We start from the raw sequence: 144,179 nt of genomic DNA on the forward strand, positions 1-144,179 counted from the left end.
GAGGTAACTTCTTGGTATCCGCAGACCTTGACTCTCTTTCCTTTCAGTTATTTGTATTGTTCTATATTTCAGACATTGTTTTATTAGTCAGACTATGTTATCATTTAAACGCTCATGTACTCAGTGACACGTGGTCTTGGGAGTGGTTTACTAAGGTTTTCGGCTTGCCTAGTATTGAGATAGGCACCATCACGACATGCAGATTTTGGTCTGTGACATTAAGGTCAATTGGAGTTCGTCAAAATCATGACCTCTAAATCTATGACCAAATTCGGAGAATAACCATTTTAGGCATTTTCATGGATTAAAATAAATATGATCATACTATCTTTCTCCTTATTATTGTCCCATGAGCACAGAACATACATTTGTCACGACCCAAAATTCCCACCTTTAGGACCGTGATGGAGCCTAATATTTCACTTGCTAGGCAAGCCAATGTTAGAATAATTTTAGCCATTTTTAACAGTTCAATTTTACATAATAATAAAGAAACCAACTAACTGGAATAAATCTGAAATAGAGTGAATAAACCAAAATAATATCGATGGTTACATACCATCCCAGAACTGGTATCACAAGTGCACAAACTACTAGAATAATACAGATAAAGGTCTGAATGAAAATAAAGTTGTCTGAAAGAAAATACATAGCGAAGATAATGTAGAAGAGGACTTCAGAACTACGGACTTCGTGCAGCTATACCTCAAGTATCCTCTGGGGACGTGAATCCGAGCAAGTCTACGGTACGCCACTGGGACAAACTCCAGTATCTGCACAAGAAGTGCAGAGTGTAGTATGAGTACAACCGACCTCATGTACTCTGTAAGTGTCGAGTCTAACCTCGACGAAGTAGTGACGAGGCTAAGGGAGGTCGTTTACATTAACCTGTATACAATAATAATAATAATAATTATTATTATTATTATTATAATAATAATAATAATAATAATAATAATAATAATAATAATAATAATAATAATAATAATAATAATAATAATAATAATAATAATAATAATAATAATAATAATAATAATAATAATAATAATAATAATAATAATAATAATAATAATAATAATAATAATAATAATAATAATAATAATAATAATAATAATAATGGAAGAGAGGAATAGAAGTATGGCGGGTAACTCATATCAACAATCGAGGTCAATTCAGCTGTCATAATCAATTATTACTTTTATCAATATGTTGCGGCATGCAACCCGTTCCCACAATATAATCTTTCAATCAATTTTGTTACGGCGTGAAACCCGATCCCACAATACAAACTTTTATTCAATTTTGTTGCGACAGGCAACCTGATCCCATAATATAATCATTAATAAATCTGTTACGGTACGCAACCCGACCCCTCTATATAATCATTGATCAATATCATAATCCATCCTTATTCTGCCTTTTCAATTTAATTTCATTTCTGTTGCGGCGTGCAACCCGCTCCTAGAATATATCATCATTTTTATTTCTGTTGCAGCGTGCATCCCGCTCCCCAAATAATATTAATTAACAATAGTTATACGTGAAACTACTTCAATAATGTCACGACCTTATTTTGCCTCCGTACGATGCCGTGACGGCACCTAATCTCTAAGACTAGTTAGGCCTAACACTTACTAAACTAATAGAATAATCTAACCAGCGACTGACAAACATGAAATAGAAATCTCTATATAACAGTTACAATCCCAAAACTGGTAGTACAAGTCATAAGCTTTACTGAGTTTGCTAGAAAACCTACAAATATAATTGTTTCGAAATAAACATAAAACAGTGCAAGTACAATATCAGAAGATTTACCTTACGTCTCCACAGCAAGATCTGTACACCTAGCTAGCGATTGACCAACTCTGAAATACCTGGATCTGCACAAAATATGCAGAAGTATATTATGAGTACACCACAATGGTACCCAGTAAGTATCAAGACTAACCTCGATGGAGTAGTGACGAGGGATAGTCAAGACACCTACTGGACCAAATAATCTGGACAAGTATAGGTGTAGAAATAGCAGGGTACGATATCTCTATAAAGCTAGGCATTATAACAACGATAATGTGATGCATGCAAGAGGAACTAGAAGCAACAATTAGCAACTAGACACAACAAGTAATAACACTATAGAGTAAGCTGGACACAGTTTAAATTCGGTGGAACCAAATAAAGGAAAAAACAATTAGCAACTCAATAGGAATAACCGCTCTCACACCAATTTTATCCAATAATCTCCACGAGGTACCAAACCTCAAAAACTCACAATTCAAGGGTCCCAATTCGTGAACCCTAATCATTTGGCATCTTGTGCCCTCTTTACAACTGATAACTGCACGGACGACTCATGTGCCAATAGAACAATTCTCACATAGAAGACAAGTAGACGAAGTACGTATAAATGGTTAGTAACGTCAGTGTTCATCTTCTTAAACCGATAGGCTGATAAATTACTTGTATGCTTGTGCAAGTGTTCTATCACAGTTCGGGCCAACGAATAAGAGTAGAGAAAAGAATAGCACATAAAAAACGATCTCCCACAATTTGCACAAGTAAAACTCACACAAGTTAGGAACGCTACTACACAAATATCAACAACAACAATGCCCCCAAGCCATCACAAGTCATCACAAATCATTTCCATACATAGCCCACCTTGTCTCGCCAGATGCACAATAATAAAGTAAATATCCACCTTGTCTTGCCGCACGCGCATAGTAATGTTCCCACCTTGTCTCGCCCCGTGCGAAAACACATTGATATAGACCACCTTGTCATACCGCATGTGCAATATCAATAGTAATAATAGTATGGCAGAAACCTTGTGCAAACACCCGAACAAATCCTCCCAACAATATCACGTGCCAAAACATAACAACACAATAAAATGACATTCACAACATATGCCCACATCCCACAACATTTCCTCGAAACAGTTTCAGTACCACAACAACGTATAGCCCTCAGCTCAACAACACTAAGTAGAACAAGAACAACAACAACAATAACACAAGAATACAACAAGTAGATCAACTCACGAACCTTAGAACACAAAGAAACGGTAAAATGAGCTCACAAAGAAAGACACAATAGAGAATATTTATTTCAATAAGAATAGCTCAACAAGGAAGAAATAATATGTAACAATGATTCCACAAAAGTATAATTCGACAACAAGGGAGGTAACATGAGTCAATAATTCCAAATAAGTATGAGTCAACTATGATAACGGATAACTAAAATTCATTTAGGGTTGAGCAATTACGAAAGAGATACAACATATTCAATTAAGGATAGGCAACTCACGAAAAGGATAATAATAACCTCAATTAAGGATAGCAAATTACAGAGAGATAATAATAACTGCAATTAAGGATAAGCAATTAGGGAATGATAGCATGGTAATAGAAGAGGCAACAACTTCAGTTAAGGCACATAAGAGTCAAATAGGCAATAGGAGTGGAACATGAAGCAATTAATTCCAATTTAAGACATGTAGAGGTGAAACTTGTAAATGGGGATTCAACCTGACAAGACAACTTCATATCTAATGACCACAAGAACCTAAGAGCCCTAAATGGTCAAATTTCCACAAATAAGCCCGAGCACGTACTCGTCACCTCGCGTACACAGACTTCACATGACACAATTATCACCAAAGACTCAAATCCTAAGGGGTAGTTCCCCCACACAAAGTTAAGCAAGATACTTACCTCAAAGAAGCTAGACCGTTACTCTAAAATGAACTTCTCGAGTGAAATGACCTCCGTACGGCTCAAATCTAGCCAAAATAACTTCAATCCGTAAATAAAACTCATAGAAAATAATTCCGGATAATAAAGTTTTGATCTTTCATTAAAACTAAAAAGTCAAACCCAGGACCCGCACCTCGAAACCCGGTAAAATCTACAAAACCCGAACACCCATTCCAATAAGAATTCAACCATACCAAAATTATCAATTTCCAACATTAATTCATCCTTCAAATCATCATTTTGCATTGTGAAAGATTTCTACAAAGTTTCACCAAATTTCCAACTTAAATCATTAATTAAATGATGAAAATAGCAATGGATTCATGAAATATAACAAGATTCGAGTAGAGACCACATATACCAATGAGTTTCTTGAAAAACCCACGAAACATCCCTCAAAATCGAGGTTTACAACTCAAAATATGTTGAAAATGGCCAAACCCTCGACTTATGTGATTATACCCAGAACTTCCGCATTTACGGACAAGGAAGCGCATCTGCACTCTCGTATTTGTGAGAAAATGTTCGCATCTGCGAACCCAACTAGCTAGCCCAGTGGATCACATGTGCAACAATGAGTAGCACCTATGACTCCGCAGAAGCGCACAAACATCCGCAGAAGCGAACATCTTCGCATTTGCGATTAGAGGGCCGCAGAAGTGGTCATTGCATCTGCGACAATTACTCCGCAAAAGCGAAGCTCCCCCAAGGACTCAACACAGCAGAAGTGACAGAAACTGCAAAGAAGCGTCTCCGCATTTGCGATCAAACCTCCGCAGATGCGGATTCACCATAACACTGCTCAACACCAGCCTTGACCAAAATTGCCAAAATGATCTAAACCTCATCTGAAACTCATCCGAGCTACTCGGGACCCTTCCGAATAGACCATCAAGTTCCATACTACAACGCGGACCTACTCGAGGCCTCTAATCACATAAAACAACACTAAAACTATGAATCGCACTACGAATCAAACTATGAATCGCACTATGAACTTTCAAATCTTCCAACTTTCAAAACGCGTGCCGAAACATCACAAATTAAACCGGAATGACGTCAAATTTTGCAGGCTAGTGCCAAATGACATAACAGAGCTAATCTAACTCTCGGAACTGCATTCCGACCCCGATAACACCAAAGTCAACTCTCGTTTAAACCTCAAAACTTTCCAAAAATTCAACTTTTCAATTTTCGTTGAAATACTGCTAATTACCCTACGGACCTCCAAAACCAAATTCGGATGCACGCCTAAGTCCAAAATCACCGTACGAAACCATTGAAACCATGAAAATTCCATTTCAGAGTCGTCTACACAAAAATCAAATTCTGGTCAACTCTTATCGCTTAAGCTTCTAAAACAAGAATCCTTTTATCCAATCAATCCCAAATCATCTGAATTTCTAATTCTGAATTCGACTACGCACGCTCGTCATATCACATAATACGGAGCTGCTCGAGACCTTATGCCACCGAAAAGGATGTTAATTCTCAAAACGATCGATCAAGTCGTTATATTCTCCCCCTCTTAAACAAATGTTCGTCCTCGAACGTGCCAGGACCCATTCTGAAGTCATCAAATCACTAAGTGAACTTACCATACATACACTCGCGGGTGATCCCACATCACCCCAATCCACATAGGCTCGACAACACCATCTCCGCTGAAGATTATTCCTTCCACCCACACTAGAACCAAATTTCGCACCATCAAGTCCTTCCCAAAAGACCCGATTCCCACATCAACACATGGTACCAACCTCAACCAGCTGCAACAACTTGTACCTACACTCATACGGTACAACCACACATCGTAACATATCATACATATGCCATTAACAACAACTCTAGCATTAGTGGCTGCCCATAATCAAATCTCATATAGATAATTAGCCTCATATCCGTTAGAATCCTATTTCAAACTTTCACAACACTGACAATGATGCAAGAAATATGAAAACGTCATAACTATACACCCAAATCAACAAGTCACATCTAACGCCACCTGGGCACACACCTCGAAAGCTAAAACCCAATAAGAACAACACGAATATGACTGAATGTGTAAGAAGCAACACGTAAGAGAATTATCAAACAAGATCGACATGCGCCCCTCCCTATCAGTACCATACTACGAACCAATTTCACATGGGAGAATCAAAGCATATGAATAAATCATAAGGATCTCATCCTAATATAACTCCACCGCGGCTCGCAGCCCGGTTCAAACGTATCAAATCACATGAAGACGCGAGGATCCCATCCTCAGCTCTGAATCGCAGGTAGAATACACATCATACCAACGGAAACCTTCCACTAATTCAAGTCTGCCCACAAAAATCACAACACATACTGAACTCCCATACTAGTCGAATATCTAAACCACAAATCGTAACCAACAATCCGAAAATCACATAGTCTCAGGGAAAACATCTTATACATGGGATAAGTGAGCACAAGATTTTGTAATGAATGCTTTTATTAGTACTTGAAATAAGCTTTATTCCTCCTGGCCAATTCACCACTTCTCACTTACTTACTACTTACTCAAACAATACCGGCTTGAATAAGGAAATCGGTCCCGTACCAAGCTTTCTGGAGGGCTTCATCCCATTTTCCTGCTAAATTTTGATTTAGAAATGTGTGACATTACCCGCCAAAAGAAAGGGGGCCTTTCGTATGGATTGGAATACGAAGATAATTATTCAGCACTAGATCGTCAAACTATTTCCCGCTATACCCAGCCAATTCTCAAGGACAAAAGGTACAAGTATGGCTGATCATCCTCTCAAACTAGCTACTGATCATAGCCTTGGTAAGCTATTGCCTCACCAACTAGCTAATCAGACGCGAGCCCAACGAAATGAGGAACTGAAAGTCACTTGTAGTCTCATAATTCTCAATAATGAATTAACTCTAAATAATGAATAAAAACAAAACGGTAAGAATGAGCTACCATTATAGAATCTCTCAGTAGGGGTAAACACATAAGCAGAGTACTAAATCACGAAACTCACCCTCATGTGAAGCAAAATAGGAGGACTCACCCCGATAAGAAGAACCGAAACAAAATATGAATGATGCTCCTCTATAACAAATCGAAACCATACTTGTACGATATCATCTGGTGCAGTGGCCTCAGCCCTACCACAGAAAGCACGTCAAGGGGCGGGGCCTCCCCTTCTTGGGCGCCCTCTACTCGCATGACCTTTACCCCAAGATGGCGGTGCAGGGGCATCAGCAGCTGGAACCGAACTCATAGCCTGAATACCCTGACACATATGTCTGGAGTCTAGGACAATCTCTCACCATGTGGCTAGTATCTCCACATTCAAAGCAACCTCTCTACTGATGTGGTTGTGGAAACTGTGCGGTACGAGTACTCTAAGACCCATGGGTACCTGAAACACCGTGCGAAGCCTGAAGTGCAAACTGAACTGGGTGACCCACAAAACCTCTACCATTCCGTACCCTGCCTCCAAAATAAGGACAAGTAGATCTCTCCGGTCTGTGAGGCCTCTTAGCCTCCCTATCCTCTCTCTCCTGACCCTGCATGTCCTCTCTCTTCTAGTCCTACATGGTCTCTAATCAGTGAGCGATCACTATCACCAGCTAAAATGGAACATCTGACTCCAACTCCCAATCTATGATGAATCGGATATCATGTCTAAGCCCCTCAATGAACCTACTAACTCGCTCTCTAACTATAGCGACCAAAGCATGTGCATGTTTGGAGAAATCACTGAATCTAACGACATACTCTGAAACTAACATAGTGCCATAGTGTAGCTGCTCAAACTTCGCACGCCATGCATCCTAAAGGGTTTGAGGAACAAATTCACTAAGGAATATGTCTGAAAACTTAGCCCATCGGCCGGGCTACCCAACTCATACGCTCTCCACTACTAATATGTCACTCCCTTAAGCTGGAATGTAGTAAAAGCAACCCCACTCGTCTCCACAATACCCATAGTACAGAGAATGTGGTGGCACTCTTCTAGAAAACCATGTGCACCCTCTGAAGCCAAACCACTGAAAGTAGGAGAGTGATACTTCTTGAACCTCGCAAGTGTCACGACCCAAAATCCGACCACCGACATCATGATGGAACTTAGTCTCTAAGACTAGGTAAGCCGATTACAATTACATTTGGAGCCATTTTTTAACATATAATTTAACCCCAACTGTCAAAACCAACAACGAAAATAATTATAACAACCTCCCAAGACTGGTAATATTGAGTCACGAACTATAACTGATTACATGCAATGATCTCAAGGATCGAATATACAACACTGTTCGAGTAAGAGTTGGCAATACAATAAAATGGAAAGACTCCAAGGGGCTGCGACGACCAAGCAGCTCTAGCCTTAAATCCTTGCGATCACACTGTAACCTCTGTGCAAATCTGATATCTCCAATACTTGGCTCTGCACAAAAATGTATAGAAGTGTAGTATGTGTACATCACAGTCGGTACCCAGTAAGTATCAAGACTAATCTCGGTGCAGTAGTGATGAGGTACAATCAAGACACTCACTAGTCAAATAACTTGTGCAATATAGCAAACTAAATAAATAGAAAGACAAATAGCAGTGATAGCAACAATAATCAACTAGTGATATAAACATCAAGGCAACAGGAACACCATAAATATTGCTCAAACGAATAATAAACACAAGTACATTCAATTAATCAAGTCCTTCAAAATATACATTATTTATCTATAATTTTTCAAATAAAAATCTTTAGAATGTAATCCGTACAATTAAATATATCCCGAATATACTTCCTTCAAATAAATATCTTACGAATATAATTCTTTCAAGTAAAAGTCACCATGTGACACCTCATTTAACTTTTCTGGTGTGAGAAATATATTCGACATATCACATCGAATAGCACGGTAATACCTTTGCGCACTTGTCTCATTCTCACCTGATATATATATATATATATATATATATATATATATATATATATATATATATATATATATATATATATAAAAGAAATAAAGTGAGAGGCACACATGAAGCAACAACGACTACAAGTCACATAGAAAACATAGGTGCACAATAACATCTCAAGATAAAGGCATGAATGTATACACAACGAAAATATAACACAATATAATGTATGTCTCTTGTCCTCGCCTGCACAGAAACACCCTTCGTGCCATGAACATATGATAATATAAAAATAATGGCACGACATCACCCTTCGTGCTTTTACTCTCATCCTCACATGAGAATACAAATGAAATGGCATGGCATTATCCTTCGTTCATATTAAGAATGGCATGACATCACCCTTCGTGCTTTATACTTTTCCTCACAAGATAATATAACTGAAATGGCATGACATCATCCTTTGTCCTTTACACTCTCAAATGGCACGACATTACCCTTCGTGCTTTACACTCTCAAATGGCATGGCATCACCCTTCGTGCTTTACACTCTCAAATGGCACGACATCACCCATCGTGATTTTCACTCTTCCTTACCAAGCACATGTATATCATCAACAAGCAAGGTAGGAAGCATAAATAACATCAAGGAGAGTGTTTAAATGACAACACAATACAACGATTCAGATCCCAATTTGCCCACCTGCCACAACCAACTCCAAAGATACCACAAAATTAATTAATTTCAAAACAAATAGCCCAAGGCTCCACACAACGTATATAAAACCTTATAAATAACAACAGAGATGAAAAAGTGACTCAATATAGGACAACGCCTTCTTTAGTCCAAATGTTTGATAAATATATGTTCATGCCTCATTTTAAAGTTATTTAATAATTATTTAAAGATAAAGAATCCAAAATGAGATTATTTCCAATAAATGTCAACCCAACTAAACACGGTATTTCACATAAAAATCAAAGTGGCAATCATACCAAATTATCATATAAAAATAATCTCGGCAAACAAGGAATGAGGGATGACAAATGAAAGATTTAATAAGTGCCAACAATTTCCTATTTAATACATAAAGGCGTCTACGAATTTTAACCGATATAATTTGCACATATAAACCAAGTACGTACTCGTCACCTCACGTACATGGTTTTCAATTACACAATTTCCACATAAGAATCAATGTCTAAGGATTATTTCCCCCACTCAAGGTTAGGCAAGGTACTTAACTCAAACCGTGAAATTCTTTACTCCGTTGTGCCTTTGCCTCGCGAATTGGCCTCCGAAAGCCTCGTATCTAGTCACAATTAAATCGATTCAGTCAATACAAATTATTGAAATTAATTCCATATGAAAGTACTAATGTTTCAACAAAAATCTAAAATTTAACTCAAAAATCACATGTGAGGCCTACCTCTCGGAACTCGACAAAAGTTACAAAATATGAACGCCCATTCAACCACGAGTCCAACCATATAAATTTTACCAAATTCTGACCTCAACTCGACCCTCAAATCTTCAAATTAATCCAAGAGGGTTTTCACAATTTTCCAACTTAAATCACCAATTAAATGTTAAAAACAACTATGGATTCGAGTAATTTGACAAATATTGAGTTAAGAATACTTACACTGATGTTTCCCTTGAAACTCTCCCAAAAATCACCTCAAAAAGCGCTTCAATTGGGAAATGCTTCGCGATTGCGAAGCACAAAATTTTCCAGCTCAAAATTTGCTCAAAATTTGCTCTTCCAGACATCCTCTAGTATAATGGTCATAACGTTTTGTACATAACTCCAAATGACAAATGGTTTGACTTTTTGAAAACAAAACATCAAGGTCTAAACTTTCATGTTTTGCACATCTCCCAGTTCCTTATAGATTTCGAGATATAAGCTTCCACAATCAGCCCTGTGCAGCAGCAATTTCCTCTTCGCGATTTCCAAACTCTTCCCAGACAACATGTAGCGTATCCATCATAACCTTTTATACACAACTCCAAATGCCAAATGATTTGATTTTTTGAATACGATACACAAAGGGCTACAACTTTTAGTTTTGGGACATCTCCAAATTCTTTATAGATTGCGAGATATAACCTTCCAAAGTCAGGTCAGTGTAGCAGAATTTTTCTCTACGCGATCACGAAAAAGCTTCCGCGATCGCGATTCACAATGTCCAAACAACAAAATTACTCTTCGCAATTGCGACCGATTGTCCGCGATCGCGATGCATACCTCTGTGTCCAAAAACCAACAACTAAAAATGGCATAAAAATGGTCTGAAACCACCCCGAAACTCACCCGAGCCCCTCGGGACCCTGTCTGAACATACCAACAAGTCCCAAAATATATTGCGGACCAACTCGAGGCCTCAAATCACATATAACAACATCGAAACGACGAATCGCACCTTAATTTAAACTTAATGAAACTTAGAAATTTCAACTTCTAAATTCGATGCTGAAACCTATCAAATCAAGTTTGATTGATCTCAAAGTTTGCACACAAGTCATAAATGACATAACAAACCTTCTCCAATTTCCAGAATCGGATTCCGTCCCCGATATAACTTCAAAACCTTCAATTTCTTATTTTCTCCATTTCAAGCCAAATTCAACTACGAACTTCAAAATAATTACCCAGACACACTCCTAAGTCCAAAATCACCATACGGAGCTATTGAGACCATTAAAATTCCATTTCGGAGTCTTTTTGCTAAAAAGTCAACTTTCCGGTCAACTCTTTTCTTTTAAGCTTCTTAAATAAGAATTGTTCTTCCAATTTGATCTTGAATCGTCCAATAACCAAACTCGACCACACACAAGTCATAATATGCATTATGAAGCTGCTCGAGATCTTAAGTCGCTGAACAAGGTCTAAATTCTTAAAACGACAAGTCGGGTCATTACAGCAAGTCTAAGTTGTTCTTCCTCAGATGTTGCTGTCATAACCACGGGCTGAACTAGGATCACAAGTTGTGTCTCCATGACATTTGGAATCTCACCAACGTGGACTCGCTGCGCTGGAGTACAGGCGGCGGGAGTCTGATTTCCTCCCCCCTGTATGTGAAGTAGCTGGCGCAACCAAAATCAACCCCGCCTGAGCCAATGTACCAAACATGCTCAAGAACTATGCTAAAGTCTCCTGAAGTCCAGGGGTAATAGTAGGCGCCTTTGGTACTTGTTCCACAACTGGAGCTATTGGCGGCTCCTCAACTGCTGCTCTGGTAGGTACCCTAGCTACGGCATGTGTTCTTCTGCGGCCTCTGCCTTTGCCCCTAGCGACACTTGCTCCGGGGGCAACATCATCAGTAACTGCAGCTCGTGTCGTCACCAATTGTGATATAATAGAATGATAAAAGCTCAAACTCCGAGATCAATGAACTTGCACGATAGGAAATGAAGAAGTAAAACTGTCCTAATAGTTTTGTAGCCTCTCAAAGATAAGTACAGATATCTCCGTACCAATTTGCAAGACTCTACTAAACTCACTTATGACTCGTAGCACCTATGAACCTAGAGCTCTGATACCAATTTATCATGATCCTATTTTCCCTCCGTAGGATGCCGGGATGGCACCTGATCTCTAAGACTAGGTAGGCCTAACACTTGCTAAATTTAATAACAAAATTTAACCAATGAATGACAAATTAGAAATAGAAATCTCTATACAACACTTACAATCCCAAAACCGGTAGTACAAGTCATAAGCTCTAGTGAGTTTGCTAGAAAACCTACAAATACAATTGTTTCAAAATAGAGATAAAACAGAGCAAGTACAATATCAAAAGGTGACTCCGAGGCCTGCGAACGCGGCAGCAGGTTTACCTTGAATCTCCACAGCAAGATCCGTACAACTAGTTTGCGATCGACCAAGTCAAAAATTACTGGATCTGCACAAAATATGCAGAAGTGTAGTATGAGTAAACCACAGCGGTACCTAGTATGTATCAAGACTAACCTCGGTGGAGTAGTAACGAGGGACAGTCAAGACACCTACTGGACTAAATAACCTGGACAAGTATAGGTGTAGAAATAGTAGGGTAAAATATCTCTATAAAGCTAGACATGATAACAACAATAATACAATGCTTGCAAGAGGAACTAGAAGCAACAATTAGCAACTACACATAACAAGTAATAACACTATAGAGTAAGCTGGACACACTTTAAATCCGGTGGAACCAAATAAGGGAAAAACACAAGTAGCAACTCAATAGGAATAACCGCTCTCACACCAAGTTTATCCAATAATCTCAACGAGGTACCAAACCTCGAAAAATAACAATTCACGGGTCCCAATTCGTGAACCCTAATCACTTGGCATCTTGTGCCCTCTTTACAACTGATAACTGCATGGACGACTTATGTGCCAATAGAATAATTCTCACATAGAAGACAAGTAGACGAAGTACGTATAAATGGTCAGTAACATCAGTGTTCATCTTCTTAAACCGATAGGGTGATAAATTACTTGTATGCTTGTGCAAGTGTTCTATCACAGTTCGGGCCAACGAATAAGAGTAGAGAAAAGAACAGCACATAAGAAACGATCTCCCACGATTTGCACAATGTAAAACTTACACAAGTTATTAACGCCACTACACAAATATCAACAATAATGCTCCCAGGCCATCATAACTTATAACATATCATTTCTAGACATAGCTCGCCTCGTCTCGCCACATACACAATAATAAAGTAAATACCCACTTTGTCTAGTCGTATGCGCATAATAATGTTCCCACCTTGTCCCGCCACGTGCGCAAATACATAGATATAGCCCGCCTTGTCACGCCGCATGTGCAACATCAATAGTAATAATAGCATGGCAGAAACCTCGTGCAAACACTCAAACAAATCCTCCCAACAATATCATGCGCCAAAACATAACAACGCAATAAAATGACATTCACAACATGTGCCCATATCCCACAACATTTCCTCGAAACAGTTTTAGTACCACAACAGCTCATAGCCCTCAGCTCAACAATACTAAGTAGAACAACAACAATAACACAAGAATACGACAAGTAGATCAACTCAAGAACCTTAAAACACAAATAAACAGTAAAACAAGCTTACAAAGAAAGACACAACAGAGAATACTAGTCTCAACAAGAATAGCTCAACAAGGGAGAAATAATATGTAATAGTGATTCCATAAAAGTACAATTCGACAACAAGGGAGGTAACATGAGTCAATAATTCCAAATAAGGATGAGTAAACTATGATAACGGATAACTAAAATTCATTTAGGGTTGATCAATTACGAAAGAGATACAACATAGTCAATTAAGGATAAGCTACTTACAAAAAGGATAATAATAACCTCAATTACGTATAGCCAATTGCAAAGAGATAGTAATAACTTTAATTAAGGATACGGAATTAGGGAAGGATAGAATAGCAATAGAAGAGGCAACAACTTCAGTTAAGGCAGATAAGAGTCAAATAGGCAATAGGAGTGGAACATGAAGTAATTAATTCTAATTTAAGACACGTAGAGGTGAAACTAATAAATGAGGGATTCAACCTAACAAGACAACTTCATATCTAATGAACATAAGAACCTAAGATCCCTAAACAATCAAATTTGCACAAATAAGCCCGAGCACGTACTCGTCACCTCGAGTACACGGACTTCACATGGCACAATTAGAACCGAAGACTCAAATCCTAAGGGGTAGTTTCCCACATAAAGTTAGGCAAGATACGTAACTCTAAAGTGAACTTCTCGAGTGAAACGAACTCCAGACGGCTCAAATCTAGCCAAAATAACTTTAATCCATATATAAAACTCATAGAAAATAATTCCGGATAATAAAGTTTCGATCTTTAATTAATACTAAAAAGTCAACCCAAAAGTCAAACCCCTAGCCCGCACTTCGGAACTCTATAAAATCTACAAAACCCGAACACCCATTCCGATACGAGTTCAACCATACCAAAATTATCAATTTTCGACATCAATTCGTCCTTTAAATCATCATTATACATTTTGAAAGATTTCTACAAATGTTCCCCAAATTTCCAACTTAATTCACTAATTAAATGATGAAAATAGCAATAGATTCATGAAATATAATAATATTCGGGTAGAGAACACTTACCCCAATGAGTTACTTGAAAAACCCACAAAACATCTCTCAAAACCGAGGTCTACAACTAAAAATATGTTGAAAATGGCCAAACCCTCGACTTATATGATTCTGCCCAGAACTTTCACTTTGGCGGACAAGGAAGCGCATTTGCGCTCTCGCATTTAAAAGAAAACGTTCGCATCTGCGAACCCAACTAGACAGCCCAGTGACCGTACCTGCGCAACAATGAGTCGCACCTGCAACTCCGCAGAAGCTCACAAACAGCCGCAGAAGCGGACATCTTCGCATTTGCGATCAAAGGGTCGCGAAAGAGGCCATCGCATCTGCGACAATTACTCTGCAAAAGCGAAGCTCCCCCCAAGGCCTCAACACCACAGAAGCGATAAAAACATAGCAGAAGCGGCTCCGCATCTAGGATCAAACCTCCGGAGATGCGGATACACCAAAACACTGCCTAGCACCAGCGTTGACCAAAATTGCCAAAGCAATCTGAACCTCATCTGAAACTCATCCGAGCTACTCGGGACCCCGTCCGAATATACCATCAAGTTCCATAATACAATACAGACCTACTTGAGGCATCAAATCACATCAATACGCTGAAACTACAAATCGCACCATGAATCGAACTTATGAACTTTCAAATCTTCCAACTTCAAAAACTCATGCTGAAACATACCCAGTCAAACCGGAATGATGTCAAATTTTGCAGGCAAGTCCCAAATGACATAACGCAGCTAATCCAATTCTCGGAATTGCATTCCGACCCCAATAACACTAAAGTCAACTCTCGGTCAAACCTCTCAACCTTACAAAACTTCAACTTTTCAATTTTCGCCGAAGTACTCCAAATTACCCTATGGACCTCCAAAACCAAATCCGGACGCATGCCTAAGTTCAAAATCACCGTACGAAGCTATTGGAACCATCTAAATGTCATTTCGAAGTCGTCTACACAAAAGTTAAAATCCGATCAACTCTTACCGCTTAAGCTTCTAAAATATGAATCATTCTTCCAAATCAATCCCAAATCATCCGAATCTGAATTCCACTAAGCATGCACATCATAACACATAATACGGAGCTGCTCAAGACCTTATGCTATCGAACGGGACGTTAATTCTCAAAACGACCGGCGGGGTCATTACAAATACAACAACAATAACAACGACCCAGTAAAATCTCACTAATGGGGTCTGGGGAGGGTAGTATGTACGCAGACCTTACCCCTACCCTGAAGGAGTAGAGAGACTGTTTCCGAAAGACTCTCGACTCAAAAAAAATAAAAAGACAAAAGAACAAAAAGGAGACAATATTAGTATTACAACAACAATCATAGGATAAATAGAAACACCATGAAATCCAGAAGAAGGATTCAAAGCAAAGGGAGAGAATATTAGTAAATATTAGTATCACCACAACAATCATAAGAACAATAGGAATACCATAAAATCTAGAAGAAAGATGCAAAGAAAAAGCGATAGCTAGTAAATAGGACATGCACTGAAAAGCAAAATAGTAAGCCTCAACATTGCCACTAGCTATCTTAGACAAAAATCCTACATGGCTAGTCCCACAATAGTACGAAGTAAGGTATGACTCAACTACCTCCTAACCTATAACCCTAATACTCGACCTCCACATCTTCCTATCTAGTGTCATGTCCTCAAAAATCTGGAGTCTTACCATATCCTGCCTGATCAGCTCTCCCCAATACTTCTTAGGCCGCCCTCTACCTCTTCTCGTGCCCTCCACAATCAGCTGCTCACACCTTCGTACCGGAGCATCTAGGCTTCTCCTCTGAACATGTCCGAACCATCTAAGCCTCGCTACCCGCATCTTGTCATCAATGGGAGCCACATGCACCTTCTCCCGAATATCATCATTACTAATCTTATCTATCCTAGTGTACCCGCATACAATAATTATGATTTATGTCGGAAACAAATAGGGACAAGTAATAAATAAGTGTGGAATTAGGGGGGAGATGGGTAATTTAATATATAAAATGCTAAATGTCAAGTAGCAATTATGACACAAAAATAAAATAAGCATGTATCAATTAAGGCATGGAATCAAGGCATAATATTAAGCAATGAAGATAAGGGAATCAAGTAGTATAATAATTAAGTCATGATATAAATCAATTAATGAAATACAAAAAAACATGGAAACAAGAAATTTGATGACGTATAGACACTCGTCACTTCACTTATACGCCGCTACATATGAAATTCACGTAACACATAGTTTAAGGGTCCTATTTCCTCAAGTCAAGGTTAACCATGACACTTACTTTGCTTTGCAACTCAAGCGATCATTCGACCATGACCTTTTTTTTTGAACTAGACTACAAACCAATCAAACCCAACTCAAACTCGTGAAGAATCCCTCTGAAATCGCCCAAAACTGAGGTGTAAAACTCTAAATAAATGAGCAAAAATGTCGAACTCCGAACTTAAGCATTCTGCCCATGCAGGTCGCATCTTTAAAATGCGACCTGTTTCATTATTTCCAGGAAGGTTTCATTTTAAAGAGGCGGCCTGCTCCAACAATTTTCCAGGCCAAAACCTTCAGTACCAGTCTTCAGTAAATATATTATAATTTTCTGTACAAATGTCCAAATGATGAATGGTTTACCTTTCTAGAAACTAGACTCAAAGGGCAATACAATTTTTATTTTTAGATCATCTCCAAATTCATTATAGATTAAAAGATATAAACTCATGAAGTCAGACTAACAAACCTGCAGATGCGAGGTTTCGCGGCCCAAAGTACTGAATTGCTCAAACTTATTCAAAACTCGCCCCAACCTCTCCGAACCTCAACCAAACATATACACAGGTCCTAAAATATGATGCGAACTTGCTCGCGCGATCAAAAAACTAAAATAACACCTAGAATTTAGAATTGAATGCCAAAACATATGGATTTTCAAAGAAGTTTCAGGAACTTCAAAATTTTCAACCATGCGTCAGAATCCTATCAAATCAATTCTGAATCGCACCAAATTTTGCAGAAAAGTTTCAAATAGCGAAATGGACTTGTACAAACTTTCAAAACCAAATTCCGGGTCCGCTAACTACAAAGTTAAACTAGGGTCAAACTTTAGAAATTCATGCATTATAAAATCAAACCTTTTATTATTTTTCAAAAACTAACGAAAAACATGCCTACGCACCTAGGAATGACTTCAAATTTTGCACACAAGTCATAAATATTGTTACAAAGCTAATCTAACTCTCGGAATCCAAATCGGGACCCGGTATCAATAAAAATCCAATTATGGCCAAATTTAGAAATTCTTTAAACCTTTAAATTTTTAGTTTTCGTCAAATGGCGTTAATTCAAGTTAGGGACTTCTAAATATGATTATACTAATTTGGGTCCGTTTGCTCAAAACGTTGACCGAAGTTAACTCAAATGAGTTTTAAATCACTATTTCTCATTTTTATCAATTTTTCACATGAAGATTTTCTGAAAAAAGATACGGACTGCGCATACAAGTCGAGGAAGGCTGAATGGAGCTATTCGAGGTCTCGGAACACAGAAAGGAAGGTTAAAATTAAAAATAATCTATCGGGTCATCACGACATTATATCCTTTATTTCGGGTAAGATACACAAAATTTCCTCGTGCAACAAATTGCCCTCTTGATTTATATACATGAGAATCCAAGATATTACTTTTCATCCCTTAGGGTGAAATACTTAATATCTCTTCTCATGAATATAGTATTACTAGTATCTAATGGTAAATCATTTTCCAATAGGTAAACTCCACCACTAGCATATACTTTCAAAGACAATTTTCACATGGTACATTGAGCACCTTTTAAATGACTCAAATAAATAGACTACTTCAATAGATCCTATTTATTAATCATAACTCTCAATCCATGTACTATATCATCGCACATGTATAAACTACTAAGAATTTTAATGATTTTAAATAAATAAATCACCTTAGTGATAAGCATTTATTCATCATAAATTGTAACCATGTATAATATCATCTCACATATATAAATTAAGTATTAAGAATTTTCATTGATTTCAAATAAACAAACCACTTTTGCAGCATCTTTTTATTGATCATGAATTCTAAATCTATACAAATTAATATACACGTGTAATAAGCTCATATAATTATTGGACAAAAGAAGAAAAAAACTAAAACTTTCTAAAACCGTCCAGCACTAGCCGCAAAGGAGAAAAACTTCCATATGTAACAAATAAAAGTTTTCATTATGGCAACTTCACGTGAAGTAAAGGCCAAAATAAAACTTTATTTCCTTCCTATACTAATGCCAAAAGAAGAAGGAATCTAGCTTCCCGGTTTATTAAATCTATTGAGTTTGAAAATTTAAATATTATCAATTCACAGTGATAAAGAACCATCAGGTATACGTACTACCAAGGCTTCTTTACGAGAACATTCAATATCTCATAAAACCCACTTTGCTAGATATAGTCTCACATTATAATTATCATAAACAATTTGAATCTAACTAATCAGGCAAAGTACTTTGAAAGGTTAACAAAGTCTTGAACAAGAAAATTTATTACAAGACTAAATAATGAATCTTTGACTTACCTTTTAAAAATGAGTCTTTAACTATTGTCAAAAGAACCTGCACTACTAGAAATTCGAAAAAAACCGTCCAAAAAACCCGACCAAAGTAGGTCGGTAATGGCCAATAACCTTCCAAAATGCGACCATTCACATGTGGGCGGTATTTTGAAGGCCGGAAGGACATACCGACCAAAATTGTTCAGAAATTACGGACCAACATTGGTCGGTATGCTCTACACGACCATCTGACAATTTAATTGACTTGCCGACCAAAATTGGTCGGAAGATTATTTTATTAATTTAATTTTACCGACCAAACTTGGTCGGTGTATTAAATTTATTAATTTTTCCTACCGACTAATTTTGGTCGGTATTGGAAAATATATATTTTTTTATGAATAATTAAAATTTAAAAATAACGACCAACTTTGGTCGGTAATGGAAAATATATATTTTTATAAATAATTAAAATTTAAAAATATCGGCCAAAATTGCTCGGTAAACTGGACAGGGCAGGCAACAAATCGACCAAATTTGGTCGGTAATGTTGGAATTTTTGGGAATTCATTGTACATTAACCGACTAATATTGGTCGGTAATGTGCAATTTATAGTTTTTTTATTAGTTACCGACCAAGGTTGGTCAATTTTCTGGGTTTAATTTTGGCAAAAAATGCTTGTTTTGGTAGCTACACTATCTGCCAAATAAAAACAGCGTATCAATAATCCCAATTCACATCTAATAACCACCAATTCACCACACACAACCCCTAAGTCACCATAAATCCAACCAAATATCCAACAACAACAACAATAACTGAACATCCAATTAATACTTTAAAACTAACAAATTAAAGTTCAATTGAACATCATAATCCAAAACCAAGAAAAAATTAATTACAACAAGTTCAAAATTGTTCAATCTAATTCAAAACTAGTTCTATTAGTCTAGTTCAAAGTATATCAAAGTATTATTCAAGGGGTGTTTTCTACAACATCATCACCATCTGATGAACTTTCATCTATAAGATGGTACAGAGAACGGTCTTGTGGAGGACAGAAAGAACAATCACGGGGAGGATGAGAGGAACAATCACGAGTAAGACGGGAGGAATGATCACGTGGACGTCAAGCCTCTGGCGATGACTCACGAGACCGGGGCAACGAAAAAGCTCCAGTATAAAGGAGAGTTCTGATTTGAGCTTGCATACCAAGGAATTGAGCATCTCTAAGCCTTTCTCTTTCCTTGGCCGCTTCTAGCTTGGATGTAAACTTTGTCACTGTCTACGGCATAGGCGAGAGGCTCTCCCTATTAAGTTCCTCGCCCTGTGAGGAAGTTCCTATTCCTTGCATTCCACACCTATAGCGATGGAATTGTTTCGTAGGAAGCTCGTATACCTTCCCCCATTTTGGACCGCCAACAACATCCAAAAAGTTAATTTATATCCTAAAAGTTCAATTCATATCCAAAAGGTTCAACCATTACTTCTAAAAGTTCAATTCATATCCTAGAAGTTCAACCCTTACCCTAAACAATTCAATTAACCTCACAAAACATAAGCGATGTCCAAAAAGTTCAACACTTACCCCTAAAAATTTAGTTCATACCCTAAAAGTTCAATTCACAAGAACAAATCCTAAAAACTCAAATTCAATTCAAAGTTAATATTTCTATTCCTAACTAAACTTTTCAAGTCAATACAAATTCAAACATTCAATTTACACCGTATGTAATCAACTCAATTCAATTCAATTTAATTAAAACAAGACCTAAACCTTATATTTTAATAAAATGGAAAGTTAAACAATCAATTTAAACACTAATTAACTAATTCATAACTAATTAACAAAAACATTAAATTTATACAAAAATTATATAAGTTTTAATTCAAACATAGAATTTTTAGGAGGTGGAGAAGGAGGGGGCAGCAGTGGAGTGAGTAGCAGCGGCAGCAGCGACGGCGACGACGGGGGGAGTGGCGACGTGGGGTGGGGAATGGGATTATGTGAGGGAAATAGAGAAGGAGAGGGAGAAGGGTGTTGTGTGTGTGAGGGAGAAGAAAGTGAGGAGTTAGAAAATTTTGATAAGAGAGTAAGAAAAATGGGGAGAAATCTCGTAATTGGGATCTGAAATTAGAATTACCGACCAACGTTGGTCAATAATTTTGGTCGGTACACTAAGTGACAGGCGTTGATTGTATTTTGACTATTAACTGACAAACTTTGGTCGGTTAGTTTTAAAAAAAAACTTAATTGTTTTTTGTGTTTTTATTTCTTACAATATTATAAACTATAAAAAATTATTATAAACTATAAGCATTTACTTTATTCACATATATATATACTATAAATAATTATAAACTTTAAGCATAATATTTATAAATAATTATATTGACTAATTACTTTTAATAAATTATAAGCATCTATCTAAGTTAATTTTTTAAGTTATAATTAAGTATATGAGTAATTTCACTCACATACAGTATATTATAATTGATGATCAATCACATACATTACCACGTATGAAAACTTTATCAATTGATAAACCAATATATTATTCTATTTTAAATATGTTTAGTCGTTTGAAGTCGACCCTAGCGCTTCGTGTTCTTCTTCACAAGTCTATCCCCAAAAGAACTCGGCCCTATGACCCTAGCGCTTTGTATTTTTCTTCACAAGACTATCCCCAAAAGAACTCGGTCCTATGGCCCTAGCGCTTCGCATTCTTCTTCATAAGACTATCCTCAAAAGAACTCGGCCCTATGTCCCTAGCGCTTCATGTTCTTATATATGTGGATATACCTATACACACACATACACACATACACACACACACACTTCGTTGTACTACTTTAACTATATATAGCTTGTTATATTATATGTTAGCGTATTCATTATTTGTATTACAAAATAAAGTGTTAACGGATTACATTTATATTATTTAGATAGTAAATATTAATGTGATTCAATTTGTGATCCATATATACATGTCAAAGATGTTTAGTATTAATTCTTCTATTTTTCATTCATTCATCACTAATAATGCATGACATAGATTAATCGATATAGGTCGAGACGTTTTGTTTTTAATATTCATCGATATAGGTCGAAACGTTTTATTTTTAATATTCATCGATGCATCTAAGTAATTTATAAGTCGATAAAAAAATTTACAAACAAATATATTTGATGATGATCAATTATATATACTAATTAGATTATTGCTTCGTCACAAGTCTATCCCCAAATAATGCGGCCCTGTGGCCCTAGCACTTCATGTTCTTATATGTATGTGGCTATATATATATATATATATATATATATATATATATATATATATATATATATATATATATATATATATATATATATATATATACACACACACACACACTTCGTTGTACTACTTTAACTATATATAGCTTGTTATAATATATGTGTAACGACCCGACCGATCGTTTTGAGCATTTACACTTCGCTCGGTAGTTTATGGGCGTGATTAGCTCTGTATAATGTATTTTGACTTGTGTGAATCATTGGTTTTGGTTTTCAGGTTATTCGGGACTGATTTCGAAGAATGATTCTCAACTAGGGAGCTTTAAATTTGAAAGAGTTGACCAAGTTTGACTTTTAGCATTTGACCTCGGATTGGAATTTTGATGGTTCCGTTAGCTCCGTTGGGTGATTTTGAACTTAGGAGCGTGTCCGGATTGTGCATTGGAGGTCCGTGTTTGAATTTGGCTCGAAATGGCGAAAGTTCAAATTTTGGAAAGTTTGACTAGGAATTGACTTTTTGATATTGGGATAGGATTTCGATTTCGGAAGTTGGAGCAGGTCCGTAATGTCTAATGTGACTTGTGTGCAAAATTTGAGGTCAATCGGACGTGATTTGATAGGTTTCGGCATCGGTTGTGGAAGTTTGAAGTTTTAAAGCTCATTGATTTCAATTTGAGGTGCAATTCGTCGTTTTGATATTGTTATGTGTGTTTTGAGGCTTCGAGTAGGTCCGTGTTATGTTATGGGACTTGTCGGTATATTTGAACGGGGTCCCGAATGGCTCGGGTGAGTTTCGGACAAGGTTCAAATTAATTTCGTTGCATATTACATTGTTAAAGATTGCTGGTTCTGGTATTTTCGCACCAGCAGAAATGGGCTCGCAGGTGCGATGGTCGTAGGTGCAACAAAGGTGTCGTATAAGTGAGAAGAGGCTGGGTGAGGAAGACCGCAAAAGTAGATTTTTGTAGCGAACCTGCGTGCGCGCAAATGCGAGATTGGAAGCGCAGGTGCGAAAATCTTCGCAGAAGCGGAACTTGATATCCGTAGGTGCGGGGGTTGTTGGGCAAGGCTATTTTCGTGGAAGCAAAGTTTTTACCGCATATGCGACGATCTGTCCGCAAATGCGGAATCGCTGGGCATAATGTTATAAGTTCGAGGGTTAGTATTTTTATCACATATTGAGCTATAGACTTCAGAATGGAGAGATGTTTGGAGCAAATTTCTTCATAAAGATTGGGGTAAGTGTTCTCTACTCGGTTTTGATTACATTTCATGAATCCATCTTCGTTTTTGGTAATTGGATTGTGAATTTTAAAGAGGAAATTGGAGTCGCATTTGAGTGAAACTAGTATGGTTGGACTCGTAATTGAATGGGTATTTGGATTTTGTAAATTTTGTCGGGTTCCGAGGTGCAGTCCCGGGTTGGGCTTTTGTCCGATTTTGGATTTTTGATTTAAGATTTGATCTTTTTCGATCGGGATTGTTTCCTTTAGCATTGTTTGATGTACTTGAGTTTTTTTTGGTTAGTTTCGAGCCGTTCGAAGGTAGGAATGCGCAGGATGGCATTTTGGAGCATCGCTTGGCTTACTCGGTGTTGGAATTGGCTTGTTCGAGGTAAGTAACTCTTCTAATCTTGGAGCTGAGGGTATGAAACCCCGAAATATGTGTTATGTGATTTGTGTTGAGGTGGCGCACATGCTAGGTGATGGGCGTGTGGGCGTGCACCATGTGAATTGGGACTTTGTTGTTTCCATGGCACTGAATAGTGGCCCTATTTTATTGATATCCGTATTTTCACCATGTGATAAAGTAATTGAGCTATCAATCATGCTAGATATCATGTTTAGGCTTTATGCTGATACTGTTAGGACCCATAGTGGTCGTTTCTTGCTGTCATCTCACTGATTTCATTGATATTTTGTACTCAGTAATATTCATGCATTCATATCATATCTTAGTCTCAGTTGTTATTTATTGATACATCATATCATTGTTGTTGGGCTAGTTTCATGACATTGTGAGCCCGTGAGTGAGACTGGAGAGATTGATGACTGAGTGAGGCCGAGAGCCTGATTATGAGTGACAGTTATGGGATCGGAATGTACGCCGCAGCATGCTATATTGATTTATGCCTGGATCTGGCTTATGATAGTGCTTGGGCTATAGGAGCCCCTCCGGAGTCTGCACACCCCCAGTGAGCGCGGTTGATTATATTGAGGGATGGATCTTCCCTGGACATAAATCTTGTCCGAAGCATTTATATACCTGGAGATGGATCTTCTCCGTGGGGTCGGATTGTCCTTCATCGGTACTGAGTGACTGATAGTCAGTGATTCATATATTCCGGGATGGATCTTTCCTGGGCTGTATGGGCCATATACAGTAGCGAGTGGATGAGCATGATGATTGAAAAGTGTAAGACAGTGAGATTGAGTACTCTGAGAGTGTGAGTACATGATTTATCTCTGAGATACATGGCATTGACATGCACACATGATATATAGGCATAGAGATACATTTTTCATCATGTTGTACAGTATCACGCCATCCATGACTTTTTACACACATTGATATGTGGGCATAGAGAGGTATTCCACACTTGTTAGCTGGAAAGAAAATGAAATATCTTATTTATTGTGGAAAGGATATTTGGAAAAATTACAGTTTTCAAACTTACTCGTGTTTTTGGTATTTTCGGTAAAAGATTTGGGTTTTCACTAAGATACTTGAAAAGCATGACTATTTTCTGGAACTGTGAACGAGCTGAGCATTTTACTTGTGAGATACATCTTTTATTGCTTGTATTATATTGTTATGAACTGTTATGGGATATTGGTATTGGACCCGACCTTGTGTTAGCTCGTCACTACTTTCAACCTAAGGTTAGGTTTGTTACTTATTGAGTACATGGGGTCGGTTGTACTCATACTACAATTCTGCACCTTGCGTACTAATATTGGTTGTTGATGTTGCTGTGATCGATGGGAGCTGGATTGAAGATGTACTTGCGTCCCGGTTGTAGCTGCCCCTCTTGTTCATGGTAGCTTTAGATCTGTAAAACTCAGTTTATGTACTTTTCAAACAGACAATGTAATTATTTCATTTCAACTTTGTAAATTCTATTCTTAGAAGCTCATGATTTGTACTACCAGTTCTTTGGAGAAATGTATTAGTTTCATATATTGTCTTTTAATTAATTGCCTTATTAATTTCATTGGAATTGAATAGTTGATGTTTGGCTTACCTAGCGGGTTGGATTAGGTGTCATCACGACCAGGTGGATTTCGGGTCGTGATAATATGTTAGTGTATTCATTATTTGTATTACACAATAAAGTGTTAACAGATTATATTTATATTATTTAGATAGTGAATATTAATGTGATTCAAAATTTTGACCATGTTTGACCTATTAACCGATCAACTTTGGTCGGTTAATTTTCAGAAATTACATATACCGACCAAAGTTGGTCGGTAAAATCTTACCCTACAATAACCGACCAATTTTGGTCAGTAAACTCAACTATAAATTCTATAAATTTTATAAAATATTTTAAATAATAATATAATTATTAAAATTTAAAAATGTGGGTCCACATTACCGACTATTGTTTGTCGGTAATTAAAAAGGTGCTTTGACTAAGCAAGTCTGACCACTACGGTCAAATATTTGACCAATATACCGATCAACTTTGGTCGGTATATAATTTTTAAAAAATATAAAATATTTTATTTGTAGTTTCCGTCCGTTATGAACGGTTTTTTGATCGCTTTTGTTGACCGACCAACGTTGGTCGGTATGGCTTGGTCTATTTTTCTCGGATTTCTAGTAGTGCTGGCCGCCACTGTTGCAAATTGCAACCTTTGTAAAATAGCAAAACAGTGGATTAAATCCACTTCTATGCCATCGCCGACAGAAACAACAACCAGCGACCCTCCTTTTGTTTTCTTTTAGTTCCAATTAATCACATGAAGAGAAAAGACTTGCCAACGACACGTTCCTTTTAAAACGAAAACCTTAGCGGCAACGTTTTATCCTTTTCATCTTCAATCTAATAAAGAAAGGCAACTAAAATTCACGTGGAAGACATTACCGCCGTTACTCTTGAAAACGAGAACAAACAACAACTTCATTCACGTCTTATAAAATTACAAAACTAATTTTGCAAAAACAGTAGGTCAACAACTCAACACCCCCACATACATAATCCCTCATATGTGTATATCATATGCGTTATCTATTTAGATGCAAGAAGACTCTGATACAAATTGATGGGAAACAGGTATAAATAGCGAAAATAAATAGCCAAGATCACTTATATGTAATATAGACAACACATAATCACAGATTTTAATCAAACATAAAATCGATACTTATCTCTTGAAGCATGACCGCGAACGAGAAAAGAGCCTTCGAGTGAGAGCAAACACCGTTCACGAGACCATCCTCCAGTTCCACAGTCTTCTGCAGTGTGACCCAAATAATAACCGGAATTGGCAAAACTCGTGTGGACGAGTTTCTCCTAGGAAAATCATATAGTAAAAACCATAGCTTCATTATGGAATAAGACCTCGTTATATAGCCACAGATTTAAAGGTTTAAAATATTTTTCTAAACCTGTTGGTTCTTCCTTTTCTACCAAGAAATATGATTCCATTTAATTCCTAATTATTCGGGCACAACATGGATCGCGGTATTTAATTAACGAGACTTCCTATTATGGACTTAATTCGAAATATCCAAATTAATACTACCATAATAAATTACGAATTATTCCACTAAAAATTTGTAACTGCACTCCTCAGTTCAATTTTGAAATTCTTCCATTAAAACTTATTTTACTCCTCATGTTAAGATTCAGATGCTAATCAAATAAATTAAATTACTGACAATTTAATTCATTGATTATTTCCTTTAGATTTTTGCTTAACTTATTTCATGTGACAGATATAAAATTCACCTGTAGGATTTACACATGAAAACTTATAAGCTTTCATAAAGATGTATTATCTCTAGACTGAGATATAGATTTCTTCAACTAACTATTATTTTGCTAATGTATATCATCATTGTCCAATTTACCAGGCATATTGACCCACAAAAGAATCGCGCCTTTTAATAAATTAAAATAATAAATAATATGCACAACTAATACTAATTATACCAAGATTAAGAGTATAGGTATGATTAGTGGCTAGAGAAGTTATTTTATTAAGTCAATATAAAATACGTATCTCTATTTGGTTCGTTCAATACATACAAAATGTACTAGCACAAGAAATTGGAATTAAACCATTCACATAATCAAGATAAATTATATTTAATCTTGTACTACAATCATTCCTGATGGTTTGTCCAATTCCATCATTAGAGTGTGAACATGATCTTTATACTTATAAGAACCGATGATTTAATCTTCCGTGTATATGCTAAACTCTATACACTAAATCATCTATTATATAAGTAAAGGATAATAACGAATATATGATCTATTTAAAACTTTATTAAAATTTAATAAATAATTGTTCTATAATAAATACTATATCCAAATCAAAATATATGATTAATAGTATATATCCCAACGGCATGATACTAGGAACGAATTAGGGAGCGTTGTACTTTTAATGCGAGACTTTTTCGCGAATTCAGATTTTGTCGTTCCAATGTGGATATTAAATACTCCTACCTAATAAAAAAAGCAAAACAAAGAAAACGAGGAAAATAACCATTGACTTGAGTCAACCATTATCTTCTCTCATTATTGGCCAACAATATTTTGTGTTGAAAGGGCAAAACAATGTGTTGGAAAAAAAAAAAAAAAGGGGGGGGGGGGGGGGGGGACAAGGTCTCGCATATCCGATATTTTCGATTATCTGTATTATATAATATGAATATTTGATTTGATTCCTCTTATAAATTTGCAGGCCAGCTCTCATCATTCAGGAGATGCAAGAGAACCAACGAAAGACAGCCAAACCAAAAAAATGTCTTCTTTTTTTTGCAATTTTCTAGTTCTATGCTAAACATATAAATAAAATATATTCTTTGCAATTTTAAAAAGCACTAACTTTAGAGAATAAAAGTGTTTGGCCAAGCAACGAATAAATAAGTATTATATAGTGTAATTTCCGACGAAGGGATTGAATTGTCTTTACTGATAAGCGAGTTGTTCTTGTTGGATGTTGATGTTAATTTATCTGGTAAAACTTACCCTTACACAGTGTTATGACACATGTCTTCACATACGTTGTTATTATTAAACTGTAGTTGATTAATGCACATTATTAACAACAAAAACAAATTCAATGTAACTTCACAAGTTGAGTCTGGGAGAATTGTCACGAACCAATTTCCCCTATAGGTCGTGATATCGCCCAACGTCACTACTAGGCAAGCGAACGGTGAACTAGTCATGTATTTATTCCTTTGTAATAATTTCAAAGTGGTTGATTCTTATTTATTAAATAGGAGAGAAGTGGAAAATTGTAGTAAAGTAAAGCGTAAGCTAATGAAAGAGTAAATACGGTAAAATAAATACTCAAAACCATAAAATGTCTACTAGCATATTTTCAAATTAAAACTTGGTGTCACAAGTGTACGAGCAACTAGTAGAATATACAAACACCTATGCTACTATCTAAAATAAGATAGACATAAAGTAAATACAAAAGAGAGACTGCGGGTGCTGTAGAACGGCCTCAGAGATCAGCTCACCACTATGCCTCAGGGTAACGGGGGTGCGCACCTGAATGAACGTCAAATGAACCTGCCTCAGATCCTGCACAATTAGTGTAAAAGTGTAATGTGAGTATATAAACAACATGTATCCAGTAAGTATCTAGGGGTCGAGTGAGTCCGTCTTATGATTTCGAACTTGTTGGTATGTTTGGACGAGGCTCTGGGGGCCTCGGTTGCTATTCGGACGATGTGCAGAACATGGTGGAACTTGGAAGGAGGCCTGAAGTAGTAGGGGTTCTGGTGCAATCACACCTGCGAAGAATTTGCCGCAGGTGCGAGCTCGCAGAAGCGAGCCAATGACCGTAGAAGCGGCCTGGCGTGGACTGGCCAGTGGTCGCAGAAGTGGAGCAGGAGTTGCACCTACGAACGCGCAGGTGCGAGGAAGTCGATCGCAGAAGCCGAAGGGTGCCAGCGAGCCTGGATTCGCAGGTGCGACACATTTGCCGCAAAAGTGGGCTCGTAGAACCGATGCTCTGCCCGCAGAAGCGAGAATGGAAGACCCGGGCATGGTCCGCATGCACATGCGATGATTTTTTCTGCAGAAGCGGAGCCGCAGGTGTGTAAACCACTGAAGGCGGTGAGGTTCATTTAATGTCGGGACTTAGGCTATTTTCGTTCATTTCTTTCACTTCTTGGACGATTTTAGAGCTCTTTGGAGAGGGGTTTTCACCTAGCTATTGAAGGTAAGTAATTTCTACCCAATGTAAATTTAATACATAGATTGTGGATAGATTTTAACATGTAAAATTGTGGAAATTATGGGTTTAGTTGAAAAAAATGAGATTTTGATAAAAATAGGATATAACCACGAAGATGATTATGGAATTGGGTAAAAATTATATATTTGAGTTCGTGAGTGTCACGGCCCAAAATTCCATCACAGGCATCGTGATGGCACCTAGTCTCTAAGACTAGGTAAGCCGATTTTAATTCCATTTTGAAGCTATTTTTTTTAGAAACTAACAGCGGAAATAATTACAATATACAACCTCCCAAGACTGGTAGTACTGAATCACGAACTCTAACTGAATACATGAAATGATCATGAGAAACGAATATACAATATTGTTTGATTACAATATAACAGTACAATGAAATAAAAAGACTCTAAGGGACTGCGACGACTAAGCAACTCTATCTTGAATCCTTACGATCCCGCTTTAACTCTGCTCAAGTCCGATGTCTCCAATACCTAGCTCTGCACAAAAATGTGCAGAAGTGTAGTATGAGTACACCACGGTCGGTACCCAGTAAGTATCAAGACTAACCTCAGTGGAGTAGAGACGAGGTACAATCAAGACACTCACCAGTCTAATTACCTGTGCAATATAATATACAAAATAATAGGAAACAAATTACAACAAGGAAAACATAAAATAATCAGTGATGTGCACAGTAAGACAATAAAATCACCATTAATATCGCTCAATAATTGATAAATACATTTACACCCACTTAAATCAAGTACTTCAATTAAATATTTTTCACACATAATTCTTCCGAATAAAACTCTTTTTCAAATATAATTTCCTCAAATAAACATCTTTCGAATATAAAATCCTTTCAATAAATATCTTAAAATATAATTTCCTTAAATAAATATCTTTCAAATACAATTCTTTCATATAATTCTTTTTGAATAAAAATCCTTCCAAATAAATATTTTGAATATAATTCTTTCAATTAAAAGTCACAATGTGACATCTCATTTCAAAATCATAAAAATACGGGTCTCAGCCCATTTTCATATTTTTCGTAAATACAGATCTCAACCCATTTTTCATGTTTTCACAGCACCTCGTGCCCTCATTTCATATCACAACTGCACAGACAATTCACGTGCCAAATATCCTCATTATTTATTCATGGCACCTCGTGCCTACATTTCATTTTATAATCGCCTGGCCATAGCCACAAGCTCTCAATTTCAACATAAATCAGATTGTTATCAATTTACCAACAACAAGATAAATTGCACAAGGTATAAAAATAAACACAAGAAAATCACAACATCACATGAAAATCATCAACACCACAACCCCACATCATCACATATCGTCCCTCACAATAGCCACCCTTATCGCTCCTATAGCCACCCTTATCGCTCCGTTCAGACAATATCAATAGCCACCCTTATCGCTCATATTGCCATCTTTATTGCTCCGCCTAGACAATATTCTAACAACACAACAACAGTGAAATGCCACCCTTATACCTACATAATATCAACGGTGAAATGCCACCCTTATCTCCTCAAAATAATAATTCACACAACACAACAATTTACATGGCAAGTTATCACGGCAACATAACAAAATCAATTCACATTACAGTTTTCTCAATGGCCACAACAAATTCCAAGGATATAACAAAATCAATTAATTTTACAATAAATATCCAAAAGCTCCACACAATGTGCACAATACCCAAAAACAACCAATAGAGATAAAAACTACTCAACATAAAGCAAAGTATTCATTAAATTCAAATTTTTAATAATTATATAAACACCTCTTCTGAAGCTCATTTAATTAATTATTTGCAGAGAAAAAATCCATAATAAAATTCAATTCCAATAATTATCAAACCAACACATTCACAAAATTACATAAATAATCAAGTAACAATCACATCAAATTTTCATATAACAACAGATTCAACAACAACAAGGATTTAGGCACGACAAATAGATGATTAAATATATACCAACAATTACTCAATTTATCACACAATATGCTCAAGACTTTAACTCAATAAATATTTACACATATAAGCCGAGTACGTACTCGTCACCTCGCGTACACTACTTTTCACATTTCTCAAATGGCACATAAGACTCGATGCCTAAGGGGTAATTACGTACGCACTAGGTGACGAGAGTATATGCGTAGCTACATTCCATGAGATGTCCAGGTAGACTTAGATCCATATCATACCTTTAATTGTACTATTGTGTGTATTATGCATATTAATTGTCTTGAAATAGAGTTGAGACTAGGGATTTTAAAGTTGTAATTTTCGATTTAGATTTCTTATTTTTGGAAGAATTGGGGAATACATAATAACTTTGAGAAATCCACGTCTTCTCGCGTCGCAAGTACTTCCGCGAGCGAGGTAAACTTCTCTACTCTCATGGGAGCGGGCCATTCGCCTCAGCAGTATAATAGATGCATCTATGGTTCGTGCTGTTTGACCCTAGACAGTACACACATTATTTTGGATCGGGTCGTACGGCCTCGCCATAAATCGCGCGTGATGATACTCGGAGCCTGATTACACTTGATATTATTTTATGGCTTGAGAGGTTATAATTTATTTAATGGCCGAAATTGTGAAAGTTATTAGGTGTCAATTGGAGACTTTTAAGTTGATTATCAGTTAAAGAATCATTTATTTACTACTTGTTATTGTGTTATTATTATTATTCACATATTCCATGCCTATTCAGAGTTTCTGTATTTTAAATTTATTGGCCAATAGTAAGTATCGATGTCGACCCCTCGTCACTACTTCTTTGAGGTTAGAGTGGATACTTACATGGTACATGTTGTTTATGTACTCACGCTACACTTCTGCACTAATTGCGCGGGATCTGAGGCAGGTGCATCTGGCGTTCATTCAGGCGCGCACCCTCGTTACCCCGATACTTAGTGGTGAGCTGCTCTTTGAGGCCGTTCTACAGCACCCACAGTTTTTCTTTCGTATTTACTTTCTGTCTATCTTATTTCAGACAGTAGCATTGGTGTTTGTATATTCTACTAGTTGCTCAGACACTTATGACACCGAGTTTTAATTTGGAAACATGCTAGTAGACACTTTATGGTTTTGAGTATTTATTTCACCGTATTTACTCTTTCATTAGCGTACGCTTTACTTTACTATAATTTTTCACTTCTCTCCTATTTAATAAATAAGAATCAATCACTTTGAAATTATTAAAAAGGAATAAAAACACGATTAGTTCATCATTGGCTTGCCTAGAGGCGTCGTTGGACGTTATCACGATCTATAAGAAAAATTAAATTGTGACAATAATAGTGAATATGCAGTTCTTCACAACCTGTTTCGGATAATATCTCAAAGATTTCAATCCGTGCGTAGGGCCAACAGATCTGGCGCTTGTCTGTATTATATGAACTTCTCCTTTAAGGCAACATCTACCTTATCTCGAGGTGTAAAGGCATATCTGTGGGCCATTTTATGCTGACGTTGAACACACCACGTACGCATGACAAATGATTTGAAATATTTGAGTAATGTTTCGTAATTGGACAAACTTTTTCCTTTGGACGACAATACTTTGAAGAATCTAAAGAAACAAAAAGTATTTAAAGATGAACAATATGCACAAAAAAATAATTATATTTTCTGATGCATTTTCATACGCTTCTTACGGCATATATAATTAATTACTTAGTTAATTTAAAAGTATTTTTATTGTTTTGTCATGTGTTTGGATCTGTTTTTCCGAATTATGTGTTATCCAACAAGCTAGTTGGTCAAACTTCTGTCGAAAAATGAGTTCCTCAAAACTTAAAATTAATATGAAATAAACCAATATTATGTTCAAAACTAGGATAGAGATACATAAGCGTCCCATTAAAATAGTTATTAATTCATTATTTAATAGATCTTATAATGATTTATTTTCTACTATGGGGGCTTGGTGGGAATATGAGTCCCCTGTTCTCTTATGTCACTACGGATATATACATGCGAACATGCATAATCAATATGGATTGTGATAAGGTAGTAAATAATCATTTATCCTTAAATCGAAGGTCGAATTTTGCGTGTGGAGTCGCTTTTGTTAGGGAGAACTTTATCCCCAAATGTAATACCGTTTGATGCAAATTTAACTTTTAATCGAGTGTCAATACAATATCGAACATAGTAAGGAAATAATATATAGAGAGAGAGTTATGCTCCGATACGAATATTGATTGAGTTGAGGTTGCAGTCTAATTATTACAATTTTATTGTGTTTGTTAACATTTTACTTAGGATATTACAACAAACTTGTTTTCTTTGGGAGAGACAACCCAGTCATTTTCAAATTGTCTCCTTTTCATCATTTGAGAATCTTAGATGATAGATGATAGATGATAGATGATAGATGCATCATTTTTTATTCAATAATGTGTTATCGTCTTTAGTTTCCTCTTTCTTTTCTTTGTTCCTTTCTCGTCTCAATGGATTACAAAACACAATCAAGAAACGAACAATATAAAAAGCGAAAGTTACACAATTGATAGGATATGTACAGTCAAACCTATATGAAAACATTCCTATATAATAGTCATTCATTATATGTCACGATCCAAATTCATTCTCCGTAAGGTGTTGTGATGGCACCTAGTCTTTACGACTAGGTAAGCCTAATATTGCGAAAAATATAAGGAAAACACAATATTTTTTTAAAAAAATAAACAGCATATCATGAATAGCCAAGAGTAGCACCACTTGGCATATACAAAATAATTTTCCAAGATTCGGAATATCACTAAGTCATAAGCTGCTATAATCTATGTAGCTCTATACAAAAGTCTGAAGATAATAAAGAAGTCTCTAGGCAAGGGAGTAGAAGGGGACTCTGAAGATCTGCGGACGCAAGCAGAAGTACCTTGAAGTCTCCTAGAATCAACAACACGCGCTAACCCCAAGGCTGATAGCTCGTACCTGGATCTGCACACGAAAACATGCGCAGGGAAGGGCATGAGTACACCACAATGGTAACCAGTAAGTGCCAAGCCTAATCTCGGTCCAGTAGTGACGAGGTCAGGTTAGGGCCCTATCGGAGTAAATATAATTAATTAAACAGTAAAATATATAAGTAAACTTTACGGTAACAGAGTTAAAGAAATTCTCGAAAATTTAACAATTAAGGGAGCCCTCGGCTCAGAACAAGGTAAACACAGTGGAAAATCTCTCGAGATACCGTCCCGTAGTTTTAAATAAATATGCAGTACAGGGGAATCTCCTGGAATACGTCCGTAGTCCCAAAGTAAATACGCAGTACAGGAAGATCTCCCGGAATACGTCCGTAGTCCCAAAGTAAATATGCAGTATAGGGAGGATCTCCCAGAATACGTCTGCAGTCCCAATTTAAAAATGTAACGCAAGATGAAATGGCAGGTATGGCATCGAGTTATACAGTTTATACTGGACACAGATAAGGCAAATAAGGACTTAACTAAACATGACGCACAGAATGTCAATTAGGCAGTTAAAACACGTAAGCATGCTTCTCTAGTCTAAGTTTAACAATTAAACGTATTAGTGTAATTTAATATATAAAAAAATAATTTATGATTTAGAAAGGAAAAACAGGATTTTTGCAATAATAGCCTGTGTACGTACTCGTCACCTCACGTACACGGTGCCCACACACCAAATAATATCAAGATATCCAAAAGGGGAAGTCCCCAACACAGGGTTAGGCAAGCTACTTACCTCGAACCGCTCAAATCAATCTGATATCACATTTTTGCCACAAGTATCCGACTCCAAATGGCCCAAATCTATTCAAAACAGTACAATACTATCAATACGCGCTAATGGAATGAATTCCACAAGAAAAACTATAAAAATTAGGCCAAAACCCGAAATTGGCTCAAAGCTCAAACCCGGCCCCCGGGCCCACGTCTTGAAACCCGACAAAATCTACAAAACTAGAAAGCTCATTCACTCACGAGCCTAACCATATCAAATTCGTCAAAATCCGACATCGTTTGGTCCTTCAAATTCTTAAATTACTCTCCAAATATTCCAAGCCCTAACCCCTCATTTTCACTAATTACAATGATTAAACAACTAAAAAATTACCATATATACGAGTATTAGGATCAAGCAACTTACCTCACTGATAGCCCTTGAATCACCCTTCAGAAATACCTCCAAAAGCTCCAAAAACCGACTTGAAAATGGTGGAAATGAACCAAATTCGCGAATGGTTCTATTTATGGTTTCTGCCCAGGTGTTTTGCACATGCGGGCTCTTTTTCCGCGCCTGCGAGACCGCATATGCGGTCAAGGCACTGCATCCGCGAACTCCACTTACTTCCGCAGCTTTCGCACCTGCGCTCCAGGCCTCGCACATGCGGGCTCGCAGGTGCGGCCAAATCCTTCACACCTGCGCTCCATCCTTGGCCTCACATTTTCTGCATCTGCGCAGCAAATGCTCGCGCATGCGAAAGCGCACCTGCTCGCTCATACTCCGCTTCTGCGGAAACTGACCAGCCCCTCATTCCTTCACATCTGCGCACCTTCCCTCCGCACCTGCAACCTCGCACATGCGACTCCCTCTTCCGCAGGTGCGGAATTAACAGAAGCAGCAGCTCCAGCTGCAAATTCCAACTTCGACACATCCGTTAACAACTCGGAATCACCCCGAGACACTCGGTACCTCAAACAAAAATACCAACAAGTCATATATCAACATACCAATTTAGTCGAACCTTCTAATCACTCAAAACAACATTAAATCATCAAATTACCCTCGGATTCAAGCCTAAGAAGTTCTAAATTTTCCAAATTCGGCAACCGATGCCGAAACCAACCAAACTACGTCCGAATGACCTCAAAATTTACACACAGGTCACAAATGACATTAAGAACACACATCCACTTTCAGAATTCCATTCCGAGCTAGATATCAAAATTTTTACTATCGACCGAAATCGCCGAAAAACTAACTTTCGCCAATTCAAGCCTAAATCTAATACAGACCCCCAAAATACATTCCGAACGCGATCCTATCCCCAAAATTACTCAACGGAGCTAATGGAGTCGACGAAATTCCATTTCAAAGTCATATTCACACAGTTCTGACTACGGTCCAAATCCTAAGGCTTAAGCTCTCATTTAGGGACTAAGTGTCCCAAAACACTCCGAAACTCAAGACTAATCATCCCGGCAAGTCACAATAGCAAATATAGATGTGGGAAAACAGTTAATAGGGGATCAGGGCTATTACTCTTAAAACGACCGGCCGGGTCGTTATATCCTCCCCCTCTTAAAACAATCGTTCGTCCTCGAACGATTATAAAGACATACCTGAAACTGTGAAAAGATGAGGGTACTGGTTGCGCATATCCTGCTCGGTCTCCCAAGTCGCCTTCTCAACCGGCTGGCCTCTCCACTGGACCTTTACTGAAGTAATATTCTTTGACCTGAGCTTTCTGACATGCCTGTCCAAAATGACTACTGGCTCCTCAACATAAGATAGATCCTTGTCCAACTGGACTGAGCTGAAATCCAATACATGAGTCGGATCACCGTGATACTTCCGGAGCATAGACATGTGGAATGCCGGGTGAACTCCTGCTAGGCTGAGAGGTAAGGCAAGCTGATAAGCAACCTCCCCAACTCGCCGCAATATCTCAAAAGGACCAATGAACCTCGGGCTCAACTTGCCCTTCTTCCCAAACCTCATGACGCCCTTCAAAGACGATACCCGAAGCAAGACCCGCTCACCAACCATAATTGCCAAGTCACGAACCTTCTGGTCCGCATAACTCTTCTCTCTGGACTGGGCTGTGTGAAGTCTCTCCTGAATCACCTTCACCTTATCCAGGGCATCCTGGACCAAATCTGTACCCAAAATCGGGCCTCGCCCGGCTCAAACGATACCACTGAGGACCGGCACCGCCTACCATACAAGGCCTCATACGGTTCCATCTGAATGTTGGATTGGTAACTATTCTTATAAGCAAACTTTGCAAGTGGCAAGTATTGGTCCCATGACCCTCCGAACTCCATCACATAGGCGCGGAGCATATCCTCAACAATCTGAATCATGCGCTCGGACTGCCTGTCCATCTGAGGGTGAAAGGCTATGCTCAACTCTACCCTAGTACCCAACTCCTGCTGTACGGCTCGCCAACACCGGGATGTGAACTGTGTACCTCCGTCTGAAATGATAGATATTGGAATACTGTGAAGGCGGACAATCTCCCTGATATAAATCTCAGCCAATCTCTCTGAAGAGTATGTAGTCAAGACTGGAATGAAATGGGCTGACTTGGTCAGCCGATCCACGATCACCCAAATAGCATCGAACTTTCTCAAAGTCCGAGGAAGTCCAACCACAAAGTCCATGGTGATCCGCTCCCACTTCCACTCTGGGATCTCTAACCTCTGAAGTAATCCACTCGGTCTCTGATACTCATATTTAACCTGCTGACAGTTGAGACACTTGCCCACAAACCCAACTATATCCTTTTTCATTCTTCTCCACCAATAGTGTTGTCTCAAATCCTGATACATTTTCACGGCACCGGGATGAATGGACTACCGCGAGTTGTGGGCCTCTTCGAGAATCAACTCCTGAAGTCCATCTACATTGGGAACACAAATCCGGCCCTGCATCCTCATCACACCGTCATCACCAATAGTCACATCTCTGGCATCACCTTGCCGAACCCTATCCTGAAGAACTAGAAGATGAGGATCATCATACTGGTGCTCCCTGATATGGTCATAAAGAAAAGACCGAGCAACCACACAAGCTAATACCCGGCTAGGCTCTAAAATATCCAATCTCACCAATTGGCTGGCTATGGCTTGAACATCCAAGGCTAAGGGCCTCTCAGCTACCGGAAGATATGCCAAACTCCCCAAACTCTCTGCCTGGTGACTCAAGGCGTCGGCCACTACATTGGCCTTCCCCGGGTGGTACAATATAGTGATATCATAGTCTTTAAGTAGCTCCAACCACCTCCGCTGACGCAAATTAAGGTCCCTCTACCTGGACAAGTACTGCAAACTCCGGTGATCACTGTAAATCTCACAGGGAACACCGTACAAATAATGACGCCACATCTTCAGGGAGTGAACAATAACTGCTAACTCGAGATCATGAACCGGATAATTCTTATCATGCACCTTCAACTGTCTAGACGCATAGGCAATCACCCTACCATCCTGCATCAATACCGCTCCAAGGCCAATCCTTGAGGCATCATAATAGACAGTGTAGGACCCCAAACCTGTAGCCAATACTAATACAGGGGCTGAAGCCAAAACTATCTTAAGCTTCTGAAAGCTCTCCTCACACTCCCCGGTCCACCTGAACGGAGCACCCTTTTGGGTCAGCCTGGTCATAGGTGCTGCAATGGATGAAAATCCCTCTACAAAGCGACGGTAATACCCCACCAAACTAAGAAAACACCGGATCTCCGTAGCAGAGGACGGCCTGGGCCAACTCTGCACTGCATTAATCTTCTTCGAATCCACCTGGATCCCCTCACTCGATGCTATATGACCCAAGAATACCACTGAGTCTAACCAAAACTCACACTTTGAAAATTTTGCATACAATTTCTTTTCTCTCAAAGTCTGAAGTGTAGTCCTCAGGTGCTGCTCATGATCTTACCGAGACCGGGAATATACCAGGATGTCGTCAATAAATAAAATGATGAACGAATCAAGATAAGGCTGAAACACACTGTGCATCAAATGCATAAAGGTTGTTGCGGCATTGGTCAACCCAAATGACATGACAAGAAACTCATAATGACCATATCTGCTCCTGAAAGCAGTCTTCGGGATGTCCGGCTCCCGAATCTTCAACTGATGATAGCTAGAACGCAAGTCAATCTTGGAAAACACCCTTGCACCCTGTAACTGATCAAATAAATCATCGATGTGAGGCAAAGGATACTTGTTCTTTACTGTAACTTTGTTCAACTGCCGATAATCAATACACATACGCATAGAACCATCCTTCTTCTTCACAAATAAGACTGAAGCACCCCAAGGTGATACATGAGCCTGATGAAACCCTTATCAAGCAACTCCTGCAGCTGCTCCTTTAACTCATTCAACTTAGGAGGAGCCATACAGTAGGGAAGAATAGAAATGGGCTGAGTGCCCGGCAACAAATCAATGCCGAAATCAATATCTCTGTCGGGCGGCATGCCCGGAAGATCAGCTGGAAACATATCAGGGAAGTCCCTCACTACTGAAACTGACTCGACTGTAGGGGTATCAATACTGACATCTCTCACATTGGCCAAATACGCATCACACCCCTTTTCAACCATTCGCTGAGCCTTAAGAAATGAAATGACTCTGCGGGGAGTATACTCTAAGGTACCTCTCCACTCTAATCTCGGCAAGCCTGGCATAGCCAACGTCACGGTCTTACCATGACAATCAAGAATAGCATAATGAGGCGACAACCAGTCCATGCCCAAGATAACATCAAAATCTATCATACTGAGTAATAACAAATCGACTCTGGTCTCAAAACCACTAAGAGCAATCAAACACGACCGATATACACGGTCCACAATGAGAGAATCTCCCACGGGAGTAGATACATAAATAGGGGAACTCATAGAATCGCGTGATATCCCCAAATATGGAGCAAAATAAGAAGACACATATGAATATGTAGAGCCTGGGTCAAATAATACTGATGCATCCCTATGACAGACATGGACGCTACCTGTGATAACTGAATCTGAAGCAATGACCTCTGAACAGGCTGGAAGGGCATAGTACCTGGCCTGGCCTCCCTCTCTAGGGCGACCTCGACCTCCCCGACCTCCACCTCGGGCTGGCTGAGGAGGTGGGGTAGAAGCTGGTGCTGGAAGAATGGCCGGAGGACCCGGTGGAGCACGTAGAGGCTGATAAGTTTATAGAGGTGCACCCCTCCTGGCTCTGGGGCAATCTCTAACCAGGTGACGAGTGTTACCACACTCAAAACAACCTCTCGGAGGACGCGACGACTGGGACTGACTCGGGCCTAGCCTGCTATACTGGCCGGTAATAGCACCTCGAGTAGGAGGCATACTGGATACTAGTGGTGCATAATAGGGTTCTTGAGGTCTAGGGGGAGCTGGAACACCGCTGGTTGCTGAAAGAGCTGAATGAATAGGGCGACTCACAAAACCCCTACCATAGTGTGTTGCTGGTGCACGAGCTTCTGAATAATGACCAGTCTCTCGAGACCTCTTAGCCTCTCTATCCTCTCTGTCCCGGGCAAACATGCCCTCCACTCTCCTGGCAATGCTCACTGCCTGCTAATAAGTGATGTCCATCTCCAACTCCCTGGCCATACTGGTCCGAATACTAGGGTGGAGTCCCCCAATGAAGCGACGAACCCTCTCTCTGATTGTAGCAACCAGAGCCAGTGCATGGCGAGCTAACCCACTGAAACGGACTGCATACTCCGACACTGTCATAGAACCCTGACGCAACTACTCAAACTCTGCGCGCCAAGCATCCCTGAGGCTCTGAGGAACATACTCACGCAAGAACATCTCTGAAAACTAAGTCCAAGTGAGTGAGGCTACCTCGTCCAGACTACTCGGCTCATAGGCACGCCACCACTGATATGCTGCTCCCCTCAGCTGGAAAGCGGTGAAAGAAACCCCACTCGTCTCCACAATACCCATAGTGCAGAGAATACGATGACACTCCTCCAGAAAACCCAGAGCATCATCTGAAGCTAGTCCGCTGAAAGTAGGTGGGTGGTACTTCTTGTATCTCTCAAGTCTTAGCTGCTCTGCCTCAGAAGCAACTACCCTGATCTCAAGTTGAACCGGAGCCACTAGGGGCATAGGATTATACTCTAGGGCCTGATCAACCTGGACCCTCTGCTCAGGAGTGCGGGCTGCGGGAGTCTGTGCCCCTCCCCCGGCCTGAGATGTAGCGGGAGCTATCGGAAATAGTCCAGCCTGAGCCAGAGTGCTGAACATGCTCAAGAACTGAGCTAAAGTCTCCTGGAGGGCTGGAGTAGCAATAGGGATCTCCGGCGCTGGCCCTCCAGCTGGAGCTGCTGGGGGATCCTCTGACGCAGCACTCGCAGGTGCTCGGGATGCACCGCATGGTCGTCCTCTACCCCGACCCCGACCTCTGGCGGCTCTGGCAGGGGGTTCGGGTGCCTGATTATCGGTCCTCCCATTGCGAGTCCTCACCATCTGTGAGAAAGAATATAATAGAATCTTAGAATGTTCGGTGTCAATAACTCGCACGACAAGGAAATCAAAGAAATATGATTGTTCTTAACAGTTACATAGCCTCCCGAAGATAAGTACGGACGTCTCCGCACCGATCTCCGAGACTAATAAATCGGCTTGTGACTCGCGACTGTTACGAACCTAGTACTTTGATACCAACTTGTCACGACCCAAATTAACCCTCCGTAAGGTGTCGTAATGGCACCTAGTCTTTATGACTAGGTAAGCCTAATATTGCGAAAAATATAAGAAAAACACAACATTTTTTAAAAAATAAACAGCATATCATGAATAGCCAAGAGTAGCACCACTTGGTATATACAAAATAATTTTCCAAGACCCGGAATATCACTAAGTCCCAAGCTGCTATAATCTATGTAGCTCTATACAAAAGTCTGAAGATAATAAAGAAGTCTCTAGGCGAGGGAGTAGAAGGGGACTCTGAAGTTCTGCGGACGCAAGCAGAAGTACCTTGAAGTCTCTTAGAATCAGCAACACGCGCTAACCCCAAGGCTGCTTCTCTAGTCTAAGGCAAATAAGGACTTAACTAAACATGACGCACAGAATGTCAATTAGGCAGTTAAAATACGTAACCATGCTTCTCTAGTCTAAGTTTCACAATTAAACGTATTAGTGTAATTTAATATATATATATATATATATATATATATATATATATATATATATATATATATATATATATATATATATATATATATATAAATAAAAAAAATTATGATTTAGAAAGGAAAAACGGGATTTTTGAAATAAATGCCCATGTAGGTACTCGTCACCTCACGTACACGATGCCCACACACCAAATAATATCAAGATATCCTAAGGGGGAAGTCCCGAACACATGATTAGGCAAGCCACTTACCTCGAACCGCTCAAATCAATCTGATATCACGTTCTTGCCACGAGTATCCGACTTCAAATGGCCCAAATCTATTCAAAACAGTACAATACCATCAATACGCGCTAATGGAAAAATTTCACAAGAAAAACTACAAATATTAGGCCAAAACCCGAAATTGGCTCAAAGCTCAAACCCGGCCCCCGGGACCACGTCTCGAAACCCGAAACAAATCATGAAACTAGAAAGATCATTCACTCACGAGTCTAACCATATCAAATTCGTCAAAATCCGACATCGTTTGGTCCTTCAAATCCTTAAATTACTCTCCAAAATTTTCAAGTCCTAACCACTCATTTTCACTAATTACAATAATTAAACAACGGAAAAATTACCATATATACGAGTATTAGGCTCAAGAAACTTACCTAACTGACAGACCTTGAAACACTTTTTAGAAATACTTCCAAAAGCTCCAAAAACCGACTTGAAAATGGTGGAAATGAACCAAATTCGCGAAGGGTTCTATTTATGGTTTCTACCCAGGTTTTTCGCACATGCGGGCTCTTTTTCCGCGCATGCGGGACCGCATATGCGGTCAAGGCGCCGCATCCACGAACTCCACTTAATTCCTCAGCTTCCACACCTGCGCTCCAGGCCTCTCACATGCAGGCTCGCAGGTGCGGCCAAATCCTTCGCACCTGCGCTCCATCCTTGGCCTCACATTTTCTGCATCTGCGCAGCAAATTCTCGCGCCTGCGAAAGCGCCCCTGCGCGCTCATACTATGCTTCTGTGGAAACTGACCAGCCCCTCATTCCTTCGCATATGCGCACCTTCCCTCCGCACTTGCAACCTCACACATGCGACTCCCCCTTCCGCAGGTGCGGAATTAATAGAAGCAGCAACTCCAGCTGCAAATTCCAACTTCGACACATCCGTTAACCACTCGGAATCAACCCTAGACCCTTGGGACCTCAACCAAAAATACCAAAAAGTCATATATCAACATATCAACTTAGTCGAACCTTCGAATCACTCAAAACAACATCAAATCATCAAATTACCCTCGGATTCAAGCCTAAGAACTTCTAAATTTTCCAAATTCGGCAACCGATGCCGAAACCAACCAAACCACGTTCGAATGACCTCAAATTTTACATACAGGTCACAAATGACATTACGAACCTACATCCACTTTCGTAATTCCATTCCGAGCTCGATATCAAAATTTTCACCATCGGCCGAAATCGCCGAAAAACTAACTTTCGCCAATTCAAGCCTAAATCTACTGCAGACCCCCAAAATATATTCCGGACGCGCTCCTATTCCCAAAATTACTCAACGGAGCTAACAGAGTTGAAATAATTCTATTCGGAGTCGTCTTCACATAGTTCCGACTACGGTCCAAATCTTAAGGCTTAAGCTCTCATTTAGGGACTATGTGTCCCAAAACATTCCGAAACTCAAAACCAATCATCCCGGCAAGTCACAATAGCAGAAATAGATATGGGAAAAGCAGTTAATAGGGGATAGGGGCTATTAATCTCAAAATGACCGGTTGGGTCATTATACTATAAAAGCTGAGTTTTTCTCGTAACCTATTATTGTATTATGTTATAATATATGTCCTCTATAACAACGCTTCACTATAGGAGCCAAAAAATTTCGGAACAAATAAAACCGTTGTAGAAAGGTTTTGACTGTAATCCTATTCAAGGATGTCGAGAGGCAAAACTCAAACTTATCTTCTACAACTAATTGCAAGTACTCTTGTGATGGTTTCTTCACATTCTCACTTACTTGTTTTGTCACTACAGAAGGCAATTTTCTCAGAAGAAACAAAGAATGAAGGCCTGCAATGAGAGGCAGAGTTAGAATTTAAAATTTTTGGGTTTGAGAATCTAGTATGTTTAAGTTACTGGGTTGTATATTAATAATTTGCACATATTCAATAGATTTCTTAAGATAAATATAGGGTTTATATTAAAATTACTAGGTTTGGCCAAACACGTACTTGTATTCTAGCTCTTCCCCTGCCTGCAATTGGACATGTTGTTATTGATAAGTAGCATTGAGAAGCCTAACAATATGCCACTCGGATATATTATAGTGTTACGAGAACATAATGCACTTTAGAGGGAGGAGCAATATAATACTACTATAATATTATAACTTTGTAGTGTCAAGAGACTATTACAATTTTGAAAGAATAATACTCTTTATTTTAAACACCTCAATACAATATTAATCACACTCACTATTTATCTCACATACTACAATTTATAAATTACTCTCTCTCTAACTTCTGTTGCTTTTCTCTGTTTTTGGCGAGAGACTCCCTCTTAAAGGGAAAGTTGCCGCCCCAAACAGCCAATAAAATTTGGCCTTTGCAATTGCTCACAACTTGTTTCAAGGAAGTCAAGCACCCACAATTGCTTTTACTGATTCGACACATAAATATATTTTTGTTTACAATCAGTAAAACCATTGGCATAACTGATTCATCACAAAAACAACAAAAGATAATCAGTTTATATGTCTATTGATATTACATAACATCATCGTACGTAACCAGCAAAATAATTTAACTTGTAATTGTCCTGAAGCATGGCCCTTTTAGCTTAAAGTTTGGCCTTGTAACTAACAACTGCTTCACATCACTAAACCCTCTTCCTTATATTCTTGACAGATACTCCCTCCGTTTTCAATTAGATGAGATACTTTTTTTTCCAGTCTATTCCAAAATAAATGACACTTTTAAATTTGAAAATAATTCAACTTTAAACTCTTCATTCTACCCTTAATAAGAAGTTTTTATAACCACAAAAATATCATGGCCCGACAAAACTTTTACCCTTTAACCTTTTAAGACCACAAGTTTCAAAAGTCTTTTTTTTTCTTAAACTTCGTGTCGAGTTAAACTGCCTCATCTAAATTGAAACAGAGTATCAATATATGATAGTAGGTCGGCATCACACCTTTTCCACATGTGTATCAGTTTTTTAATATAGACCAATTGAGGTTCTCGGACTCAAATATTCCCATAATTAAAAATCACGTCCACGTTTTCTTGCATTCTTCATAGCCAGCACATGCAAGCCAAAAAAGAAAGTAAATATGTACCACATCAGAAAAAGATATTAAATACTCTTACCTAATAAAAAGGCAAAACAAAGAAAAACGACAAAGCCTAGAAAATAATATTTGATCTGATTCCTCTTATAAATTTGAAGGCCAGCTCTCATCATTCAGGAGAAGCAGAGAACCAACGAAAGAAGAAACGGCCAAACCAAAAAAGGTCATTTTTTTGCAATTTTCTCGTTATATGCTAAACATATAAATAAAGTATATTCTTTGCTACTTCAAGTTGAATGACATGACACATAGATATATTGTTTGGTCAATTGTTTTAAAGGCCAAAAGTATTTTTTTATTGATTTAAAAAGTATTTACTTTAGAGAATGAAAGTGTTTGGCCAAGTTTATGGCAAATAAATAAGTGTTTTTAAGTAGTAACAAATTCTTCTCTCATTATTGGCCAACAATATTTTGTGTTGAAAGGCAAAAACAAGGTCTCACATATCAGATATTTTCAATTATCTGTATTATATAATAAGAATATTTGATTTAATTCCTCTTATAAATTTGCAGGCCAGCTCTCATCACTCAGGAGAAGCAAGAGAACCAACGAAAGAAGAAACAGCCAAACAAAAAAAGGTCATTTTTTGCAATTTTCTCGTTATATGCTAAGCATATAAATAAAGTATATTCTTTGTTGCTCCAAGTTGAATGACATGACACATAGATATATTGTTTCGTCAAGTTTTCTAAAGGATAAAAGTAATTTTTTATTAATTAAAAAAGCACTTACTTTAAAGAATGAAAGTGTTTGGCCAAGTTTATGGCGAATAAATAAGTGTTTTTAAGTAGTAACAAATTGTTTTTAGTTTTTAAGCAGAAGCGAAAATAACTTGTCCAAAATAAGTATTTATTTATTTATTTTTAGAAAAAGATTACCCATATGAAAAATACGTCATTACTAAATTAATTAGTAGTAGTACCTTCCTTTTTCATAATTTCGGGATGCACTTTTCCTTTTCATAATTTGACGATTAAAATTACTTTTGAAAATATTGGCCAAACACATACTATTAATGAAAGTATTTCTAAAATAATTTATCTAAATACAAGCTACTACATTCAAATCACTTTTTTTTGACATGCATTTTTTATTAAAAGTACTTTTCAAAATAAGTCGATTGGTAGCTTAGCCAAACAAGCCACTGATAGATATATTTCGTCTAATAATTTTATTTTGGATTTGAGACTCTTATTCATCGTTATTCATCATTCGATTTGAGATTTCCTGATGTTTTTTATTTAAAAGAACAATTAAGGGTCCATTTGGCCATAAGAAAATTTTTACTTTTTTCGACTTTTGTTTTTACTTTTTTCAGAATTAGTTAGTGTTTGGCCATAAAAATTTCACATTTCAGTTGAAGTTGAATTTTGGCATTTTTCAAAAATTTGAAAAACTCCGAAAGGTTGTTTTTCAAAATTTTCACTTCAAATCACTCACAAAATTTCAAAAACAGCTCCAATTTATATTCATGTCCAAACACAACTATAATTTTCAAATACTATTTTGAAAAATAATTTTACTTTTTTCCGAAATTTTGCAATTCTTATGTCCAAACGCCCACGTAGTTCTTTCAATAAAATTTCTAACATATTATGGCAAGACATGTAGGACGAGAGTTGATGTTTTTTTTTTTTTTCCTTTGGGCTTTTCAAATCGAATTCTGCAATGAATTGGATTTAACAATAATAGCCATCTATGACTAGTTATTAAAAGAATTTGATACCAGACCATTTTAACCAGATTTGTCATTTGTGGGAATTTGAGTTTTTGCATTTATACCTGATTTTAGGGTCACAATTGAAGTTATAACTACTTCGCAAAATAATTTGCGAACCTACCCACTTTACAATTAACTTCAGGCTTATCGGGTCTGAAGTTAAAAATAATAGTCTGAAGTGCAACGCACTTAAGGCCAATTAAGTTTAAAGTATAAAAATTACGCTTAAGATACACTTAAGGCCAAATATGTCTGAAGTGCAATAAATATTTTCATGCACTTAAGGTCAGAGAATTCTGAAGTAAAAAATTATACTTCATATGCATTTAAGGCCAAATAGGTCTGAAGTGTAACCAATGATTTTATGCACTTAAAATCAAATAGGTCTGAAGTACAACCAATGGTTTTATACATTTAAGACCAAATAGATCTGAAGTGTAACCAATGGTTTCACGCACTTAAGGCCAAAAAGTCTAAAGTGAAAAATTTGCACTTCAGACTTAAGGACAAATAGGTCAGAAGTGAATCCAATAGTTTCATATACTTAAGGCCAATAAGTCTGAAGTGAAAAAATTGCACTTTAGATTAACTTAAGGCCAAATAGATCTGAAGTGCAATGCAAATTGCCCAAAAATAAAAATTTGTTCTTCGAATTTTTACAATTCAATACACGATTTAACACCTAAATTTACTCTAAATGAGAAAAATAAAGCGCCGAAATAGCTCACCATTGTAAAATATCATAAACTACCTTAAAATATTAAAAGAAGAAGAAGAAGAAGAAGAAGAAAGAGAAAATGGTCTAAAGTTGTTTAAACTTTGGGTACTACTTTAAATAAAATTAAAAAGTGGATACATGTTAAATGAGGAGGACCAAATAGGGCGCTCCGTAAAACTTTTACGTAGGAATTGCAGGTCAAGAAAGTTAAGTAAGAGGGATGCCACACTCTATTGAGATTACCCCAATAAATCACCGAACTCCACTGCTTCATCAAACTACAGAACATGGGGTCTTTCTCTCTCTCTCTCCCTCCCTCACTCTCTCTCTCTCCCCCTCCCTCACTCTCTCTCTCCAACTCTATCTCCCCCTCTCTCCCTCAGTACGCACAAGCAATACCTTTTCATTTTACTTTATAATTGTGGAGGGAACCTTGAAACAATTGTAAAGTTGTCTCTATGTGACATGTCACGGATTTGAGTTGTAAAAGCAGCCACTGAGACTAGCGTTAGGGTAGGCTGTCTACATCACATTCCTTAGGGTGCGGCCATTTACCGCACTTGCATGAGCTCGGAATACCTTATGCGCCGAGCTTCCCTTTTTATTTTTGTCTGTATTTTCGAACAAAAAGAAACAAAGGCAGGAACTGTTTAGGAATTTTATTTTTTATGGATACTGCATAAAATCCTCCCCGGCCTATTACCATATTGCCAACTACGCGCTTTTTCTTTTCGGGCATCCTATTATCCCCATGAACTATTTTAAAGTATAATAAACACCACCCTAAGTGCTGATGTGCCATAGAGAGTGTGCACACTCTCTTGAGGGCAAGTGGAAGTTACAAAAATAATTTTAAAATTGATTAACATGTACAAGTGTTATCTTTTGATTGGACATTACACAATTAATTATATCTAATTAATTAGTCTCCTTCGTCTTCTAAATCTCTTCTTGCATGAACAAGGGAGACATCGTTTCAGCGGCGAAATGCCTGAGCGAAAATCCAATACAACGCAAATCAATCCATAAATCAAAAGCAGATATGTTTAATAACAGAAACAGAGCTACAACCTAGAGGGAGGAACTCTCATGATTCAGTGAAGAACCTACGAATAGTCAAAATGGCCAACAACAATGGAGTTTCACCGGAGCAAGGGTCTTCGTCGGAGTTTCGTTCTCCGGCAAGATCTGACAATATCAAACAAGTATTATATAAAACCCATAAAAAACTCAGTTCACTTGAGAATAAAGATCTCGTCGTATACGGCAAACCGTGATAAAAAGGGATGGACATCTAGCGTTTAACAAGTTCAGGCCATTGAACTGAAAAATGATTGAGAAATTAGAAAAGAGAAAAAAAGAATGCTTTAAGAAATACTTTATGTTAGACATATCCAAATCCATATCTAGCGAGATGTGCTGATACCATGACCGGAAGGACTACAAATATTTTGGTTTAATTTTTAGTTGTCCCATTAGCAAAGTTACTAAATTTACAATTCATACTTAGCAAAAACCAAAAATGCAAAGAAAAACTGATGACGTCTAGATTGTCAATCTTTTGGAGTTGGATCTGAGATGATGCTTTTGCCTTTTGGCAGGATATGTTAATAAAGGTTTGCAAATAGGAAAATAAGGATGAAGGAGAAAAAGGTGAAAAAGAGTTTTTAAGTAAGAAATACACATTTTAGGCGCGTGTATTTCACCACTTTGCACATATCGGGTTGTAGCTTTTTAAGGGATAAATAACTTTACTATAAGATAGTTTAGGAGGGTAATAGGACCCCCGAAAAGAAAAGGTGTGTAGTTGGTAATATGGTCATAGACTGAGAAGGATTTTATGCATTATCCCATTTTTTATTTTGATTTAGTTTATAGATATAGCCAACAGACATAATACGTTGGTTTGATAAATGAAAAAACTTAACCAAACCGATTTATATACACCCTCCTCTGTCCTATTGTTATCATGAAGTTTGCTTATACTTCCTTTTCAAACAGTTTCATAGCTTGTTTGGCCAAGCTGCAAAAATCAACTTATTTTGAGAAGTATTTTTTCTTAAAAGTACTTTTTGTGAGAAACAGTTGGTGTTTGGCTAATTAATTTGAAAAACACTTCTGAGCAGCAATTAGTGTTTGGTCAAGCTTTTAAAATTGCTTCAAGTATATTTTTCTCAAAAGTGTTTTTCAAAAAAGTGATTTTGGAGAGAAGCTACTTTTTTCTGCTTCTCCAAAACCGCTTCTGCTTAGCTTCTCCTCAAAAGTATATTTTTTTCTTCCTAAAGCTTGGTCAAACACTTCAACTTTGAAAAAGAAAGTACTTCTAGGATTAAAGAAGATTGGTCAAACAAGCTATCAGCCTCAAACTTTTGTAATTTAGCTTGAAACTCCTATTGCGAAAAATTATGACTCTTGTTCATTAATTACAGATAGAAGAAGGGAGGAATGTGGATCGACTAATCGAGACAAATCAAATTCTTGATTAAATATATTTAGATTTGTACCATTCATCTACCAAATCCTGTACCATATTTAGAGTAAGTGTGGGGCTAAGTGAATCAAATCCATATGCTTATAAGCCAATGTTGGTCTCTATTGGTCCTTACCATAAGAAGAATTCACAATTACGCTCGTTGGAGAACTATAATTGCGTTACCTACAACGGTTTCTCAGGAGTTAAAACTTGCATTTGTGAATTGGAGAAATTGAAAAATGAGGCACTAAAGTATTATGATGATATGGAGGATATTTATAGTGATAACAATATTGTTCAAGTCCACACCAACTTCATGAATTCGTGGGCTCATCAGAAACGATATAATGAACAATAGTGATTGTTCCTCATTTTTCATGTTTTAGAGCCATAAAACAAGAATTTGAAATGATTTTCAATTTTTTGTGTGCTAAATCCACGTCATCATCATGATTTCGAGCGACGAGCTTCGAATCGCCTAAAATTTTGTGGCCAATAGAAGAAGACATTATTATCCCCTACAGTTGCATAGATGGTCAAGTACGTCAAGATTTGTTATTACAAGAAAACTAACTTCCTTTCTTTGTCCTTACTAAGCTTCACGACATGACTATGGATCCAATAGTACCATACATAAAATTGGTGAAGGAGACCTTTAATTCTTCATTCCTGAAGATAAACCCTGCATCCTTTCTTGAGACTGAAACTGATGCCAAAAACATCAAAAATTTACTTCAACTAATACACGTGTCATGTCACCCTTTGGAGAAGAAAACTAGCCTTACTCTTGAAAACCCTAGTTTGGAAATGGAACATTGCAGGAAAAATTGCAGGAAAAGCTTATGTTGGAATCCTTTACAGATGGTTAGGTTGAAAAATATGCCAAATGATAAGGACCGCCAAACATGGGATGCTAACATGCTCAATGCAACAGAGCTTCGCGAAGCTGATGTTACATTTTCAAAAATTGGAAATATTTATAGAAGATTGGAGGAAGATTGCGACCTTGGAGATAACACAAGTTTATTTGACATTAAATATGAGAATGGAGTGATGACAATTCCTTGTTTTGAAGTTTTTGACTGTACGGAGACCATCCTGAGAAATTAAATCTTATAATATACGATCAACAATCATCTAATGTACATCCTAGATAATTCAGTGATTTTTTCATTTTCATGAATTATCTTATCGACTCGGACAAAATTAGGAAAGGGGTTGCGATTTCATATGACTTCTATTACAAAGAAGAATACATGACGTTAGTTCAACTGCATTTATGTGTGCTACAATCCCAAGATAACTAGAATCAGCTATATAAATCGTCACTATCTATTATTGACATGTCAATCCTTTATGTTTCCATTTCTTAAAATGTATTGTATTTTCTTTTTTTCTTTTTTGGCAAAAGAATAGAAGTTAATACAGCTGCAAATTGCAATTACTTTGGGTTGATACAATAAAGTCTTAACCCATCTCCCTGTCTCTCTCTGTTGTAGGAATTGCAGTTTCAAGAATAGCACATCATATTGAGATTACCCAAATGGATCATCAAATTCCACTTCTTTATCAAACTTCTGTAAATGAGGTCTCTCTCTCACACACCACGCTATACTTCTTTAAGTCAAAAATAAATGAAGCCATATATATGGTGTCCTTCACTTTATGCTATCCTTTAAAGGATACTACCTTCGATTCATAATAAATGACTTTTTGACCTATTTATTTTTATCCAAAATAAGTGTCATTTTTACATAATTAAGAATGAATTAACAAAAGTTTTTAAAATTTTCCTTTATTTACATATCACAATGCTTCACATTAACAATATGCAAAATTTAATTAAGGGTAATTTAGTCAAAATACTTATTTGTTTTCTAGGGTCGAGACGGCTCTGTTTGTCCCCCGTGTTACTCTTCTTGAGGCACTATAGACTTTCTATTTTCTCTACTCACAACTTATTTTTAGTAAATTGATTTTTTTTTCTATTTTGGAATTGCCTTTTTGGGATTGCGTTTTTTTTGTTTGTTTTTATTTTTTGTTACTTATTATTTCAACTGTTTTTCTTTTCTTTTAGTTTTTGACTTTGATATAACTTAATCTAAGTGAAAAGTTAAGAAAATAAAAAAACTAGAATTTTATAGACGTGTAGACTTCTGGAACTCACCCACACATGTTTTTTCTTTATTTAAGCATTAATAATTAATAGAATAAGTAAAAAAGAAAAAGAGTAGTAAAAGATGTTTATAAAATTAATTAAACAAAATGGAATATTAGTAAGGGCAAGTTAGTCAAGCTATAATTATTAAATTAATGATAAATAGGTTAAAAATATAGAAAAATCAAAGTGAGAGGTAATCGAAATATCGTAAAATACAGGGGAAGTTAGTGTAATAAAGCAAAATGTGAGGAGAAATCTTTCAATTTTTATTTTGGACAATTTTCAGTCTTGATCGAAAAAAGATGAGTCTTGGTGTAACTGGTAAAGTTGTTGTCATGCGACTAGGGAAGGTCACGGGTTCAAGCCGTGGAAACAGCCTCTTGCAGAAATGTAGGATAGGCTACGTACGATAGACCTTTGTAGTACAACCCTTACTCGGACCCCACGCATAGCGGGAGCTTAATGTACCAAGATCGAAAAACGAGGAGAAAATCTTTCTTCAAATTTTTATTTTATCTTATCATTATTTATTGACAATTTATGTGGAGAAAAGAAACACAATACACGGAAATCATTTCCATTAATTACAGATAGAAGAAGGGAGGAGACTGGATTATTTGATTGAGATAAGGGAAACAAATGGTGAAGATCGATCAGGAATGACAACAAACAAACCTGCGAATCAAATCCTTGATGAAATATTTGCGGATATCAACGATTCATCTAGCGAATGTTGTACCATATTCAAAGTAAGTGTGGGGTTGAGTGAATCAAATCCAAATGCTTATAAACCAAAGGTGATCTCCATTGGTCCTTACCATAAACACAATCCTGAACTTCGCTCCACGAAAAAGTATAAAATGCGTTACTTACAGTGATTCCTCCGCAGGAAAGAGGGGATTGATGTGGAAACTTGCATTAGGGCATTAAAGGATGAAGCATTAAAGTGTTATGATGATATAGAAAACCTTGGCAGTGATATTGTTGCCAAATTTTCAAATATTTTGTTACTTGATGGTTGTTTTCTAGTTAAATACATTCGAGAGGATTGTGGAATGTGTCCAGAAGGTGGTATTATCCCTGAAGGTTGCCTAAATAATCAAATACGTCGTGACTTGTTGTTACTAGAAAACCAACTTCCTTTCTTTGTCCTCACAAATCAAACATTTACTTCAAGTTGTACACATGTCATGCCACCCTTCAGATATTAAAACTACTAGCCTAGTGAATCCTAGCATGGAAACAGAACATTCCTGGAAAAGCTTATGTTGTAATCCTTTGCAAATAATTAGGTCAAAAGATAAGCAAATGGATAAGGACCACCTAACGGGGCATAATGTCATGCCAAATGCAACGGAGCTTTCCGAAGCTGGAGTTGGCTTCGTAAAAGTTGGATATATTTATGATTACTTGGAGGGAGAAGACTATGGAGATAACACAAGTTTATTTGATATCAAATTTGAGAATGAGTTAATGAAAATTCCTAGTTTTAGAGTCACCGATGAAACGGAGACTCTCCTGCGAAATCTGATAGCGTATGAGCAACAGTCGTCTCATGTACATGGTCCTAGATATTTCAGTGATTTTGCAATTTTCATGGATTATCTTATCGACTCAGAGAAAGATCTGAATTTTCTACGCCAAAAAGGAATTATCAAGAATAGGATAGGGGAGGACAAAGAAATAGCTACCCTTTTTAACAAGATCGGGAAAGGGGTCGCCGTTTCACATGAGGACTTCTATTACGAAGAAGAATGCAGAAAATTGGTTCAACATTGTGAACAACCATGGAACCTAATGAAGGCAAGTTTGAAGCGCAATTATTTTAATAGTCTGTGGATAGGAACTTCAACTGTGGCAGCTGTCATACTCCTCATACTCACAGCTATGCAGACTGTTCTAGCTTTCACAGGTGGTGTTTAAATAGTCATTGTTCTAATTATGCACAATGGTTGTTTGATTTTGTTAATCCTTCCAGTTTGGTTTTCCGTACTATTATTTGTGTATCCAATACAAGTTTAAAATGTCTTCTACATATATATACGTCTATGAGGAATCTTCTAAATCATCAGGCGTATAAATTAAATAGAGGTGGAATGAAAAATGAAAATTAACCTAACAAGTTGTTCAAGTTGGAAGTAATTGACCTGGTTCTAAGAGCTTAGATAGATGATAAGCCAATTTCTACATCAGAGCCAACTTTCCTGCAAGGCACTCGGATTTGAACGTACAGTCTTATGTCTTTTCTTCTTTCTAACTTTTGTTTTAAGTCAAAGCTTATACGAATTTATGATAATATTCAGACATTTTATTTGTTTAACACAATTCACTTGTGCTTCCTAGTTCTTTAATTTTCGCAAGACGAACATAGTTAGGAGGGTAGTCTATCTTGGCCTTCGGACTAAAATCAAGTGATATTAGGTATGTTATGTACACATTATGCAAAATTTGATATGCATATATACAAGGCCTATGGCAGAATATTATGAAACTTTTTTATGACTGTGATGAGGAAATTTGGCTTATCTGAAGACGGGATTGATATCATTTGGAGTATGGAGAAAGAAAGGACTTTTTTTATATCTAGTTAAAGGGCTAAGCAATGGAATCCACTCTTCCCATCTCTTTTTATTTTAGGGGCAAAGGTGTTTTTCAAACTCCTTAAAAACTTATTCAATAATAAAAGTGTATCCAAAAATGGCAAAAATAGGACATCATAATTTGGCTTTGGGGCAGGTCATTTAATCAAATTGGGCAAACTTCAAGATCAAAAGTTATAAGTTTTCGTGATGGTCAAGTGACCTGCCCCAAAGGTCAAAAGTTTAAGACCAGATAAATTCCACTTATGGTCATTCAAATTAAGTTTTGTAACATAAAAATCACTTTTTTTTAAACACAAAATCATCTTTCTAAAGCCTATTTAATAAAAATACAAAAGTGGCTGGAAGATGCTATTATTGGCCTGAAACTGATGTGGCTATCTTCATTTGGTTAATAAAAAGGTTAGTTTAAGAGACCTCCCTTTGTGTTTTGACTTGTAACACTAATTCCGTTGTGGTTAACGATATTTACGTTTATTTTTTATTTTTTTTAATCTCACTTATGTTAATTTTTTTAATAATTATCTTAGCCTATTATAAAAATTAAAATTTAACTTGTTTACTCTCATAATATACTCTTTTGTTAAATAGATTTTATTAATATTTTTAAATTCTGTAAAATAAAGACACCGAAATAGTGAAAATCAAAGAAATCAAGAATTGACATGGAGACGAAGCGGACAGAAAATTAACAAGATAAAAATCTAGAAGAAAAAAACGAATCAGAATAGCAAAAAACAAGAAAACATCTAATATCTGAAGTATATGAGTTAAAGTTGATCATGCCTAAAATTTTTCATATGTGAAGAATTAAAGATTGCAAAGAGCCCTTTAATTAGGAGAATTTATGATTCATCAAATGCTAATTGTGATGATGATCAGGCTCAATATCCTTCTAGTGATACTTAATCACATTATTGATTCAATTCCAAACAAAAAATCCATGGAGAAGAATTCCTGAATGAGATGGTAAGTTTAGAAGATAATTCTGATATCATTTAATTAGGAACTGGATAGAGACACTTTCGATGTCCCGCATGTTGATCGAGAAAATATTATTGTGAAATGTGATTATGAAGGAATTCTTCTAAATAAAAATATATTTATAAAAATTAATTTAACAGAAGTATATATCAGTAAGGTAAATTAATTAGTCTAGTTAGTAGTAATTTATAAATAGGTTAAGACAATTGCTACAAAAAAGAATATGTGAGATAAGCGTAATATCATAAATTACAAGAGAATTTATTGTTACGAGGCGAAATCTGGAGCAGACTTTTGTGAAATTAACCCTTTTTAAAAAAATTAAGAAGCCATGTTGCTTTTCCGGGCAAAAAAAAGCATATTTCGACTATTGTTATATTTGTGTTAATTATGCTTTGGAAAGATGATTTTTATGTTACAATCAAAGAAAAAATGACTTTTATATTACAAAGCTTAACTTGAATGATTATATAAAATTTACCTTTTAAAACCAGCTCCTTTCAAGGCCATATGTAAACTTATGGGAAGAAAGTCAACAATGAGAAAAGTTTTTCATGAGTTAGGTGACTTTATTATATCTATATTTTGGTGCAAGAATTACTCGACACATATGCTGATAGGATACAACATATCTGATGAATTAATCAATATGTGCACCAACGTACTGATCTAAACAATTTAATTCCTTATGTCTTTGTAAGATTTTTTTGGTTAATTAGATTGGTTCTAGACATCAACTTAAAGTGACTTTAGGTTTTCACATTTCTGCCAAGTTTTATTCTTTGGGGTTTTGACTTAATCCCCTATGATTTTGTATTTGTTTTTCTGTTCAATAAATTCAACCACCTTGAAGTGGACTTTTTTCTCTCAGCCTGAGACTTTCTCTGCATATCTTAAAAAAAAACAAGTACTTTAAACAAATTCTCACTTTTGTCAGTTCATATTATCCCCACAAGTAGGGCGGCAAACGGTCGGATCGGGTCGAATAAGGGTGGGTTGAAAATGAATAATGCAAAAACGGATAAATTATCTAATCCGACTCATATTTAACACGGATAGAAAATGGGTTAACCGACAATAATTGCTTCTTGAATAGGATCACTTTTAGGAGAATTCCTAGTTTTCCAAACTTAAGGACCCCTAATTTGAGTCTTTACAAATGTTTAAGTTAAACTCATTAGTTATCCATTTGTTATCTATTTTCTAATTGGATAATATAATTTTTATCCATATTTGACTCGTTTTTAAAAAGTTTATTAGCCAACCTTTTTTTAGTAAATAATATAGATAAATAGATGTACTTTTATCCATGTTGCCACCACTACCCACAAGATAGCCATAAATCTGCGAATTCGCTGTTATGTGACTGATAGAATCATATCACATGCACTGCAGTTGCTTCACGGCCAAGGCACCCACATTGTTGGAAAAAGAAAAATATTCTCAATCACCAGAAACTATAAAATATATTGTTTGGATCGGGAACCCGGGTAGTGCGGAATATAGCCAAACAACAGTATAATGGAAATAATAAAGACAATAGAAGTTGATAACAATGACAATTAAAGTAGATAAAGAAGACACAAATTTAACGTGGTTCGGTCAAAGTGACCTACGTCCACAAGCAGAGAGGAGCAATTTACTATAATAATAAGAGCACAAAAGAGAGTACAAAATTAGAGTAAATACTCTAATTAATCTCAAATACCCTAAGGGAATAACCTCACTAGATCACTCCAAAGAAAGGTTCACACAAGTGCTTCCCAACACTTAACTCTCATACAAAACACTCTTAATAAAGGAAGAAAGGAAGAAACAAGAAATGAAGACTCAAGTCTTGTTGGTGTGTCTAAAATGAACTAATAGCCTTCTCATTTATAGGCAAAAAAATCTTGGCCTCTTAAGTGTAAAAGAAGAGATACAACTTGTGCAAATGATGTCCACCACACAATGCAATATTTTTGGGTCCCAAAGAATATTGCCAACAAAGTGCAAAGATGCTTATGCTTATATGATATGGACTCCATTAGCCAAAATAATGGCCATATTATAAATCTCCACCTTGGCTTAATTTTGGATGATATAGTAAATTCGCTCCACCTTCTCCGCAAAAGCCCCAATGGGCATATGTCAAAATTTAATGCCACCAAAATCAGATAAGTTGTCTGATACCGAAACTGTAGTAGGGCCTATAATTGTGGAGCCCAATAAAGTATACAACGAACCAGCTCTGTGTGCTTTCATGATCACACGAGCACCTTGAAAAATTTTCAGAACTCCACATTCACCAGTGAATTTGCACCCAAGGGATTCTAAAGTGCCCAAAGATATGAGATTTTTCTTCAACTCAGGAACATATCTAATATCGGTGAGAGTTCTCACCACATCATCGTGCATTCTGACCCGAATTGTACCTTTGCCAATAACATTACAAGTAACATTGTTACCCAATTAGACAACTCCACCTGCAACTGAATCAAATGTAGAAAACAAGTCCCTGTTAGGACATATATGATATGAATAACCGGAATCTAAAATTCACTCATTGTCTAATCTGAAACTAGTTTCAGTTTCTAAAAATATAATTCCCTCAATCTCGTCAGTTGTTACACTAGCTTCGGCGGTGTCACTATTTTTGTGCTCATTTTTCCTTTCCTTATGCTTTTCTTTATTTTTCAGCTTATAGCATTTGGAGATATTGTGACCTTTCTTATAACAATTGCGACACTCTAAATTATTGTATCTGGATATGGAATCGGATTTGCCCCTAACAAATAAGCCAACTTCTGCTTGAGTTCCACTAGCTTCCCCAATAATATCACTATCTATCTATTCTTTTGATTTTAAGATAGATTTAATATCCTTATAAGAGATATTATCCTTTGCATAAAGCATAGTATCTCTTATATGCTTAAAAGATGGGAGTAGAGAACAAAGCAGTAACACGGCTTGATCCTCATCTTTAATTTCAGCATCAATATTACTCAAATCCATAAGAATGGAATCAAAGGTGTCAAGATGAGAGAGAATAGAGGTACTTTCACCCATACGAATTGTATAAAGCTTCTACTTCAGGTAAAGTCTATTTTCCACCGTCCTCTTCATATATAAGGTTTTTAATTTTTTCCACATGCCTTTAGTTGTAGTTTCTATAGAAACTTCACGTAAAACCTCATTTGAGAGATTTAAAATGATACACGTTTTTGCCTTTTTTTCTATGATGGCAAACTCCTCGTCCGTCATTTTATCTGTCTTCTTTACCTTTCCTTGCAACGCCAAGTCTAAGCTATCTTGAATTAGGATAGCTTTTATTTTTAATTTCCACATTCCTAAGTTTGCACTTCGGTCAAATTTCTCAGCATAGGTCTTTGTTAGAGTCATTTTGGCTATTGAAACTAACCCGGTTAGATCAGGCTCTGATACCAATTTGTTAAGTGCAGAGTATAGCCAAATAACGGTATAATGGAAATAACAAAGACAATGGAAGTTGATAACAACGACAATTAAAGTAGATAAAGAAGACACAAATTTAACGTGGTTCGATCAAAGTGACCTACGTCCACAAGTGGAGAGAAGCAATTTACTATAACAATAAGAGTACGAAAGAGAGTACAAAATTAGTGTAAATACTCTAATTAATCCCAAATACCCTAAAGGAATAACCTCACAAGATCACCCCAAAGAAAGCGTTCACACAAGTGCTTCTCAACACTTAACTCTCATACAAAATACTCTTAATAAAGAAAGAGAGGAAGAAACAAGAAATGAAGACTCAAGTCTTGTTGGTGTGTCTAAAATGAACTAATAGCCTTCCCTTTAATAGGTAAAAAAGTCTTGGCCTCTTAGGTGTAAAAGAAGAGATACAACTTATGCAAATGATGTCCACCACACAATGCAATATTTTTGGGTCCCAAAGAATATTGCCAACAAAGTGCAAAGATACTTATGCTTATGTGATATGGACTCCATTAGCCAAAATAATGGCCATATTACATATATAGTGCCACTACCTGTTAAATAATATCAATACTACAAAAATGGGAATCATGTTAAAGCTAGCTGCCAACTACTGCAAGGGCTAATTGCTACTGGCCTACTATAACAACAATAACATACCTTGTGGGATCCCGCAAGTGCAGTTTGAGAAGAGTAAAGTGCACATTGATCTTATTCTTACCTTGTGTGAGAATAGTATAAAAGAGATTAGTAACAACCCGGTCAGTCGTTTTGAGAGTTGTAGCTCCGTTTCTCTATTTACTGTTCATTCCCTGCTAAATAGTTGTTATGTGACTTGCCGGGGTAGTTGGTTCGGGTTCAGAGCAGTTTCGGAATGAATTGAGACATTTAGTCTCAAGGTTGGAAGTTTAAGTTGAAAATGTTGACCGGATGTTGACTTATATGTAAACGACTCTGAAATGAAGTTTTAATGGTTCTGTTAGCTCCGTTGGGTGATGTTGGACTTAGGAGTGTGTCTGGATTGTGATTTGGAGGTCCGTAGTTGAATTAAACTTAAAAGTATCTAAAGATGAAGATAGAAACAAAACATATCACTACTATGTAAACGAAGAGTTTGAGAGTAAGCATTACACAATCTCCAAGATGATTTTTTTGAAAAAAAAAGAAGAGAATAGATCATCTATTTTTCTACCGCATATCCTAGTTTGACACCAAGCAATGAAGCTCTTTCTCTAAAAGAATTTTCATAAATTCTTTTCTACTAAGAGTTTGTCATTAACCAAAATTTCTTTATATACATAATTAGGTAATGGTGAAAGTTAAAAATTTGGAAGTTTGATTGAGAATGGACTTTGTGGTTACCGGGAGTTAGAGTAGGTTCGTGGTGTCATTTGTGATGTGTATGCAAAATTTGAGGTCAATCGGATGTGATTTGATAGGATTCGGTATCGTATGTAGAAGTTAAAAGTTCAAAAGTATATTAGGCTTGAATCGATACGCTATTCATGGTTTTAGAGTTGTTTGATGTGATTTGAAGGCTCGACTAAGTTTGTATGATGTTTTAGGACTTGTTGATAGATTTGGTTGAGATCCCGGGGGACTCGGGTGGATTTCGGATGGTTAACGGATGATGATTTGGACTTGGAAGATGGCTGAGGCTGCAGATTTCTGGTGTCTGGTTTCCTTCTTCGCGTTCGCGATGGGCGTCCCACGTTCACGAAGAGAATCTGGAGGCAGGTGAATATTTGTTCATCGCGTTCGCGAGTGGAGAACCGCATTCGCGAAAGTCGGGGTCAGTTCGTCATCGCGTTCCCGAGAGAGACCTCGCGTTCGCGTAGAAGGTTTTGGGCGGAAGAATGGTTTGTGCTATGCGAACGCGAGAAGAGGATCGAGTTCACGAAGAAGGGTCACCTGGGTAGAAACTTAAATATTTCAAAACGAGGATTTGAGTTCATTTTCACAATTTGATTTTGGGAGCTCGGTGGGAGGTGATTCTTGGAGATATTTTCAAGTGGGTGATTGGGGTAAGTGATTCTTACTTAGTTTTGGTTAAATTCCATGTTTATGTCTTTGATTTCATCATTTAATTAATGATTTGGGGTGGAAAATTGGGGGGAAATGGAAGAAAGTTCTTAGGCCGAATTTTGGAGATTTGATTGAGATTTGGTATCGAATTTAAGTAATTTTGATATGGATGGACTCGTGGTTGAATGGGTGTTCGGATTTTGTGACTTTTATAGGATTTCGAGATGTGGGCCTAAGGAACAACTTTTGAGTTGACTTTTGATTAATAACTTAGTATTTTCTTGTAGAATTGATTTCTTTAGCCCGTGTTGATTGTATCGAACTGTTTATGGCTCGATTCGAGGCATTTAGAGGCCGATTCGCGAGGCATGGACGTGTCGGAGTAGAGATTTGCATGGTTTGATGTAAGTAATAGTTCTAAACTTTGTTATGAGGGTATGAAATCCCAAATTTTGTGTCATATGATTGGTGTTGAGGTGACGCACATGCTATGTGACGGACGCGTGGGTGTGCACCATAGTAATTGTGACTTGGTCAATTCCATAGAATTGTATAGTTGTATAATCTGTTGGTATCCGTATATTCTCCATGTGTTATAGAAATTGAGCTTCAAATCAAGTTATAGATCATGCGTAGGCTATGTGTTGATACTGTAGGGACCCACAGAGGGCGCGTTACATGTTGAATTATCTGCTAAATTGCTATTTTTGTATTCAATCACAGCTTTTACTTGCATATTATATCTCAGTCTCTGTTGTCCTTTATTGATACATTATATCATCGTTGTTTGGGCTAATTATCATGATTATTGAGAGCCCGAAAGACTGGAGAGTTTGATGATTGAGTGGGGTCGAGGGCCTGATTGTGTGGATATTTATTGGGATCGGGTTGCACATCGCATCAAGTTTTATTGATTAATGCCACGATTGGCTTATTATAGCACTTGGGATGAAGGAGCCCCTCTGGAGTCTGCACACCCACAGTGAGCGCAGGTACCTACTGAGTACGAGTGCGAGTGTAAAGCGCGAATGCCCGAGCAACTGGGAGAATTGAGAGACTGTGAAGAATGAGTGATTGTGCAGTTTAAGTGAATGGGAGGACTGAGTGACTGTTATTCTGAGAAAATGCACTTGATTTCATTACTGTGTACTTCAGCTGGAACATATCATACTATCATGTAGTTTCTGAGAGATACTATATCCTGTTTCAATTGGACGTGACATGAATTAACTGTTTTGGCCTTCAATGTCGAACTTGAAAGCATGCCTATTTTTCTGTATTTATATTTTCTGTAATTGAACTGTCTCCGTGAAGCTCGTCACTACTTTCAGTCCAATAGTTAGTCTTGTTACTTACTGAGTTGGTTATACTCATGCTACACCATGCACCTCGTGTGCAGATCCGGGTGTTATCGGACACGGTGGGTGTTGATTATCTGAGCAGCTTGATCATTCGGAGATTTCGAGGTAGCTGCTCGGCGTTCGCAAACCTTGACTCTCCCTTCCTATCTTTCAACTTTATGTATTTAGTTTCAGCTTTTCATAGACAGTATTTTCAGATTTGTGTTGTGTAGACGCTCATGCACTCAGTGACACCCTGGTTTTGGGAACTTTCGTATTGACTTTTAACTTTCTATCCACTTTATGAGAGTTTAATTTATCTAAACCTGTGTTATTTTATTTTTCATTTAAAAGTGTTGAAAATGTTTTGAGGTGTCGGCTTGCCTAGTATCATGTTGGACGCCATCACGAGAGGCTAAGTTTTGGGTCGTGACAGATTATTCATACGATAAGGTAATAACTTAAATCCTACTAGTACAGTCAAACCTCTCTATAACAGTTTCATTTGTTCCGGATTTTTTTGGATGTTATAGCGAAGTGTTGTTATAAAAAATATATATTATAACATAGTATAAAATTGGTTCCATAAAGAACTTGGCTTTTATATTGAATGGTTGTTATATAGCGATAATGTTATAGAGACGTCTAAGTGTATATAATTTTGGTAGACAAGTGGGAGGAGCTTGAAATTTTGCCTAAAGTTAAGACCAAAGTCAGGCTGTGATTATTTGTTCACCCAAAAAAAAAGACTTGTATGCTATAAATAATAATATATATGTGGATGTTCTAAGCTCCAAAAGGAAACACTTTTTTTTTTTCAGAATTCCTAAATGACTAATTCTATATTTTATAAATAAAAGCCTTGTAAGTCATGGTTGGTAACATGGATATAATGAAAAAGATGATATTTTTTCTCGTCTCAACTTTGTCTACTATTCTCTTGTTCTTGTTATGATTTCCTTTAATTTTATAATATTTTAATCATTTAATTTGTCATTATTATAAACATTCTTTCAAAATACTTGATCTTTTATTTTAGGTTGACTTGATGCTTGTCTCGTGGTTTTAATATATGATTAAAGGATATTATCATTGACGGAGAATTACTCTATACAAATAGAGTAAAAATATTTATTTTTGGTTATATATGAGCCGTTGATTTTTCTTGCATTGAAGAAAAATTCAAGTACAGTAGTAAAAAAAGGTTTAAAATTGCTTTAGATCATAGGTTTAAATTCCAACTATGACATCCTAGAATTTTTTGAATCCCTTGTATACATTTCTAGATGGATAGTATGATCTATTATTTTTCATGTTTACAACTTATCTTAGTTCACCATTTTTTTTCTTTACTTTTATTTTTAAAATTTTTTGTGTTTCCATAACAAAATAAGAGAATCTAATATCATTTTGACTTACTTTCTAATGAATTTATTTTATTTATAAATTATAAATTTAATTTTAAATATGGTATTGTATTTCTACTTTTATTTCCTAGCACTTTAGTCGACTTTAGAAGAAAATGCAAATCTAATGCTACAAATGAACTTAACAAAAAAATTGTGCTATCTAAATATGATGATTACTTTTGGATTAAAAATCCTTGCATTACGACAAATATCAGAGTACGTATGTTGTGTACATGTATCGCACAACCTCGCAACGCATGTTTCCCTTGCCATGTATTTTAAACTATAAGCCTTGTAGAGAGAAGTGGACTCAAGATTTGAAAATTACGGGTGTACGTTTGGATTCAACCAAAGTCTGCTTTGTAAATATGGTGTCACTACTAATATATCACTATTTTCTAAAGACATATATATATATATACATGAAATTTCATCACACTTTACGTGTACCGGTGACCCCTCTCGATATAGCATAGGCCGACCTCTGCTTTTACCTATGCTTTACTCAAGGATAATATATTCAAAGTTTAAATTCTTCCTTAATTTATGAACTATTACTCAAAAGTGACTGTCACTGACTCATACACATGAACATTGTAGCTGGCTAGCTGCGCAGTGGAGAGTCAGAAGCTTAAATTTGTACAGTCTACAATTTGTACATATGCATGGTTTTTTAGGTTAGCTTCCAGAGCAAGCCTAAGATTAATAAACACATAATTAAGGTTAATTACTACTAAATCATTCCTTATACTCCCTTGTATTTCCATATTTCTTAAGGAGTACTTTCTTTTTCGTAATAAGAATATAAGCAGATTAATTAAAATGTAAGCACAAATTCTAAGATATGGATATATCATGGCTTATATGTTCTCAATTGATATTAAAAGTGTAGTTTCCTGATCCTTTCTCTTTTCCAATCATCGAACAAACTTAATTCTTTCAATCTATGAATTAACTTAATTCTTTCAATCTATGAATTAAATTATTAACCAACTCTATCTCTCTTTTTATTAGCTAGTTGAATTACAGTCTCAAGAAAGTTATCCAAAATCAGGGATTCCCCTGATCAAAATCCTCTAATAGAAGCTACAAAAGATGAGGTATATCTCTTTCTATACATATATTTGTCACTCACAAAACAAATACTACTTAAATTGATGACAAAAGATTAGTTTCATGTGCATATAATAATAACTGTGATTATTTTGTTCTTTAATTTATTATGTCGGGATAAATGATAAAAAAAACTTTAAAAAGCAAGAAAAGATATGACATGTTTTTGTTCCGGCATCTTTTCTTTCAGTGTGTTTTTATCAATTAGGAGTAATGTTTTATTTAATTAAAGTTACTTTTTTTAAATAAATAAAAAAGTACTCCCTCTCTTCCAAAAAGGAAGATACTTTTTGGATTTTAAGGGTCAAAAAACTTCTTAACTTTGACCATGAATTCGGACATGAAATCTTTAAGTTTTTTTAAATAAAATTTATATATTCCGAAACTACATAACAATTACTATAAGTTATAATAATTATCAATTAAAAATATTTAAAAGGTATATAAAAGAAGTCGTGGTTATAGAACCACTCGTTTCTGATTCTTTTGATAAATTGGCTAACTATTTTTTCTACTCACTGCTTAATATTTAGCGAGTACTTAAGTTGATTAAACTTGTTTTGGGGAAAAATTTCACTCTTTAACGGGGAAAAAAGGAGCAACTTCAGTCCTTTGATTTTTGTTTTGTATGGTCGTTATTTAGTAGTAACAATTTATGTGAAAAGGGAGAAAAATTAAGACTTTTTCCCACTAATTACAGATAGAAGAGGGGAGGAAAGTGGACCATTTAATCGAGATTAAGGAAACAAGTGGTCAAAATCAATTGGTGTTGCAAACAAAAAAGTCTGCAAATCAAATCTTTGATGAAAGATTTATGGATTTGGACAATACATCTATCAAATCCACTACCATACTCAAAGTAAATATGGGGCTACGAAAATCAAATCCAGAAGCTTATACACCAATGTTGATCTGTATTGGTCCTTACCATAAAAGAATCCTGAACTTAACTCCATGGAAAAGTAGAAACTATTGTACCTACGACGGTTTCTCCAACGGAAAGTGAGGATTAATGTGGAAATGTTACGACCCGAAATTCCCATCTTCGGATCGTGATGGCGCCTAACATTTCACTTGCTAGGCAAACCAACGTAAGAATAATATTAACCAATATTTTTTTAAATAATTTTTAAATTATTAATAATCAAAGAAACAAATGTGGAAGCAAATTGTGAAATATAGTGAATAATCCATAAAAATAACAGTGTCTAAATACCATCTCAGAATTAGTATCACAAGTGCACGAGCTTCTAGAATAATACAAATAAAGGTCTGAATAAAATGAAGCTGTCTGAAAATAAACACACAGCTAAAGTAAAATAGACGGGGACTTCAGAACTGCGGACGCCATGCAGTTATACCTCAAGTCTCCTCCGAGTAGCTGAAATCCGAACAAGTCTATGGCACGCCGCTGAGACCAACTCTGAAATCTGCACAAGAAGTGCAGAGCGTAGTATCAGTACAACCGACCCCATGTACTGGTAAGTGCTGAGCCTAACCTCGATTAAGTAGTGACGAGGCTAAGGCGGGTCACATACATTTCCTGTACGCAATATTAGTATCAACAACAATAATAGAAATAAATCGGGTAACTCGTTTATAATAATTGAAGCCAACTCAGCAATCATAACCAATTATCATTTCCATCAATTCTGTTGCAGCGTGCAACACGCTCTCACAATATATTCACATTCAGTTCTGTTACAGCGTGCAACCCGCTCTCACAATATATTCACATTTTAATCAAGTCTGTTGTGGCGTGCAACCCGATCCCCCAATATATATATATATGTATGTCGACTTTCAAATAAGTTTGTTGCGGCGTGCAACCCGATCCTCCAATATGGACTTTTAACAAGTCTGTTGCGGCGTGCAACCCGATCCTCCAATATAGACTTTTAATAAGTCTGTTGCGGCGTGCAACCCGATCCTCCAATATATTCATTATAATTAATTTTGTTGCGATGTGCAACCCGATCCTTCAATATATTCATTATAATCAATTCTGTTGCGGTGTGCAACCCGATCCTCCAATATATTCATTTACCAATTCTTATAGAAGAATTTTCCCAATAAATGCAATAATTAATAAAAATTATAAGACAACAAGCATACAATAATTATGATTTAATTACGAAACAAACAAAGGCAAATAGCAAATTATTATAGAAATCAGAGAGAAAATATGCAGTCTAATATTTAATAAGCTAAATGTCAAATAACAATTAAGGCACATAATTCAAATAGCATGTAACAATTAATGCAGTAATTCAAGAATTAATATTTGGCAAAGAATAGGAGAGAAATAATTATTATAACAATTAATTCATAATTTACAACAATTTATGATTTTTCAAGTAAATACGCAAACAATTAATTTGACGACGTATAGACACTCGTCACCTCGCCTATACGTCGTTCACATGCATTTCACATAACAAATAATTTAAGGGTTCTATTCCCTCAAGTCAAGGTTAACCACGACACTTACCTCGCTTTGTAAATTCTAATCAATTATTCAACCACAACTTTTCCTTTTAAATTTATCTCCAAAAGCTTAGAATCTATTCACAAACAATTCGATATACTCAATATGAATCATAGGAATTAATTCCATATGAATTTATAAATTTTCCGGATAAAAATCTGAAATTCATTAAAATATTCGGCAGTGGGACCCACGTCTCAAATCCCGAAAAACTTACGAAACCCGAACACCCATTCCGAGATGAGTCCAACCATACAGAAATTATCCAATTCCGATGTCAAATGGCCCTTCAAATCTTAAATTTTTATTTTTGGAAGATTTTAGAAAAATCTAATTTTTTCCGCCATAAATTCACTGATTCATGATATAAACGAGTATGGAATCATGAAATATAATCAATATAGGATAAGGAACACTTACCTCAATGTTATTCCGTGAAAATCGCCAAAAAAATCATCTTACCCGAGCTCAAAAATGGGAAGGAGTTGAAAATAGGTCGAAACCCCATTTACAGAACTTAAGTTCTGTTTCTGGGATTTTTACCCTTCGCGTTCGCGAAGATACTCTCGCGAACGCGAAGCACAACTTGGTGTTGTGCAATTTTTACTCTTCGTGAACGCGAGGGCTGCCTCGCGAACGCGATGCTTGCCTGGCTTGGCCTTCGCGAACGCGAGATGCCCTTCACGAACACGAAGGCTAATTTTCCTGGCCAATCTCTTTCCCTTCGCGAACGCGAGGTTTCTATCGCGAAGGTGAAGCTTTGAACCTCAAGCCTTCGAGAACGCGGTCGCTATGTCGCGAACGCGAAGCACAAAACGTGCTAGCCCTAATTTGCTCTTCGTGTTCGTGAGAGTACCTTCGCGAACGCGAAGAAGAACACACCAGAAGCCTGAAGTCTGCAGAAAACCAGATTTCCTAAGTCCGAAATCATCCCGTAGCTCATCCGAAACTCACCCGAGCCCTCGGGACTCCAAACCAAACATGCACCCAAGTCCTAAAATATCATACGAACTTGCTCGCGTGATCGAATCGCCAAACTAACACCTAGAATTACGAATCGGACAGCAAATCAAAGAAAATTTTCAAGAAAACTTTAAAACCTTTATTTTTACAACCTGACATCTGAATCACGTCAAATCAACTCTGTTTCTCACCAAATTCGATAGACAAGTCATAAATATTATAGTGGACCTATACCAGGCTTCAGAACCAAAATACAGACCCGAGGTCAATAAATGCAATATCAGTAATTTCTTAAAAATCATTAAGCTTTCAAGCTTTTAATTTTTCATCAAAATTCCATATCTCGGGCTAGGGACCTCGGAATTCGATTTCGGGCATACGCACAGGTCCCAAATCATGATACAGACCTACCGAAATTGTCAAAATACTTATCCAAGTCTGTTTACTCAAAATGGTGATCAAAATCAACTTAGTTGAGTTTTAAATCTCTATTTCCCATTTTAATCCATTTTCACATAAAAACTTTCCGAAAAATTGTACGAATTGCGCATGCAAGTCGAGGAATAATAAATGGTACTTTTCGAGGTCTTAGAACACAGAATTACTTATTAAATTTAAAGATGACATTTTTGGTCATCACATTCTCCACCTCTAAAACAAACGTTCGTACTCGAATGGAGTTAGAAAAAAAGTACCTGAGCTGGAGAAAAGGTGTGGATATTTACTCTGCATGTCCGATTCGGACTCCCAGGTAGATGTCTTTACCGGCTGACCTCTCCATTGCACCCGAACTGAAGGATAACTCTTAGACCTCAACTGGCGAACTTGCCGGGTTAGAATTGCCACCGGCTCTTCCTCGTAAGTCAAATCCTTGTCCAACTGGACAGAGCTGAAATCTAACACATGGGATGGATCACCATGATATTTTCGGAGCATAGACACATGGAACACCGGATGAACTGCTGATAAACTAGGTGGTAATGCAAGCATGTAGTCTACTTCACCCACTCTTTCAAGAATTTCAAAGGGTCCGATATACCTAGGGCTCAACTTGCCCTTCTTTCCGAACCTCATTACACCTTTCCTAGGTGAAACCCGGAGCAATTTTCTTTCTCCAACCATGAATGCAATATCACAAACCTTACGGTTGGCATAACTATTTTGCCTAGACTGAGCTGTGCGAAGTCGATCCTGAATAATCTTGACCTTATCCAAGGCATCCTGTACCAAATCAGTACCCAACAACCGAGCCTCTCCCGGTTCAAACTAACCAACTGGCGATCGGCATCGCCTTCCGTATAATGCCTCATATGGAGCCATCTGAATGCTCGACTGGTAGCTATTATTATAAGCAAACTCTGCAAGTGGAAAGAAGTGATCCCAAGAACCTCTAAAGTTTATAACACAAGAGCGGAGCATATCTTTCAATATCTGAATAGTGCGCTCTGACTATCTGTCTGTCTGTAGATGAAATGATGTACTCAACTCCACCCGCGTGCCTAACTCACATTGTACAGCCCTCCAGAAATGTGAGGTAAACTGCGTACCTCTATCTGAAATAATAGACACGGGCAACCCGTGAAGGCGGACAATCTCACGAATGTAAATTTCAACTGACCTCTATGAAGAATAGGTAACTGCCACTGGAGTGAAATGTGCTGACTTGGTCAATCTGTCCACAATGACCCAAACTGCGTCAAATTTTCTATGAGTCCGTGGGAGCCCAACAACAAAATCCATAGTGATACGCTCCCACTTCCACTCAGGAATTTCTAACTTATGAAGCAAACCACCAGGTCTCTGATGCTCGTACTTAACTTGATGACAATTCAGACACCGAGCTACATATGTAACTATATCCTTTTTCATTCTCTTCCACCAATAATGTTGCTGCAAATCTTGATACATTTTGGCGATACCTGGATGAATTGAATACCTGGAACTGTGTGCTTTTTCCAGAATTAATTCACGAATCCCATCCACATTAGGCACACAGATACGACCCTGCATTCGCAAAACCCCATCTTCCCCCACAGCAACCTGTTTGGTATCACCGTGTCGCACCGTGTCCTTAAGGACAAGTAATTGAAGATCATCATACTGCCTCTCTCTGATGCGCTCATATAAGGAAGACCGAGCAACTGTGCAAGCTATAACCCGACTGGGTTTTGAAACATCTAACCTCACGAACTGATTAGCCAAAGTCTGAACATCTGCAGCTAATGGCCTTTCACCAACCAGAATATACGCAAGACTGCCCATACTCATAACCTTTTTACTCAAAGCATCGACTACCACATTGGCCTTTCCGGGGTGATACAAAATGGTGATATCATAGTCTTTCAACAACTCCAACCATATTCTTTGCCTCAAATTAAGATCTTTTTGTTTGAACAGGTACTGATGGCTACGATGATCAGTAAATACCTCCACGAGACACCGTAGAGGTAATGCCTCCAAATCTTCAGCGCATGAACAATGGCTGCCAGTTCTAAGTCATGAACATGGTAATTCTCCTCGTGATCTTTCAACTGTCGCGACGCATATGCAATCACCCTGCCATCTTGCATTAATACTGCACTAAGCCCAATGTGAGAGGCGTCACAATATACCGTATACGATCCTGAACTTTTGGGTAATACCAACACTAGCGTTGTAGTCAAAGCAGTCTTGAGCTTCTGAAAGCTCAACTCACACTCGTCTGACCATCTAAATGGGGCACCATTCTGGGTCAATCTGGTCTTAATAGTTGTTCATAATCAATTACAAAATCGTCAATTAACTTCATGTTAACAAAAATATCGTTTCAAACCTTCACAATACTAATAACGAGATGCGAGGCATGAAGACCTCATAATTGTTTATCCGAATTAACGAGTCACTTTTAATGCCACCTGGGCGGGCACCTACCTCTTAGGTTACAACTCAATATTACAACACTAATTTGGCAAGTATGCACAGAGAATTTCATACAAATATTTTAAAATAAGCCTAGCAGGCATGACTTCCTATTAGTACTATAGTACAAATTTAATTTCACAAAGGAGGATTTAAACACAAGGATTTTTATCACAAGGATCTCGTCCTTATATAACTTTCACCACAGCTCGTAGCCCAGTTTAAACATATCATTTTATATTAAAATACGAGGATCTCGTCCTCAGTTTTGAATCACAAGTAATATGCACATCGTGCCAATCGAAAATTTCCATTTTCTCCTTTAATAATTTCGGTTACATAAAATCACAACACATAATGAACCCCACACCGGTAGGGCATATAATTCATAATTTGTAATTAATTATCCGAAAATTACATCAAAACTTATTGATATGAGTAATAGAAAGCCACTTTTAGAGCTCTTCATAGTGACCAACATGGAATGATAGGTGTAGTTATCTCCATAGAATCTCCCAACATGAGTAAACACATAAGTAGATTATAGAATTACGAAGCTCACTCATAAATGGAGCACAATAGGAGGACTCGTCTCGATACTCAGAACCAAATCAAGTTAAGGAAATTATTCCTTTATATTAAATCGAGGTCGCGCCTGTAACGATACCATCTGATGTATCGACCTCCGCCATACCATAAAATAATTGTATAACGGCTGGGCCTCCACCACTAGGACGCCTTCTACCCGCATGTCCTCCACCCCTAACTGGTCGTGTGGGTGGTGTAGTAACTGCCATGGGGCACGTAGTTTGAGTGCTTTGATGAAATATGTCTCTCCCAAGTCTGGGACAATTTTCTCATAATGTGCCTAGTATCACCGCATTCATAACAACCCATTTGCGAGGTTGGCTGCTCATACTGAGTCTGTGCCAGATAACTGGAATAACCATTATAGGACATTTTTATGTCAGTGGTGCATTAAAAGAACTTACTGGAGCACCTCGATTAATCCGATGTGCGAACTGGGCTAGCCGACTGCCCGAGCCCCCGCGATAATGATTTATACTCACAGAGTAGAATCGACTGAATCCCCCAGAACCTCGAAACGTCTTGGTCTCCTTAGTTTCCTTTTTCCTCACCCCGAACACGTTCTAATATCTTGGCAATTTCTACCACTAGTAGAAATGAAGTATCAGCCTGTAGCTCCCGATTCATACAAAATTTTACGATCATAATTGAGTCCTTTAATGATTATGTGGACTCGCTCTCTGGCTATAGGAAGAAAAGTAGGAATATGACGGGCTAACCTATTGAACCTGATGGCATATTATGACACCGTCATGGTGACCTGATGCAATCGTTCAAACCCTATGCGCCATGCATTACGGAGAGTCCGGAAAACAAACTCTTTCAAAAGTATTTCTGAGAACCGAGCCAAGTGGGCGGTGTTGTATTGGTTGGTCTGCCCTCTTCATAGGCTTACCACAGACACCTGTGGAGAATTATCTCTCCCAGGGCCAATTTCTTCTTTTGTTATGCTGACTCCTATTTCTTAACATACTCTTTGATTCTTCTTTGGGGTAAACTTTACCCTTATTTATATACAATGATCACAAAAGTAGAGCTCCATACAGACAATTCTTAGTCCAGAATCTCGTCAACCACTGTATTTCCTTCGAAGCACCCCAAAATCCGCAACCGTGACGTCCACGCTGAGTAGGCCTTCTGTAAATTTAATGTTGTTTCTCTAACTCCTTTGGTACTAAAGTATAAGATTATTTCGGAGGCGGACATACCGCAAGTCCCAACCTTATTCTCTACAAGATCTCAGGCCTTAAACACATGTAAATTTTGGGAGAACCTTTCAGTACCACATATATACATTTCAGACCAAAACTGATATAACACATGACTCGCAATCCATTCATTGATAGTGGACTCCCCCACTCGGCGCGAAGTCATAGTTCACCTCGTCAGATGGTCCACAATATTAACCTTCACAACTCGTATAAAATAACCAGATGCCAAGGTACGTTGCACCCCCACATTATTCACTGGGTGATCTCTTTATACGTCCGCATCTTCAGTTGGAATCACATGTTGAGGCAATATTTGAGCATATCTGGCTCCCTCGTAGTTCATCTGCGGCATCACGAACCGTCGACGCACAACTGATACCGAGAGCGCAATGTCATACACGAGTAGATGCAAAGGAATGTGACATATAGGTTTCAAGCAAAATCAATGCCGCACGATAAGGAATGAAAGAGGTGATATTTTTCCTAAACTTCATAGCCTCTGAGAGATAAGTACAGATGTCTCTGTACCAATCCTTCAGACTCTACCAAGCTTGCTCATGACTCGTGAGACCTATGTAACCTAGTGCCCTGATACAAACTGTCACGACCCAAAATTTTCACCTTCGGACCGTGATGGCGCCTTACATTTCATTTGCTAGGCAAGCCAACTTTAAAATAATATTAAACAATTTTTTTTAAAATAATTTTTAAATTATTAATAATCAAAGAAACAAATGCGGAAATAAATTTTGAATAAGTGCACGAGCACTGGTGTCACAAATCTATAAAAATAACGGTGTCTAAATACCATTCCAGAACTGGTGTCACAAGTGCACGAACTTCTAGAATAATACAAATAAAGGTCTAAATAAAATGAAGCTGTCTGGAAATAAAACACAGCTAAAGTAAAATAGACGGGGACTTCAGAACTGCGGACGCCATGCAGTTATACCTCAAGTCTCCTCCGAGTAGCTGAAATCCGAGCAAGTCTATGGCACGCCGCTGGGACCTTCTCTGAAATCTGCACTATAAGTGCAGAGCGTAGTATCAGTACAACCGACTCCATGTACTGGTAAGTGCTGAACCTAACCTCGATGAAGTAGTGATGAGGCTAAGGCGGGTCACTTACATTTCCTGTACACAATATTAGTATCAACAACAATAATAGAATTAAATCGGGTAACTCGTTTATAATAATTGAAGCCAACTCAGCAGTCATAACCAATTATCATTTCCATCAACTCTGTTGCAGCGTGCAACCCGCTCTCACAATATATTCACATTTTAATCAAGTTTGTTGCGGCGTGCAACCCGATATATATATATATATATATATATATATATATATATATATATATATATATATATATATATATATATATGTATGTATGTATGTCGACTTTTAAATAAGTCTGTTGCGGCATGCAACCCGATCCTCCAATATGAACTTTTAACAAGTTTGTTGCGGCGTGCAACCCGATCCTCCAATATGGACTTTTAATAAGTCTGTTGCGGCGTGCAACCCGATCCTCCAATATGGACTTTTAATAAGTCTGTTGCGGCGTGCAACCCGATCCTCCAATATATTTATTATAATTAATTCTGTTGCGGCGTGCAGCCCGATCCTCCAATATATTCATTATAATCAATCATGTTGCGGCGTGCAACCCGCTCCTCCAACATATTCATTTACCAATTCTTATAGAAGAATTTCCCCAATAAATGCAATAATTAATAAAAATTATAAAACAACAAGCATACAATAATTATGATTTAATTATGAAACAAACAAAGGCAAATAGCAAATTATTATAGAAATTAGAGAGAAAATATGCAGTTTAATATTTAATATGCTAAATCTCTAATAACAATTAAGGCACATAATTCAAATAGCATGTAACAATTAATGGAGGAATTCAAGAATTAATATTTGGCAAAGAATAGGAGAGAAACAAGTATTATAACAATTAATTCATAATTTAAAATAATTTATCGCTCCGCCCAGACAATATTCCAACAAACACAACACTGAAATGTCACCCTTATAACCACATAATATCAACGGTAAAATGCCACCCTTATCTCCCCAAAATAACAACTCACACTACACAATAATTTACACGAAAAATTATCATAGCAACATAATAGAATCAATTCATATCACAATTTACCCAATGGCCACAACCAAATTCCAAAGATATAACAAAATTAATTAATTTCACAACAAATAGCCCAAGGCTCCAAACAATGTATATATCACCAAAAAACAATCAATAGAGATAGAAATTACTCAACATAAAGAAAAGACTTCATTAAATTTAAATTTTCAATAATTATATAACCACCTCTTCTTAAGCTCATATAATTAATTATTTGCAGAGGAAAATTCATATTGGAATTAATTTCCAAGAAATATTAAACCAACAATACTCACAAAATTTCATAAATATTTCAAGTAAAAATCACATCAAATCATCATATAAAAACAAATTCAACAATAAGGATTTAGGCATGGAAAACAGATGATTTAATAATTTTTCACAATTTTCCAATTTACTACACAATAATGTTTAAGATTTTAATTCAATGAATTTTTGCACGTATAATCCCGAGTACGTACTCGTCACCTCGCATACACGGTTTTTTACATTTCACAAATGGCACAAAAAACTCAATGCCTAAGGGGTAATTCCCCAACTCGAGGTTAAGCAAGACACTTACCTTTTTGAGGTTATGCCGATATTCTAAAATCGTATTTTTGCTTGAATTGACCTACGGACCGCTCAAATCTAACCAAATTAATTGTATAACTTCATTAAAATTAATCGGAAATAATTTCGGATAATAATACGTCGATTTAAAATTTTATTCCAAAAATTCAACAAAAGTTAACGCGGGACTCGCCCCTCGGAACCCGACATAATTTTCATGAAATCCGAACACCTATTCCGATACGAGTTCAACCATATCAATTTTTATCGAATTCCAATAATAACTCGACCTCCAAATCTTAAATTTTTATTTTTGGAAAATTTTATAAAAATCTTGATTTCTTCCATTTAAATCCGAATTAAATGATGAATATAATCATGGATTCATGAAATATAAACACTTTAGGATATAGAACACTTACCCAAATCAAGCTTGTGAAAACTCCCTCCAGAATCGCCCAAATCCGAGCTCCAAAAATCCAAAAACGAAAATAGAAAAATGACCAACTTTTGGTCCTTAACATTCTGCCCAGATTCGCACCTGCGGTTACTGTTCATGCACCTGCGGGAACTGTTCACGCACCTGCGGGAACTGTTCACGCACCTGGGAAAAAACAGCAACTGCCCAGAAATTCCAGCAGCTTTTCTTCAAGTCTGAATTGATCCGTTAACCTTCCTAAATCCACCCGAGGCCCTTGGAACCTCAACCAAATATACCAACATGTCCCAAAATACAATACGAACTTAGTCGAGGTTTCAAACCGCGTCAAACAACGCTGAAATTACGAATCGCGTATCGAATAGAATTATAAGTTTTCAAATCTTTCAACTACTATATTTTGCGCTGAAACGTATCAAATCAATTCGGAATGACTTCAAATTTTGCACACAAGTCATAATTGACTTAATGGAGCTATTCCCATTTCCGGAATCAAAATCCGACCACGTTATCAAAATTTTACCCTTCGGTCGAACTTTTTCAAAATCTTATATTTTCCAACTTTCGCCAAAATGTGTCGAATTGTCCTACGGACTTCCAAATCCAAATCCGAACATACGCCTAAGTCCGAAATCATCATAAGAAACTATTGCCATCCTCGAAATTCTATTCCGGGGTCGTTTACTCATAAGCCAACTCTCCGGTCAAACTTTCCAAAAATTCAACTTTCGGCATTTTAAGCTTAATTCCACTACGGACTTTCAAATAATTTTTCGGATACTCTCCTAAGTCCAAAATTACCATACTGAGCTATTGACATCATCAAAATTCAATTCCGGAGTCGTTTTCTCAAAAGTCAACTCTCCGGTCAACTCTGCCCATTTAAGCTTTAAATTAAGGATTGTTCTTTTAATTTAATTCTGAATCCTCAGTAAATCAAACTCGACCACACCTCGCGGGTCATAATACATATTGTGAAGCTGCTCGAGACCTTAAGTCACTGAACGTGGTGTAAACTTTTAAAACGGCAAGTCGGGTCGTTACACTTTGAGAACAAAGTTTTTATAGAGAAGATATACTTCAAAGATTATTGAGAGTGTATTGGTATTAAACCCCTCAATGCATATATATATATATATATATATATATATATATATATATATATATATATATATATAGCTTTGATCTATAGAGAGGTGATGTGAGACCTCTCCTAGGCCAATTAATGTATTTATCGTTTCTCTTTTTATCCTTATTTTCTTAACCGGGGGTTAATCTTATTTCTATCTTATTTATTGTATTTAATTAAATATTAATAAAAAATTATTTAATTTCACCAGCTATATAAAGTCCTTTGGTTTATTCGTTATTCACAAACATGTTTCAATAATCACAAGTGATTATTCAAAATTTTGTAAAAAATAACTTGGAATACACGTACGTTACGTGTCGAGAGACTAGTAATAATATGTATGTGGATGTTCTAAGCTTCAAATGGAAACACTTTGTTTTTTCAGAATTCCTAAATGACTAATTCTATTTTTTATAAATAAAAGCCTTGTAAGTCATGGTTGATGACACGAATATAATGAAAAAGATGATATTCTTTCTCGTCTCAACTTTGTCTACTATTCTCTTGTTCTTGTTATGATTTCCTTTAATTTTATAATATTTTAATCATTTAATTTGTCATTATTATAAACATTCTTTCAAAATACTTGATCTTTTATTTTAGGTAGACTTGATGCTTGTCTCGTGGTTTTAATATATGATTAAAGGATATTATCATTGATGGAGAATTACTCTATACAAATAGAGTTAAAATATTCATTTTTGGTTATATATGAGCCGTTGAATTTTCTTGCATTGAAGAAAAATTCAAGTATAGTAGTAAAAAAAGGTTTAAAATTGCTTTAGATCATAGGTTTAAATTCCAACTATGACATCCTAGAGTTTTTTTGAACGGCGAAGGTCCAAATATACCCATGTAATTTCGAAAATGGTCTAAGAATACTCCTCGTTATATTATTGGTTGTCTATACCCCTGCAGTCATACTTTGGGTTCAAATATACACCTCATTTAAATGGAGGGACACGTGTCATCGTCCTGTTGGTCAATTCTAAATATCTCCTAATTAATTAAAAAGACTCATTACCCATACCTGAAAAGCAATTTTCTAAAGCTATTTTTTTTTTGTAAAAACTGAAAAAAACTGGATTTTTTCTTACTAAAAACTGAAAAAAATGAAAATATTTTTTTTCCAGTTTTTATAAAAAAACTGCTTTAAAAAACATTGAAAAGCAATCTTTTAAAGCAATATTCTTTTAAAAACTGGAAAGAAAATAGAAAAGCAATTTTCTAAAGCGTGTAAAAACTGGAAAAAAACTAAAATATTTTTAACTAAAAACTGGAAAAAAAATATTTGTTTTTTCAGTTTTTAAAAAAATATTGCTTTAGAAAATTGCTTTTCATTTTTTTTTTAGTTTTTACAAAAACTATTGCTTTAGAAATTATTTTTCAGTTTTTTTTAAGCAATATTTTTCTAAAAACTGGAAAAAAATATTTTCAATTTTTTTCAGTTTTAGTAAAAAAATAACATTTAGTTTTTTCCAATTTTTACAAAAATATTGCTTTAGAAAATTGCTTTTCAGTTTTTACAAAAACATTATTTTAAAAAACATTTTTCAGTTTATTTTGTAAAAACTAGAAAAAAAAATATTTTTGTTTTTTCAGTTTTTATTAAAAACAAAATTCAGTTTTTTCCACTTTTTACAAAGAAAATTGCTTTTCGGGTATGGGTAATGAGTCTTTTTAATTAATTAGGAGATATTTAGAATTGGCCAACAGGACGATGACACGTGTCCCTCTGTTTAAATGAGGAGTATATTTGAACCCAAAGTATGACTGCAGGGGTATAGATAACCCAATAGTATAACGAGGGGTATTCTTAGACCATTTTCGAAAGTACGGGGGTATATTTGGACCTTTGCCGTTTTTTGAATCCCCTTGTATAAATTTCTAGATCCATCACTAGATAGTATGATCTATTATTTTTCATGTTTGCAACTTATGTTAGTTCACCATTTTTTTTCTTTACTTTTATTTTTAAAACATTTTTTGTTGCCAGAACAAAATAAGAGAATCTAATATCATTTTGACTTACTTTCCAATGAATTTTTTTTATTTATAAATTATAAATTTAATTTTAAATATGCTATTGTATTTCTATTTTTATTTCCTAGTACTTTAGTCGACTTTAGAAGAAAATGCAAATCTAATGCTACAAATGAACTTAAGAAAAATTGGGCTATCTAAATATGATTTCTTTTGGATTAAAAATCCTTTCATTACGACAAATATCAGAGTACGTATGTTGTTGTTGAGGTTTTATTTTTAAGATGAAATAGTCTTAAAATGAGGGTGAATGGGAAATGGAGGAAAAATAAAATTTTTGAGTAAAATTTTAAGTTTCCCTCTCTTGACAATGAGACATTATCCCATATTGGAAGAGGAAGACATTTTTGGTGGGTATATATATAATTGCTCTTCTTGTAGCTCTTAAAGAGTTAAGAAGAAAGCAAGCCTCGCGCCGTCGTCGTCGCTCGGCTCGGCTTCGGCTTCGGCTTCGGCTTCGGATTTGGTCAAATGATCGATTGATTGACCCGCACAATCCGTGTATTGACCACTAGGTAGCCGCCTAATGCTCTTCCCACCATGAATGTGCTTGCTCCACAAACTGGCTGCTATATATATGTGCAGCAGCTGTTGAAGAAAGACACACACAATACACAAGACCAACAAACTGAAAATCGCTCAACAGATTTGGCTATACATTGCACTCCTTCCTCTCAGCATTTCCATACGATTTTCTAAGTTTCTACTCCTTCGTTCTGCATTGTTTTAACTTCAAACAAAGCAACTGTAAGTGTGATTTGCTACAGAACTTTGTGTTCGCTGAAACACTGGGGTTTGAAGTACCGCTATACCAGTGTGTGATTCGTTCTATCCTGGGAGAAAATAATCCATTACCTTGGGTACTAGGAGGGGATTAAATTCCTTAAGGAAATACTGTGAATTCAATGGGCTCGAATTAATTACTATTTCATTACGATAACTTATATTTTACAGAATTATTATTTACAAATACAGCAATATTGACGGGACTAACAATCTTAAGAAATTTAATCCCTATTTCTGTATTTGTGTTATTCTTATTATTCTGCAAACTAAAACCTTTGTAGTTTTGTGTACTCCCGTTTTGGAGAGTAAAGCCTTCGTGGCGTTTTGTTGGACATTAAAATCTACATAATTTTTACTCCAGTTTGAAAACGTTTATTAAATATTTGTTTGTGTCATTCTTTTACAGAAAAAATGACGATTGAAAGCGAAAACCAAGCTGTTCCGATGGTGAATGCCAACGCATCGACAAGCCGAACACCGGCGTTGGCACTGGCAGAAAAACCCGAAAAATTTTCCGGGATTGATTTCAAGCGCTGGCAGCAGAAGATGTTCTTCTACTTAACTACGTTATGTCTACAGAAGTTCATCAAGGAAGATGTTCCTGATCTGCCAGATAAAACTCCAGAGAATGAACGCTTTCTCGTGATTGAAGCGTGGAAGCATTCTGATTTTTTATGCAAGAATTATATTCTTAGCGGACTGGATTATAATCTGTATAATGTATACAGTAGCGTGGAGACGTCAAAAGAATTATGGAATGCGCTTGAAAAGAAATATAAAACTGAAGATGTCGGGATGAAGAAATTCGTTGCCGCAAAATTTTTGGACTACAAAATGGTAGATAGCAAGTCTGTTATTACCCAAGTCTAGGAATTGCAAGTGATTATTCATGATCTACTTGCTGAAGGTCTTGTCATCAACGAAGCATTCCAAGTAGCAGCAATGATTGAGAAGTTTCCTCCGTTGTGGAAGGACTTCAAAAATTATTTGAAACACAAACGAAAGAAAATGTCCCTTGAAGATCTCATTGTTCGGTTGAGAATCGAAGAGGACAATAAAGCTGCTGAAAGGAGAGGCCGTGGAAATTCAACAATAATGGGAGCAAATATTATTGAAGATAACAAAAATAGGAAGAAGGCTTATGGTCCGAAATACAACCCAAGCAAGAAGCGGTTCAGTGAAAACTGCTACAACTGTGGGAAAACCGGACACAATCTACGGAGTGTCGTGCTCTGAAGAAAGACAAGAAAAGGGGTCAAGCAAACATGGTAGTAAACCATGATGATGTTGATAACTTGTGTGCCATACTTTCTGAATGTAACTTGGTGGGAAATCCTAAACTGTGGTGGTTTGATTCAGGAGCCACTCGCCATGTTTGTGCAGTTAGAGAAGCTTTTGCTACTTATGCTCCTGCTGGACCCGGAGAGACAGTTTATATGGGAAATGCTTCAACAGCAAAAGTTGAAGGATATGGGAAGATATTTCTGAAAATGACTTCTGGCAAGGTCATGACTTTGAACAATGTCCTTCATGTTCCCGAAATAAGAAAGAATTTAGTCTCTACTGGACTTCTTGTTAAGCACGGTTTTAAGTGTATTTTTGTGTCCAACAAGTTTGTCATTAGTAAGAATGAAATATTTGTAGGAAAAGGTTACCTCACCGAGGGCCTTTTCAATCTGAATGTAATGGTTGTGGAAAACAATAATAATATTTCAGCTTCTTCTTACTTACTTGAGTCAAATGATTTATGGCATGTACGTTTGGGTCATGTCAATTATAAAACCTTGCGGAAAATGATTAACTTGGAAGTACTGCCCAAGTTTGAATGCGAAAAATCAAAATGTCAAACATGTGTGGAATCTAAGTATGTTAAACATCCTTATAAGTCAGTTGAAAGGAATTCAAATCCTTTAGACTTAATTCACACAGATATTTGTGACATGAAGTCAATACCATCTCGCGGTGGAAAGAAGTATTTCATAACTTTTATTGACGATGGTACTCGATATTGCTATGTTTACTTACTGAATAGTAAAGATGAAGCAATAGACGCATTCAGGAAATACAAAAATGAAGTTGAAACGCTACTTAACAAGAAAGTAAAAATGATAAGAAGTGATAAGGGTGGTGAATATGAATCTCCTTTTGAAGAAATATGTTTAGAATATGGAATTATTCATCAAACAACAGCCCCTTACACGCCCCAATCTAATGGGATTGCGGAAAGAAAGAATCGCACATTAAAGGAGATGATGCATGAGTTGTTGATAAGTTCTGGTTTGCCACAAAACTTGTGGGGGGAAGCCATTCTTACGGCTAATCGAATATTAAATCGAGTGCCCCATAGCAAAACACAATCCATTCCATATGAAAAATGGAAAGGAAGGAAGCCCAACTTGAATTACTTTAAAGTGTGGGGGTGTTTGGCAAAAGTGCAAGTTCCTAAACCCAAAAGGGTAAAGATAGGACCGAAAACCGTTGATTGTGTTTTCATAGGATATGCGACAAATAGTAAAGCATATCGATTTCTGGTTCATAAATCAAAAAATCCCGACATTCATAATAATACGGTTATAGAATCAGATAATGCTGAGTTCTTTGAAAATATATATCCGTATAAAAAGGAATGTGAGTCGTTTGGTGAAGGATCTAAACGACCTCGGGAAGAAACAAAAGAAAGTACATGTAATCAGGAGGATCCAAGACGTAGTAAACGTCAAAGAACGTCTACTTTATTTGGACCAGATTTTGTGACTTTCTTATTGGAGAATGAGCCTCAAACATGTAAAGAAGCTATGATTTCTTCGGAATCATTGTTTTGGAAAGAGGCAGTCAATAGTGAAATAGAATCCATATTGAACAACCATACATGGGAATTGGTTGATCTTCCTCCTGGAAATAAACCTTTGGGTTCTAAATGGATTTTTAAGAGAAAAATCAAAGATGATGGCACTATTGATAAATTCAAGGCAAGACTCGTAGTCAAAGGGTATAGACAACGAGAAGGTCTAGACTACTTTGATACATACTCTCCAGTTACAAGAATTACGTTCATACGGATGTTAGTAGCATTAGCTGCAGTGTATGGTCTTGAAATTCATCAAATGGATGTTAAGACGGCCTTCTTAAATGGAGAGTTGGAGGAAGAAATTTACATGGAACAACCTGAAGGGTTTGTGGTTCCAGGTAAAGAAAAGAAGGTATGTAGACTTGTTAAGTCTCTTTACGGACTAAAACAAGCACCCAAACAATGGCATGCGAAATTTGACCAAACAATGTTGTCAAATGGTTTTAAGATAAATGAATGTGATAAATGTGTGTACATTAAAAATGTTCCAAATCACATAGTCATTGTTTGCCTATATGTGGATGATATGCTGATAATGAGTAATGACATTGCCAATATAAATGCTACTAAGCATATGCTCAATAGCAAGTTTGATATGAAAGACTTGGGAGTTGCTGATTTAATTCTGGTAATTAAGATCCATAAGACTCCTCAAGGTCTGGCATTATCACAATCTCATTATATTAAGACAGTACTTGAAAAATTCAAGCACTTGGGCTTTAAAGTTGCAAAGACTCCAATTGACGTGAATCTTGCATTAGCAAAGAATAAAGGCCAAAGCATATCACAATTGGATTATGCTCGTGTGTTGGGATGCTTAATGTATATCATGAATTGTACACGACCAGATATAGCTTGTGCTATAAGTAAACTGAGTCGATATACGAGCAATCCAGGCCAATCTCATTGGATGGCAATGAAACGAGTTTTGGGATATTTAGAACATACCCAGAACTTTGAATTGCACTACAGTAATTTCCCTGCGGTGATTGAGGGATACTGTGATGCAAATTGGATCACCGGTTCAACTGATTCTAAGTCCACGAGTGGATATGTATTCACTATTGGTGGAGGAGCGGTATCTTGGAAGTCGTCCAAACAAACATGTATTGCCCGCTCTACAATGGAGGCTGAATTCATAGCCTTAGATAAAGCCGGTGAAGAAGCTGAATGGCTCCGAAATATCTTGGAAGACATTCCATTTTGGCCCAAACCGTTGGCACCAATATGCATACATTGTGATAGTCAACCGGCAATTGGAAGGGCTGGGAGCGTTACGTATAACGGTAAATCTCGTCATATACGACGAAAACATAAAACCGTTAGGCAATTACTCTCTAGAGGAATTATCACGATTGACTATGTAAAGTCAAGTGATAATGTATCGGATCCACTTACAAAAAGCCTAACTAGAGAGGTAGTTGAGAAATCATCAAGGAGAATGGGGCTATGGCCGAGAACAAGTCATTGTGGCGGTAACTCTACCTAGAAGACTGGAGATCCCAAGATCTAGGTTCAAGGAGATCAAACAAAGTCATTAATGACGGTTCAACATTGTCAAATAAAATTTTAGTCCGTTCTCGTGATGAGACAATGTTCAGTACCAAGGATAAAGCATTAAGGCTTTTTAATGATTTCTAAATTTGATACGGGGTATATCAAATAGTGTATCTACAGGATGACACGTTTAGGAATCACCTATGTAAGTGTGAAGTGTTAGCCGCTTCAAGGAGAACTTTGTAAGGCCAGTTCTCTACGCACTTATGAAACCAGGCAGTGTTCATGGCTGAAACGAATACAACAATGAGAACCAAAGACGGTTAAGGGTTGATTGTGTGACTTATGGTTGTCTAGGTATACACCAAAGATCGACGGTTCAAAGATATCAAATCTACCGATTGACCGAGTATATCCGACATAAGTTTACTACGGAAAGTTCAAAGAAAAACCTACTTATCCAGATGCGATTAATCCTTGCTTGTAAATCACACAGTTTTTTCATGCATACTTTCGTGATATAGCCATTCCCCATTCATGTGGGGGATTGTTGAGGTTTTATTTTTAAGATGAAATAGTCTTAAAATGAGGGTGAATGGGAAATGGAGGAAAAATTAATTTTTTGAGTAAAATTTTAAGTTCCCCCCTCTTGACAATGAGACATTGTCCCATATTGGAAGAGGAAGATATTTTTGGTGGGTGTATATATAATTGCTCTTCTTGTAGCTCTTAAAGAATTAAGAAGAAAGCAAGCCTCGCGCCGTCGTCGTCGTCGCTCGCTCGGCTCGGCTTCGGCTTCGGCTTCGGATTTAGATTTGGATTTGGATTTGGATTTGGTCAAATGATCGATTGATTGATTAATTTTTGAGACCAAATTTATTTGTTAATAGTAAATATTAACGTAAGATTATCCGCATTTGTAACGGATATTTTCCAATCCGTGTATTGACCACAAGGCAGCCGCCTAATGCTCTTTCCACCATGAATGTGCTTGCTCCACAAACAAGCTAATGCTTGCTCCACCATGCAGGGTGGACGATTGGTCTTCTTCAACACTGGCTGCTATATATATGTGCAGCAGCTGTTGAAGAAAGACACACACAATACACAAGACCAACAAACTGAAAATCGCTCAACAGATTTGGCTATACATTGCACTCCTTCCTCTCAACATTTCCATACGATTTTCTGAGTTTCTACTCCTTCGTTCTGCATTGTTTTAACTTCAAACAAAGCAACTGTAAGTGTGATTTGCTACCGAACTTTGTGTTCGCTGAAACACTGGGGTTTGAAGTACCGCTACACCAGTGTGTGATTCGTTCTATCCTGGGAGGAAATAATCTATTACCTTGGGTACTAGGAGGGGATTAAGTTCCTTAAGGAAATACTGTGAATTCAGTGGGCTCGAATTAATTACTATTTTATTACGATAACTTATATTTTGCAGAATTATTATTTACAAATACAGTAATATTGACGGGACTAACAATTGTGTACATGTATCGCACAACCTCGCAACACATGTTTCCCTTGCCATGTATTTTAAACTATAAGCCTTGTACAGAGAAGCGGACCCAGAATTTGAAGAACGTGGGTGTACTTTTGGATTCAACTAAAGTCTGCTTTGTAAATATGGTGTCACTACTAATATATCACTATTTTCTAAAGACATATACATATATATATATATATATATATATATATATATATATATATATATATGAATTTTATCATATTTTATGTGTGCCGGTGACCCCTCTCGATATAGCATAGGCACGCCTCTCCTTGTACCTATGCTTTACTCAAAAGTGACTGTCACTTACTCATACACATGGACATTGTAGCTGGCTAGCTGCGCAGTGGAGAGTCAGAAGCTTTAAAAAAAAAAAAACAGTTATGCTCTTCACCATCTCTTCCTCCATTACTTTTGATTATACTCTTATGAGTAATATATTACTAAGACTTTTGATTGTCTTTTCAAAAAAACAAAAGAAAAGAAAACATGACTTTTGATGTAGTGGCATATATATATATATATATATATATATATATATATATATATATATATGTATGTATGTATGCTAACTGCCACCCTCTCAATCTCTCATCCTTCAGACAATCAAGAAAGAGGAACAAGGGAGAATCAGCCAAATTAAAGTGGTAACTCTATGCATTTCCCGTTCTATATGATTAACACAAGAAACTAATTATATTCTTTAAGTAATTAATTTGTTACCTCAAGTTACATTATGTATGTATGTATGTATTGTATGTATGTATGTATTGTATGTATGTATTGTATGTATGTATGTATTGTATGTATGTACGCATGTATGCATGCACCGCAGACATATGTTCATATATGTATGTGTGTGTATGCAAAATATCATCCTTATTTTTACATAAAAGGAAGTCTTTCAATATGTATTTTGTTGTGTTTTATTGAAATGCTGTGCCATTACGATTTTAAATACTCCATTTTATACAGTCTACAATTTGTACATATGCATGGTTTTTTAGGTTAGCTTCCAGAGCAAGCCTAAGATTAATAAACACATAATTAAGGTTAATTACTACTAAATCATTCCTTATACTCCCTTGTATTTCCATATTTCTTAAGGAGTACTTTCTTTTTCGTAATAAGAATATAAGCAGATTAATTAAAATGTAAGCACAAATTCTAAGATATGGATATATCATGGCTTATATGTTCTCAATTGATATTAAAAGTGTAGTTTCCTGATCCTTTCTCTTTTCCAATCATCGAACAAACTTAATTCTTTCAATCTATGAATTAACTTAATTCTTTCAATCTATGAATTAAATTATTAACCAACTCTATCTCTCTTTTTATTAGCTAGTTGAATTACAGTCTCAAGAAAGTTATCCAAAATCAGGGATGGTAAAAAATACTGAGATTGTTCCCCTGATCAAAATCCTCTAATAGAAGCTACAAAAGATGAGGTATATCTCTTTCTATACATATATTTGTCACTCACAAAACAAATACTACTTAAATTGATGACAAAAGATTAGTTTCATGTGCATAAAATAATAACTGTGATTATTTTGTTCTTTAATTTATTATGTCGGGATAAATGATAAAAAAAACTTTAAAAAGCAAGAAAAGATATGACATGTTTTTGTTCCGGCATCTTTTCTTTCAGTGTGTTTTTATCAATTAGGAGTAATGTTTTATTTAATTAAAGTTACTTTTTTTAAATAAATAAAAAAGTACTCCCTCTCTTCCAATTTAGTAGTAACAATTTATGTGAAAAAGAAGAAAAATTATGACTTTTTCCCACTAATTACAGATAGAAGAAGGGAGGAAAGTAGACCATTTAATCGAGATTAAGGAAACAAGTGGTCAAAATCAATTGGTGTTGCAAACAAAAAAGTCTGCAAATCAAATCTTTGATGAAAGATTTAAGGATTTGGACAATACATCTATCAAATCCACTACCATACTCAAAGTAAATATGGGGCTACGAAAATCAAATCCAGAAGCTTATACACCAATGTTGATTTGTATTGGTCCTTACCATAAAAGAATCCTGAACTTAACTCCATGGAAAAGTACAAACTATTGTACCTACGACAGTTTCTCCAACGGAAAGTGGGGATCAATGTGGAAATGTCACGATCCGAAATTCCCACCTTCGGACCGTGATGGCGCCTAACATTTCACTTGCTAAGCAAATCAGTGTTAGAATAATATTAACTAATTTTTTTTAAATAATTTTTAAATTATTAATAATCAAAAAAACAAATACGGAAGCAAATTTTGAAATATAGTGAATAATTCATAAAAATAACAGTGTCTAAATACCATCCCAGAATTGGTGTCACAAGTGCACGAGCTTCTAGAATAATACAAATAAAGGTCTGAATAAAATAAAGTTGTCTGGAAATAAACACACAGCTAAAGTAAAATAGACGGGGACTTCAGAACTGCGGACGCCATGCAGTTATACCTCAAGTCTCCTCCGAGTAGCTGAAATATGAACAAGTCTATGGCACGCCGCTGAGACCAACTCTGAAATATGCACAAGAAGTGCAGAGCGTAGTATCAGTACAACCGACCCCATGTACTGGTAAGTGCTGAGCCTAACCTCGACGAAGTAGTGACGAGGCTAAGGCGGGTCACTTATATCAACAACAATAATAGAAATAAATCGGGTAACTCGTTTATAATAATTGAAGCCAACTCAGCAGTCATAACCAATTATCATTTCCATCAATTCTGTTGCAGCGTGCAAGCCGCTCTCACAATATATTCACATTCAATTCTGTTGCAGCGTGCAATTCGCTCTCACTTAACTTGCTGATAATTCAGACACCGAGCTACATATGTAACTATATTCTTTTTCATTCTCCTCCACCAATAATGTTGCCACAAATCTTGATACATTTTGGGGATACCTAGATGGATTGAATAGCTGGAACTGTGTGCTTTTTTAAGAATTAATTCACGAATCTCATCCACATTAGGCACACAAATACGATCCTACATTCGCAGAACCCCATCTCCCCCCACAGCAACCTGTTTGGTATCACTGTGCCGCACCGTGTCCTTAAGGACAAGTAATTGAAGATCATCATACTGCCTCTCTCTGATGCGCTCATATAAGGAAGACCGAGCGACTGTGCAAGCTATAACCCGACTGGGTTCTGAAACATCTAACCTCCGAACTGATTAGCCAAAGTCTGAACATCTGCAGCTAATGGCCTTTCACCAACCGGAATATACGCAAGACTGCCCATACTCACAGCCTTTTTACTCAAAGCATCGACTACCACATTGGCCTTTCCGGGGTGATACAAAATGGTGATATCATAGTCTTTCAACAACTCCAACCATATTCTCTGCCTAAAATTAAGATCTTTTGTTTGAACAGGTACTGAAGGCTACGATGATCAGTAAATACCTCCACGAGACACCGTAGAGGTAATGCCTCCAAATCTTCAGCGCATGAACAATGGCTGCCAGTTCTAAGTCATGAACATGATAATTCTTCTCGTGGTCTTTCAACGGTCGCGACGCATATGCAATCACCCTGCCATCTTGCATTAATACTGCACCAAGCCCAATGTGAGAGGCGTCACAATATACCGTATACGATCCTGAACCTCTGGGTAATACCAACACTAGCCTTGTAGTCAAAGCGGTCTTGAGTTTCTGAAAGCTCTACTCACACTCGTCTGACCATCTAAATGGGGCACCCTTCTGGGCCAATCTGGTCTTAATAGTTGTTCATAATCAATTACAGAATCGTCAATTAACTTCATGTTAACAAAAATCTCGTTTCAAACCTTCACAATAATAATAACGAGATGCGAGGCATGAAAACCTCATAATTGTTTACCCGAATTAACGAGTCACATTTAATGCCACCTGGGCGGGCACCTACCTCGTAGGTTACAACTCAATATTACAACACGAATTTGGCAAGTATGCACAGAGAATTTCATACAAATATTTTAAAATAAGCCTAGCACGCATGACTTCCTATTAGTACTATAGTACAAATTTAATATCACAAGGGAGGATTTAAACACAAGGATCTCGTCCTTATATAACTTCCACCACAGCTCGTAGCCCGGTTTAAAATGGGTCGAAACCCCATTTCCAGAACTTAAGTTCTTTTTCTAGGATTTTTACCCTTCGCGTTCGCGAAGGTACTCTCGCAAACGCGAAGCACAACTTTGTGCTGTCCAATTTTTACTCTTCGAGAACGCGAGGGCTGCCTCGCGAACGTGATGCTTGCCTGGCTTGGCCTTCGCGAACGCGAAGGCTAATTTTCCTGGCACGTCTCTCTCCCTTCGCGAACGCAAGGCTTCTATCGCGAAGGCGAAGCTTTGAACCTCAAGCCTTCGCGAACGCGGTCGCTATGTCGCGAACGCGAAGCACAAAACGTGTTAGCCCCAATTTGCTCTTCGCGTTCGCGAGAGTACCTTCGCGAACGTGAAGAAGAACACACTAGAAGCCTGAAGTCTGCAGAAAACCAGATTTCCTAAGAAAACTTTAAAACCTTTATTTTTACAACCGGACGTCCGAATCACATCAAATCAACTCTGTTTCTCACCAAATTCGGCAGACAAGTCATAAATATTATAGTGGACCTATACCGGGCTCCGAAACCAAAATATGGACCCGAGGTCAATAAATCCAACATCAGTAATTTTTTAAAAATCATTAAACTTTCAAGCTTTTAATTTTTCATCAAAATTCCATATCTCAGGCTAGGGACCTCGGAATTCGATTTCGGGCATACGCCCAAGTCCCAAATCACGATACGGACCTACCGAAATTGTCAAAACACTGATCTGGATATGTTTGCTCAAAATATTGACCAAAGTCAACTTATTTGAGTTTTAAAGCTCTATTTCCTATTTTAATCCATTTTTCACATAAAAACTTTCCGAAAAATTATACGGACTGCGCATGCACGTCGAGGAATAATAAATGGTATTTTTCGAGGTTTTAGAATACAGAATTACTTATTAAATTTAAAGATGACATTTTTGGTCAGCACAGGAAAGTTGCATTAGTAAATTGGAGAAAAAGAAAGATGAAGCACTAAAGTGTTATGATGATAACCTTGACAGTGATATTGTTGTCAAATTTTCACAAATGATGTTGCTTGATGGTTGTTTTGTAGTTGAGTTTATTCGAGAGCGTTGTGACGTTGAGCCAAGAGAAGAATCAAACCAAGTTATCAACTTGGAATGGATGATAAATCAAGTATGTCGAGACATGGTGTTACTGGAAAACCAGCTCCCTTTCTTTGTTCTCGCTATGCTACATGACATGACAAAGAATCCTACAGAACAAAGCTTCTTGAATATGGTGAGAAGGACATTACTTGATATTTTCCCAAAGGTGACATTTATACCAACATCAGAAATCGATGATTTTAATGCAGAAGACATCGATCATTTACTAGATGCAGTACACATGTTTTGTTGCCCATCACATGAGAAAACTAGAGAAACCAAGAATGCTAGCAACAAGGGAAACGAATGTTTCAAGATAAGTTTCTGTGGGAACATTTTACAATTAACCATGGCAAAAGAAATCCCCAATGTCCTTGATTTATGGGATTGCTATCATATTCCAAGTGCAACAGAGCTTTATGACGCTGGAGTTAGCTTCTCAAAAATAGGAACAGTTAACGAAGATATTAAGGATAAAACAACTTTATTCGATATCAAGTTCAAAAAAGGGGTAATGAAAGTCCCCTGTTTCACAATCGAGGATACTATGGAGACCTTCATGCGAAATTTAATAGCATATGAGCAACACTCTTCTGATGTATATTCTTATTTTTCGAATTATGCACATATAATGACTCAACTTATTGGCTCACATAGAGATGTGAATCTCCTTCGCCAAAATAAAATCATCCTTAAAGACCAAGGGGATGACAAAGAAGTGGCCAGCATATTCAAAAAACTTTCAAGTGGGGTGAAAGTCACTGACTTCTATTACATAGAAGAATGCAGCAAATTGATCCAACATTGTGAAAAGCCATGGAGTCAAATGATGGCAAGTTTGAGGCACAATTATTTTCAGAGTCCTTGGGCTGGAGCTTCAACTATGGCAGCCATCATACTTCTCATACTCACAGTTATACAGACAGTTCTAGCTTTCACAGGTGAGGTTAAGTAGTCAATTTTGTAAAATTATATACAAATGTTGACTGAATGTCTCCAGTCTACTGTATCCTCCCTATTTCATGGATGCAACTTGTCATATAACAACAGATTCACAGAATTACATAAATAATCAAGTAACAATCACATCAAATTGTCATATAACAATAGATTCAACAACAACAAGGATTTAGGCACGAAAATAGATGATTAAATATATACCAACAATTACCCAATTTACCACACAATATGCTCAAGACTTTAACTCAATAAATATTTACACATATAAATCGAGTACGTACTCGTCACCTCGCGTACACGGCTTTTCACATTTCAAAAATGGCACATAAGACTCGATGCCTAAGGGGTAATTCTCCCACTCGAGGTTAAGCAAGACACTTACCTCTTTGAAGTTATGTCGATATTTCAAAATCGCCTTCTTGCTTGAATTGACCTCCGGACCGTTCAAATCTATCCAAATTAATTGTATAACTTCATTAAACTTCATCGGAAACAATTCTGGATGATAATACGTCGACTTAAAATTTTATTCCAAAAAGTCAAGAAAAGTCAACGCGGGACCCGCCTCTCGGAACCCGACATAATTTTTATCAAATCTGAACACCCATTCCGATATGAGTTCAACCATACTAATTTTATCGAATTCCAATAATAAATCGACTTCCAAATCTTAAATTTAAACCAAGAGGGTTTTCTAAATTTTTCAACCCAATTCACTAATTTAGTGATAAAAACAATAATAGATTCATGTAATTTAACCAAAATCAAGTTAGGAATTCTTACCCAAATATTTTCCTTGAAAAACTCTCAAAACATCGCCTCACCCGAGCTTCCTTGGTCCAAAAATGGAAGAATGACACAAATTTGGATTTTATTCTGCTGCCCAAGGGTTTGTTCTTCGCATTCGCGATGAACAAATTCTTCAAAAGTCATTTTCAAACTCTTCTCAGACAGCCTCTAGTATAATGGTCATAACATTTTGAACAAAACTCCATATTATGAATGGTTTGACTTTCTGAAATTTAGACCCCAAGGGCTATAACTTTTATTTGTTTCTCATCTTCCAATTCCTTATAGATTACGAGATATAAGCTTCCAAAGTCAGCCCTGTGCAACAGAGATTTCCAAACTCTTCTCGGATAGCCTATAGTATATCTATCATAACTTTTTGTACACAACTCTAAATGACAAATGGTTTACTTTTCTGCAAACTAGACACAAAGAGCTATAACTTTCATTTTTGGATCCACTCCAAATTCCTTATATATTGCGAGATATAACCCTCTAAAATTAGACGACGAAAAATAAAATTTTCTTCTTCGCGAACGCGAGAACCTCTTCGCGAACGCGAAGAACAAAGTCCCAACAGCAAAATCCTTCTTTGCGAACGCGAGAGGCTCTTATGAAATCGAAGAACAACACCAGAACCAGCAATCAACAGCATCAGAATACCCAAACTTGGTCCGGAACCACCCGGAATCAAACCCGAGGCCCCCGGGACCCCGTCCAATCGTACCAATACATAATACGAACCTGCTCGAGGCCTCAAATCACATCAAACAACATCAAAGACACGAATCATACCCCAATTCAAGCCTAATGAACTTTGAAATTTCAAATTCTATATCTGATCACACCCAACTATGCCTTATAAAAGGACTAAGCGGTCGTTGCAAATATAATCCAGTTTACAAGTCCGGAGTCGAATCCCACAGAGAACTAAGGCTTAGCTACAACTGTTCAATATTGCAAAGAAACACAAGTTCAAATAATTTTCTAGTTATAAAGATTTGATTTTTATTTCTACTAATTAATTACCAAATATTATAAAGCAGTAAAATTATCAACTAACATGGATGAAATTCTATACAAGACTAAGGAGGTCTAGAGTTATGATTTCCCCAATTGTCGGAATCCTTTCCGCTATATTTCCTATAAATTTACCTAAGTCTTCTCTACCGATCATCAGCACTCTAACTGTCGTAACTCTCTCCCGAGTAATTACCACAATTTACTAGACATATTCTCCCGAATTACGCTAGCTGTCATTAAGTACAGCTCACTCAGATCGCACCAAGGTTTCGTTATCCCTAATCCCACCTTTAAACCTCCGTATTGATCTCTCATATACGTTTAGGAGTGATGTTGTTCAACAACTACCTAAATATGCACTCTCTCCCGAGTAATACATACTAAATAGGCACAGCTAATTGAGGGCCCTTCAATCAACCACAAGAATAATATAGTTGAACAAATAGAGAAAATACTATGGCAAATCTATATTAACATAACAAGAAAATCATCCTTCAATAGGTTCAATCAAAACCCTAGATTAGGAAGTTAGCTACTCATACTAACAATATCCCAAATATTTTACATAATTAAAATATAGAGTAAAGATGAAATGATGTAGAAATAGAAGATTCTAACTACCAAGAGGTGATTCCACCAGCTCTCCTTCCCTTTGGCTGCCCAAAAACGTGGCTGCTGAAAACCCTCGTTCCAAGTGGTGTTTTTAAGTCTATTTATATGTGTAGAAGAAACCCTAAACGTATGGGCCGAGTCCTAGTCAAACCCGGAACGAATTAAGTCTTCAAAACTCGGATTAGACCTGGCCTCAGGCCTGACGTCGCCAGCCTAACGCCTGAAATTTGGCTGGCCTCGCCAGGCTAAAGCCTGGTCCGGCCTGGCCTTAGGCTGGCCTCGCCAAGCTAAAGCCTGGTCCGGCCTGGCCTTTGGCTGGCCTCACCAGGTTTCTCATTTTCACTGTTCTCGATCATACTTTCAACGTTTAAGTATCCCTTTTGCTCTACTTTCATCTCTAATTCACCTACACATAAAATCGACTCCATTATGCACAAATAAAGTGCAATTTATCATTAAAGCATATAAAATGCAAGGGACATAATGTACAAAACTATGAAATTATAGCCACACATCAATATCTTGTGCCGAAACAAATCAAATCAATCTGGAATGACTTCAGATTTTGCACACAAGTCATAATTGACATAACGAAACTATTCCAATTTCCAGAATCGGATTCCGGCCCCAATATCAAAAAGTCAACCCCCGGTTAAACTTTCTAAAAATTCATCTTTCGCCATTTCAAGCCAAATTCCTCTACAAATCTCCAAATAATTTTCCGGACACGCTCTTAAGTCCATAATCACCATATGGAGCTATTGAGTCATCTTCACACAGTTTTGACTACGGTAAAAATCCTAAGACTTAAACTTCTGTATTGGGGACCAAGTATCAAATCACTCAGAATCATCCGGTAACTGAATTCAACCACGCACGCAAATCAATAAACATAATAAGAAGTTGCTCGGGGCCTTATGCCGCCAGACGAGGCTTAAATTCTTAAAACGACAAGTCGGGTCGTTATAGTGAGGTTATGGGTAACATTTATCTTTGAAATTTTTTGGAATCTGGGCTCGGGGGCTCGGGGGTGAATTTCTGCAATCTTCCAATTTAGGTTGGGTAATTACTCTAATAGCTAAATTATGAACTTGTGAGTGTATATTGATTAATTTATATAACATTTGGTTAGTTTCGGATTTATTGGCACCAAGTTGAGGCTTTAGAGCGAATTTGTGGACCGAAAGTGAGCTTGAGAACGAGGTAAGTCTCTTGCCTAACCTTGTACGAGGGAACTCATCCCCTTAGGTGTATCTTATTGTGTATTACTTGTGTGGGGAGATACGTACGCACTAGGTGATGAGAGTCTATGCATAGCTACATTCCATGAGATGTCCGGGTAGACTTAGATCCACATCATAGCTTTAATTGTACTATTGTGTGTATTATGAATATTAATTGTATTGAAATAGAGCTGAGACTAGGGATTTTAAATTTAAAAATTTTCGATTTAGATTTCTTATTTTTGGAAGAATTGAGGAATACATAATAACTCTGAGAAATCCACGTCTTCTCGCGTCGCAAGTACTTCCGCGAGTGAGGTAAACCTCTCTACTCTCATGGGAGCAGGCCATTCGCCTCGGCAGTACAATAGATGCATCTATGGTTCGTGTCGTTCGACCCTCGACAGTACACACATTATTTTGGATCGGGTCGTACGACCTTGCCATAAATCGCGCATGATGATACTCGGAGCCCGATCACACTTGATATTATTTTATGGCTTGAGAGGTTATAATTTATTTAATGGACGAAATTGTGGAAGTTATTAGGTGTCAATTGAAGACTTTTAAGATGATTATCAGTTAAAGAATCATTTATTTACTACTTGCTATTGTGTTATTATTATTATTCACGTATTCCATGCCTATTTAGAGTTTCTGTATTTTAAATTCGTTGGCCAATAGTAAGTGTCGATATCGACCCCTCGTCACTACTTCTTCGAGGTTAAACTGGATACTTACTGGGTACATGTTGTTTATGTACTCACGCTATACTTCTGCACTAATTGTGCAGGATCTGAGGCATGTGCATCTGGCGTTCATTCAGGCGAGCACCCTCGTTACCCCCAGGCATAGTGGTGAGCTGCTCTTTGAGGCCTTTCTGCAACACCCATAGTCTCTCTTTAGTATTTACTTTCTGTCTATCTTATTTCAGACAGTAGCATAGGTGTTTGTATATTTTACTAGTTGCTCGTACACTTGTGACACCGAGTTTTAATTTGGAAACATGCTAGGAGACACTTTATGGTTTTGAGTATTTATTTTACCGTATTTACTCTTTCACTAGCTTACGCTTTACTTTACTATAATTTTCCACTTCTCTCTTATTTAATAAATAAGAATCAACCACTTTGAAATTATTAAAAAGGAATAAATACATGACTAGTTCATCATTGGCCGACCTAGAGGCGACGTTGGATGCTATCACGACCTATAAAAAAAATTGGGTCGTGACAATAATAGTGTGTATGCAGATCTTCACAAGTTGTTTCGGATAAACTATCACAGATTTCAATCTGTGCGTAGGGCCAACAGATCTGGCGCTTGTCTGTATTATATTAACTTCTCCTATAAGGCAGCAGCTACCTTATCTTGAGGTGTAAAGGCATATCTGTGGGCCATTTTATGCTTACGTTGAACACACCACGTACGCATGACAAATGATTTGAAATTTTTGAGTAATGTTTCGTAATTGGACAAACTTTTGCCTTTGGACGACAATACTTTGAAGAATCTAAAGAAACAAAAAGTATTAAAAGATGAACTATATGCACAAAAAATAATTATATTTTCTGATGCATTTTCATACGCTTCTTACGGCATATATAATTAATTACTTAGTTAATTTAAAAGTATTTTTATTGTTTTGTCATGTGTTTGGATCTGTTTTTCCGAATTATGTGTTATCCAACAAGTTAGTTGGTAAAACTTCTGTCGAAAAATGAGTTCCTCAAAACTAAAAATTAATATGAAATAAACCAATATTATGTTCCAAACTAGGACAGAGATACATAAGCGTCCCAGGAAATAGTTATTAATTCATGATTTAATAGATCTTATAATTATTTATTTTCTACTATGGGGGCTTGGGGGAATATGAGTCACCTGTTCTCTTATGTCACTACAGATATATACATGCGAACATGCATAACCCGTGATAGGGTAGTAAATACTCATTTATCCTTAAATCGAAGATCGAATTTTGCGTGTGAAATCGCCTTTGTTAGGGAGTACTTTATCCCCAAATATAATACTGTTTGGTGCAAATTCAACTTTTAATCGAGCGTCAATACAATATCGAACATCGTAAGGAAATAATATATATATAGAGAGAGAGTTATGCTCCGATACGAATATTGATTGAGTTGAGGTTGCTGTCTAATTATTACATTTTTGTTGTGTTTGTTAACATTTTACTAAGGATATTACAACAAAGTTGTTTTCTTTGGGAGAGACAACCCCATCATTTTCAAATTGTTTCTTTTTCATCATTTGAGAATCTTAGATGATAGATGATAGATGATAGATGCATCATACTATAAAAGCTGAGTTTTTCTCGTAACCTATTATTCTATTATGTTATAATATATGTCCTCTATAACAACACTTCACTATATGAGCCAAAAATTTTTGAAACAAACGAAACTGTTATAGAAAGGGTTTAATTGTAATCTTATTCAAGGATGTTGAGAGGCAAAACTCAAACTTATCTTCTACAACTAATTGCAAGTACTCCTGTGATGGTTTCTTCACATTCTCACTTACTTGCTTTGTCACTACAGAAGGCAATTTTCTCGGAAGAAACAAAGAGTGAAGGCCTACAATGAGAGACAAAGTTAGAATTTAAAGTTTATGGGTTTGAAAATCTAGTATGTTTAAGTTACTAGGTTGTATATTAATAATTTGCACATATTCAATAGAATTTTTAAGATAAATATATGGTTTATATTAAAGTTACTAGGTTTGGCCAAGTAACTTGTATTCTAGTTCTGCCCTGCCTGTAATTGGACATGTTTTTGTTGATAAGTAGCATTGAGAAGCCTAACAATATGCCACTCGGATATATTATAGTGTTACGAGAACATAATGCACTTCAGAGGGAGGAGCAATATAATACCACTATAATATTACAACTTTGTAGTGTCAAAAGACTACTACAATTTTAAAAGAAATAACACTATTTATTTTAAACCTCAGTACAATATTAATCACACTCACTATTTATCTCACAGACTACAATTTATAAATTACTCTATCTAACTTCTATTATTTTTCTCTGTTTTGGCGAGATACTCCCTCTTATAGGGAAAGTTGCCGCCCCAAACAGCCAATGAAATTTGGCCTTCGCAATTGCTCACAACTTGTTTCAAGGAAGCCACCCACAATTGCTTTTACTGATTCGACACATAAATATATTTTCGTTTACAATCAGTAAAACTATTGGCATAACTCATTCATCACAAAAACAACAAAAGATAATAGTTTATATGTCTATTGATATTACATAACATCATCGTAACTAGCAAAATAATTTAACTTATAATTGTCCTGAAGCATGGCCCTTTTAGCTTTAAGTTTGGCCATGTAACTAACAACTGCTTCACCTCACTAAACCCTCTACCTTATATTCTTGACAGATACTCCCTCGGTTCCCAATAAGATACTTTTATTTTCAGACTGTTCCAAAATAAATGACACACTTTTAAATTTGAAAATAATTCAACTTTAAACTCTTTATTTTACCTTTAATAACAAGTTTTTATAACCACAATAAGATCATGGCCCTACAAAACTTTTACCACTTAAGTTTTTAAGATCACAAATTTTAAAAGTCTTTTTTTTTTTTCTTAAACTCTCTGTCGGGTTAAACTACCTCATCTAAATTGAAACAGAGGGAGTATCATTATATGATGGTAGGTCGGCATCACACCTTTTTCACATGTGTATCAGTTTTTTAATATAGACCAATTGAGGCTTGCATTCTTCAGAGCCAGCACATGCAAGCCAAAAAAGAAAGTAAATACTCCTACCTAATAAAAAAGCAAAACAAAGAAAACGACAAAGCCTCGAAAATAATTGAGGAAAATAATCATTGACTTTTCTCATTCTCTATCAGCTTCTATCATCGTACACCATTGACGCAAACAAGGAAAATAACCATTGACTTGGAGTCAACGTATTTCTCATTATCTTCTCTCATTGGCCAACACATATAGACCAATTGAGGTTCTCGGACTCAAATAGCCCCATAATTAAAAATCACGTCCACGTTTTCTTGCATTCTTCAGAGCCAGCACATGCAAGCCAAAAAAGAAAGTAAATATGTACCACATCAGAAAAAGATATTAAATACTCTTACCTAATAAAGAGGCAAAACAAAGAAAAACGACAAAGCCTAGAAAATAATATTTGATCTGATTCCTCTTATAAATTTGAAGGCCAGCTCTCATCATAGAAGCAAGAGAACCAACGAAAGAAAAAAAGGTCATTTTTTTGCAATTTTCTCGTTATATGCTAAACATATAAATAAAGTATATTCTTTGCTACTTCAAGTTGAATGACATGACACATAGCACACAGACATATTGTTTGGTCAATTGATCTAAAGGCCAAAAGTATTTTTTTATTAATTTAAAAAGCACTTGCTTTAGAGAATGAAAGTGTTTGGCCAAGTTTATGGCGAATAAATAAGTGTTTTTGAGTAGTAACAAATTAATTTTAGTTTTTAAGCAGAAACGAAAATAGCTTGTCCAAAATAAGTGTTTTTTTATTTATTTTTAGAACAAGATTACCCATATGAAAAATACCTCATTACTAAATTAATTAGTAGTAGTACCTTCCTTTTTCATAATTTCGGGCTGCACTTTTCCTTTTCATAATTTGACGATTAAAATTACTTTTGAAAATATTGGCCAAACACATACTGCAAATGAAAGTATTTCTAAAATAATTTATCCAAATACAAGCTACTACTCTCAAATCACTTTTTAGACATGCATTTTTTATTAAAAGTACTTCTCAAAATAAGTCGATTGGCAGCTTAGCCAAACAAGCCACTGATAGATATATTTCGTCTAATAATTTTATTTTGGATTTGAGACTCTTATTCATCGATATTCATCATTCGATTTGAGAATTCCTGATGTTTTTTATTTCATAGAATAACTAAGGGCCCGTTGGGCCATAAGAAATTTTTTACTTTTTCGACTTTTTTTTTACTTTTTTTATAATTAGTTAGTGTTTGGCCATAAAAATTTCACATTTCAGTTGAAATTGAATTTTGGTATTTTTCGAAAATTTGAAAAACTCCAAAAGGTTATTTTTCAAAATTTTCCCTTCAAATCACTCACAAAATTTCAAAAACAACTCCAATTTATATTCATATCCAAACACAACTATAATTTTTAAATACTACTTTGAAAAATAATTTTACTTTTTTCCGAAATTTTACAATTTTTATGTCCAAACACCCACGTAGTTCTTTCAATAAAATTTCTAACATGTTATGGCAAGACATGTAGGACGAGAGTTGATGTTTTTTTTTCTTTTGGGCTTTTCAAATCGAGTTCTGCAATGAATTGGATTTAACAATAATAGCCATCTATGACTAGTTATTAAAAGAATTTGATACCAGACCATTTTAACCAGATTTGTCATTTGTAGGAATTTGGGCTTTTGTATTTATACCCGATTTTGGGGTCACAATTGAAGCTATAACTACTTCGCAAAAAAACTTGCAAACCTACCCACTTTACAATTAACTTCAGGCTTATCGGGTCTGAAGTTAAAAAAAAATAGTCTGAAGTGCAACGCACTTAAGGTCAATTAAGTCTAAAGTGTAAAAACTAAGGCCAAATATGTCTGAAGTACAACCAATGGTTTTATACATTTAAGACCAAATAGATGTGAAGTGTAACCAATAGTTTCACACACTTAAGGTCAAAAAGTCTAAAGTGAAAAATTTGCACTTCAGACTTAAGGACAAATAGGTCAGAAGTGCAACCAATAGTTTCATATACTTAAGGCCAATAAGTCTGAAGTGAAAAAATTACACTTTAGATGCACTTAAGGCCAAATAGGTCTGAAGTGCGACCAACATTTTCATGTACTTAAGGCCAAAGAGGCCTGAAGTCTTTGGCCTTAAGTGCAAATTGCCCAAAAATAAAAATTTGTTCTTCGAATTTTTACAATTCAATACACGATTTAACACCTAAATCTACTCCAAATGAGAAAAATAAAGCTTCGAAACAGCTTACCACTGTAAAACATCATAAACTACCTTAAAATATGTTCACAAAACACCATATAAAATCACTATATAAGAAGAAGAACAAGAATGAGGAGGAGGAGGCCTGAAGTTGTTTAAACTTTGGATACTACTTAAAAAAAATTAAAAAATGAGTATAGGTTAAATGAGGAGGACCAAATAGGGCACTCCGTAAACTTTTTACATAGTAATTACAGGTCAAGAAAGTTAAGTAAGAGGGATGCCACACTCTATTGAGATTACCCCAATAAATCACCGAACTCCACTGCTTCATCAAACTACAGAACATGGGGTCTTTCTCCCTCCCTCCCTCCCTCCCTCCCTCCCTCACTCTCTCTCTCCAACTCTATCTCCCTCAATACGCACAAGCAATAATTTTTCATTTTACTTTATATTTGTGAAGGGGAACCTTGAAACAATTATAAACTTATCTCTATGTGACATGTCACGGATTCGAGCTGTGGAAGCAGCCACTAAGACTAGCGTTAGGGTAGACTTTCTACATCACACTCCTTAGGGTGCGGCCATTACCGCACCTGCATGAGCCCGGAATATCTTGGGCGCCGAGCTTCCCTTTTTTATTTTTGTCTGTATTTTTGAATAAAAAGAAACAAAGGTAGGAAGTGTTTAGGAATTTTATTTCTTATGGATAATGTATAAAATCCTCCCCGGCCTATTACCATATTACCAACTACACACTTTTTTTTTCGGGAATTCTATTACCCCATGAACTATTTTAAAGTATAATAAACACCACCCTAAGTGATGATGTGGCATAGAGAGTATGCACACTCTCTTAAGGGCAAGTGGAAGTTACAAAAATAATTTTAAAATTGATTAACATGTACAAGTGTCATCTTTTGATTGGACATTACACAATTAATTATATCTAATTAATTAGTCTCCTTCGTCTTCTAAATCTCTTCTTGCACGAACAAGGGAGACATCGTTTCAGCGGCGAAATGCCTGAGCGAAAATCCAATATAACGCAAATCAACCGAGAAATCAAAAGCAGATATGTTTAATGACAGAAACAGAGCTACAATTAGATGGAGCAACGATCATGATTCAGTGAAGAACCTACTAATAGTCAAAACAGTCAACAACAATGGAGTTTCGCCGGAGCAAGGGTCTTCGTCGGAGTTTCATTCTCCGGCAACATCTAACAATATCAAATAAGTATTATATAAAACCCATCAAAAACTCAGTTTATCGGAGAATAAAGATCTCACCGTATACGGTAAGTCGTGATAAAAACAAAGATCGGGATGGACATCTAGCGTTTAACAAGTTCTGGCCATTGAAATGAAAAATGATTGAGAAATTAGGAAAGAGAAAAATAGAATGCTTTAAGAAATACTTTATGTTAGACATATCCAAATCCATGTCTAGCGAGATGTGATGATACCATGAGTGGAAGGACTACAAATATTTTGGTTTAATCATTAGTTGTCCCATTAGCAAAGTTACTAAATTTAAAATTCATACTTACAAAAGCCATAATGCAAAGAAAAATCGGTGACGTCCAGATTGTCAATCTTTTGGAGATGGAGCTTGCCTTTTGGCAGGATATGTTAATAAAGGTTTGCAAATAGGAAAATAAGGAAAAAGGAGAAAAAGGTGAAAAAAAGTTTTTAAGTAAGAAATAGACGTTTTAGGCGCGTGTATTTCACCACTTTGTACATATCTGGTTGTACCGTTTTAAGGGGTAAATAATTTTACTTTAAAATAGATCAAGGGTAATAGGACCTCCGAAAAAAAAGGTGTGTAGTTGGTAATATGGTCATAGGTCGAGAAGGATTTTATGCATTATCCCATTTTTTATTTTGATTTGGTTTATAGATATAGCCAACAAACATAATACGTTGGATTGATAAATGAAAAAACTTAACCAAACCGACTTATGTACGCCCTCCTCTGTCCTATTGTTATCATGAAGTTTTGCTTATACTTCCTTTTCAAACAGTTTCATAGCTTGTTTGCCCAAACTACAAAAATCAACTTATTTTGAGAAGTATTTTTTCTCAAAAGTACTTTTGGTGAGAAACAGTTAGTGTTTGGCCAATTAATTTGAAAAATACTTCTGAGCAGCAATTAGTGTTTGGCCAAGCTTTTAAAATTGGTTCAAGTATATTTTTCTCAAAAGTGCTTTTCAAAAAAGTGATTTGTAGAGAAGCTACTTTTTCTGCTTCTCCAAAACTACTTCTGCTTAGCTTCTCCTCAAAAGTACTTTTTTTTCTTCCAAAAGCTTGGTCAAACATTTCAACTTTGAAAAAGAAAGTACTTCTAGGATTAAAAAAGCTTGGCCAAAGAGGCTATCAGCGTCAAACTTTTGTAAATTAGCTTGAAACTCCTATTGCAAAAAATTATGACTCTATTTCATTAATTACATATAGAAGAAGGGAGGAATGTGGATCAATTAATCGAGACAAATCAAATTCTTGATCAAATATATTTAGATTTGTACTATTCATCTACCAAATCCTGTATCATATTTAGAGTAAGTGTGGGGCTAAGTGAATCAAATCCATATGCTTATAAGCCAATGTTGGTCTCTATTGGTCCTTACCATAAGAAGAATTCACAATTAATACGCTCAATGGAGAACTATAATTACGTTACCTACAACGGTTTCTCAGGAGTTAAAACTTGCATTTGTGAATTGGAGAAATTGAAAGATGAGGCACTAAAGTATTATGATGATATGGAGGATATTTATAGTGATAACAATACTGTTCAAGTCCACACCAACATCATGAATTCGTGGGCCCATCAGAAACGACATAATGAACAATAGTGATTGTTCTTCATTTTTTGACGTTTTAGAGCCATAAAACAAGAATTTGGGATGATTTTCAATTTTTTGTGTTCTAAATCCACGCCATCATCATGATTTCGAGCGACGAGCTTCGAATCACCTAAACTTTTGTGGCCAATAAAAGAAAACATTATTATCCCCTACAGTTGCATAGATGGTCAAGTACGTCAAGATTTGTTATTACAAGAAAACCAACTTCCTTTCTTTGTCCTTACTAAGCTTCACGACATGACTATGGATCCAATAGTACCATTCATAAAATTGGTGAAGGAGACCTTTAATTCTTCATTCCTGAAGATAAGCCCTGCATCCTTTCTTGAGACTGAAACTGATGCCAAAAACATCACAAATTTATTTCAACTAATACACATGTCATGTCACCCTTTGGAGAAGAAAACTAGCCTTACTCTTGAAATCCCTAGTTTGGAAATGGAACATTGCAGGAAAAGCTTATGTTGGAATCCTTTACATATGGTTAGGTTGAAAAATATGCCAAATGATAAGGACTACCAAACATGGGATGCTAACATGCTCAATGCAACAGAGCTTCGCGAAGCTAGAGTTACATTTTCAAAAATTGAAAACATTTATATAAGATTGGAGGAAGATTGCGACCTTGGAGATAACACAAGTTTATTTGACATTAAATTTGAGAATGGAGTGATGACAATTCCTTATTTTGAAGTCTTTGACTATACGGAGACGAGAAATTAAATCTTATAGCATACGAGCAACAATCATCTGATGAATATCCTAGATATTTCAGTGATTTTTCTATTTTCATGGATTATTTTATCGACTCAGATAAAATTGGGAAAGGGGTTGCAATTTCATATTACTTCTATTACAAAGAAGAATACATGATGTCAGTTCAACTGCAATTATGTGCGCTTCAATCTCAAGATAACTAGAATCAACTATATAAATCGTCACTATCTATCTATTATGACATGTCAATCCTTTGTGTTTCCATTTCTTAAAATGTATTGTATTTTCTTTTTTTATTTTTTGGCAAAAAAGTAGAAGTTAATACAGCTGCAAATTGTAATTACTTTGGGTTGATAGAATAAAGTCTTAACCCATCTCCCTGTCTCTCTCTGTTGTAGGAATTGCAGTTTCAAGAAGAATGGCACATCATATTGAGATTACCCAAATGGATCATCAAATTCCACTTCTTGATCAAACTTCTGTAAATGAGGTCTCTCTCTCTCTCACACACACACCACGCTATACTTCTTTAATTCAAAAATAAATGAAGTCATATATGGTGTACTTCACTCTCCGGTCCATAATACTGACTTTTTGGCCTTTTTATTTTGATCCAAAATAACTGTCCTTTTTACATAATCAAGAATGAATTAACTATAGCTTTTCAAATTTGCCCATATTTACATATCACAATGCTTCACGTTAACAATATGCAAAATTAATTAAGGATAATTTAGTTAAAATATTTATTTATTTTCTAAGAGTTTGTATTATTAAAGGGTGTGTCAAAGACAAAAAATAACCTATTGTGGACCGGAAAGAATAAGTAATATAACCAAAAAATAAATTCATCTTTATTACTTTTGGGTAACGATAGCTTTGCTCTGGTCCAGACGGCTCTGTTTGTCCTTCGTGTTACTCTTCTTGAGGCACTATAGACTTTCTATTTTCTCTACTCACCGCTTATTTTTAGTAAATTGTTTTTTTTATTTATGAATTGCCTTTTCGGAATTGCTTTTTTTTGTTTCTTTTTGTTTGTTTTTATTTTTTGTTACTTATTATTTTAATTGTTTTTCTTTTCTTTTAGTTTTTGACTTTGATATAACTTAATCAAATGGTCTGTTTGGAAAGTCATCCGGTAATTAAAATTGGTGTAATTACTAGGGTAGTAATTACACAGCCTAGTCATTATGATGACATGTTTGTTAGTCATAACATAATTACAGTATAATTACAAGTGTGTTGTTTTGTTGCACAAGTATAATTACGCAGTTAGATTAAATTTCAAATGAAGTAATTATCAATATTTAAAAGTTAACATAATAAATATATGCATATAAATAATTTTTTTAGAAGTATAAATGATAGTAGATTTGGTATTTAAGATGCATATTTTATCTTGAATATGAACTAATTAGTAATCATATATTTATAACTAATATTGTAAAAATAATTGATATATATTTTTCAAATTAATAATATTTAGTTTAATTAATTATAAAACTAAAAACATATGTTGTGTAACAATATCATGGAATGCATGTTCAATAAAATAAATTAATATTTATAAATATAATGTCATAACATTATGCAAATGTTTGACAAAACTAATCTATCAATTCTAACTAAAATATTAACAACATGCAATGTGAAATAACAAGCCAATACTACTAAAATAAGTAAATTGAAACTATAAATATAACACAATTTCAAAATCTCACAAAAGAATACGTTAACATATGTCAAATTTCAACATAATAAAAATAAGTTCCGATACAACTTAAGAATAGGAAACATATATAATAAGTTTATAACCTCATTCAACAATTTCTACTTTAATTATATGTCATGTTAATGATTCAATATTTCTAATATTAAAGGGTGTAGTTTCAAAAACTAGAATAATAACGCAGTTACACAAAATAAAGAAAAGAAAACAAATAAAAAATAAAATATAGGAGCAATTAAATAGAATCACAAGAAGTAAAGGTAGAGAAATAAAAGATAAATAATGTACAAAGAAAATATATTTTAGAATTCAAAAATAAATTAAAAATAATAAATAAAATAAAAAGAAATTAAAATAATGAAAATAAAAAGTTATAAAGAAAATAAACTAAAATTAAAATAAAAAGGAAAGAAATTTAAAAGTAACCTTGTAATTACCACCAATTCTCACCTTCCCCTAGAGAATTGGAGAGTGTAATTACACCTCTCCAATTACACCCAATTCCATGTTGACCAAGTAATTACTTGGTCAGACAAACATGCCAAACTGTGTAAATACACTCAATTACACCCAAATCCAATTCTTAGGTGGCTTTCCAAACACGCTCTAAGTGAAAAGTTAAGAAAATAAAAAACTAGAATTTTATATGTGTGTAGACTTCTGGAACTCACCCATGCATTTTTTCTTTATTTAAGCATTAATAATTAATAGAACAAATAAAAAGGAAAAAAGAGTAGTAAAAGATGTGTATAAAATTAATTAAACAAAAGAGAATATTAGTAAGGCAAGTTAGTCAAGCTATAATTGTTTATATTAATGATAAATGGGTTAAAAATATAGAAACATCAAAGTGAGAGAGGTAATCGAAATATCGCAAAATACAAGGGAGTTTAGTGTAATAAAGCAAATGTGAGGAGAAATCTCTGAAACAATTTCAATTTTTATTTTGGACAATTTTCAGTCTTGATTGGAAAAGGATGAGGATGAACCTTGACGTAACTGGTAAAGTTGTTGTCATGTGACCAGGAGGTCACGAGTTCAAGTCGTGGAAACATGCTCTTGCAAAAAGGCAGGGTAAGACTGTGTACAATAGACCCTTGTGGTTCAGCTCTTCCTCGGACCCTGCGCATAGCGGGAGATTAGTGTATCAAGTTCGGAAAACGAGGAGAAAATCTTTCTTCATATTTTTATTTTATCTGATCATTATTTATTGACAATTTATGTGGAGAAAAGAAACACAATACAAGGAAATGATATGACTTATTTCCATTAATTACAGATAGAAGAAGGGAGGAAAGTGGATCATTTAATTGAGATAAGGGAAACAAATGGTGAAGATCGATCAGGAATGACAACAAATAAACCTGCGAATCAAATCCTTGATGAAATATTTGCGGATATCAACGACTCATCTAGCAAATGTTGTACCATATTCAAAGTAAGTGTGGGGTTGAGTGAATCAAATTCAGGTGCTTATGAGCCAAAGGTGATCTCCATTGGTCCTTACCATAAACACAATCCTAAATTTCGCTCCATGGAAAAGTACAAAGTGTGTTACCTGCAACGGTTCCTCCGCAGGAAAGAGGGGATTGATGTGGAAAGTTGCATTAGAGAATTGGAGGATGAAGCATTAAAGTGTTATGATGATATAGAAAACCTTGACAGGGATATTGTTGCCAAATTTTCAAAAATATTGTTACTTGATGGTTGTTTTCTAGTTGAATACATCCGAGAGCGTTGTGGAATGTGTCCAGAAGGAGAAGATTGGATTATCTCTGGAGGTTGCCTAGATAATCAAATACGTCGTGACTTGTTGTTACTAGAAAACCAACTTGCTTTCTTTGTCCTCACAAAACTTCATCACATGACTAAAGATGAGGAAGATAAAATACCATTCATAAAAATGGTGAAGAGGACCTTTTTCCTTGATTTACCGAAGATGACCCCTGCATCCTATCTTGAGAGTGAAGGTAATGCCGCAGAAATCAAACATTTACTTCAAGTTGTACACATGTCATGTCACCCTTCAGATATTAAAACTACTAGCCTTACGAATCCTAGCATGGAAACGGAACATTTCTGGAAAAGTTTATGTTGTAATCCTTTGCGAATAATTAGGTCAAAAGATAAGCCAATAGATAAGGACCACCTAACGGGGCATAACGTCATGCCAAATGCAACGCAACTTTCCGAATATGGAGTTAGCTTCGTAAAAGTCGGATATATTTATGATTACTTGGAGGAAGAAAACTACGGAGATAACACAAGTTTATTTGATATCAAATTTGAAAACGGGCTAATAAAAATTCCTAGTTTTAAAGTCACTGATGATACGGAGACTCTCCTTCGGAATCTGATAGCGTATGAGCAACAGTCGATTCATGTACATGGTCCTAGATATTTCAGTGATTTTGCAATTTTCATGGATTATCTTATCGACTCGGAGAAAGATCTGAATTTGCTACGCCGAAAAGGAATTATCAAGAATAGGATAGGGAAGGACAAAGAAATAGCTACCCTTTTTAACAAGATCGGGAAAGGAGTCTCCATTTCACATGAGGACTTCTATTACGAAGAAGAATGCAGAAAATTGGTTCAACATTGTGAACAAACATGGAACCTAATGAAGGCAAGTTTGAAGCGCAATTATTTTAATAGTCTGTGGGTAGGAACTTCAACTGTGGCAGCTGGCATACTCCTCGTACTCACAGCTATGCAGACTGTTCTAGCTTTCACAGGTGGTATTTAAATAGTTATTGTTCTAATTATACACAATGGTTGTTTGATTTTGTTAATCCTTCCAGTTTGGTTTTCCGTACTATTATTTGTGTATCCAATACAAGTTTAAAATGTCTTCTACATATATATATGTCTATGAGGAATCTTCTAAATCATCAGGCGTATAAATTAAATAGAGGTGGAATGAAAAATGAAAATTAAACTAACAAGTTTTTCAAGTTGGAAGTAATTGACCTGGTTCTAAGAGTTTAGATAGATGATAAGCCAATTTCTACATCAGAGCCAACATCCTACAAGGCACTCGGATTAGAATGTACAATCCTCTGCCTTTTCTTCCTTCTAACTTATGTTTTAAGTCAAATCTTATATGAATTTATGGTAATATTCAGACATTTCATTTGTTTTAACACAATTCACTTGTGTCTCCTAGTTCTTTAATTTTCGCAAGATGAACATAGCTAGGCGCGTCGTCTATCTTGGGCTTCTGACTAAAATCAAGTGATCTTAGGTATGTTATGTACACATTATGCAAAATCTTATATACAATGTCAAGAATATTATGAAATTTTTTTATGACTGTGATTAGGAAATTTGGCTTCGGCATCCATGTCACAGAACCTTTCTCTAGCTAAGAATCTCATTATTGATCGAATCGGAGTGGATCCAATTCATTGGCAAAAGAAAAATCTATCGTTTTAACACTCAGAAAAAAACCTAGAAAAGAGGAAGAGTCGCTAAAACAAGAGGCTTTCCTTCTCGCGCGAAAGAAAAAAGATGTTTAGCTTTTTGTCAATTTGGCTTATCTGAAGACGGGATTGATATCATTTGGAGTATGGAGAAAGCAAGGACTTTTTTTTATATCTAGTTAAAGGGCTAAGCAAAGGAATCCACGCTTCCCATCTCTTTTTATTTTAGGGGCAAAGGTGTTTTTCAAACTCCTTAAAAACTTATTCAATAATAAAAGTGTATCCAAAAATGGCAAAAATAGGACACCATAATTTGGCTTTGGGGCAGGTCATTTAATCAAATTGGGCAAACTTCAAGATCAAAAGTTATAAGTTTTCGTGATGGTCAAGTGACCTGCCCCAAAGGTCAAAAGTTTAAGACCAGATAAATTCCACTTATGGTCATTCAAGTTAAGTTTTGTAACATAAAAATCACTTTTTTTTAAACACAAAATCATCTTTCTAAAGCCTATTTAATAAAAATACAAAAGTGGCTGGAAGATGCTATTATTGGCCTGAAACTGATGTGGCTATCTTCATTTGGTTAATAAAAAGGTTAGTTTAAGAGACCTCCCTTTGTGTTTTGGCTTGTAACACTAACTTCCGTTGTGGTTAACGATATTTACGTTTATTTTTTATTTTTTTTAATCTCACTTATGTTAATTTTTTTAATAATTATCTTAGCCTATTATAAAAATTAAAATTTAACTTGTTTACTCTCATAATATACTCTTTTGTTAAATAGATTTTATTAATATTTTTAAATTCTGTAAAATAAAGACACCGAAATAGTGAAAATCAAAGAAATCAAGAATTGACATGGAGACGAAGCGGACAGAAAATTAACAAGATAAAAATCTAGAAGAAAAAAACGAATCAGAATAGCAAAAAACAAGAAAACATCTAATATCTGAAGTATATGAGTTAAAGTTGATCATGGCTAAAATTTTCATATGTGAAGAATTAAAGATTGCAAAGAGCCCTTTAATTAGGAGAATTTATGATTCATCAAATGCTGATTGTGATGATGATCAGGCTCAATATCCTTCTAGTGATACTTAATCACATTATTGATTCAATTCCAAACAAAAAATCCATGGAGAAGAATTCCTGAATGAGATGGTAAGTTTAGAAGATAATTCTGATATCATTTAATTAGGAACTGGATAGAGACACTTTCGATGTCCCGCATGTTGATCGAGAAACATTATTGTGAAATGTGATTATGAAGGAATTCTTCTAAATAAAAATATATTTATAAAATTAATTCAGCTGAAGTATATATCAGTAAGGTAACTTAGTCAAGTTAGTAGTTTTTATAAATAGGTTAAGACAATTACTACAAAAACAATATATGAGAGATAAGCGTAATATCATAAACTACAAGAGAATTCATTGTTACAAGGCGAAATCTGGAGCAGACTTCTGTGAAATTAACCCTTTTTATTAAGAAATTAAGAAGCCATATTACTTTTCCGGGCAAAAAAAACATATTTCGACCATTGTCATATTTGTGTTAATTAGGCTTTAGAAAGATGATTTTTATGTTACAAACAAAGGAAAAATGACTTTTATATTACAACGCTTAACTTGAATGATTATGTAAAATTTACCTTTTAAAACCAGCTCCTTTCAAGGCCATATGAAAAACTTATGGGAAGAAAGTCAACAATGAGAAAAGTTTTTCATGAGTTAGGTGACTTTATTATATCTATATTTTGGTACAAGAATTACTCAATATATGTATGTGTTTACACGAAAAATGGATAGAGTTGAATTTATACGCAGTTCCGAGAATATGTGGCGTAACTTGATACAAAATGCAAGGATAAATAAAATATAAATGTAGATTAGAGAGAATGCAATATAGATAAGGTTGTTAAGAACAATGAACCTTAGGATTCGACAAATAGAATCAATCTAAGAAACTGAAAGAGCGATTCTTTACTGTAGAAGAATATAGTACTTTTTATTACAATGTAAGTCTCAGAAAAACCCTGCCTACAGAAATGATAACCAAGCCCTTTTATAGTGGAGGGATTCGGCTCCAAGCATAATAAAATAAACATTCAGTGGGAGACCCATGATAAGTCAGCTTTTCCATAATTTCTGCCAAGATTCTCTCTAGTGGGATTGCAACGGCTTTTGTCTGCGAGCTCGATCTTGCTTAGAATCCTCGATTTTGGTTTGAGCTTGATTTCGGCTCGAACTTGTGATCTTGGTTCGAGCCCTCGAATTGATTCCAGGTCAATGTTGGTTGGTCTCTGAATTATCAGTACGATAGGTCTATCCTGCATCATGGCTCGATTCTTATTCGAGTTTGATTATGATATCGATTTCGACACAGACCGGCCTCCCCGGGTTCGAGGTTAGTTCGTCCCCCCTTTGGGATCTTACTTTGATACATCACCCTTCGAACTCGATCGGACATGCCAAGGCTGAAATCTATTTCGACCGTATACAGATAGTCCCCTCGTTTCTCAGAAAGAATATGGCGAGAAACGATAAGATTTTCAACAGCTCGATCGGATTATATCTTGTCGTTTCCATCGGGTTCGACCATGACGCATCTAGTAGTTGTCCCGTCGGTTTAGTCTTTCAAGGCATTTAATGCATGTCAGGCGGTGGTCGGCCACTGCTGATATTGAACCACCATCGTTTGAACCTATAAATAACCTTTACTTTTATCTTTTACCATTTTTACATCTTCTACCTTCCAATATTTCCCAAGTTCTTCGTACTCTCCATCTTACCAGTAAAGCTATGATTTCTTTCCGCAAAAACCCCTCTTCAATTCTGCCAAATCTCTGTCATTTTCTTCTTTTCCTTACTTTTGAATTCAAAAATGGCGAAAACATCGCAAACCATTCCTCAGAAAGAGAAGGCTCCATCTTCACAGTGTGTCGCTGATGAGACACCGGCAGAACCATGGCCTGAGGAGTGCGTTCCTGAGGCGTGTGTCCTTACTTCAGATTTTAAGGTTGAGAAAGGTTCATCGGTCCCTGGCCGGTGTGAGCCGGTATCGAGGTACATGTGTTCGATAGCCGAGAAGCACCCTGATCTGTTAAAGAAGGATTGAAATTGGGGTGAAAAAGAAGTAATAATACCTACACCTGACGAAGATATCACTTCTTACGTGAAAGGGTTTTTGAATGTATATACTTACCCTTTCACTTTGGGTCCCCTCGATTCCGTCATTATTGACTTCTGCCGACAATATCAGTAATCCTAGTCCAGGTCCATCCTTCTTTGTGGCAGATCGTTATCCTGATCCGATATTTTATGAGCAAAATCGAGGGGATGTCGTTCACCCTCGATCATCTTATCCGGCTGTACCGTCCCCGACTTTTTTTAGAAGAGTTAATAAAACTCCAGCGTCGGGCTACCAAGGCTCTGTTCTCGAGTATTGACGAGGACAGGGACCGGGGTTGGATGGGCAGGTTCGTTCGAGTAAGGACTTCGGACCTGATTCCGACTGAAAAGATGCCCTTTCCCGAAGAGTGGAATATTAAACGTAAGTGTGATCTTGCTGTTGCTTCTATTTTGTTCTTACATTTATTCTCTTATCGACACTCCTCCTTTTGTGATGTAGCATTTCCTTGGATGCCCGGAGCGGTTCCCGATCTCAAGAACTGGGTACGAGCTCTTGTTTCGACCTCCACATACGCCGAGCGCTCATGGCGTGATTTGTCAAATGGTCGGTGGGAGGCCAAAAATCACGGTAAGCTCATTTCTCGGACTCTGATGATCCGAACGAGGCGTTTCTCAAAATATTTTTTATAAGGTTTCCCATATGCGGGTTTGGGTAAAGACGCGGTCTTGAGGCCCCTGTCCAATGAGGAGGATGTTTTGACCTCTGTCCCAAAGCCAGTGAAGGAAAATAAAAGGAAGAGAGCCTCGGTTCCCAAATATCCAAAACTGAAGAAGAGGACGGCTCGTAATCCAAACAAGAATGTCATTCCTTTGACCGTGGAATCCGTTCTGCGTCTAAAGGATGAAGATGAAGAAGAAGAAGAAGAAGAAGAAGAAGAAGAGAACAATGAGTCCGCGCTAGCGGTCCGAACGAAGAGAGCCACCGATGCCTCATCGCCGGCTGGATCGATGATGCTCTATGAGGCTCCGCCTCGAACTGAAGACATACCGGAGAAAGATTCAAGTAGAGTCCTCGAACTATCGGATGTCGAAGACGCCTCTCATCGGAGTCAACCGACAGGGGATACAATCAAAGAGTTCCTCGAACCCCTCCGAGCCGAGGGGAACGCTCCAAGCGAGTCATTTGGGGCAGCAGCGATCGAGGATTCGCCTACCTTTCCCGCTTTTTCCACAGGGGTGATTCGGGAAGATCAAGCCCTCGATCTAGACAGGCCTCACGATGAAGAAGATCCATTTCGTGACCTGTTTACCGGTATTGAGGACGTTGCCGGTGCCGGTGATGAATCAGATCTTTTTTCACGGATTGTGGCAGGCTTTAAATCAGGTGAGCCTTTAAAATTATTTTGTCGGTACCATATTTATGTTCGCTTTTCGTTAACATTGCTTCTTGTTTCTTTGTAGGAAGCGGCAGTCCATCGAGAACAATGTTCTCATTCCCAGAATGAGCTGCATCGATACGCGGTCGACCTACACCGCGCTACTGACGAGAGGAACTCCCTTAGACTTTCCTTAGGGCAGAGAGAGAGGAGGAAATAAAAGATCTCCGAGTTGAGCTGGCCAAGGCTTATCGAGATCAGAATGATTTGTCTGAGCAGGTAATGATGCTTTTGAAAGCCTATGGGCTTGATACCGAAACGATAGCTAACATTTCGGTCTCACAGCTACAGCAAAAAATCGAGATGATCGGGAAGCTTCGTGAGGAGGTCGACGTAATAATGATGGAGTCCTTGCGGTGGAAAGAAGGTATGGACCGCTTTGCTGCAGAAAAAGAGACTGCTCGAGCCCGGTTATCATCGTCCAAAACCCAACTTTAGAAAATGAAGGAAAAAGGCCTGGTTCAAGCAAGAAGAATTGAGGAGCTTGAGGCTCGGTTGGCCTATGTACTCGCCAAGGCCGAATGTGATGCTGAAAAGGCAAAGGCCTATGCGGATGCGCTCGTGGCCATCTACCGGGCCGATGTTGAAGCTGCCCAAGTCCAGGCAAGAGAGGCAGCCAAGTCTGCCGATAGTCGAGTGCATTGGGTCGCCGAACTTGCTAAGTGCCGATCCAGAAGGGAAACTCTCGAGGAGATTCATGCTCGTGGCTTCGATCTCACTGAAGAGATAAAAAGGGCAAAAGAACTCGAAGCAGATGCTGAAGCTCTGGTTTCTGATGGTGATGACAACGACGATGGGAGCAAGAGCGAATCCGAAAATGGGGGGGGGGGGGGAGAACCTAATAAAGAAGAGACCACTTCCGGTCGATAAATTTAGTTCTCAATTTTTACGTTGTAATCACCCATGCAGATAAATTTGTGTATAGACATATCTCCCTTTTTGCCAACTTGTTTCTATTTTTGTTTCCCGTCTTGCGAGGACTTTATTCACCTTATGAATGTTTCCACAATGTTTCAAACAACTTAATCAAATTTGGACCTCGTAGACTCTGTAACAGAGCGAACGTTTACTCAAACTTGGGGCAATGATTCGATCTTGAAGAAATATAACCATAGGCTTAGTCGAGTGAATGATTCGAACTCGAATTAATGTAACCCATAGGCTTAGTCGAGTGAATGATTCAAACTCGAATTAATGTAGCTCGTAGGCTTAGTCGAATGAATGAATCGAACTCGAATTAACGCAGCCCGTAGGCTTAATGGTCGAGTGAATGTTTGCTCGAACTCAAAATAAAAATAGCCTGCAGGCTTGGTCAAGTGAATGATTCGAACTCGAAGTAATGTAGCCCGTAGGCTTAATGGTCAAGTGAGTGTTTGCTCGAACTCGAAATAAAAATAGCCCGCAGGCTTGGTCGAGTGAATGATTCGAACTCGAAGTAATGTAGCCCGTAGGCTTAATGGTCGAGTGAGTATTTGCTCAAACTCAAAATAAAAATAGCCCATAGGATTGGTCGAGTGAATGATTCGAACTCGAAGTAATGTAGCCCGCAGGCTTAATGGTCGTGTGAGTGTTTGCTCGAACTCGAAATAAAAATAGCCCATAGGCTTGGTCGAGTGAATGATTCGAACTCGAAGTAATGTAGCCCGTAGGCTTAATAGTCGAGTAAGTGTTTGCTCGAACTCGAAATAACAATAGCCCGTAGGCTTGGTCGAGTGAAGGATTCGAACTCGAAGTAATGTAGCCCGTAGGCTTAATGGTCGAGTGAGTGTTTGCTCGAACTCGAAATAAAAATAGCCCGTAGGCTTGGTCGAGTGAATGATTCAAACTCGAAGTAATGTAGCCCATAGGCTTAATGGTCGAGTGAGTGTTTGCTCGAACTCGAAAGAAAAATAGCCCGTAGGCTTGGTCGAGTGAATGATTCGAACTCGAAGTAATGTAGTCCGTAGGCTTAATGGTCGAATGTATCTTAATTCTGATTGCACAATAAATCTCAAAATAGAGGAAATTTTATTGGATATAAGATGCCGATAAAGAAGAGAACTTTCTTCGCACGTTATTACACGCCTGGGTTTGGGCCAATCTATATGAGCATGGTTCGCTTTGACCATTTGGCTCTTACAGTTTTTCCTATTGGGACCCTGTTGCTGTGAAATAACTCTCTTGCGGGACCTCGGATATTGTCGTAAATGATGCACGATCAATGGTTGCCTCATTAAAAACCTTACCGAAAAACCCATTTGGGATAAAACCGGTCTAAGGGAAAAAGAGTGCAACACGTGCTTTCTAGCGAGAGATCCGTCCCTTGTTCGGACTTCTGCAGGGGTCAGTTTTGAGATATAAATGAATATGGAAAGGTTGTACCTTAGCAGTAGTACCGTTTTAGATGTGATACATTCCAGTTGCTTGATAGCTGTTTGCCGTTTATAACGCTGATCCTGTACGACCCCTTTCTGATGTTCTTGAGTACTTGATATGGTCCTTTCCAATTCGGTCCTAGCTTCCCTTCATTCGGATTTCGGGTATTGATGGTAATCTTTCTCAACACTAAGTCCCCAAGCTTGAAATGGCGGAGCTTGGTTCTTTAATTATAATATCTTTCGATTCGCTGCTTTTGGGCGGCCATTCGGACGAAAGCAGCTTCTCGTCTTTTGTCTGATAGTTCGAGGCTTGTATTCATAGCCTCGTTATTTGATTCTTCCATCGCGAATCAAAATCTGGCACTAGGTTCACCAACTTTGACTGGTATCAATGCTTCGGACCCATATACTAAGGAGAACGGGGCCGCCCTCGTACTGGATTTTGACGTTGTCCGATATGCCCAAAGGACTTCGGGTAGGATTTCTCTCCATCTCCCTTTAGTGTCATTCAACCTCTTCTTTAAGTTTTGAATGACAGTTTTGTTTGTTGATTCGGCCTGCCCATTCCCACTAGGGTGGTATGGCATCGACAGTATCCTTCTTATCTTGTGGTCTTCGAGGAATCTTGTTACTTTGCCGCCAATGAATTGTTTTCCATTATCACATACTATTTCGGCGGGTATTCCGAATCGGCATATGATATGATCCCAAATAAAGTCTATAACTTTTTTCTCACGTATTTTCTCGAACGCCTGCACTTCAACCCATTTAGAAAAATAGTCAGTCATAAACAAAATGAATTTGGCTTTACCTGGGGTCAATGGCAGAGGGCCGACAATATCCATTCCCCATTTCATGAATGTCCACGGGGATAGGATTGAGTGGAGTTGCTCTCCGGGCTGGTGGATCATCGGTGCGAACCTTTGACATTTGTCACATTTACGAACAAATTCATTCGCATCTTTGCCCATATCGATCCAATAATACCCTGCTCTGATTATTTTTCGAACTAATGTATCGGCTCCAGAGTGATTCCCGCAAGTACCATCATGCACTTCCCGTAGGACGTAATCGATATCCCCCAGACCCAAGCATACCACTAATGGTCCATCGAACGTTCTTCGGTACAGTGTTCCGTCCGAAGCCAACGTGAATCGAGCGGCTTTGGTCCGTAGGGTTCTGGAATCTTTAGGTTCCGATGGGAGTTTTCCGCTTTTCAAGTATTCAATATACTTATTTCTCCAATCCCAAGTTAAGCTTGTAGAATTTATTTCGGCGTGACCTTCTTCGATTACCGATCTCGAAAGTTGAACAACATTCCCCGAACCCGTATCATCTACCTCGACCGACGACCCCAAATTCGCAAGCGCATCGGCCTCATTATTTTGTTCCCGTGGTACATGTCGTAAAGTCCATTGTTTGAAATGGCGCAAAGTGATAAGCAGCTTATCTAAATACCTTTGCATTCTACCTTCTCAAACTTCGAAGGTTTTGTTTGCTTGACTCACCACCAGCAAGTAGTCGCAATTGGCTTCAATGACTTCTGCTCCCAAGTTTCTAGCTAGCTCGAGACCTGCAATCATGGCTTCATACTCGGGCTCGTTGTTAGTCAACCTGATAGTTTTAATAGATTGCCTAATAGTGCTACCCGTGGGTGGTTTCAAAACTATACCCAGCCAGACCCTTTTATGTTCGAAGCCCCGTCCGTAAAAATGATTCATATCCCTAATGATGTACCTGATTTCAACAGTTCTTTTTTGACTTCGGGTACGAGGGTTGGTGTGAAATCGGCCACTAAGTCTGCTAAAATTTGAGACTTAATGGTCGTGCGGGGTTGATATTCGATATCGTACCCACTGGGTTCGACGGCCCATTTGGCCAGTCGGCTTGATAACTCGGGTTTGTGCAAAATATTACGAAGCGGGTAAGTGGACAATACACATATGGGATGACATTGACAGTACGGCCTTAACTTTCTTGAGGCGTTTATTAGCGCAAGTGCCAATTTTTCTAGGAGCGGATATCTAGTTTTCGCCCCTCCTAAGGTTCGACTCGTATAATAAACGGGGAATTGCGTACCTTGCTCTTCTCGAACTAGGACACCGCTTATGGCGACTTCCGATACTGCCAAGTACAAACAAAGTTTCTCGTCTATTTTTGGAGTGTGAAGCAGTGGTGGGATTGATAGATATCGCTTTAGTTCTTCTAATGCTTGTTGGCACTCCGGGGTCCAAGAATAATCGTTCTTCTTTTTGAGTAGGGAGAAAAATTTATGACTTCGATCAGATGATCTTGAGATAAACCGGCTTAAGGCGGCAATCCGACCCGTTAGCCTTTGTACGACCTTCACGCTGTCCACAACGACGATGTCTTCGATGGCCTTGATTTTATCGGGGTTAATCTCTATTCCCCGATGTTACACCATGAAGCCGAGGAACTTGCCCGAACCGACCCCGAAAGCAAATTTTTCGGGGTTGAGCTTCATGTTGTATTTCCTTAAAATCTCGAACGTTTCCTGCAAATGAGTTAAATGGTCCTCTGCACGCAGGGACTTAACTAACATGTCATCAATATAAAATTTCATTGATTTTCCTATTTGTTCTTCGAACATTTTATTTACTAGGCGTTGTTAAGTAGCCCCTGCGTTTTTAGCCCGAAGGGCATCACATTATAACAATACGTTCCATACTTGGTGACAAATGAAGTCTTTTCCTGGTCCTCCGGGTTCATCTGGATTTAATTATACCCGGAATAGGCATCGAGAAAAGTGAGGATCTCATGGCCGGCTGTGGCATCGATCATGCGATCGATATTGGGCAGCGGAAAGGAATCTTTGGGGCATGTTTTGTTCAAATCTTTATAGTCCACGCACATTCTAAGTTTGTTCCATTTTTTAGGGACTACAACTACGTTGGCTAACCATTCAGGATATTTCACCTCCCGAATAGACCCTACTTTGAAAAGCTTAGTTACCTCGTCCTTTATGAATGCGTGCTTTCTATCGGACTGGGGTCTTCTCTTTTGCTTCACCGGTCTGAACCTGGGGTCCAAACTTAGCTGATGCATCGTTATGTCCGGCGGGATCCCTGTTATATCTAAATGGGACCAGGAAAAACAATCGATGTTATCGATAAGAAATTAAACGAGTTTCTTCCTGAGTTTAGGGCTCAGCCACGTTCCCAAGTATACCTTTCGCTCGGGCCAGTGCTCGATTAATATGACTTGCTCTAGCTCCTCGATCGTTGATTTTGTGGCGTCGAAGTCATCGGGAATCACGAAAGATTGAGGGACCCTTTGATCATCATCCTCTTCGATTTTCTGGTGGTCTGGCTGGGTTGAAGCCGATGTCTGTGATTGCTATTTGGTGTCCCGTTCTCCTTCCTGGCCCGATCCTTTTATCAGCGAAGGCGAGGACACTGGTTTAGCTTTGTCGACGGCGAACATTTCTTTCGCGGTTGGTTGTTCTCCGTACACCTTTTTGACACCTCCCGTCGTCGGGAATTTGAGGGCCTGGTGTAGGGTCGAAGGCACAGCTCTCATGTTGTGGATCCATGGCCTTCCGAAAAGGGCGTTATATCTCATATCACCTTCGATCACGTGAAACTTCGTTTCCTGGATGGTTCCGGCCACGTTTATTGGTAGGACTATCTCACCTTTGGTGGTTTAGCATGCCATATTGAACCCGTTTAGGACCAGAGTTGCGGGTACAATCTGATCCTGTAGGCCGAGCTGCTCCACTACCTTCAATCGAATGATGTTGGCCGAGCTACCTGGATCGATTAACACACGCTTAAGTTTAGTTTTATTCACAAGTACGGATATTACCAGTGCGTCGTTATGAGGTTGGATGAACCATTCTGCATCTTTATCATCAAAGGACAGAGTCCCCATGGGTGCGTAATCTTGAGTCCGAGATCGCTTTTCCCTCACCATCGATGTTTTAGTGCGCTTAAGCATTGGTCCTTGAGGGGTATCGATGCCGTCGATGATCATGTGGATGACATGTTGCGGTTCTTCTTACTCGTTTTGCTTGCTGAAATCCCTACTTTTAAAATGGCTCTTTGCCCTATCACTCAAAAACTCCCGAAGGTGCCCTTTGTTAAATAGGCGAGCTATTTCCTCTCTTAGTTGCTTGCAATCTTCCGTTCTGTGGCCATGGGTACCATGATATTCGCACGTTTGATTGGGATTTCTTTGGGCAGGATCGGTCTGCATTGGTCGAGGCCATTTAGTGTCTTTGATGCGTCCGATGGCCGACACGAGAGCGGATGCACCAACGCTGAAGTTATATTCTGATAATCGAGGTACTTCTATTGGATCGGCATATTAATCGAATCCACTCTTACTCATAAGCCCTTGAGAATTTTGCCCTCGATCTATCCTTCGATTGTTCCGAACTACGTTGCGTGCTGAACCGTTGTTCACCCGATATGCGACGTATGGTCGATATCGGTCTCTGTTCGACCTTTGTTCTCTGTCGATCTGCTTTTGATTAATAACTGTCCTGTTCTGATGAACGGGTCCGTACGGGCCTCCCGACTGATCATCCTCGACCCTAATTTTCGATTGATATCGGTTGTGCACATCCGCCCAAGTTACCGCTGGATACTCGATCAAATTTTGTTTCAGCCGATGTGATGTTGTCGAACTTAGCTCGTCCAACCCTTGGGTGAAGGCTTGTACGGCCCAGTCGTCTGTGACCGGGGGTAATTCCATGCGTTTCATTTGATATCGGGATACGAATTCCCTCAGCATTTCACCCTGCCTTTGCTTTACTTTGAAGAGGTCTGATTTCCTCGTTGCAACCTTTATGGCACCAGCATGTGCCTTTACGAATGAATCTGCTAACATGGCAAAAGAATCGATGGAATTCGGCGGTAAATTGTGGTACCAGATCATAGCTCATTTCGAGAGGGTCTCCCCGAACTTTTTCAATAGCACGGATTCGATCTCATCGTCTTCTATATTGTTGCCTTTTGTGGCACATGTGTAAGAGTTGACATGTTCATTAGGATCGATCGTACCGTTATATTTGGGAATTTCAGGCATACGAAATTTTTTGGGGATTGGCTTCGGTGCCGCACTCGACGGAAAAGGCTTTTGTATGATTTTTTTCGAATCAAGCCCCTTTATCATAGGTGGAGCCCCCGGGATTTGGTCCACCCTGGCATTGTACGTTTCCACCCTCTTGTCATTGGCTTTGACTTGTTTTGTGAGTTCCTCGAGCAATTTAGTAATTCCGGGAGTAGTCCCCGATTCTTGCTCGTTATATTTCACTATGACAAGCTCTGTTCTAGGGGTGACTTCTCGAAGTGGATCGGAAACCGGCCTTCTTTGTGCGTGGGTTTGGCTCTGTAGTTGAGATATCGCTACTTGTTGGGCTTGCATCATCTCGAAGATCATACGTAAGCTGGCCCCGATTTTTCCTGGGTTTTGGGTGTCTCGGGCTATGGATCGAGTAACGCCCTGAATGTTTCTTTCCGGTTCGGAACGCTGGTTCACCTCCAAAGCTATTTGTGAATTGACATCCAATGGTATTTCGGCTCGAATTTCGGGTACTTCGATTCGAGCCTCGGGTGCCAAGTTGTTGGTTTCATCTTCAAGGCCGGCCTCGTAATCGATCGGTGAAGCCATTCGATCGGTGGTTATTCGTAGCTGACTCGAAATTCAAGATGTTTTCGGAAATAAGTGCAAAGCACAATGGCGTGTTTTTTTCAGATTTGTATCAAATGACCACTGTTATCCTTGGCTCCACGGTGGGCGCCAAACTGTTTACCCGAAAAATGAATAGAGTTGAATTTATATGGAGTTCCGAGAATATATGGCGTAACTTGATACAAATTGCAAGGATAAATAAAATGTAAATGTAGATTGGAGAGAATGCAATCTAGATAAGGTTGTTAAGAACAATGATCCTTAGGATTCGACAAATAGAATCAATCTAAGAAACTGAAAGAGCGATTCTTTACTGTAGAAAAATATAGTACTTTTTATTACAATGTAAGTCTCAGAAAAACCCTGCCTACAGAAATGATAACCAAGCTCTTTTATAGTGGAGGGATTCGGCTCCAAGCATAATAAAATAAACATTCAGTGGGAGACCCATGATAAGTCAGTTTTTTCATAATTTCTGCCAAGATTCTCTCTAGTGGGATTGCAACGGCTTTTGTCTGCGAGCTCGATCTTGCTTAGAATCCTCGATTTTGGTTTGAGATTGATTTCGGCTCGAACTTGTGATCTTGGTTCGAGCCCGATCCTGGTTCGAGCCCGATCCTGGTTCGAGCCCTCAAATTGATTTCAGGTCAATGTTGGTTGGTCTCTGGATTATCAACACGATAGGTCTACCCTGCATCATGGCTCGATTCTTATTCGAGTTTGATTATGATATCGATCTCGATACGGACCGGCCTCCCCGGGTTCGAGGTTAGTTCGTCCCCCCTTCGGGATCTTACTTCGATACATCACCCTTCGAACTCGATCGGATATGCCAAGGCTGAAATCTATTTCGACCGTATACAATATGCTGATAGGATACAACATATCTGGTGAATTAATCAATATGTGCACCAACGTACTGATCTAAACAATTTAATTCCCTATGTCTTTGTAAGATTTTTTTGGTTATTTAGATTGGTTCTAGACATCAACTTAAAGTGACTTTAGGTTTTCACATTTCTGCCAAGTTTTATTCTTTGGGGTTTTGACTTAATCCCCTATGATTTTGTATTTGTTTTTCTGTTCAATAAATTCAACCACCTTGAAGTGGATTTTTTCTCTCAGCCTGAGAAAAATTATTTTTTTCTCTGCATATCTTAAAAAAACAAGTACTTTAAACAAATTCACACTTTTGTCAGTTCATATTATCCCCTCAAGTAGGGCGACAAATGGTCGGGTCGTGTCGAATAAGGGTAGGTCGAAAATAAGTAATGCAAAAACGGATTAGTTATCCAACCCGACTCATATTTAATACGGATAGAAAATGGGTTAACCGACAATAATTGCTTTTTGAATAGGATCACTTTTTGGAGAATTCCTAGTCTCCCAAACTTATGGAACCCCTAATTTGAGTCTTTACAAATATTTAAGTTGAACTCATTAGTTATCCATTATTATCTATTTTCTAATTGGATAATATAATTTTTATCCATATTTAACTCGTTTTTAAAAAATTCATTAGCAAACCCTTTTTTTAGTCAATAATATTGATAAATAGATGTACTTTTATCCATGTTGTCATCACTACCCATAAGATAGCCATAAATCTGCGAATTCGCTATTATGTGACTGATAGAATCATATCACATGCACTGCAGTTGCTTCACGGCGAAGGCACCCACATTGTTGGAAAAAGAAAAATATTCTCAATCACCAGAAACTATAAAATATATAGTGCCACCACCTGTTAAATAATATAAATACTACAAAAATGGGAATCATGTTAAAGCTAGCTGCCAACTACTGCAAGGGCTAATTGTTACTGGCCTACTACAATAACAATAACATACCTTGTGTGATCCCGCAAGTGTAGTTTGAGAAGAGTAAAGTGCACATTGATCTTATTCTTACCTTGTATGAGGATAGTGTAAAAGATATTAGTAACAACTCGGTCGGTCGTTTTGAGAGTTGTAGCTCTGTTTCTCTATTTACTATTCATTCCCTGCTTAATTGTTCTTATGTGACTTGCCAGGGTAGTTGGTTCGGGTTCGGAGAGGTTTCGGAATGAATTGAGACACTTAGTCTCAAGGTTGGAAGTTTAAGTTGAAAATATTGACCGGATGTTGACTTATGTGTAAACGACTCCGAAATGAAGTTTTGATAGTTTTGTTAGCTCCGTTGGGTGATGTTTGACTTAGGACTGTGTCCGGATTGTAATTTGGAGGTTCGTAGTTGAATTAGACTTGAAAGTATCTAAGGATGAAGAGAGAAACAAAAAATATCACTACTGTGTAAACGAAGAGTTTGAGAGTAAGCATTACACAATCTCCAAGATGATTTTTTTGAAAAAAAAAAGAGAATAGATCATCCATTTTTCTACCGCATATCCTAATTTGACACCAAGCAATGAAGCTCTTTCTCTAAAAGAATTTTTATAAAATCTTTTCTACTAAGAGTTTGTTATTAACCAAAATTTCTTTATATACACAATTAGGTAATAGTGAAAGTTGGAAATTTGGAAGTTTGATTGAGAATGGACTTTGTGGTTATCGGGAGTTGAAGTAGGTTCGTGGTGTCATTTGCGACGTGTATGCAAAATTTGAGGTCAATCGGACGTGATTTGATAGGTTTTAGCATCGTATGTAGAAGTTGGAAGTTCAAAAGTTCATTAGGCTTGAATCGATGCGCTATTCATGGTTTTAGAGTTGTTTGATGTGATTTGAAGGCTCGACTAAGTTTGTATGATATTTTAGGACTTGTTGGTAGGTTAAGTTGAGGTCCCGGGGGATGGTTAACGGATGAGGATTTGGACTTGGAAGATGGCTGAGGCTGCAGATTTCTGGTGTCTGGTTTCCTTCTTCGCATTTGCGATGGGCGTCCCACGTTCCCGAAGAGTATCTGGAGGCAGGTAAATATTTGTTCATCGCGTTCGCGAGTGGAGAACCGCATTCGCGAAGGTTGGGATCAATTCGTCATCGTGTTCGCGAGATGGACCTCGCATTCGCGTAGAAGGTTTTGGGCGGAAGAATGGTTTGTGCTACGCGAACGCGAGAAGAGGATCGAGTTTGCGAAGAAGGGTCACCTGGGCAGAAACTTAAATATTTCAAAATGAGGGTTTGAGTTCATTTTCACAATTTAATTTTGAGAGCTCGGTGGGAGGTGATTCTTGGAGATATTTTCAAGTGGGTGATTGGGGCAAGTGATTCTTACTTAGTTTTGGTTAAATTTCATGTTTATGTCTTTGATTTCATCATTTAATTAATGATTTGGGGTGAAAAATTAAGGGGGGGGGGGGATGGAAGAAAGTTCTTAGGCCGAATTTTGGGGATTTGATTGAGATTTGGTATCGGATTTGAGTAATTTTGATATGCATGGACTCGTGGTTGAATGGGTGTTCGGATTTTATGACTTTTATCGGATTCCAAGATGTGGGCCTAGGGGACAAGTTTTGAGTTGACTTTTGATTAATAACTTAGTATTTTCTTATAGAATTGATTTCTTTAGCCCGTATTGATTGTATCGAACTGTTTATGGCTAGATTTGAGGTATTTATAGGCCAATTCGCGAGGCAAAGACGTGTTGGAGTAGAGATTTGCACGGTTTAAGGTAAGTAACAGTTCTAAACTTTGTTATGAGGGTATGAAATCCCAAATTTTGTGTCATGTGATTGGTGTTGAGGCGACGCACATGCTATGTGATGGGTGTGTGGGCGTGCACTATAGTAATTATGATTTGGTCAACTCCGTGGAACTGTATAGTTATATAATCTGTTGGTATCCGTATATTCTCCATGTGTTATAGAAATTGAGATGCAAATCAAGTTAGAGATCATGCGTAGGTTATGTGTTGATACTGTAGGGACCCACAGAGGGCGCGTTACATGTTAAATTATCTGCTAAATTGCCACTTTTGTACTCAATCACAGTTTTTACTTGCATATTATATCTCAGTCTCTATTGTCCTTTATTGATACAATATATCATCGCTGTTTGGGCTAATTATCATGATTATTAAGAGCCCGAAAGACTAGAGAGTTTGATGATTGAGTGAGGCCGAGGGCCTGATTGTGTAGATATTTATTGGGATCGGGTTGCATGTCGCATCAAGTTTTATTGATTAATGCCACGATTGGCTTATTATAGCGCTTGGGATGAAGGAGCCCCTCTGGAGTCTGCACACCCACAGTGAGTGCAGGTATCTACTGAGTGCGAGTGTGAGTGCGAGTGTCGAGCGCGAGTGCCGAGCGACTGGGAGAATTGAGAGACTGTGAAGAATGAGTGACTGTGCGGTTGGAGTGAATGGAAGGACTGAGTGACTGTTATTCTGAGAATATGCACTTGATTTCATTACTGTGTACTTCAGGTGGCACATATCATACTGTCATGTAGTTTCTGAGAGATACTATATCCTGTTTCAATTGGACTTGACATGAATTAACTGTTTTGTCCTTAAATGTCGAACTTGAAAGCATGCCTATTTTTTCTGTATTATATTTTCTGCAATTGAACTATCTCCATGAAGCTCGTCACTACTTTCAGTCCAATAGTTAGTCTTGTTACTTACTGAGTTGGTTGTACTCACGCTACACCCTGCACTTCGTGTGCAGATCCAGGTGTTATCGGACATGGTGGGTGTTGATTATCTGAGCAGCTTGATCATTCGGAGATTTCGGGGTAGCTGCCTCGCGTTCGCAGACCTTGACTTTGCCTCCCTATCTTTCAACTTTATGTATTTAGTTTCAGCTTTTCATAGACAGTATTTTCAGACTTATGTTGTGTAGACGGTAATGCACTTAGTGACACCCTGGTTTTGGGAATTTTCGTATTGACTTTTAATTTCTATCCAGTTTATGAGAGTTTAATTTATCTAAACCTGTATTATTTCATTTTTCATTTAAAAGTGTTGGAAATATTTTGAGGTGTCGGCTTGCCTAGTACTATGTTAGGCGCCATCACGACAGGCTAAGTTTTGGTTCGTAACAGATTATTCATACGATAAGGTAATTACTTAAATCCTATTAGTACAGTCAAACCTCTCTATAATATTTTTATTTGTTCAGGATTCTTTTGGATGTTATAGCGAAGTGTTGTTATAAAAAATATATATTATAACATAGTATGAAATTAGTTCCATAAAGAACTTGGCTTTCAGAATTCCTAAATGACTAATTCTATTTTTTATAAATAAAAGCCTTGTAAGTCATGGTTGGTGACACGAATATAATGAAAAAGATGATATTCTTTCTCGTCTCAACTTTGTCTACTATTCTCTTGTTCTTGTTATGATTTCCTTTAATTTTATAATATTTTAATCATTTAATTTGTCATTATTATAAACATTCTTTCAAAATACTTGATCTTTTATTTTAGGTTGACTTGATGCTTGTCTCGTGGTTTGAATATATGATTAAAGGATATTATCATTGACGGAGAATTAATCTATACAAATAGAGTAAAAATATTCATTTTTGGTTATATATGAGCCGTTGAATTTTCTTGCATTGAAGAAAAATTCAAGTATAGTAGTAAAAAAAAAAAAAAAGGTTTAAAATTGCTTTAGATCATAGGTTTAAATTCCAACTATGACATCCTAGAATATTTTTGAATCCCTTGTATAAATTTCTAGATGGATAGTATGATCTATTATTTTTCATGTTTACAACTTATCTTAGTTCACCATTTTTTTCTTTACTTTTATTTTTAAAACTTTTTGTGTTGCCAGAACAAAATAAGAGAATCTAATATCATTTTGACTTACTTTCTAATGAATTTATTTTATTTATAAATTATAAATTTAATTTTAAATATAGTATTGTATTTCTACTTTTATTTCCTAGTACTTTAGTTGTAATGACCCAACCGGTCATTTTTAACTTTTAGAATCCCGTTCCCTAAAATAAAACTTTCTGTAGGTGCTTGTAATGATTTATGACTTGCGGGGATGGTTGGTTCGGGATTTGGAAGTGTTTGGGGTGAAACCAGAACACTTGGTTCCTTAAGTTCGCCTTAAAGTGCTAAGTTTGACTTCGATCAACATTTTGAGAAAACGATCCCGGAATAGAATTTTGATGATTCCAACAGCTCCGTAAGGTGATTTTGGACTTAGGAGCGTGTTCGAAATTTTATTTGAAAGTCCGTAGTTAAATTAGGCTTGAAATGGCTAAAAACAAGAATTTAAGTTTGGAAGTTTGACCGATGAGTTGACTTTTTGATACCGGAGTCGGAATCCAGTTCCAAAACTTTTCATAACTCCGTTATGTAATTTATGACTTGTGTGTAAAATTTGAGGTCAATCGGAGTTGATTTGATAGGTTCCGACATTGAATGTAGAAGTTGAAAACTCTTAGTTTCATTAAGCTTGAATTGGGGTATGATTTATGATTTTAGCGTTGTTTGATATGATTTAGAGGTTCGACTAAGTTCGTATGATATTTTAGGACTTGTTGGTATATTTGGTTGAGGTCCCGAGGGTCTCGGGGGAGTTTCGGATGGTTAACGGATCAAAATTTGAGTTAAAAAGCTGCTGTAATTTTTTCTCTTCTGTTGGACATTCTGGGCTGTGATCGAGCCCAGATATCGAGCCGGATATCGAGCCCAGGTATCGAGCCCAGGGTTAACGAGGTACATGCTCGAGCTAGTGTATCGAAGCCATGATCGAAGGTCCAACTCGAGGGCCATGATCGAAGGTCCAGCTCGAGGGCCATGATCGAAGGCAAGGCTCGAGGGACAGGATCGAGACCCATGATCGAGGGTCACAATCGAAGGATCAAGCTCGATGCCATGATTGAGGCTATGATTGAAGGCCCAACCTCGATACCCTGATCGAAGCCATGACCGAGGTCCAGGCTCGAGCCTGTGATCGAAGCCGTGATCGAAGGCAAGGCTCGAGGGCATGATCGAAGGTATGGCTCGAGGGCTAGGATCGAGACCCAAGCTCGATGCCCTGATCGAAGGCACAGCCTCGATGCCCTGATCGAAGGCACATGTTCGATGCCGCGATCGAGGCCCAGTTCGAGGACTAGTTCCGAAGGCTGCTGGGCAGTTTTATAAAAAGAGGGCATTCGTCTCATTTGCCATTTTTGACGAACTTGAGCTTGAGCAGAGACGACTTTTGGCAGATTTTCAAGGAAAAATATTGGGGTAAGTGATTCTAACTCGGATTTGGTTTACATATACAAGTATATCATTATTTTCACCATATATTAGTGTTTTGAGATTGAAATTTGAAAACAAAATTAGAAATCTCATAGAAACAAAATTTTGAGATTTCGGTATCGATTCAGTGTCGGATTTGAGTGAATCTGGTATGGTTGGACTCGTAGTTGAATGGATTTGTCCGATTTCATAACTTTTGATGAATTTCGAGATGTGGGCCCCGCGGGGCAAATTTTTAATTAATTTTTGGATTTTTATTAAAAATATAGTATTTTCTTATAGAATTTATTTTCTATAATTTTTAGTGATTGTATAGAATTATTTTGGCTAGATTCGAGCCAGACAGAGTTGGATAATCGTGGAAAAGGCAAAATTTTGGATTAAATTGGAGCAAGACGAGGTAAGTCTCTTGTCTAATCTTGTGAGGGGGAAATTACCTCATAGGTGATTAAAAATAAATAATTGTTGCTAATTGTGGGGGCTACGTACGTACGAGGTGACGAGAGTCCGTACGTAGCTACTATTAATGCTAAAGTTCGGGTAGTTTAGGACTCAAAGCATGTATTACTTGTGTAAATTGTATTCTTTGATCAATTAATATTAATTGATATATATGAATATATTGTGAATTGTTTGATAAAGATATTAAAGGATGGAAATCTCATAGGCTTGATTTTCTATTTAAATCAATTAATTGTCAAAAAAAATTATTGTCCTCCCAAATTTATCTTATAATAAACATACTGTCCTTCCGGAGGCACATAAAAAAATGTCCTCCTTTCTTGTGGAGCGGGCCGAACACCTCGGCAAGATAGATGCATCTATGGATCGCGCCGCACGTCCCTCGGCAGTGTACACGACACTCTGGATCGGGCCGTACGTCCTCGGCAGAAATCGTGCTTAATAATAATAATTATACGATATTTTAATAATTTATTTCAGCTTGTGAAGCTAAGTAATAAATTAGAAAATCCTTGGAATTTAATGAATTATTATTCTTGCTTGTTTAGGAATTAATTGTTACTCATGTAAATGAGATTTAATTGATAAATTAGAATTTATTTGAATTGAAGGAATTTAATTAATATATTGAGAATTGTTACATTTGAAGGAATTTGATTATTTTTGCTGATTAAATAAATTAATTATAAATTCTGTAAATCATGCTGATTTGAATATCCTAAATTTATTCAATTATTATTGACCCATAGTGAGTGTCAAAGTCGGCCATCTCGTCTCTACCACTTCGAGATTAGGCTTGATACTTACTGGGTATACGTTGTTTACGTACTCATACTACACCTGCTGCACTTTTTGTGCAGGATCTGAGACAGGTAGTAGTGGAGGACCTATCATCACATACCCACGTCATCCCGAGGCATAGTGGTGAGCTGCCTTTCTGAGCCGTTCTGCAGCTACAAGTGTCTCTTCTTATATTTATATTCTGTCTATTTCATTTTAGACAGTATTTGGAGTTTTGTATAATCTACTAGATGCTCATGTACTTGTGACACCGGGTCTTGACACACACATTGGTAGAAGTTGATATTTTTATTATTTTCTTGGAATAAAAGTTTAACCAATATACGATTGACTTATTAGTTGGCTTGCGTAGCTGTAGTGTTGGGCGTCATCACGACCTATAGGTGAAATTTGGATCGTGACATTAGTCGACTTTAGAAGAAAATGCAAATCTAATGCTACAAATGAACTTAACAAAAAAATTGTGCTATCTAAATATGATGATTTCTTTTGGATTAAAAATCCTTGCATTACGACAAATATGAGAGTACGTATGTTGTGTACATGTATCGCACAACCTCGCAACGCATGTTTCCCTTGCCATGTATTTTAAACTATAAGCCTTGTATAGAGAAGCGGACTCAAGATTTGAAAATTGCGGGTATACGTTTGGATTCAACCAAAGTCTGCTTTGTAAATATGGTGTCACTACTAATATATCACTATTTTCTAAAGACATATATATATATATACATGAAATTTCATCACACTTTACGTGTACCGGTGACCCCTCTCGATATAGCATAGGCCGGCCTCTGCTTTTACCTATGCTTTACTCAAGGATAATATATTCAAAGTTTAAAATTCTTCCTTAATTTATGAACTATTACTCAAAAGTGACTGTCACTGACTCATACACATGAACATTGTAGCTGGCTAGCTGCGCAGTGGAGAGTCAGAAGCTTAAATTTGTACAGTCTACAATTTGTACATATGCATGGTTTTTTAGGTTAGCTTCCAGAGCAAGCCTAAGATTAATAAACACATAATTAAGGTTAATTACTACTAAATCATTCCTTATACTCCCTTGTATTTCCATATTTCTTAAGGAGTACTTTCTTTTTCGTAATAAGAATATAAGCAGATTAATTAAAATGTAAGCACAAATTCTAAGATATGGATATATCATGGCTTATATGTTCTCAATTGATATTAAAAGTGTAGTTTCCTGATCCTTTCTCTTTTCCAATCATCGAACAAACTTAATTCTTTCAATCTATGAATTAACTTAATTCTTTCAATCTATGAATTAAATTATTAACCAACTCTATCTCTCTTTTTATTAGCTAGTTGAATTACAGTCTCAAGAAAGTTATCCAAAATCAGGAATGGTAAAAAATACTGAGATTGTTCCCCTGATCAAAATCCTCTAATAGAAGCTACAAAAGATGAGATATATCTCTTTCTATACATATATTTGTCACTCACAAAACAAATACTACTTAAATTGATGACAAAAGATTAGTTTCATGTGCATATAATAATAACTGTGATTATTTTGTTCTTTAATTTATTATGTCGGGATAAATGATAAAAAAAACTTTAAAAAGCAAGAAAAGATATGACATGTTTTTGTTCCGGCATCTTTTCTTTCAGTGTGTTTTTATCAATTAGGAGTAATGTTTTATTTAATTAAAGTTACTTTTTTTAAATAAATAAAAAAGTACTCCCTCTCTTCCAAAAAGGAAGATACTTTTTGGATTTTAAGGGTCAAAAAACTTCTTAACTTTGACCATGAATTCAGACATGAAATCTTTAAATTTTTTTAAATAAAATTTATATATTCCAAAACTACATAACAATTACTATAAGTTATAATAATTATCAATTAAAAATATTTAAAAGGTATGTGAAAGAAGTCGTGGTTATAGAACCACTCGTTTCTGATTCTTTTGATAAATTGGCTAACTAGTTTTTCTACTCACTGCTTAATATTTAGCGAGTACTTAAGTTGATTAAACTTGTTTTGGGGAAAATTTTCACTCTTTATCGGGGAAAAAAGGAGCAACTTCAGTCCTTTGATTTTTGTTTTGTATGGTCGTTATTTAGTAGTAACAATTTATGTGAAAAAGAAGAAAAATTATGACTTTTTCCCACTAATTACAGATAGAAGAAGGGAGGAAAGTGGACCATTTAATCGAGATTAAGGAAACAAGTGGTCAAAATCAATTGGTGTTGCAAACAAAAAAGTCTGCAAATCAAATCTTTGATGAAAGATTTAAGGATTTGGACAATACATTTATCAAATCCACTACCATACTCAAAGTAAATATGGGGCTACGAAAATCAAATCCAGAAGCCTATACACCAACGTTGATCTGCATTGGTCCTTACCATAAAAAGAATCCTGAACTTAACTCCATGGAAAAGTACAAACTATTGTACCTACGACGGTTTCTCCAACGGAAAGTGGGGATTAATGTGGAAATGTCACTATCCGAAATTTCCATATTCGTACCGTGATAGCGCCTAACATTTCACTTGCTAGGCAAGCCAATGTTAGAATAATATTAACCAATTTTTTTTAAAATAATTTTTAAATTATTAATAATCAAAGAAACAAATGCGGAAGCAAATTTTGAAATATATTGAATAATCCATAAAAATAACAGTGTCTAAATACCATCCCAGAATTGGTGTCACAAGTGCACGAGCTTCTAGAATAATACAAATAAAGATCTGAATAAAATGAAGCTGTCTGGAAATAAACACACAGCTAAAGTAAAATAGACGGGGACTTCAGAACTGCGGACACCATGCAGTTATACCTCAAGTCTCCTCCGAATAGCTGAAATCCGAGCAAGTTTATGGCACGCCGCTGGGACCAACTCTGAAATCTGCACAAGAAGTGCAGAGCGTAGTATCAGTACAACCGACCCCATGTACTGGTAAGTGCTGAGCCTAACCTCGACGAAATAGTGACGAGGCTAAGGCGGGTCACTTACATTTCCTGTACGCAATATTAGTATCAACAACAATAATAGAAATAAATCGGGTAACTCGTTTATAATAATTGAAGCAAACTCAGCAGTCATAACCAATTATCATTTCCATCAATTCTGTTGCAGCGTGCAACCCGCTCTCACAATATATTCACATTCAATTCTATTGCAGCGTACAACCCGCTCTCACAATATATTCACATTCAGTTCTGTTGCAACGTGCAACCCGCTCTCACAATATATTCACATTTTAATCAAGTATGTTGCGTCGTGCAACCCGATCCCCTAATATATATATATATATATGTATGTCGACTTTTAAATAAGTCTGTTGTGGTGTGCAACCCGATCCTCCAATATGGACTTTTAATAAGTCTGTTGCGGCGTGCAACCCGATCCTCCAATATGGACTTTTAATAAGTCTGTTGCGGCGTGCAACCCGATCCTCCAATATATTCATTATAATTAATTATGTTGCGGCGTGCAACCCGATACTCCAATATATTCATTATAATCTCAATTCTGTTGCGGCGTGCAACCCGATCCTCCAATATATTCATTTACCAATTCTTATAGAAGAATTTCTCCAATAAATGCAATAATTAATAAAAATTATAAGACAACAAGCATACAATAATTATGATTTAATTACGAAACAAACAAAGGCAAATAGCAAATTATTATAGAAATCAAAGAGAAAATATGCAGTTTAATATTTAATATGCTAAATGTCAAATAATAATTAAGGCACATAATTCAAATAGCATATAACGATTAATGCAGGAATTCAAGAATTAATATTTGGCAAAGAATAGGAGAGAAATAATTATTATAACAATTAATACATAATTTAAAATAATTTATGGTTTTTCAAGTAAATACGCAAACAATTAATTTGATGACGTATAGACAATCGTCATCTCACTTATACATCGTTCACATGCATTTCACATAATAAATAATTTAAGAGTTCTATTCCCTCAAGTCATGGTTAACCACGATACTTATCTCGCTTTGTAAATTCCAATCAATTACTCAACCACAACTTTTCCTTTTAAATTTTTCTCCAAAAGCTTCAAATCTATTCACAAACAATTCGATATACTCAATACGAATCATAGGAATTAATTTCATATGAATTTATAAATTTTCTGGATAAAAATTCAAAATTCATTAAAATATTCGGCAGTGCGACCCACGTTTCAAATCCCGGAAAAACTTACGAAATGCGAACACCCATTCCGAGATAAGTCCAACCATACAGAAATTATCCAATTCCGATGTCAAATGGACCTTCAAATCTTAAATTTTTATTTTTAGAAGATTTTAGAAAAATCTGATTTTTCTTCCATAAATTCACGGATTCATGATATAAACGAGTATGGAATCATGAAATATAATCAATATAGGATAAGGAACACTTACCCCAATATTTTCCCGTGAAAATCGCCTAAAAATCGTCTTGCCCGAGCTCAAAAATGGGAAGGAGTTGAAAATGGGTCGAAACCCCATTTCCAGAACTTAAGTTCTGTTTTACTCTCGCGAACGCGAAGCACAACTTTGTGTTGTCCAATTTTTACTCTTCGCGAACACGAGGGTTGCCTCGCGAACGCGATGCTTGCCTGGCTTGGCCTTTGCGAACGCGAGATGCCCTTCGCGAACGCGAAGACTAATTTTCTTGGCCAATCTCTTTCCCTTCGCGAACGCGAGGTTTCTATCGCGAAGGCGAACCTTTGAACCTCAAGCCTTCGCGAACGCGAAGAAGAATACACCAGAAGCCTGAAGTCTGCAGAAAACCAGATTTTCTAAGTCCAATATCATCTTGTAGCCCATCCGAAACTCACCCGAGCCCTCGGGGCTCTAAATCAAACATGCACCCAACTCCTAAAACATCATACGAACTTGCTCGCGCGATCAAATCGCCAAACTAACACCTAGAACAACGAATCGGACTCCAAATCAAAGGAAATTTTCAAGAAAACTTTAAAACCTTTACTTTTACAACCGGACGTCCGAATCACGTCAAATTAACTATGTTTCTTACCACATTCGGCAGACAAGTCATAAATATTATAGTGGACTTATACCGGGCTTCAAAACCAAAATACAGACCCGAGGTCAATAAATCCAACATCAGTAATTTCTTAGAAATCATTAAGCTTTCAAGCTTTTAAATTTTCATCAAAATTTCATATCTCGAGCTAAGGACTTCGAAATTCGATTTCAGGCATACGCCCAGGTCCCAAATCACGATACAAACCTACCAAAATTGTCAAAATACTGATCCAAGTCTGTTTGCTCAAAATGTTGACCAAAGTCAACTTAGTTGAGTTTTAAAGCTCTATTTCCCATTTTAATCCATTTTTCACATAAAACTTTCCGAAAAATTGTACGGACTGTGCATGCAAGTCGAGGAATAATAAATGGTGCTTTTCGAGGTCTTAGAACACAGAATTACTTATTAAATTTAAAGATGATATTTTTGGTCATCACATTCTCCACCTCTAAAACAAACGTTCGTCCTCAAACGGAGTTAGGAAAAAAGTACCTGAACTGGAGAAAAGGTGTGGATATTTACTCCGCATGTCCGACTCGGACTCCCAGGTAGATGCCTCTACCGGATGACCTCTCCATTGCACCTAGGGGTGGGGCATAAAATCCGAAAAACTGAATGCCGAACCGGACCGAATTAATTCGGTATTTCGGTTTCGGTATTTCGGTATAATTTGGTATTATATTTTCGGTATTTTGGTATAACGGTTCGGTCCTCAGTATTAGGATCTTGAAATTTCGGTATACCGAAATACCGAATTTTAAAGAATTTTATGTTGGACCTATACTGCCTAGCCCAACCCAATATATTGTATCTCTAATTCTCTACACTGTCCTAGTGCCCAGCCTAACCCAATAAGGCCCAACTCTTACCCTCTTTAGTCTTTCCCTAGCCAAAGAGGCAAAGAGCTGTAACTGTGAGAGAGAACTCAGAAAAGTGAGAATCTCGACGCGATAAAGACGAGTCAGACGACGTCATGGCGACTTCACGACCTCGGCGCCAACGATCTTTAGTGTGACTTCTGGTTTCCTTATTCTTTACCTTCATTCTTCAATCTTCAACTCTTCAAAAGGTTCATAACTTTTCATTCTTCAATCTTCAGTTTTTTATAATAATTTATGGTAGATTAATTGGTAGTTCTTGGAATAAGGAAAACTCTTTGTTTTGCCACTTGTTTTTTTTTTAATGGCTAATCTCTTCATAAACAAGTTCTGAAAAATTCTAATTTGAACCTAAAGATTCCAGTGACATGTAAAGAGTGGGATTAGTTTTTTAGTAAAGTTATTAAACTACAAGATTTGAATGAGTGAAAACTAGGGGTGAGCAAGCAAAAAGAATTGATGTGATTATCTTTCACTAGGTGGCATGCAAAGAGGCATTTTCTTGTTAGGTGGCGTACTTTATTTTGATTATCTTCATTTGATATAATAATAAAATCAGCTAACAAATTCTATATTTGTAAAAGAAAAAAGAAAACTGAACGTCGACATTAATTGTCTTATAGAAGGTTACTAACTTTGACATGAAGACTCTCTTCCAGATTCCACTCTTTGCATAATATTATTTTTTTTTTTGCTCTCAATTACTAGTATTTCTAGTGAAAAATAATCACATAAATATATCTCTAGTGAGATTACAAAATTATGTTAGGGAAACAGTAGCCCAGAAACTCGTAGATATCCTTGTCAAATACTTGTCAACCTCCATTTTAGACTTTGATTATCTAAACTCAACTCTAGTCTTAATTTGTGTTTATATTTGTTTTTATTTTGTATAGATGGCGGATGAAAGTAGAGTAAGTGATGCCGGTTCAACTGAAAGTTTACCTATTACTGAAGATAGCAACATCAACACAATAGATACTCAAGATTCTAAGAAAAGAAAAGCCATGCAACCTCGATCCGAAGTTTGGCAATATTTTGATAAATTTGAGGTAAATGGGGTCGGTAAAGCAAAGTGTAGATATTGTAAGCAAGCTTATGCTGCTAATATGTCTAGGAATGGAACAACAGGATTGAAAAATCATTTGGCTAGATGCAAAGAATATCCACCTTACATTGATAAAGATAATAGTCAAACAAAGATAAATTTTCAATCTTGCCAAAATGATGGAGGATCGCTTTGAAAATTTGATCAAGAAGTGGTTAGGAGGGCCTTAATTGAGATGATAGTTATTGATGAACTACCATTTAGCTTTGTAGAAAAGGAAGGCTTTATGAAATTTATGAGAGAATAACTCAACCATTATTTCGTCTTCCTTCTTGTAGAACAATAACAAGGGATTGTTATGAAGTTTACGGTGAATTGAAGCAAAATCTAAGGTCTTTTAGAGAAACACAACCAAAAATTTGCCTCACAACAGACACATGGACTTCATTGCAAAGAATAAATTATATGTGTTTGACAGCCCACTTCATTGATAGGGATTGAAAGTTGGATAAAAGAATACTAAATTTTTGCCCTATCACTAGTCATAAGGGTGAAGAGATGGCTAAAGCTATTTCTAATTGTTTGCTTGAATGGAAATTAGATAAGGTATTCACTATTACCGTGGACAATGTTTCTTCAAATGATGTCACAGTCAAAGAATTGTCTAAAAAATTAGATATGTGGAAAACTAATATGATGAGTGGTAAACATCTTCATGTGAGATGCATGGCTCATATACTAAATCTAATTGTGCAAGATGATTTGAAAGAAATTGATGCTTCTGTCACACGTCTTAGAAATATTGTGAGGTATGTGAGATCTTCGCCTGCAAGGACCTTAAAGTTTAAACAGTGTTGTGCATATGTAAAGGTAGAATGTACCAAAACATTATGTTTGGATGTTCCTACTAGGTGGAATTCCACCTATTTTATGTTGGATACGGCACAAAACTTTGAAAAGGCCTTTGACAAGTTTCATCTTTTTTATGATGGATTTTCTGCTTATCTATGTTCTCATCTTTGTGAAGATGGTAGTAGTGCAGGTCCTCTTAAATCTGATGATTGGGTGAATGTGAGGATTGTGATAGCGTTTCTTGCAAGATTTCACGAGCTCACCAAAAAAATTTCAGGTTCACGTTATGTCACTTGTAATTCTCATTTTGAGAATGTATCTGAATTTTATTGTCATTTGAAAATGTGTTTAATTAGTGAGGATGAACATTTGAGAAAAATGGTTGAGCGGATGCAAGAAAAGTTCAAGAAGTATTTGGGTGAGCCTGAAAAGATGAATAAAATAATTTTTATTGCTTCCGTCTTGGATTCACGTAACAAATTTGAATATGTTAGCCTTGCACTTGAAGAACTTTTTGGGGAGGAAAAAGAGAAGAAAATAAATGCTGAGGTGTATGCTTATATGAATTCTTTGTTTGAAGAGTATCTAAAAAAGTATTCGACTGGATCTTGTCCTCAATCTCCATCTAGTTCTACTTCATCTAATAACACATCTAATACATCTAGTGGGAGTGTTTTAACTGCATCATTAATAAGGACGAAGTTTCACTTGAAGAAACAAAAGGAAGACAATGGAAGTGGGGGTGCTAAATCGGAGTTGGATAAATACATTAGTGAAGAACAAGAGACTTTTAAGTGAAGAATTTGATATTTTAAGTTGGTGAAAAACAAATGCTCCTAGATTTCCTATTCTTTCAGAGTTGGCTCGTGATGTGTTGGCCATTCCAATTTCTAGTGTGGCGTCGGAATGTGCGTTTAGCACCGGTGGCCGTATTCTTGATTCATTTAGGAGTTCATTGACTCCTAAATACATGCAAGCTCTATTTTGTATTCAAGATTGGCTTAGAGAAGAGAAGAACCCTATTAGTATTGAAGAAGACTGGGAGTATCTTGAGGAACTCGAGTTTGGTAAGCTTTAATATTTTGTGTGTATTTAGTTCAAAATAATATATCATACTTGTTTATTTATATGACATATTTGGTCGAATTATCTTTAGATATGAAAAATAATGAAAGCACTACTAGTATTATTTGATGTATAGTTGTAACTTGCAACTTTAGTGGTAAGTTTAATATTCTATTTGTTTAGTGATATACTTTTGTAATTTTGTTTTATTATCATCAAAAAAATAATATTCTAACTTATGATTTATCTTTTTGTTTAGGTTTAAGTGCAATCATGACCCGTGCTCCTAATGTTCATCCAAAGAGGGATGGCACATATTGTTTAAGGAAGCATATTAGGCGTTATCTTGAGCGTCTTCCTGAAATCCGTATTTAAGAATTAAGACTAAGTTGATTTGAGACTATTAGTGTAAACTTGAATAGAGGAATGCCCTCTATGTTTTTGTTGTACTGTGTTTAATTCTGTTGGTTGCTGCTACGCGTTAGTAGTTATTACTATCTTAGCTTGCTGTGATATTTATTTACTTCTTTTCTCTTTCAAGTACTTGTTAGGAATGTGATAATCAGGTGTGTACTTGCTGTGAATATAATAATCATGTGCTCTTACACACCTTTTGTTATTTAGTATTTCTGGCTTGCTTATTTTATTATTTAGTGTTGCTGCCTTTTATTAGGCAGAATGGCAGTTGGCAGATTATTTAGTGTTGTGGTGCTGCCTTACTTACACACCTTTTGTTAGGTAGAATGGCGGATTTGATTATTTAGTGTTGTTGCCTTTTGCTTAATGCTTAGGCTCTTAGCACTTGGTAGTACGACACATGAATATGTATTAAACCGAAACTGTACCGAACCAAAATAAAAAAAACTGAACCGTACCGAAATACTTTGGTACGGTATTTGATATACACAGTTGATAAACTGAATACCGAAATACCGAACCGAAATACCGAATGCCCACCCCTAATTGCACCTGAACTGAAGGATAACTCTTAAACCGGCGAACTTGCCGGGTTAGAATTGCCACCGGCTCTTCCTCGTAAGTCAAATCTTTGTCCAACTGGACAGAGCTGAAATCTAACACATGGGATGGATCACCATGATATTTTCGGAGCAGACACATGGAACACCGGATAAACCGCTGATAAACTAGGTGGTAATGCAAGCATGTAGGCTACTTTACCCACTCTTTCAAGAATTTCAAAGGGTCCGATATACCTAGGGCTCAACTTGCTCTTCTTTCTGAACCTCATTACACCTTTCCTAGGTGAAATTCGGAGCAATTTTCTTTCTCCAACCATGAATGCAATATCACGAACCTTACGGTTGGCATAACTCTTTTGCCTAGACTGAGCTGTGCGAAGTCGATCCTGAATAATCTTGACCTTATCCAAGTCATCCTGTACCAAATCGGTACCCAACAACCGAGCCTCTCCCGGTTCAAACTAACTAACTAGCGATCGGCATCACCTTCCGTATAATGCCTTATATAGAGCCATCTGAATGCTCGACCGGTAGCTATTATTATAAGCAAACTCCGCAAGTGACAAGAAATGATCCCAAGAACCTCCAAAGTCTATAACACAAGTGCGGAGCATATCTTCCAATATCTGAATAGTGCACTCTGACTGTCCGTCTGTCTGTGGATGAAATGATATACTCAACTCCACCCGCGTGCCTAACTCACATTGTACAACCCTCCAAAAATGTTAGGTAAACTGCGTACCTCTATCTAAAATAATAGACACGAGCACCCCGTGAAGGCGGACAATCTCACGAATGTAAATTTTAACTAACCTCTCTGAAGAATAGGTAACTGCCACTGGAATGAAATATGCTGATTTGGTCAACCTGTCCACAATGACCCAAGCTGCGTCAAATTTTCTCTGAGTCCGTGGGAGCCCACCAACAAAATCCATAGTGATACGCTCCCACTTCCACTCAGGAATTTCTAACTTATGAAGCAAACCACCAGGTCTCTGATGCTCGTACTTAACTTGCTGACAATTCAGATACCGAGCTACATATGCAACTATATCCTTTTTCATTCTCCTCCACCAATAATGTTGCCGCAAATCTTGATACATTTTGGCGATACCTGGATGAATTGAATACTTGAAACTGTGTGCTTTTTCAAGAATTAATTCACGAATCCCATCCACATTAGGTAGACAAATACGACCCTATATTCGCAGAACTCCATCTTCCCCCACAGCAACCTGTTTGGCATCACCGTGTCACACCGTGTCCTTATCATCATACTGCCTCTCTCTGATGCGCTCATATAAGGAAGACCGAGCGACTGTGCA

General features: G+C 36.8%; 2 protein-coding genes and 1 pseudogene across 2 annotated transcripts; all 3 read left to right on the forward strand.

Annotated features, from left to right (window-relative positions):
• The first annotated feature begins 6,403 nt into the window (after positions 1–6,403).
• Positions 6,404–55,393, forward strand: LOC104087852 (UPF0481 protein At3g47200-like; annotated as a pseudogene).
• LOC104087565 (UPF0481 protein At3g47200-like) lies at positions 46,594–111,429 on the forward strand. Its single transcript, XM_070199614.1, has 4 exons — positions 46,594–46,777; positions 46,857–46,922; positions 107,242–107,333; positions 109,852–111,429. The coding sequence occupies exons 3-4, from the start codon at positions 107,262–107,264 to the stop codon at positions 111,319–111,321; spliced, it is 1,542 nt and encodes a 513-aa protein (XP_070055715.1). The 5' UTR covers positions 46,594–46,777; positions 46,857–46,922; positions 107,242–107,261; the 3' UTR covers positions 111,322–111,429.
• LOC104087566 (UPF0481 protein At3g47200-like) lies at positions 92,582–93,655 on the forward strand. The gene has a single exon (XM_009592076.4). The coding sequence runs from the start codon at positions 92,582–92,584 to the stop codon at positions 93,617–93,619; it is 1,038 nt and encodes a 345-aa protein (XP_009590371.3). The 3' UTR covers positions 93,620–93,655.
• Positions 111,430–144,179: the final 32,750 nt, after the last annotated feature.

The sequence above is a fragment of the Nicotiana tomentosiformis genome, chromosome 4, assembly GCF_000390325.3.
Source record: "Nicotiana tomentosiformis chromosome 4, ASM39032v3, whole genome shotgun sequence".
Classification (NCBI taxonomy): domain Eukaryota; kingdom Viridiplantae; phylum Streptophyta; class Magnoliopsida; order Solanales; family Solanaceae; genus Nicotiana; species Nicotiana tomentosiformis.

Bases quoted from the DNA above. Each gene is read 5' to 3' on its own strand.
- LOC104087565 (XM_070199614.1), top strand. From the start codon at position 107,262: ATGGCACATCATATTGAGATTACCCAAATGGATCATCAAATTCCACTT. The intron at 107,334-109,851 runs GTCTCTCTCTCT...CATTAATTACAG, and splicing joins ATCAAACTTCTGTAAATGAG to ATAGAAGAAGGGAGGAAAGT.
- LOC104087566 (XM_009592076.4), top strand. From the start codon at position 92,582: ATGATGTTGCTTGATGGTTGTTTTGTAGTTGAGTTTATTCGAGAGCGT.